Raw genomic sequence first — 144,179 nt, forward strand, 5'->3', positions numbered from 1 at the left:
AGAGTCAGGAAGATTGCTTGAGGCCAGGAGTTTGAGGCTGTAGTACACTATCATGGTACCTGTGAATAAACACTGCAATTCGGCCTGGGCAACAGAGCAAGACTCCATCTCTTAAAAAGAAACTTAAAAATGTTAAAAAGTCTTTAAAAGTCTTTAAAAATCAAAGTCAAATAGGATAGATATGCTATAAGGAAGATACAACAGAGACCATAGGTATATGAGTGTTTACTGAACATGTATATGAAGAAGTCTCTCAACTTTCTCTTTATATTACAACATTCACAATACAATGTTATGGGAAATTCAACATGTCAAGTAAACAAAATGAGGGGTGTAAAGATTTGAGTCATTCAACTACATTCATGCACTCATATTCTTTTCAAATGCACAATTTATTAAGTGACTTTCCATTAGGGCACCATAAATAAATTAAATAGACTATTTACCAAAAGAAAAACAACCTAAACGAGAATTATGTATTTAGAAACTGTAAAATGGCTTTCTAATTTGCTGTGGTATTAGGACAATATAAAAGAGAGACTGTGATGTCACTCCATTGATGAAAGAAATAGCGAGATCAGGAAATAAAAATTGTTTAATAAGAGGAAACTACTTTTCAAAATTGTAGGAGATAGCCTCAGGTATATTTATAGAAGGGGCAAAAACTGGGGCCTGGAGTCGATACTTCTCACACAAATACATTTAAAGAAAAGGTAGGTAATATGTCTAGGGAAATATGAGCTGTCTGAGAAAAACAAACTCCTTAAACAAAGTAAAATGAAACAAGCAAAATGAAAGTATGTTGTCAGGTAAAAAAAATTACTAATTTCTCATACAGCAAAATTTAAAATAAATATATAACCCCCAAATGAGGATTTCATAGTTAACATAAAGGAGAAAAATATAAAGAGAAGCAAGTAGGAATAATAAGTACAAATATAAATATCTAGAAAAAACACTAAAAAATGTTTTAATTAACAGATCTGACATAACTAGTTATTGATTACTCTGATGAATGTAGAAGAATTGTCTCAGAGAAAATCCAGATAAGACTTCAACATAATAGCATCATCAGAATGAAATAAATAAGTATACATATGAGAGTATATATTTGAAGAAACAAGTGTTTTCCTTATGTGAAGCAGGATTATAGTCCCCCCTTAAAAATGTAACATGATAATATTAGGAAAAATCTAAACATAGGCATATTTGTGAAGTTTAATATCAAAGACAGAGAAAATTCTAAAACCTTCCCCAAATAATAAAAAAGGTCTCTTACAAAATCAAAAATATTATATTTTCATCTACTAAAGGGCAACACTGGGATGATTTATTCTATCTTCATTTTTTAAGGTAAGGAAAGCTCAAATTATTTGCTCAAAAAAATTAATAAGAGAGTCATTAAATGTTGAGAGGCTCTGATATTCATCACCACACACATTGGTGCATGCTGCTGCGTGTAACTGGTTATCACTCATCCTTCAGCTAGCATCTATCTAGCTAACTTTATGTGCCATGTGCCAGACAATGCTCTAGGCTCTTGAGATACATCAGGAATAACAACAAAAAAAAAAATTCCCTGCTTATGGGATCCAGAACTAGAAATACCATTTGACCCAGCCATCCCATTACTGGGTATATACCCAAAGGATTATAAATCATGCTGCTATAAAGACACATGCACATGTATGTTTATTGTGGCACTATTCACAATAGCAAAGACTTGGAACCAACCCAAATGTCCATCAGTGACAGGCTGGATTAAGAAAATGTGGCACTTATACACCATGGAATACTATGCAGCCATAAAAAATGATGAGTTCATGTCCTTTGTAGGGACATGGATGAAGCTGGAAACCATCATTCTCAGCAAACTATCACAAGGACAGAAAACCATACACCGCATGTTTTCACTCATAGGTGGGAACTGAACAGTGAGAACACATGGACACAGGAAGGGGAACATCACACTCTGGGGACTGTTGTGGGGTGGGGGGAGGGGGGAGGGATAGCATTAGGAGATATACCTAATGTTAAATGACGAGTTAATGGGTGCAGCACACCAACATGGCACATGTATACATATGTAACAAACCTGCATGTTGTGAACATGTACCCTAGAACTTAAAGTATAATAATAAAAAAAAAATCCCTGCTTATGAGCAAATGATACTTTAGGATAAGAGTGTATGTGTGCGGGGAAGGGGTGGGAAGAGGGCAGATACTGAAAATAATCATAATAAATAAGTAAATTACATAGCATGATGGAAGGTCATCAGCATCATAGTAAAGAGGAAAAAGAGCGAACTCGGGCAGATCAATAATACTGGTGGGTAACAGTAGAGAGCTCAGGCTGGGCCTTGAGTAAGTAACTTTTGAGCACAGATTGGTAAAACAATAAGAGAGTGAGTCTCATAGATACTTTGGAGAAGAGAGTCTAATAAAAGAAAATTCCTAGCATGCCAACTCTGAAGCAGAACTGTGGAGCATATATTCTAGAACAGCATAGATGTCTGTGTGGTTGGAATGGAGAATGGGAAGATGAGATCAGTGAGCGATAACAGCAAAATATAACTGGAAACTAGACTTAAAAGGGTCCTGGAGCAGCCTTTTTGAGGCCCTTGACTTTCTGTCTAGGACAGAAAAAAATGGATCTTAGAATATTTACTAGGTAAATGTGGGTTGTTTTTCAAAGAGATACACAAATTCACATTTCCATTGCTAATGCATCAGAGTTCGTTTCACTCCATATCCTCATTCAAACATAGTATGTTCACTCATTTAAATATTTGCTGAAAAATAGCAAGTATGGAGTACAACCTAATGGTTTTATTTTAATTTCCATGATTATTATCCATATGCAGTATCATTTGATATGTTTATTGATCATCCATACTTTCTACTCTGTTAACTATCTGTTTAGGCCTTTTGCAGACTTTTTTTTCTGTTGGGTTATTTTCCTTTGTCTTAATGATTCCTAAAGATTGTGTATATAATTTACTTACTGATTCAACTCCACATCCAATTACCCACATGACCTTCCCACTTGAATGGCTTTTAGACATCTCAGATGTACTGTATTCTGATATTTTCCTATCCCATATCTGTTCCAGGCACATCTTTGCCTACCACTTCTGATCACAATGGTACCCCTTAGTATCTCTGGCCCAAAGCTTTGGGGTCACCCATGAGTGCTGTCTTCTGTACACACGCCACAGCCAGTCTACAATATTTCTGTTGGCTCTACCTCCAAAGACATCCAGAATCCCGGCCGCTTCTCACCATCTTCACCGCTACCTACCTGCTCCGGGCCACTTATTCTTCATGGACTTATGAAATGTTTATGTAATCTTGCTGCTTCTACCCTTGCCCCTCAGCAACCTACTCCCTACAGAGTAGCAAAAATAATATGTGTACTTCTCTGCACAAGACCCTATATTGACTTCCCATCTGCCTTAGAATAAAAGTCTTAACAAAGATTTTCTAGATAGCAGAAAACTGGACAAAAGAAAATACAAATAGTTATTTTTAAACAATGAAACACTGCGTAACAGTTATGTATTTTAAAAATGTCTTAACCATTAGTACTTGCATGAATGAATCTCCCAAGCAAAATGTTAAGTGCAAACAAAGAAAATGCTTTTGATATGATTCTGTCAATATAAAGCTCAAAAGAGACACGCACACATGTATTTGAAGATATAGGCATTTATGATAAAAGTGCAAAGATAAACAAATGATTTACAAAACAAAATTAAGAATGTTGTGGCTCTCCAGAGATGGGAGGAGACCACTAGGAGCTCAAATAAATTGTTGATGTATATTCCTTCTATGTGTAGTAATTACAGGTTATTTTATTTTAAATATGTAAATATTAATTAGATGCATTTTATTGTGTACAATATATTTCATAATATGAATTAAAATAATTTTAATTTTAAAAGTGTCAAAAATTTATTCCAAAGCCACAATGAAGATCTCATTTTGATGTTCTACTGAATCACATTGAGTTCACCACTGTCCTCTCACTCCTGATACAGTTACAAACACAGACATCCTTCTAATAAGTAAATAGTCTGTATATTGTGTATGAGAATTGCACCCTATCCCAGAGGTAACCTAAATATGGCGAACACTCAATAAAATATATACAAAATGAGACCAACTCATTGCTGTGAATTTTCTAATCACAGCAGTCCAATGACTATATAAAGAGGTGATCGCTTCCATAATGAATCCTGTATTAGTCCATTCTTACATTACTATAAAAAAAATACCTGGACAGTGTAATTTATAAAGAAAAGAAGTTTAATTGTCCTAAGGTTCTATGGGCTGTGCAGGAAGTGTGATTCTGGCATCTTCCAGGCTCCTGGGGAGGCCTCAGGAAGCTTCCAATCAGGGCAGAAATCAAAGGGGGAGCGAGGCATCTCACATGTTGGGAGCAGGAGCAACAGAGAGAGAGCAGGGAGGGGCTATACACTTTTAAACAACCAGATCTCAAGAGAACTCACTCAGTATCACAAGAACAGGCCCAAGAGGATGATGGTAAACTATTCATGAGAAATCTAACCCCATAATCCAATCACCTCCCTCCAGGCACCACCTCCAACACAGGGGATTACAATTTGAAATGAAATTTGGGTGGGGACACAGTCCAAACAATATCAAATCCATAGATAGCTATCTAAAACAGCAATATAATATTACAAGGGACCAGCATTAACATTAAAATAGAGATCATAAGGCTGACAAAACAGATTCTTTGCAGCAATGAGATACCCAACTCCAACCTGACTCTGGTATCAGATCACATGATAGAGAGCAGGCCTTGAAGGAAATCAAAGTATTTTGTCCCAAAATATATTCTCTTTGACATATTTTGAAATGTCCCTGCAAAGCCCTCTCTTGTAAAAGGAATTTGTATTCTGCAGAGAATCTCCTTCCCTTACCAGGTCTTTTCCAGATTTTTTCAAGATCTGATAAGATACATTTACCATCCATTCTCTCTGAAGCCTGTTACTTAGAGGCTTCACAGACATAACAAGAACTTGGCTTCCGCAACCCCCCTCATCTTAACTCAAGCATTTCTTTATGCTGACTTCAACCCTTCTCAGGCAAAACTTAACTTTTTCAACCCATTGCCAATCAGGAAATCTTTGAATTCACCCAGGACCTGAAAAGCCCTCTCCCATACCCTACCTTCTAGATGTCTCACCTTTCAGGGCCGAACCAGTGTACACTTTACATGTATTGATTTATGTCTGCCTGTAACTTCGTCGCCCTAAAGCGTATAGAAGCAAGCTGTAACCCAGCTACCTTGGGAACCTGTCTCCCTAAAATGTGTAAAAGCAAGCTGTAACCCAGCTACCTGGGCACCTGTCTCCCTAAAATGTGTAAAAGCGAGCTGTAACCCAGCTACCTGGGCACCTGTCTCCCTAAAATGCGTAAAAGCTGTAACCCAGCTACCTGGGCACCTGTCTCCCTAAAATGTGTAAAAGCTGTAACCCAGCTACCTGGGCACCTGTCTCCCTAAAATGTGTAAAAGCTGTAACCCAGCTACCTTGGGAACCTGTCTCTCTAAAATGTGTAAAAGCTGTAACCCAGCTACCTGGGCACCTGTCTCCCTAAAATGTGTAAAAGCGAGCTGTAACCCAGCTACCTTGGGAACCTGTCTCCCTAAAATGTGTAAAAGTGAGCTGTAACCCAGCTACCTGGGCACCTGTCTCCCTAAAATGTGTAAAAGCGAGCTGTAACCCAGCTACCTGGGAACCTGTCTCCCTAAAATGTGTAAAAGCGAGCTGTAACCCAGCTACCTGAGCACGTGTTCTCAGGACCTCCTGAGGCTGTGTCATGGGCCATGGTGATTCACATTTGGCTCAAAATAAACCTCTTCAAATATTTTACAGTTTAGCTTTCTGCATCAACAAAACCAATGGAGTTTGTGTTACTCAAGAAGTTTTCTTCTTTAATCAATACTTTTCTCTACACAAGGGCAGAAATTAAAACACTTTAACTGATAAAAAGAATTTCATAGATTAAAATAACTTAAGTCAATTCGATCTATCCTAGGATTTTTATGTTTTTCACTGACTTGACTGAACCTTTTAACAAATTGAAAACTTTTTTGTTAAGAATCTAGCCCAAGTTCTTGAGCTTTATAAATACATAAAACGTATGAGCTAACTTTAAATAACCAAACAGCTACTTTTGAAGAGAGCTGAATATCATGTCTTTCCACACTTTAATTTATTATTAATGGTATTTTTAGTGCAGTGACAATTTTATTATAAATGCTGTGACACAGTCACAATACTAAAAGAAAGATTCCAGTTATGAATCTGGATTGTTTTCCAAATACTGAAATTGGTAGTCAAATGAGGGTACTAGGACTATCCTCGGAATGATCAGTTTATTCCAGTGAATAATAATCATATGCAGATAAACGTCATGGAACATAAGCATAGTTGTTAAATGAGCCCAAAGCTATCAAGGGGGACTCATTTTGCTGTTCTACCTCAAATTAATGGAACACACTATTGTCTTCCTACTCACAAATACAGACACAGTGTGTTTAATAATAAGCAGACAGTCCAGCACTTTGTATGAGAATTGCATCTGGTCCCAGGTGAAACCTTAAACTTTTTGTCAAAATTTGTCTGATTTCACTGTTGCCAAGACGCCTTTGAATGAACTTAGGGCTTCATTACTGTCCAGAATGCCAGGGAGAGCTAAGTTAGAAACCCAAAGGATATTATAACAAGTTCTTCTCCTCCTGGGATCCCAACTGCAGGTGCCAGTGCTTGTCATTTCCTCTATTTAATTAAAACTTTTTAACTGGTATATTGTAGCACTCTAACAAGTCCCCTGGCACACCCAGAGCAGAGTTTTAACTGGCAGGGATCCAAGCTCCAGGAAGTTGCCAAGTAAAGAAAACAAAGCTGCTTTCAAATCCCTCTTCCCCGGTCTTTTGTATTCTGTGAGAGACTATTTACACCACTGCTCAGCCCCTGTGCCTTTCACATAGCCCTATTATAATTTTTAAGAACTCTCATTGGGAGGCCAAGTGATTGTCAAATGAGAGAAACTAGACTACCTCAAGAGAATATCTCTGGGAACTGTATCTGTCAGAATAAAGCAATCACATTTTGAGTTAAAGTTGTTGGGTAATAACCGATGCTTTTTCTTTGTCCCCCCATCACAAAGCTGTCTTGTTGTTGCTGTTTTTCATATATCATCAGAATATTGGAGGGTGGAAGGAGAAGTCAGAGTACTTAACTCTACTTCTTCCTGCCAGCCTATGGTCTGGCAATTGCCCTCCTCCTTTGCCTAAGTTCACAGCTACCATTGTCAGTCAATAAAACCACTCTTTCTTCTTACCCATTCAGATTTCATCTTGTTAATTCTATTATGTGACATTATTGCTTGTTGGATCTCTTAACCTTAATAACAATGTGTAAATAGTTCTTTCATTAAAATCTCTTCTCAACTCCTTTGAGCAGGCCATCTGTTTTCTACCAGCTCCCAATTAATTCTCCAATAGAGACCCTAAGAACCTCACAAAACAACACATCAAAATGGTTCTTGAATTGGTTTGCTTGCCTTTATAACTTTATAATAACTTTAGACTGATAAGCCTAGATTAATTTGGAAGGATACAGAGTTACATTACCAATTGAATATGTGACCATCCAAGTTCTCTTGTGCTACAGGAAAGACACGGATTGGGAGTAGTGTGATCCTGAGAAATGGGTTGCAGACAGTTGTATAAACAAAGACAAGAGTGACAACTTTGAAACTGAAAACACTGAACATTACTTTTGGGTGTAAGAATTTCATAGCCCCCACCCTGATTTGAGACAATCAGCAAATCTATACATAAGTCTTTTCAATGGCTTCAACTGGGTAAGTTTGCCAGCATCTTTCACTTCCTCTAAAGCATAGGAGATTGAGATCCAGCTTCGCAGAGAAGGAGAAGTAGAGAACATGCACCGAGGAATATGGCTCATGTACTAAGAGAGCTGTAGGTCTTGACATTTTTCTTGGCAGAAGTCTGAGGAACAACTATGAATGTACATTCTATGGCTTTTAGACAAAAGAGGATGTAATATAAGACTAAATATGGTAATATTCATTACCATGGGTATACTCCTGAAGGATTTATAACTTAATATGTTGGTTTAAGTGTCTGGAAAGAGCATTCATAGTCTTCTATGTTGACTAATTGAAATCTGGACTTAAAGGAGGCCTATAGTAAATGAGTATGAGATGCCAGAACTTCTGTGTCAAAGTGTAGCAAGATGAATACTAAGGCTTAGTGAGATGGGTATTTATTATGGTCACTCTACCCAACTACTTGTTATCTGTACTTATGGGAGGGCCCAAAGGCCACTGTTGTTGTTGTCTTTATTTTAAATCATATTAAATTTTTTTATTTTTAAGCAGAGCACCAGGATCCTAGAAAAGCTTGTGGCTGTCCTCAGTAGTCCACAAATAACAGTGAGGAATTACACATTGATTCCATTGGCCTCTCTGATATCAAAGAGTTTTAGACATGTTGAAGGGGCATAAAAATCAGAGATAAGGTAGACATATCTCTGGCAGATGGTGAGCTCAGTTTCTGTGTATTCCAAACTTTCATCAAGTTCTGAGAAGCATGCCTGCTCCACCTGACCCAATCATGACAAACTAAATACATCCCTGCATTCTGGGATAGCTCACTGAACAGAGGCTCTAACACCAGCTGCCATGCACCTTGACATTGCTCCCCTCCAGCCAAAGCTTATAAACGACAGCAAGTGACACAGAGAAACCAGGGCTCTTTTCTGTCTTTATGCAAGTAAATACAGCATATACTCCTGGTAAAGTTAAAATTATACCTTCTCCTTTTAAGCCTTTTGATTGAAGGTTTACAAAAACATGACAACTTTTGGAAATCAGATCTCTAATCCAGATAACTGAAAGAAAAAGAAAGGAAAATGTATAAAAAATAATATTGTCTCTAATACTGTCAATTCAAAACTTTACCTCAAAATTCTTTTCACTCAAGAAGTAATGCTTATTAACTGTTCTTACTGGGAAGAAACTTGCTCAGGAGAAGCAAATATTCCAGAGAACAGAAATTTAGTCCAGATTTTTTTTTTTTTTTTTTTTGAGACGGAGTCTCCCTCTGTCACCCAGGCTGGAGTGCAGTGGCGCGATATCGGCTCATTGCAAGCTCCACCTCCTGGATTCATGCCATCCTCCTGCCTCAGCCTCCTGAGTAGCTGGGACTACAGGCGCCCGCCACCACACCCGGCTAATTTTTTTGTATTTTTAGTAGAGACGGGATTTCACCATGTTAGCCAGGATGGTCTCAATCTCCTGACCTTGTGATCCACCCACCTCGGCCTCCCAAAGTGCTGGGATTACAGGCGTGAGTCACCGCGCCCGGCCAGTCCAAAAATATTTTTTAATTGAAAGATCAAAGATTTTTTTCTTAAATAATTACAAATAGATAAAAATACACATTTTTAACATAATTTAAATTTTAATGATGAATCAGGATAATTAACATAAACAAAACATTCTTTCCATTTCTAAAGTATATCACTCATAACAGAGCTTTCTCTGAGACCTCTACAGATATTAGAGAACAAAAAAAGTGGTGGAATAATTTAGTTTTTAGGACATTTAACATATTAATATGTATAGCAACTTTCTTAGAAAGGATTATACTAAATAGTATTTCCCACATTTTAGCAGCATTTTTTTCATTTATTTTCAAAGATCATCCTGTAGGAAGGCATTACTAGATGTATACTTTGGAACACACTGCCACAGAGGTGGCTATTTAAAAAGGGGAGTAATGTAGAAGAAAGGGACAAGTGAGGCTTCCCATCTCTGAGCTGCTTTGGTCTATAACTTCCCTGAAATGACTTTCCAGAAAAAGACCTTGATGTCTGCTTTCCTTTGGAGATTCTTCTGTTTCACATAAAGGCAGGGTACCACATGTGTTACTGTGATCCACAGGAGCAGTGCAATCGAGTGCCCTTTTTGAAAACTATGGTCAATAAGCCAGATCAACCTTCTCCCCATCAGTGTCCATTCCTGTGTGTTCCTATGGACTGACCTCTTACAAGTCAACAGTCTGCAGAACATGACTCAAAATCTCACCTGAAGGACCACCTTTCTAACCTACACTTCCTTGACAGGGTGTAAAGGACATCCTTCACCATTCCAAAAATTCTACATTTCCAACTACCACCCAACTCACACTAATCCTCTCCAAGGTTGGCTTCCCTTCCCATACTTATCTCTCATCTCTATTCTGTACCTCATGTAATAGTATCACCATCTACCTAGGCACTTCAGCTGGAAAGCATGAGGAAAATCTCTCTCTCTCAGTCACATATGCCATTAACCTCTAGCCCCCAGCATGTCCATCCTCCAATCTCCCTCAAATCTAACTTGCTCTTCTCCATTTCCAATCATACTAACTCTCAACACCTCCTGGCTTTGTAACAATCTCCCATCTGGCCTCCTTGCTTTCTCTACATCATCTTCATTCTAGCTTCACTTCTGAATCACACATCTGAGCACGCTGCTACAGTTCTCACTTTTTTTTTTTTTTTGAGACGGAGTCTTGCTCTATCGCCAGGCTAGAGTGCAGTGGTGCAATCTCGGCTCACTGCAACCTCCATTTCCCGGGTTCAAGCAATTCTCCTGCCTCAGCCTCCCAAGTGGCTGGGATTACAGGTGTCTGCTACCACGCCCAGCTAATTTTTGTATTTTTAGTACAGACAGGGTTTCACCATGTTGGCCAGGATTGTCTTGATCTCCTGACCTCATGATCCACCTGCCTTGGCCTCCCAAAGTGCTGGGATTACAGGCATAAGCCACCGCTCCCGGCCAGTTCTCACTTTCATGTACATATTCCCACTAAACTTTAAAGCAAACCTCTTAGAACTAGTTGATGCCTTGCACAGGTGCTTCACAAACATGGATAAGAAGATTCATATGAGGACTGTTGCTCACAACAAAAATTTACAAACGACCCAAATTATGTGACATAATCAAGTGGAATAATAGGCAGCAAGGAAAAACAAATTAAACTGTACACACAGTTAGATATTAATAACATACTGAGTGAAATAAGCTAGCTCCAAGTTGCTCTATACAGAATAATAAGCTTCTTATGAAGTTCATAAATGACTAAAAGTAAATAGACTATTGTTTAGGTGCTATATTTAGGCTACACATACATGTGAACATATATACACAAACAACACATATATACATAAACACATATATACATATAAACACATATAAACACATATATACATATAAACACATATATACATAAACATATAAATACATGCACATTGACAAAACTATGAAAACTACAAAAAAGGCAACAGAACAATCAGCATAAAGAGGTAAGACAGGCATACAGGCTGCAGAGAAAATGTACAGAGGTAAATACGGACCATGTTGTTATTCTCTGGTTGGGTGATATCATCATATATGATCATGCTATTGTTTAGCTATTTAATTATTAAAAGAAAGCCATGCATGAGCTAAGAATTATATGTCCAATTCAGTATAGCTAAGGTATAGTGAAAGGAAGGGAGGCAGGAAGAGAGTGAGCAAAGAACTGTGTAATGCAGGAAGAAGTTTCCACATTTAAAAGAGGACTTGAGGCTGGGCACGGTGGTTCATGCCTGTAATCCCAGCACTTTGGGAGGCCAAGGCAGGTGGATGACCTGTGGTCAGGAGTTCGAGACCAGCCTGGCCAACATGGTGAAATCCCGTCTCTACTAAAAATACAAAATTGGCCAAGCGTGCTGGCAGGCGCCTGTAATCCCAGGTACTCGGGAGGCGGAGGCAGGAGAATCGCTTGAACCCTGGAGGCAGAGGTTGCAGTGAACCAAGATCATGCCATTGCACTCCAGCCTGAGCAACAAGAGCAAAACTCTGTCTCAAAAAAAAAAAAAAGAAAAAAAAACAAACAAACAAACAAAGAGGACTTGAAGAAGACCCAGAGCAAAACCATATTAATGGAAACCAGCTATGTGGGTCTCACAGTCAATGCTTTTGGTAAACTGTAATCTGTGGCCTATCTACAGGGAAGTGATTCTCCAAAAGAGCATTCAAGCAGCACAGATCACCCCAGCAGCGCTATCTGCTCCCTCCTCCTGAGCTTGCCAAGATTTGGGGGTTTTGCTTAGGCTTCCCCATTCCTGGATCCCGAAGCACTCCAAGCAAAGTAATGTTGGTACTGTTTATCCCTACATGCAATGTGCCATATGAAATCTTGAAAGTTGCCCATGTCGAAGCGAGGAGCGCCTCTGCCCGGGCGGCCCCGTCTGGGAAGCGAGGAGCGCCTCTGCCCGGCCGCCCCGTCTGGGAGGAGAGGAGCGCCTCTGCCCGGGCGGCCCCGTCTGGGAAGTGAGGAGCGCCTCTGCCCGGGCGGCCCCGTCTGGGAAGCGAGGAGCGCCTCTGCCCGGCCGCCCTGTCTGGGAGGTGTACCCAACAGCTCCGAAGAGACAGCGACCATCGGGAGCCGGCCATGAGGACGATGGCGGTTTTGTTGAAAGGAAGGGGGGGGGAAGTGTGGGGAAAGGAAGGAGAGATCAGATTGTTGCTGTGTCTGTGTAGAAAGGGGTAGGCATAGGAGATTCCATTTTGTTCTGACTAGGAGAAATTCCTCTGCCTTGGGATGCTGTTGATCTATGGCCTTTCCCCCAGCCCCATGCTCTCTGAAACATATGCTGTGTCAACTCAGGGTTAAATGGATTAAGGGCGGTGCAAGATGTACTTTGTTAAACAGATGCTTGAAGGCAGCATGCTCTTTAAGAGTCATCACCACTCCCTAATCTCCAGTACCCAGGGGCACAAACACTGCAGAAGGCCGCAGGGTCCTCTGCCTAGGAAAACCAGAGACCTTTGTTCATGTGTTTATCTCCTGACCTTCTCTCCACTATTATCCTATGACCCTCCCATATCCCCCTCTCCGAGAAACACCCAAGAATCATCAATAAATACTTCATAAATTTAAAAAAAAAAATAAAAAAAATAAAAATAAAAAAGCTGTGATAATACCAAAAAAAAAAAAAAAAAAAAAAAAAATTAAAACCCAAAAGGATAAACACGACCAGGCTCGGTGGCTCACACCTGTAATCCCAGCACTTTGGGAGACTGATGCAGGCGGATAACTTAAGGTCGGGATTTCGAGACCAGCTTGGCCAATATGATGAAAGCTCGTCTCTATTAAAAGCACAGAAATTAGCTGGGCGTGGTGGCACACGCTTGTAATCGCAGCTACTCGTGACACTGAGACACAAGAATCGCTTGAACCCGCGATGTGGAGGTTGCAGTGAGCTGAGATCATGCCACTGCACTCCAGCCTGGGTGACAGAGAAAGACTGTCTCCAAAAAGAAAAAAGTTAAACAAGGTATGATTCCACTTATCTATCAAGTGTCTAGAGTAGTTAAACTTGTAGAGTTGCAAACTAGAATGGTGGCCCCCAAGGGTGGGCGAGAGAGAGGAGTGGAGAGTTTGGTGAATGGGTGCAATTTCCATTTTGAAAGATAAGACTCTTCTGGAGATGATGGCGGTGATGGTTGCTAAACAATGTGAATGTACTTAATGTCATTAAACTGTAAACTGAAAGAGTGGAAATGGTAAATGTGCATACTGGCCATTCTATATGAACTAATATATATTTATAATTTTAAATATTTATACGTGGTATATTTTCCCATAATAAAAGACAAAAATTAAAGCAAAAAAAAAAAAAAAAAAGAAAGTTGCCCATGTCAGTCTATTTTGTTTTTTAAAAAGGATGATTATAAAATAAAGTGAACATCTGGATCTCTGGCCAAGTGAACCTCAATCTCCCTTATAAACCTCAATATGCTCATCTTCATTTACTATGAAGCAATAACTCTTCAAATTCTTAAGCAAACAATACAATATTAATTGCAATCTGGATCTCCCAACATGTCTTTCATTGACCAACTGTCAAGGACATTAAGGAGATTCTCAAGACTCCTCAAAAGTTGGGGACGTGTGTGTAAGGGGAGAGATTTGTGACCAATTAAAATGCAGGAAAGTTAAATAACATTTCCAACTTCCTGGTTTGAGGCACAAACACATTTGGTGTGGAAGGAAAAGGATCAGGAAGGAACAAAACTATAATTTATAGCTTCAGTATGGTCATGGGACAGGAAATAATGTGTGGCACTTACAAAATTCCACGTCCAGGCCAGGAAAAGCAAAACAGAAACAAGGACCAAGAGGGTGGTAGTTAACCTAGAAAGACTGAGGACTAAGGAAGTCCCTACTGCTGACCGAGTCCATACCAAGCAAAACCAGCAAGTGACAAGCAGCTGTCAATCCCTTTGGCTTCCTGCCTACCCTGAGATATTCTTCCCAATAATTCAAATCTAAAAGGTTTTGAGCAGCATGGGAATTAAAAAAGAAAAGAAAAACCCACCTCTGTGAAAGAGTGGCTTATATACAGGTGATCGTTTTGGATGGCTCACCTTAGCATTACTAAGTTAATGCATCAGAAAGGTCACAAACGCATCCTCTGTAAATCGGGACAGAACCGTGCCCTCTACTTGTTTTCTGCCCAAGCTTCATTCTTGACTTCTGAAGTTAATTTTAATGGTTTAAGCCCTTCCTCTCTGTTTCCAAGAGTTTTGTTTAACTTTCTTTTATCCCCCATTCACACCCTGACAGATTATGGTATGAAATAACAAAAAGTCCATAGACTTTGAAATCAGATAGACCTGGGTTTAAATCAGATAGACCTGATTCTTCATCTCTGAATCTTATCTGTAAGCTTCTGCAAAATGGACTAGTAATAACTACTCCTGAAGTTCTTCTGAGTGTTAAATGAGATAATGTATGGAAACATATCATGTCTGTTGTAGTAGATATGCTACAGTGACACAGCACACCTACTCCAGAACAAATCATTCACGCCTTGGATAGTAGCTGGAACAGTTAGCTGCTTAACTGCAATCATCTTCTCAACACATTTACCAAAATACAGAAACGTGCTATGCATCAGTTACTTGTGAAAATTCTATCTCCAGTCCTGATCTCTCTCCCTTGAGTTACAGCCCTGGATTTGTGGCTACTTAGTGAATATTACTATCTACTAGCGACTTTAGAATTGGCTAGAATTCATTTTACGCCATTGCTATTAGAAATAGGAAAGCAGACCTCAACACATGAATTCATTTGGCCTTTGTTATATATGCACAGACAGGATAGGAAGTAGGACTTAGGTCACCCACCTCTCTATTTCCTGTATTTCTCTAAGTGCTTCTTGATGTCTCTCCACCAGCTGAACCATATAGAAAAGCAAATTTATCACCACACTTCCTCCAAAATTAGCTCCCCCTCTGGACTTATTTCTGTTAATTGAACCTTAATTTTCCTGGTCTGATTCAGGACTTGCAATGTCCTTGGCAAGATTTTCTGCCTTCTTCTACACCCATCCACCAGTCCCTGCATCCATTTGTTACCAAACTACCATAATTTCGTCTTTTACAAAGTCTCCTGTCTATCCTTTCCTTTTAGTTTCACCTTGACAGCACATTCTAGAACCTCATCACCTCACACCAGGACAAAGGGGTCCTACCTAGACGCCCTTCCACTTGCCCATCTAATCCCAAACACTCTATGCACACTGCCACTTTCACCATCCCATATCCACACTTCGCAGAGACACCTGCAAAAACACTTCCAATGCAAGACTCAGCCACAACTGAGCCTCAGAGTGTGACATCTAGGGGACACGTTGACAACCACAGGAGAAACCAAAGAGGTGGGTAAAGAACCAGGAGAGGAGACTCCAGAGAAAGGTCAAGACCCGGGGGCAGGCACCAAAAAAGAGATGAGAACGGCAAACTTTGCCCTTTCGCAGCCTAAAGTCCTCCAAGTAAATGTCAGAAGCCAGCAAATGCCCTGGGGAGCTGATACGGAGCCCTGACTCATCTCTGGAGGAGCAGAAGAGGTTAATCAGAAATCTGTGCAAGTAGAACAAGGGGTCGGAAGACTGATCTAGCTACACGGGAGGCCAAGGTGACGCTGAGGGACTCACTCACAGATGCTGAGGGCTCAGCAGGGTCTGCACGGGGTCTAAGGAACCCAGCGCCGAAGCCATTCTGCGTTGCTCAAGCACTCCGCGGACACACGCTCGGCTGTCACATCCTGGAGATGTTCATTATCCCGGGAGGATGTTTATCAGAAGAGAATTTCAAAAAGAATAAGTAACTTTTCAGTAAATGTCTTCAATTAAACTCCCGCCTTAAGGCAACTGTTGAACTTTCCCCAATGTTGGAGGATACATTTGACGACATGAAATGTTCCTATTTTCCAAAGTTTTCATCTACCAAGTCGTTCATGTACGGTTTAGCACTGTTAATTTAAGTTCACTCCTCAAAGTAATAGATTCTATGACAGAAGATTCTTGGTCCTAAATTTCTGATTCAAAAATGGGAAAAATTTCCAAGATATAAAAGATAAAGATATTCACCAGTATTCCAGTTAAATGTATAACATAATAGAACAATATGAGTAATCATTGAGTCGCCTTTTCCAGATGTGTCAGAGAAAACCTCCTCTGACTATAATGCCCATGGAAAATCACCTTAATTCCAGAAAGTGGGGGCTGACGGGACACACTGTTGAGAGGGTGAGTCACGGAAAATCACGAATGGTGGCAGGCGCCCCGCCTCAGTTCCCCTCAGGAGAGGGCGCCCGCCAGCGCGGACCGCGAAGGGGCATCCAGGACAAGGGCGGTTGGGCTCTGCGGCCCCAGCGTCCGCCCAGCGCGCCCTCCCGCGCCGCCTCGTCCCAGCCCGGCCCAGGTTCTCTGTCCCCAGTCGCGGGCGTCGTGAGGCTCTCGTGAACCCCCAACACCCGCGCCTCGCCAGGGCCACCCCACGAGTCTGAGAGGTTCCCGGCGGCCCAAGGGCGGGATCCTCAGAACGCAGGCGCGCGCCTCTGCCGTAGCCAGGGGAGGAGCGCGGCGGCAGCAGCGACCAGTAACCTTTAGTGGAGAAGCCCCGCCCCCACGGCCGCCAGGCCGGCTCCTCCCACTCCGCCTCCTAAACTGAGAGAACCCAGGGCTCGAGCTCCAACTTCCAAGCCTGTCGCAGAGCCTGGCAAGTTCTCTTCAGGGAAGACTAGATCCTCAGACCGACGTGCCTTAACTGATTAAGTTGAAAAAGGGAAGTAGTATAAAAATGAGATAGAGTAATAAGTGCCAAAATACACTCTGATGCACTTGTCGCTTTTTCCTGTGTCTTCCAACTGTTGTCATTTTTCCAGTCAGTTAATTTCTCCTCTGCTTTTCCTTCATTTTCCTAAGTTGTTCTTCACTCTCTACCACTCTCCCTCCTCCACTTTTCCCCTATCAACTGTGTGACCCCAGCTCTCACAACTGCTGCTGGGAGGGTGTGGGTAAATCACAGCTCCCGGCTCACTTTCTCACCTGCACAGCTGGACTGACCACACCCTCCTCCCAGGGTTATTGTGGGGTGGAGCAAGTCACCGATCTGGGAGGTGCTCATTTATTCTTATCATAAAATGGGAAGCCCCCACTATGGGCTGGGCACTGGTATCAGGACCCAGGAGCACGGTTCCTGTGCTCAGGGATCGCATAACCTCATGGGAGCAGCAACCAGAGAAGAATTTCATGAGGATGAGCTCCATGCACTACCCTCACTCCAGGCCTCTTCCTTTTCCTTCTCTTTTACTTTGCGTCTTAATGCTCAAGGCTAATGCCAGAAAAAAAAGGTGAAGTAGGCAAAGGGTGTCTAGAGCATCTCAAACTTCTTTATCTCAACTTTACCTCCCTCTCCTGATGGGCACTGCTCTTTTCTCCACCCCATCCCCAATTCTGTGGAGTTCAGCAAATGCTAACTGCACAGTCCTTGTGCTGAGAAATCAAATAACATAATTTCAATATAAAAGTGAGAGTATTGAAATCAAGGGAACCTATCTAAGTCATCTGTTGCTGCCAAATGCCCAGATACTGTTTTCCATCAACAGGACTTTCCTGGGCCTCCACCATGGCTTTATGCCCCAGCAGGACAGAGCTGCCCTCCTGGTTGATTTTACATTTTTAATGAAATCTTTTTTTTCTTTTCTATCCCCATTGTTTATATTCCCAAGCACACTGCAGAGCTCAGTTCCCCGCCAGATCGAGCTGCCACATGACCTTGTTGGTTCTTCTTCCCGCCTGAGCCCTGTTCTAGTTCCTCAACATCCTTCCTGCTCATGGGGAAGGTCTCACTCCAAAGTGGCCCTGGGACTCCCTCTTGCGTATTTTCATGTGTGTGTGTGTGTGTGTGAGTGTTTACAAACTGAACTGATTTACTCCTACCTCTTTAGACCTCTTTTAGAAAGGAAAACACAGACTGGGTGGCTGTGAGCAGCACTTACCATTCTCCATGGCCTTGGTAGGGCCCCTTGAGCCCTGCTTGCTTCTTCACACAGAAAGGAAACTAAAGAGCTTTCTTGACAACTAGTAACTCTCCCAAGCATATTTGTGTTTTCACACAGGATTTTAATTTCTACCACTGTGGGAGGCACTAGGTTCATATTTTGAAAAAGTTAGTCCTCATGCTGTCTCTGAAATTATATCCACAAAGACAGTTGTTCATTTTAAGTGGCAATTAGGATGGTGAGGAATTCAAAACCGTGCCTAACAATAAGAACAGTAATAATAATAACACCAGCCATTAACTGAGCTTTTAATAGGGATCAAACATTCTTATTTAATCTTCAGTGCTTTATAAACACTATCTTATTGAATCTTCACTGACATCCTATGAGACATGTTTATTCCTGTTTCACAGGGGTCTGTTGGGTGCACAGGAATCATGTCTTTCAAAGAGCACCAGGTGCAGAAGCCATGGCAAGGCCCCCGGACTCAAGTGGAAAGAAGAGGAGCAAACGTGTTCCCAAGCCCATGTTGAGACATCACCATTCCAAGGACACCCAGAAATAGCTGGGGAGGAATTTAAGAAGACAAGAGAAACATGGGGTTAAGATCTTGCCAAGCAAGTGAAGATTTGGAGACATGGAGCTATGCATTGACATTCATGAACTTATTTACACTTATGAACTCCTGAAACCTAGGAGAGGTTGAAAAATTGCAAATCCACTTGCTCCTTCTCCGCACCCAGGCTCCGCTTCTAAGTTACTGCCAACTGCTCATGGCTGAAAGCCCACATCCACTTCCATCCTTCATCAGCCACATCAGGCTGCTAGTTTTCTTGGCCCTCCAACTGCCCACCTACTCCTCCCTGCCTGGATTGGTTTTCAGACACTTGGACTTCAGTGATCTGCCTTTTCTTCTGAACACTGGACTCTGCTCTCCCATCAGAATTTTTGATACTCCCATTGTGTTATCATCAAAAATATGTATTTGGGCCAGATGCAGTGGCTCACACCTGTAATTGCAACAGTTTGGGAAGCTGATGCGGGAGGAACCCTTGATGCCAGGAATTTAAGACCAGCCTGGACAACAAAGGGAGACCCCATCTGTACAAAAAATGCAAAAAAAAATTACCCAGGTATGAGTGCATGCACCTTAGTCCCAGCTACTTGGAAGGCTGAAGCAAGAGGATCGCTTGAGCTCTGGCATGACCCTGTCTCAAAAGTTAGGGTCAAAATGTTTATCTATTTGGTCTTTGCCCTTGATTCCTGGCAAAAAGGCACCTGAAATTCTTGGAATTTCCTGAGTGATAGGAGTTTCTTTCATTATTCATAAAGAGCCCCTTTTGATCTTACCTGAGTTAATGCTAAGAGGTGACTCTAGATGGCCCTCACATAGCTTTTAGATGGGAGCTGGTGGCCAGGGCAACCAACCACATGAATAGAGGGCTGAACTCTCAGCCCTACCCCCTGATCTTCAGGGAGGGGACTGGGGCTGGAGATTGAGTCCAATCATCACCAATTGCCATCAATCGTGCCTATGTAATGAAACTTCAGTAAAACCCCTGAAACAATGAGGCTGAGCTTCCAGGATGGAATACATTGAGGTGCTGGTGCCCCCAGAGAGGGCAGGGAATCTCCATCCCCAACCCACCCCTTAACCTGTACATCTCTTCCATTTGGCTGCTCTTAAACTGTATCCTTTAAGATAAACTGTGACTGTAACTAAAGCGCTTTCCTGAGGAATGAGCCATTCTAGAAAATTCTCAAACCTGGGGACAGGAGTGGTGGAGTCATAGTTTGAAACAAACTACCTACCCTCACATTTTTAGTGAGCTAGGCAGAAGTGTAAATAGCCTGAGGACCCCATTTCTGGCCTGCACCTGAAGTGGAGGTGGTCTTGAGGAACTGAGCCCTTAACCCCTGGGGTAAGTGCTAACTCCGGCTAGTGTCAGAACTGGACAGAATTGTCGGACACTGAGCTGGCATAAGAGAATTAGGGTACTGGTTATTGTTGGAATAATAACATAACAGCTATAATAATCAGGCTGTTAATATTTATCTTAAATAGATCCAACATTCTGCTGCTGCCAGGTGTTGAGGAAATGCACACACCCTCATGAGAGAGACATAAACCGTCACAGAGCCTCAGGTAAGCCCCTCCCACACCCTCCCATGCCAGCCAGAGCCACCACTGTCTGTTGCCAGGATTGTTCCAAGAGCCCACAATGGTCCTTCCCAGTTCTTCCCTTGACCTTCTACAGGGCAGCTAGGGCACTGTAAAATAATCAGTCAGATCACGTCACTCCTGACAGCCCTGCAGTGGGCCCCTGTTTCCTCCATGGTGATCTGCTACTCAGCTGCCTCTTCACCTGCGTGTTCCACTTCCCTGGCCCTCACTCACTCTCCTCCAGCCATGCCAGTCTCTTCCTTGTTCTTGGAACATGCCAGGCAGCTTTTACCTAGGGACTTTGCACATGTTTCTCTGCCTGGAACATTCTTCCACTAAATAGCTTAGGACCAATTCCCTTACCTCCTTTAAGCTTTTGCCTAGATTCACCTACTGCACAATGTCAACCCTGAAAATGCTATTTAAGACTATGGCGTTCTCTAGATTCCTCCTCTTTGGACATCTCTGAAAAAAAAAAGGCAGTAGCCCCAGTCAGGGACTTATAGATGAAACCCCCATCTCCTTGGGACAGACACTTGGGTGAAGGGGCGGCTGTGGGCGCAGCTTCGGCAGACTTAAACGTCCCTGCCTGACAGCTCTGAAGAGAGCAGCAGATCTCCCAGCACAGCCTTCAAGCTCTGATAAGGGACACAATGCCTCCTCAAGTGGGTCCCTGACCCCCCTGCATTCTGACTGGGAGACACCTCCCTGTAGGGGCTGACAGACACCTCATACAGGAGAGCTCCGGCTGCCATCTGGTGGATGCCCCTCTGGGACAAAGCTTCCAGAGGAAGGAACAGGTAGCAGTCTTTGCTGTTCTTCAGCCTCTGCTGGTGATACCCAGGCAAACAGCGTCTGGAGTGGACCTCAGCAAGCTCCAACAGACCTGCAGCAGAGGGGTCTGACTGTTAGAAGGAAAACTAACAAACAGAAAGGAAGTGTATCAACATCAACAAAAAGAGCATCCACTCAGAGACCCCATCTGAAGGTTACCAACATCAAAGACCAATGGTAGATAAATCCATGAAGATGGGGAGAAACCAGCACAAAAAGACTGAAAATTCTAAAAACCAGAAAACCTCTTCTCCTGCAAAGGATCACAACTCTTTGCCAGCAAGGGAACAAAACTGGATGGAGAATGAGTGATGAATTGACAGAAGTAGTCTTCAGAAGTAGGTAATAACAAACTCCTCCAAGCTAAAGGAGCATGTTCTAACCCAATTCAAGGAAGCTAAGAACCTTGAAAAAAGGTAAGATGAATTGTTAACTAGAATAACCAGTTTAGAAAAGAACATAAATGACCCGATGGAGCTGAAAAACACAGCATGAGAACTTCGTGAAGCATACACAAGTATCAATAGCCAAATCAATCAAGCAGAAGAAAGAATATCAGAGATTGAAGATGAACTCAATGAAATAAAGCAAAAAGACAACATTAGAGAAAAAAGAGTGAAAAGAAATGCACAAAGCCTCCAAGAAATATGGGACTATGTGAAAAGACCAAATCCATGTTTGATTGGTGTTGCAGAAAGTGATGAGGAGAATGGAACCCAGTTGGAAAACACTCTTCAGGATGTTATCCAGGACAACTTCCCCAACCTAGCAAGACAGGCCAACATTCAAATTCAGGAAATACAGAGAACACCACAAAGATACTCCTCGAGAAGAGCAACTCCAAGACACATAATCATTATATTCACCAAGGTTGAAATGAAGGAAAACATGTTAAGGGCAGCCAGAGAGAAAGGTCAAGTTACCTAAAAAGGGAAGCCCATTAGACTAACAGCATATCTCTCTGCAGAAACAAACCAGAAGAGAGTAGGGGCCAATATTCAACATTCTTAAAGAAAAGAATTTTCTACCCAGAATTTCATATCCAGCCAAACTAAGCTTCATAAACGAAGGAGAAATAAAATCCTTTACAGACAAGCAAATGCTGAGAGGTTTTGTCACTGCCAGGCCTGCCTTACAAGAGCTCCTGAAGGAAGCACTAAACATCAGAAGGAACAACCGGTACCAGCCACTGCAAAAACATACCAAATTGTAAAGACCATCAACACTATGAAAAAACTGCATCAACTAACAGGCAAAATAACCAGCTAGCATCATAATGGCAGATCAAATTCACACATAACAATATTAACCTTAAATGTAAATGGGCTAAATGCCCCAATTAAAAGACACAGACTGGCAAATTGGATAAAGAGTCAAGACCCATCAGCGTGCTGTATTCAGGAGACCCATCTCATGTGCAAAGACACACATAGGCTCAAAATAAAGGGATGGAGGAATGTTTACCAAGCAAATGGAAAGAAAAAAAAAAAAACAAAAAAAACAGGAATTGAAATCCTAATCTCTAATAAAACAGACTTTAAACCAACAAAGATCAAAAGAGACAAAGAAGGGCATCACGTAATGGTAAAGGGATCAATGCAACAAGAAGAACTAACTATCCTAAATATATATGCACCCAATATAGGAGCACCCAGATTCATAAAGCAAGTTCTTAGAGACCTACAAAAAGACTTAGACTCCCACACTGTAATAGTGGGAGAGTTTAATACCCCACTGTCAATATTAGACAGATCAGTGAGTCAGAAAATTAACAAGGATATCCAGAACTTGATCTCAGCACTGGACCAAGCAGACTTAATAGACATCTACAGAACTCTACACCCCAAATCAACACAATATACATTCTTCTCAGCACCACATAGCACTTATTCTAAAATCGACCACATAATTGGAAGTAAAACACTCCTCAGCAAATGAAAAAGAATGAAAATCATAACAAACAGTCTCTCAGACCACAGTGCAATCAAATTAGAACTCGATATTAAGAAATTGACTCAAAACCACATAACTACCTGGAAACTGAACAACCTGTGCCGGAATGACTACTGGGTAAATAATGAAATGAAGGCAGATGTTCTTTGAGACCGATGAGAACAAAGACACAATGTACCAGAATATCTGGGACACATTTAAAGCAGTGTGTAGAGAAAAATTGATAGCACTAAATGCCCACAAGAGAAAGCAGGAAAGATCTAAAATCGACACCCTAACATCACAATTAAAAGAGCAAGAGAAGCAAGAGCAAAGAAATTCAAAAGCTAGCAGAAGAAAAGAAATAACTAAAGTCAGAGCAGAACTGAAGGAGATAGAGACATGAAAAAGCCTTCAAAAAAATCAATGAATCCAGGAGCTGGGTTTTTGAAAAGATCAACAACATAGATAGACCACTAGCCAGACTAATAAGAAAAAAGAGAAGAATCAAATACACACAAAAAATGATAAAAGTGTTATCACCACTGATCCCACAGAAATACAAACTACCATCAGAGAATACTATAAACACCTGTATGCAAATACACTAGAAAATCTAGAAGAAATGGATAAATTTCTGGACACATACACCCTCCCAAGACTAAACCAGGAAGAAGTCAAATCCCTGAATAGACCAATAACAAGTTCCGAAATTGAGGCAGTAATTAATAGCCTACTAACCAAAAGAAGTCCAGGACCAGATGGATGCACAGCTGAATTCTACCAGAGGTAGAAAGAGGAGGTGGTACCATTCCTTCTGAAACTATTGCAAACAATAGAAAAAGAGGGAATCCTCCCTAACTCATTTTATGAGGTCAGCATCATCCTGATACATAAACCTGGCAGAGACACAACAAAAAAAGAAAATTTCAGGCCAATATCCCTGATGAACATCAATGTGAAAATCCTCAATAAAATACTGGCAAACCGAATCCAGCAGCACATCAAAAAGCATATCCACCATTATCAAGTTGGCTTCATCCCTAGGATGCAAGGCTGGTTCAACATACACAAATCAATAAACGTAATCCATCACATCAACAGAACCAATGACAAAAACCACCTGATTATCTCAATAGATGGAGAAAAGACCTTCAACAAAATTCAACAACACTTCATGCTGAAAACTCTCAATAAACGACATATCGATGGAACATATCTCAAAATAATAAGAGCTATTAATGAAAAACTCACAGCCAATATCATACTGAATGGGCAAAAACTGGAAGCATTCCCTTTGAAAACAGGCACAAGGCAAGGATGCCCTCTCTCTCCACTCCTATTCAACATAGTATTGGAAGTTCTGGCCAGGGCAATCAGGCAAGAAAAATAAATAAAAGGTATTCAAGTAGGAAAAGAGGAATTTAAATTGTCTCTGTTTGCAGTTGATATGATTGTATGTTTAGAAAACCCCATCGTCTCAGCCCAAAATCTCCTTAAGTTTGATAAGCAACTTCAGCAAAATCTCAGGATGCAAAATCAATGTGCAAAAATTACAAGCATTCTTATACACCAATAACAGACAAACAGAGAGCCAAATCATGAATGAACTCCCATTTACAACTGCTACAAAGAGAATAAAATACCTAGGAACACAACTTACAAGGGATGTGAAGGACCTCTTCAAGGAGAACTACAAACCACTGCTCAAGGAAATAAGAGAGGACACAAACAAATGGAAAAACATTCCATGCTCATGGATAGGAAAAATCAAGATCATGAAAATGGCCACACTGCCCAAAGTAATTTATAGATCCAATGCTATCCCCATCAAGCTACCACTGACTTTCTTCACAGAATTGGGGGAAAAAAACTACCTTAAATTTCATATGGAACCAAAAAAGGGCCCACATAGCCAAGACAATCCTAAGCAAAAAGAACAAAGCTGGAGGCATCATGCTACCTGACTTCAAACTATACTACAAGGCTACAGTAACCAAAACGGCATGGTATTGGTACTGGTACCAAAACAGGTATACAGACCAATGGAACAAAACAGACCCCCTCAGAAATAACACCACACATCAACAACTACCCGATCTTTGACAAACCTGACAAGAACAAGCAATGAGGAAAGGATTCCATATTTAATAAATGGTGTTGGGACAACTGGCTAGATATATGCAGAAAGCTGAAACTGGATTCCTTCCTTACACCTTATACAAAAAAATAACTCTAGATGGATTAAAGACTTAAACATAAGACCTAAAATCATAAAAACCCTAGAAGAAAACCTAGGCAATACTATTCAGGACATAGGCATGGGCAAAGACTTCATGACTAATACACCAAAAGCAATGGCAACAAAACCAAAATTGACAAATGGGATCTAATTAAACTAAAGAGTTTCTGCACAGCAAACAAAAATGAACAGGCAACCTACAGAATGAGAGAAAACTTTTGCAATCTATCCATCTGACCAAGGGCAAATATCTCAAATCTACAAAGAACTTAAACAAATTCACAAGAAAAAAAGCAGCCCCATCAAAAAGTGTGCCAAGGATATGAACAGACACTTCTCAAAAGAAGACATTTATGCAGCCAACAAACATATGAAAAAAAAGCTCATCATCACTGGTCATTAGAGAAATGCAAATCAAAACCACAATGAGATACTTATGGAAGTATGTCTTATGGAAGACAGTGTGTGATTCCTCAAGGATCTAGAACCAGAAATACCATTTGACCCAGCATTCCCATTACTGGGTACATACCCAAAGGATTTATATTCTTTATTCTACTATAAAGACACATGCACACATATGTTTATTGCAGCACTGTTCACGATAACAAAGACTTGGAACCAACCCTAATTCCCATCAATGATAGACTGGAGAAAGAAAATGTGGGACATATACACCATGGAATACTATGCAGCCATAAAAAAGGGATGAAGTCATGTCCTTTGCAGGGACATGGTTGAAGCTGGAAACCGTCATTCTCAGCAAACTAACACATGAACAGAAAACCAAACACTGCATCTTCTCACTCCTAAGCGGGAGTTGAACAATGAGAACACATGGACACGGGGGTGGGGGAAGCATCACACCCTGGGGCCTGTCAGGTTTGGGGGGCTGAGGGAGGGATAGTATTAGGAGAAATACCTAATGTAGATGACAAGCTGATGGATGCAGCAAACCACCATGACACCTGTATACCTATGTAACAAACCTACACGTTCTGCACACGTACCCCAGAACTTAAAGTATAATAAAAAAGAAGACTGTGGCACCTGTTCCCACATAACTATCAGACTCCATCTCCTTGTCCTTGCCTATCTTTCCTTTTGTTTGTCCTATAGTATACCACACAGTTTAATTATTTTTTAGAGTGATTGCCTCCTTTCTGTTTTCCCTTGCTAGAATGTAAAACTCACCAAAGTTGGTATCTATATTAATTCCATTCCTTGGTTAAGTCTAAGTCCCTGGCACATAATAAATGCTCAACACCTGAGAGTTGAATGTATGATTTTAAGAAGAGAGTGTTCCAAGTGTTTGGAGCATTTTAACTGAAAGTAGTGCATTGCAGTCCCCAAGTTAGATGGACAGCCAGACATACAGCGGGCTTGGAGGAAGACAGGAGAGGTGGGTCCAGGAATGACTGGGCTTGAACCTGACAAAGACTCTCTCCTTGACCAAACTTTAAACAGACTCCTCCAAGCCCTCTTTTCTACTCCTTTTTTCTACTCATCCTGGTGCCCTGTCTTTTGCCTGTCTATCCAGTTATTACAAGAACTTTGCTAAGTCAGTTTAGGGAGAGTACCCCACCTTTGCTATCTGATCACTCTGGCCTGCCTTCAGCAACTATCCCATCAGGTCGATTTAGCAAGATCCCCTATCCTTGATGTCTCCTCTTAGCAATTTTCCATCCATTGACTCCTTCACTCTGTTCATGGTCTGGACATCCCCAGCTGTCTTTGCTGTACTAGAAGTTGAGTCCAATCTCTCCCCTGTTGTGGTGGTCTTGATACCTATTGCAATAGCTGTAAACAAAGTCTTCCTTACCATCTTAACCCCTGTCAGAGAAATTTGTGCTTTAACACTTATGGTGCCATGACTTATGTAGGTTCAGATTCATCACTGGATCCCTGGACTGCTCTCCTCCAGGACCCCAGACACACAGCTTTGAAACCTTTGTCTTCGGTCCTGACTGATTGAGCAAGGATCCCTTGGTGAGGGTGGCTCCTGAGTCAGGGCTCTGGGTGACTGTGTAGAAGCATGGTCAGGACAGATTTAGCCTCTTAAGATTCTGAGCATGCTCTAGAGGTTGGGGTAGAGTCCTAGGTAAACAGAGGCTGGGGCAGAGTCCTTTGCTTCTCTGTTGAGTAGGCAGAGAAATTGGGTTAGAACCCTAGGCTTCTTTGCTTGCGAGGTACCATCAGTTAAGAATACGGGGGCTTCTCAGTCGACCGAAAACTCCTCTTCTCAAACCCTTGATGACTATATGTCCCACCACTAGGGCATGCACTCCATCCACTTTCTTTCTTGTGGCATGATTTTTACTAAGGATAATTTGGAACTTTGATGGCTTCCCCATACTGGCTCCTGAGACCTCTCCCTTCCATCACCTCTGCTCCTTCTTCCTCCTTTTACCCACATTGATTTTCCCTTCAGTTCGTTAGAATCCTTTGATATGTAGAATCCTTCACACCTCGACCTCTTCCATCCCTCTGTCCATCCCTGCCAGACCTCTCTCTTCCTACTCCAGCCTCCCAACTCCCTGTGACAACTGAAATTCTAGGCCTTTACTCCTATCAGGAGCTCTCAGAGGACTCAGGGAATCCCTACAGCATTCAGATATCAGGGAAAATGAAAATCTGAAATGTCTCCTCCATAAATACTGGTGGAAAGCATTAGCCCTCATATAAAGCAGGAACCTAAACTTATTCCATCTGTTAGAAACACACTTCGCATAAAAATAGGAAAAGGGCAAAGACAAGAGACAACTACTTTGTATAAACCAGTGAGTTTTGTATTACTGTGTTTACCTGTCTCCTGGCTAAAATGCGAGAAGGAAACCTACAAGGTCTCTGTTTGTGCCTGTGTGTATGTATGTATGTTATGTGTGTGTGATACTTTTCCACCTGGATAATATTGCCAAATAAATTTATAAAATCTCTTAAAGTTCTGTTCAAATTGGCTTAGAGAAAAGTCAGTACTTCTATAAATTCAGTATTCTTAAATATCCTAGAATATAGAAACTTACGCAAATATCTTTCAAATTCACATGATTTTAGTAAATCCTTCATAAATAAAGCAGTTTGGTATTATTGGTTTCATAAAAATGGGTACATGTTCTGAGTTATCAGCATTAATTATAATACAAGCATTACTCTTGGATTTACTAGTCAATTAAGGTACGATTGTAACTACTAGATATTTAAGATTATTTTTAAAATTATAAATTCAACCTAAGAACAGATGAATAAGTAAAAATGCAGTAACAGTGAATTGTTTGATCTCCATGAAATAATGTATATCAAGCACAGCAGTAAAAGAAACAAACAAAAACTTTTAAGGTTTTTTTTGCTTTTGTGATACATGTCTAATATGCATGTTAATTAAAATTAGCAAAAAGATAGCTTGAGATGATAGCTAGTTTTGTTTAATGTTATGTCTGCTGAAAACAGCTTCCAAAATATTTTTGATAACTTGCAGTCTTAGAGTTATGTTATTAACTTAGAGATTCTAACCCAACTTCTCTGCCTATTTTTGATAACTTGCAATTTAGACTTATGTTATTACAGTGATATTCATTAGTGATTTAAAAGTATGATAAAGTACTGAAACATTAATTACTAAGTTCTAGTTTAAGTTTGTGTAATTTTGACTTCTTATTTTTATAGAGTCTAAACAGGCTAAATGTATTTGAGTTTGTTAAAAATATGAAAAATTGTCCTATTAGGAAGCATATATCTATAAAAATTGTGGTAGTGTATTCATCAAATTTCTCCATTGATGGGCATTGGGTTGATTCCATGTCTTTGCTATTGTAAATGGTGCTGCAATAAACATACATGTGCATGTGTCTTTATAATAGAAAGATTTATATTCTTTTGGGTATATACCCAGTAACGAGATTGCTGGGTCCAATGGTATTTCTGTCTCTAGGTCTTTGAGGAATTACCGCACTGTCTTCCACAGTGGTTGAACTAATTTACACTCCCACCAAGTGTATAACTGCTCCTTTTTCTCCACAACCTCACCAGCATCTGTTATTTTTTGACTTTTTAATAACAGCCATTGTGACTAGTTTGAGATGTTATCTCATTGCGGTTTTGGTTTGCATTTCTCTAATGATCAGTGATGCTGAACCGTTTTCACATGATTATTGGCCACATGAATGTCTTCTTTTCAGAAGTGTCTGTTCATGTCCTTTGCCCACTTTTTAATGTAGTTGTCTTTTTCTTGTAAATTTGTTTAAATTCCTTATAGATGCTGGATATTAGACCTTTTTCAGATGCATGGATTGCAAAAATTTTCTGCCGTTTTTGTAAGTTGTATGTTTACTCTGTTGCTAGTTTTTTTTGCTGTGCAGATGCTATTTAGTTTAATTAGATCCCATTTGTCAATTTTTGCTTTTGTTGCTGTTCGTTTTGGCATTTTTGTCATGAAATATTTGCCCGTGCCTATGTACTGAATGGTATTGTGTAGGTTTTCTTCTAGGGTTTTTAAAGTTTTGGGTTTTACATTTAAGTCTTTAATCCATCTTTAGTTGGTTTTTGTATATGGTTTAAGGAAGGGGTCCAGTTTCAATTTTCTGCGTATGGCTGGCCAGTTCTCCCAGCATCATTTATTAAATAGGGAATCCTTTCCCCATTGCTTGTTTTTGTCAGGTTTGTCAAAGATCAGATGGTTGATATGTGCAACCTTATTTCTGAGTTCTCTATCCTGTTCCTTTTGTCTATATGTCTGTTCTTTTACCAGTACCATGTGGTTTGTAATCACCCAGTCTATGGCATTTTGTTATAGAAGTAAAAAGACACCCTCAAAATAGAATCATCCTACCAATACAACCAAAGTTTCTTCTGTTCTATTTCAGGCTTATTCATATGCATCAATTGATTTTTATAAGTTCTGCTCATAATCCTGTGATATACAGGTATTTATGAACAGACATCATGATTCTCCATACATTAATGTAGGACCTTGCATTATATAAGCACTGTGCATGTCAATGAGTTCTCCAATTTCTTAATCTAGATTTTTCTTACTCAAACATTTGAGTTCTCTAATTTCTTAATCTAGTTTTTTCTTACTCAAACATTTCATCTTCAAAAAGGTTTATGTAATTTCCACTTATAAATATAAAATACCAACTTTCTGAAGTTTCCTGAAGTTTCCTGAAGGTTGGCCAGGACTGTGTCTATTATCTAATGTACAGCATGGGTGGTGATGGATGATATCAAATCATTTTATGTATACCTGGAATATATACAATCTTTGCCATTTACATATTTTAAATAATAATAAAAATATAAAATTGAAATTCATTACATATTACTTTTATTATAATTTTTAAAAGGAAAAGAAAATGCCAGTGCCTGCCATCATTTCAAATGCAATAAAGGTACAAAATTTGTAAGCCATAGGAAGAAAGTCAAGTTTATGATAAAAGTTTGTAAAAAGAAAGCTTTCTTTCACACCCTTGTGATAACTATGTTTAGACAAAGGGGAGGAATTCAGAAGTCACAAGCACACACTCACTGGGATTAGAAAGTTAGCTTTTTCTCATTTGAGCGATACCTAAGTGTTTTGTGTCTTCCTTTCTCTCCATCCCCTACACAGAACATCTATGCAAACTTAACAAGATTCTCCAGGGATTGGGACCTCATGTTTGTTAATGTCTTGGGATATGGAGATATGTTAACCTGCTATGAACTCTGTATAACACATAAAGACTTATACTTATTTCAGCATAATCTTGTCTCAGCCTCTGACCTGTTCTCTAAGGAGGAAACAATTAAGGCATTTCAAGTGCCAGGCAGAAGAAATGGAGCCCAGGCATCTCCTCCTCTGATGAGAGCCCAGGAAGATTCCTTTTCCGTGTAGTTTCTGTAGAGATTAGTGAAATCACGACATCAAGACAATTTGGAATAATAAAATATGGTGAATTTGGCTGATTAAAAATAAATCTTGATGTCTTCTTTTGGTTCCTTCTCTTGAAGACTAAAGTTTTTTTTTTTTTTTATCTTCGGAAAAATGTCTTTTATCAACACTCAGGAAAAACTGCAATCTCTTAATGGTAATTTCCTTTCACTCGGACAAGTTCTTCTGAGTTTTCCTCCTTTGTTAAGGTGAGAACACTTATTATTAATATTTTATGGTTTCTGAGAAAGGAATGCTTAGACATGTGGCTGGATAAAAATATATGTGATATTGCTATTTCTGGAAATTTATCTGCCTTTATTTGTGACTAAGTGCCTGGAAGTACTAAAGAATGATGTTACAGAGGAGTAAACTGATGTTATGGTTATTTTGCTGTGGTCCTCAGGGTTAAGCTGATTGGTTTGAGTTTCTCATAATCAGGAAAACCTATGGGTTAAGAGTACAAATCAAAACCATACTGTCTTGATTTGGATTCTGGCCCCCATCACTAACTGGTGATATGTATTTGAGAACTGTGAATACTCTTTATATCACACTTTTTTATAGGAGAGTGGGGATGAAAGTAGAACCCATTTCATATGCTTATTGTGTAAATGGAAAGAATTAATCCAAAAAGACATTTATAACAGTGTCAGACATAGCAAATTTGCAATAACTCTTAGATGTGCTGATAAATCATCAGGACTCTTGATATTATATTTTAGATTAAATGATTCCCAAGACTTCATTTACCTTGTTCTACTATCATTAGTTATCAGGCTATAACTTTTCCATAAAGTCACATAATTTGGAGGGATCCAGAGGGCGTACATGGTGGGGTTTGAGTGTGTGGTCATGCAAAACCTGGTTGAAATGTACACATATCTGAGGGGAGAGGACAATGGACAGTTAAATTAAAAAAAAATTCTTAGACAGTATTTGGAAGAACATGAGTCTATATTTCTCCCTAAGATGTGTTTTTTTTTAATTGTGAAGCAATGAAAGGGCTGAGCACAGTGGCTCATGCTTGTAATCCCAGCACTTTGGGAGGCCGAGGTGGGCACATCACCTAAGGTCAGGAGTTTGTGACCAGCCTGGCCAACATGGTGAAACCCCATATCTACTAAAAATACAAAAAAATTAGCCGGGCTTGGTGGCGGGTGCCTGTAATTCCAGCTACTTGGGAGGCTAAGGCAGGAGAGTCGCTTGAACCCAGGAAGTGGAGGTATCAGTGAGCCAAGATCACGCCACTGCCCTCCAGCCTGGGCAACAGAGTGACACTCCATCTTAAAAAAAAAAAAGAAAAGTGAAGCAATGAAGATTAAAAGTAAGTGAATGGACTCACTTATTCCTTATACAAATTGCATATTGTGTTTGCCTGTTTTGTGTAAATTAGGTCAGAAATGAGTTTAAATTAATAGGTGCCTTCATTTTTCTCCAAATTCCAAAGCATATATAACATATCCCTGTAAGTCAACAAATGTGTGCGTTAAAATGAGCTTCTCATCTCTGCAGTGGAAGCACAGGGATGGCAAGCCTGTGGAGAAGCAGATCAGAGGATCTGGGTTCTCATCCATCGCTGCCACTTACTCCTCTCATGACTTTGACAAACTCACTAAAGACGCTGACTCCCTGTAAGACTTCTTTAAATGACTATTTCATATTTTACAGTCATCATAATATTAGCACATTCTGGAGGATTCTATTATGAACTCTCATAATATGAATAAAGAAAGAGGTTGTTAAAATAAAAACCAATGACTCACTAAAATTTCGCACTGTACATGTTAGCTCTTTATGTTGTATAAGAGCAACATAAAATAATTTATCCTTTAATTGCATGTATGTGAATCTGTGTGTGCATATTTGTGTTTTTGTATTTATGGTCACTTTCAGAATTTGAATAGGAACTTCTAAATCACAATATGTAGAAGTGTTTTCCAATCTTCAGTATGAATGTGAAGAAGGCTTGCAAAAAGAGGTAATTCTGTCCAAAGAATGACTGAATATATCTCCTGAATGGCATTTGGTGATGTTAAAGAATTAGTGTGTCTTTGTGGCATCATCATGATTCTATGTCCTCAAAGTACATTTCTTCTTCTGTGCACATCAGTGGTTTAATGCTGACCCCCAGGATGGCTCAGGAGAATGCCAGCACCATCGCAGAGCTAGTCCTTCTTGGATTTTCCAGTCACCCCCAGGCTGAGATCCCCCTCTTCTTCCTCTTCTGTCTGGTTTACCTGGTGAATCTCTTTGGAAACACAGCAGTTATCATTTTGGTGGTAATTGATGCCTGTCTCCAAACACCCATGTATTTTTTCCTGTGTCACTTGGCCTTTCTCAATATATTTTACACCACAGCTGTGGTCCCCAAGATGCTTTTCAACCTCCTCGCCTCCAAGAAAATCATCTCTTACAAATTCTGCCTTGCCCAGACCTACATCTCCCTGTTCATGGGAGCAGCTGAGTGCATGATTTTGGCAGTCATGGCTCTAGACCGTGATGTGGCCATTTGTTACCCTCTGCAGTACGTGCTCATCATGAACCAGTCTGCCTGTGTGCAGCTGGCTATGGGGGCCTGGACCATTAGCTTCCTTGCCTCCGTGGTGCCTCTTTACATCACCACACCTCCCTTCTGTGGCCCTTATGTCATCGGTCATATATTTTGTGAAGTACCTGTTCTTCTTCATATGGTCTGTGGTGACACATCCCTGCAGGAGACCATGATGGTGACAGGTGCATTTGGTATCCTCTTGCTGCCCTTCCTCCTCATTATCCTCTCCTACCTACACATCGTGGTTGCCGTGATGAGGATGAACTCAGCTGAGGGAAGGAAAAAAGCTTTCTCTAACTGCAGCTCTCACCTGACTGTGGTGACCATTTATTATGGGACAGGAATGTTCATGTACATGAGGCCCAACTCTCTATACTCAGCTGAGGGTGACAAACTGATTTCCTTGTTCTATGCCATCATCAATCCTGCTCTAAATCCTTTGATTTACAGCCTGAGAAACAAGGAGGTGAAAAGAGCCATAAGGAGAGTCTGGGAGAGATGGATCATGCACCAAAGGCAGAAGACACCATCTTAAGATGCCAGTAGTTAGAACTTACTCCTCCTAATGCTCTCTTTAAGGCTAGTGACATATGTATGGCATATATTTAACTTAATTAGCTACAAATACATGTAACTCTATGTCAAAATCACTACAAATATATTAGGTCATCTTCTCTGACAGCACTCTACTGTGACTGTGCCCTTCATGACTTTTACTGGATTACACCACAGGTATTGAAAATTTCTACACTTCAGAAATTTAATTCGAACAACAAGCAAGTTTCATTTAATGATAAAAGTGGAATTGACATTTCCAGGCAGGCTTTCAACTTTGTAACTTTGCTTGGCCTCCACATTTCATTATTTCTTGCCCCTATACTATTCAGGTTCTTATTTTTTTTATTAACCATATGTCATAGCATCCTCTTTAGTTACCCATACTCAATATATGTCTACTTTGAAACATGTGTTTCACTAATGGCAGAGATTCTTTCTATAGCTTAGTAAATGTAATCAAATTCAACAAATAATTCCATTTCAGAGGAAAAGGCTTTATGACTCTCAAATTCTGGATGTTTTATGGGTACTATGGAACATGAATTAGCTTTCCATCTCTAAGCTGGTAAATCCATCTCTAAGCTGGTCAAACACAGTGTCTCCAAAATGTGACTGCACTTCATTCAGTCTGGGCAATTGTTCAACTAATGCTGATGCATTCCTCAGGCATGTAATTGGTATATGTATTGCAACTCTCCACTCAATTGTAACCTTCTGCATTAAATCTTTGTCTGAAAAGCCCACCCTTTTTACCTTCCTGTGAATTCTCCTTTCTTGATGGAGGACTTTAAACTTCATCCTCTCTCGTGGCATGTTTTACTTCCCACGTGTTTTTGACAACCATGAAATCTACAAGGACCATGCATGGACTAGTGACACCCTCCAGAATCCTCACAGTTTAACACAGGAGAAAGTGTGCATGCTGACTTTACCTGTGGTGCAGGCGAGTAAAAGCCCAGCAACATGCAGGGCCATCAGGAAAGCCCTCTCCCTGAAGATTATTCGAGTCATAAAGAATGAGAAAAATCCACCAGGTGTACATGTCAAAAGAGAAAATTCAAATGGAGGTGGCAGAGTGGGAAAAAAACACCAACAATTCAATGAAAATGATTCCGTGAGTCTTGGCTGAACTCCACACTCTTCTCAAGGTTTGCATGCATTTTTCTTTTTGCTCTTCATAAGTGGAGCAGGGTCTTGGTACTTTTCTTTAGTTTTCCCTGATGCCCAGTTCCTCATGCACCCTTTGTTTTTTAAATTGAATTGGATTATTTCCTGCCTAATTTAATTATACATAATTTTTGTCTATTTTTAAATGATACATTTCATCATTTCCTATAATGTGTACTCGCCATTACTCAAAATGGTATGACTTTCATTTTTTATCAGTATAGAGAATATGAGGATTTTTTATAAACAACATAGTTCAGGGTTAGAGCCCTGATAACACATATGAAATTCACTTAAGCTTCATTTTCTGAATATGTAATTTTTTAAAAAAAAGAAAACACTTAACACACTGTTATCAGCAGGGTTACGAGGAAGATTTTCCTTGCAAAAATTTGTAATATGTCTTTAGAAAATCAAATTCTAGTTCTCAAGACACTGAATTTTAAGGCATTTATTCCGGTGGGGTTTTTTTTTGTTTGTTTGTTTTGTTTGTTTTTGTTTGTTTGTTTGTTTTGTTTGTTTTTTTTTTTTTTTTTTTTTGGAGATGGAGCCTCACTCTGTTGCCCCAGGCTGGAGTGCAGTGGCACGATCCCAGCCCACAGCTCACTGCAACCTCCGCCTCCCAGGTTCAAGCGATTCTCCTGCCTCAGCTCCACAAGTAGCTGGAATTACAGGCATGCCCCACCACACCCAGCTAATTTTGTATATTTAGTAGAGATAGGGTTTCACCATGTTAGCCAGGCTGATCTCGAACTCCCGACCTCAGGTGATCTGCCCGCCTCGGTCTCCCAAAGTGCTGGGATTACAGGCGTGGGCCACCATACCCAGGTCGCATTTATTTTAAAACAACGTACTACATTTTTTTTTGTAATCATCTGCAGTATCACTATCAGTTTTCCTTACTCTAAGGCTATTGAAGTGTGCTTATCTCCATGTGGTTGTGTTTGTTTTGCAATGCTTAACTGGTAGTTTTAGGGTGATGGCGTTATCTCTTTCTAGTGCAGAATCTGACTTCACGGAACATAGGCCAGCAGCTAAACAGCTGAAGACCTGGGAATGAGCTACACTTCTATGGCCCATCTCTTCCACTTTGGGAAACTTCTGGGAATTCATTACTAGAGCTCTGACTTTTAGCAAGCAAGTTCTCCTCTGGGAGCAAATACTGATAATGGGGTAAGGTTTGAATGGAGTGCAAGAGTTGGTTCCTGTGAGGCTCAATGTATTACTCATCAAAAACTGTGTGTAAGGGTTTAGAAGAACACCAGGAGTAGTTTTCTACAAACAATCCTGAGAATTTTTATTGTCCCACCAACAACATAGCATGCACACATGCTTACTCATCTGTGCATACATGTGCACACATGTGTTGTTTGCTGCTCAGAATACATGTCACCACCTCTGCTCTATTCTTATGCTGCTTTCCTTCTCCAGAATTCTTTTTTCCCAGTACCTTCACAAGCTAACTTTTCATCATGCTTCTAAATTACCATACTGTCTCACTTCCAAATATGGTTCTCTCCAACATTTGTTTATTAGTATTCCTTCCTGTGTCTGGTTTCCCACAGTTCTTTGAGTCTGTTTGGTAGATTACATTTTTTTAGTTCTTGCATGGTAAATGCATTAAGCAATCCTGAACAGTAAGATTCATCTCTATACAATCATCATAATTAACAAATAAACAAATAAACATTAAAATGTGATCAGTCATATGAAATATACATTTGTAATTGTAAGATCACAAAAATAATAAAATTTTAATGATTAATAATTATTAATGCTAAAAAAATTAAAAATAATTATTAATGCTAAAATAACATGTATACAAATAGAAATACTGATATAATTATCATAAAAATGAAGTTTGTATTTTTAAGTCATGAGGAAATCTTTATCTCTCAGCGTTATATTTCATGCATCTTTGTTGCTTTTTCAAATTAACCATTTGAAGCAATTCATTACTTTCAAATAGTATGAGGTTCGTGTGGGAATTTTGTAAGAACTGATCCTTGGAATCATCACAGTAATCTTTGAATGAACACTGGACTGGACATTCCACATAGCACAGTGGAATTTTAAACATGGTCCCTGCCATTAAAGATAGCATATTTTGTTTGGACACGTAAAAGTAGAATATGTGGAAAGTGAAATCCACATGACAACCCATCTTGGTGGTTGCATGATGAGGTTCTAACCTTGGGGCTATAAAGATAGAGTGAGTTTGTGTGAAGTAAGACAACCAGGGAACTCCCTTTCAAAAAGATTGTATTAAGTTACACTTTGTAGAGGAAGAAAACATGGAAGAAGTCATGAAGACAAGTGTCTCCCAGTAAAGATATAATTATAAATTTTCTTAATTCATATGTTATAAAATGGCTGCTAAAAATTAGAATGATTTTCGTTTTCATGAGGGGAATTGATTAGGATGGAGGGAGCCACTGCTACATGACTCTACCCCAAAAGACACTATAAAAAATCAAAATCCCCCAGAGCACCTTTTCCTGTTACAATTTATCTTCATTTAATGTACAGTATGTGATTGTTCTTCTCAAATATCCCTCACTGGGAGACAATTGTAAGCTCCTAATATTTGTTTACAATATCGTTTTCAGAATAAGCTACCATTGAATCGCTTATCCATATACCCTCCAATAGTTTGCCATCTCCCAAATTCTGAAGTCTTTGTGGGTGAGGTCTTCGTTAGTCTCTAATCCAGAGTATGAATGTTTCACTTATAACACTCTCCTTTACAAAGTATGAGTCTCAGAGGTTTTGCTACTCTGTAAAAATGTGGCAATACTAAATTTCAAATTCCCCTGTTTTTTTAAGAAATCATTCATCCGCTCATTTATTCATTTATTCATTCATTCAAACATTTACCAGATATTTTCAACCACATACTATATACTGATATGCTAGGTGCTAAAATGCATAAAATAAATAAGGTATTTCTTCCTAATAATTTCGCTGATTAAGTATTTGAGAGGCATAAAAACAAGTAGAAAATAGGTTATGTGGGCCAAGCGCAGTGGCTCACGCCTGTAATCCCAGCACTTTGGGAGGCAGAGGCAGGCAGATCAGGAGGTCAGGAGATCAAGACCATCCTGGCTAACATGGTGAAACCCTGTCTCTACTAAAAATACAAAAAATTAGCCCGGCGTGGTGGCGGGCGCCTGTGGTCCCAGCTACTTGGGAGGCTGAGGCAGGAGAATGGCGTGAACCCGGGAGGCAGAGCTTGCAGTGAGCCGAGATTGCGCCACTGCACTCCAACCTGGGCGACAGAGCGAGACTCCGTCTCAAAAAAAAAAAATAGGTTATGTGGGGAGGTGTTAAAAATGTGTATGCATTAACTACCAGAGGAATAAAGAGGAATTGAAAGGAATTAGACTTTCAATCTAATTAACAGAGTATAGAAAAGGAGAAAATGAGGAACAAAAGGAATCAGACTAAACGCAAAAAAAAGTACATTTAAAGCCTACAAAATCAAGAATTTCATTAAGTATGAATAGACTAAACAGCATCAAATAAAGGCAGAGATAGTCAAGCTGGATTTTTAAAAAAAGGAGACCTAATTTATTGTATATTCAAAGGATTCATTATCGACACACAGGTAAAAAGTAAAAATTATGGAAAAATATATGCTATGCACATAGGAAGCAAAAAGTTGCTGGGCTAGCCAATGTTTTGACCAAATATGTTTCAAGATTAATTTCATTACAAAAATAGTCAAGATAATTGTCAAGAAACTAGACATTCACAAGGAAGGCACAACATTTCAAATTATGTACATATGTAACAGAGCATCAAACTTTATGAAGACAAGGCTACTAAAACTACAAGGAAAACGAATGAATCCACACTGAAAGAGATTTTCACATCCTCTCTTTCAGTAATTATCAGTACAAATATCATTAAATATATAGGAATTATAGATACTGGCAATCAAGTTGGCCTAATTAAACATTAAAACTATGCACTATTGTCATAATATATGTTTTTAAAAGTAAAAATAGAAAATTCATCAAGAATGATCACAGGCTTACCCATAAAATGTTTTAATATATTTTGAGGCCGGGCGCGGTGGCTCACGCCTGTAATCCCAGCAGTTTGGGAGGCCGAGGCGGGCGGATCACGAGGTCAGGAGATCGAGACCATCCTGGCTCACACTGTGAAACCCCGTCTCTACTAAAAATACAAAAAAAAATTAGCCGGGCGTGGTGGTGGGCACCTGTAGTCCCAGCTACTCGGGAGGCTGAGGCAGGAGATTGGCGTGAACCCGGGAGGTGCAGCTTGCAGTGAGCCGAGATCGCGCCACTGCACTCCAGCCTGGGCCACAGAGCGAGACTCCGTCTCAAAAAAAAAAAAAAAAAAAAAAAAGATATATATATATATATATATACATATTTATATACACACATATGAAGACTGAAATGATCCAGGGCGTCTTCTGTGACCCCAATGAAATTAAATTACAAATCACTATTTTAAAATGGTATGTATAAAAATCCCGAAATATTTGAGAAGTTGACAATACACTTCTAAATCGACCTTGGGACTAGGAACAAATACATAGGAAAATTACACAATGCAATGAATATATTTTATTATTGATAAAAGTACAACACATAATTTGTGGGATGCATCAAAAAGCAGTCCTTAGAGGTGAGATTGCAGATTAAAATGTTTGCATTAGGGAAAAAAGACTTAAAATCTATTATGCATATTTCTGCCTAAGGAAACTAGAAAAGAAGTACATACCAAAGCAAAAGTCGTTTTAAAAGAGAACAATAAGAAAGAAAAGAGCAGAAATCAAAATGAAATGGAAAACGTACACACTACAGAGGAATCTAATGAAACTGAAAGTTGCTTCTTTGAAAAAATTAAAATGTATGTCTCTAGCAAGACTATATCGAAAGAAAAAAGAGACAATTCAGAAATTATCAATAAAAAGAATAAAATAGAAATATCATTATAGATTCTACATATACTAAGGGTAAGATAAGACAGAAATACTTTAGGTCCAAACACAAATTAAAATGTAACTGAGTATCCTCAAACAGTGGCTAAAAATAACAGCTATTCCTTATTCTGCACATCGTTGACTGCAGCCTTGAGGTGCTCTCCCGCAGCGCCTCTCACGCAGCTAGAGTTAGACCTTGGCTGAGCCATCTCATTCACAAGGTCAGCATCTAGAATGGGAGGCCTCACTTCATGCGATGTTTCCATGCGCTGAACTCAGGGTGGTTGAACATGCTTGTTCGTTTCCTAAGGGTAAAATGCATGGATTTTCATTGTACATTTTGACAAGTTTTGAAAAATATATACTCCTATGTGACCAGAACTCCAATTGAAACATTAAATTTTTCCATCCTCTAGAAAGTTCACTCACATTCCACTTCTAGTTAATCTTCACTCTGTAGGCAACTGACATTTTTCCCTATCACCATAGATGATTTTTGCACATTTTTGGACTTCATAAAATTGCATACATATATAATGTAAACTGCTCTGTCTGGCTTCTTCCTTTCAAAGTAATTTTTAAAAGAGATTCATTCACATGGTTGTAAATGTCTATAGTTTATTATTATATTTCATTTTTAACTGCCGAATAATCATTGTATATATTTATAGGGTACAATGGGATGTCATAATACATATATTCATTGTACAATGCTTACATCAAGTTTATTAACATATCCATCACCTCATATACTTATCGTTTCTTTGCAGTGAGAATATTTAAAATCTACTCTTTGCAATTTTGAAATATGCAATATATTATTATTAACTATAGTGACTCTGCTGTGCAAGAGATTACTAAAATGTTTTTCCCCTAACTGAAACGTTTTTCCCCTAACTGAAACTTTACAACATTTAACCAAAATCTTCCCTTTTCTCATCCACCCTCTATTGCCCCTGAGCCTCTGATAACCATCATTCTATTCTCTACTTCCATTAATTTAACTTTTTTAGATTCCACATTTAAATGACATCATGCAATATTTGTCTTTCTATGCCTGGCTTATTTCTCTTAGCATAGTGTCTTCCAGGTTTGGCCTGCTGCTACAAATGAGAGAATTTCCTTCTTTTTAAAAGCATTCCACTGTATATATTTATCATATTTTATTTACTCATTCATCCTTTGATAGACAGTTTGCTTCCACATACTTTCTATTGTAAATAATGCTGCAAGGAACATCAGAGTGCAGGTATATCATTTATTTTTTATTGTTGGGTAATATTTCATTGTGTGGATCTTTTGCAATCTGTTTTCCGTTCTTTTCCTCATTACCATTTTCACTGGTTTTGCACCGTGGGTACTAAGAAAAAAACTATAAATATTCATGTAAAAATTATTTTGGAAACAAATATTTCTACTAAAGTTGCTAAATGTCTGAGATGCAATTGTTGATTCATGAGGTCAATATCTGTCTGATTTCATAAGAAACTGATAAACACTATTGTCAAGTTTGTATCGTTTTATCCTGCAACAAGTGATGAATAATTTATAGCTATTTCACATCCTTGACTGTGTTTGCTGTTGTCAGTCTCTGTTTTGTGTGTGTGTGTCTGTGTGTGTGGTTTTTTGCATTTTTTTGTTTTTAGTTTTCCTTTTTGCCATTTGGGGGTGTGCAAAGCAGTATAACATTATGGTTTTCATTTATATTTGATTGATTACTAATGATGCTGAATATATACATCATTAGTTATCAATCAAATGCAAATTTGATTGATTTGCATTTGATTGTAGGTTAATTTGCCATAAGCAGATTTTTTTAAAGAAGTCCAGTTTTTGTTTAATGCTTAGTTTTATGTTTTGGCATCTTTGCCTAACCCATAAAAATATTTCTATATGCTTCCTTCTATAATATTCATAGTTTTTAATTTTATATATGGGTGTATTGTCCATGTTTACTTATTTCATATAAAATGAGGTGGTGGTGGTGTTTCTGTGTGTGTGCTTGCTTATATAGTTATTCCAGTGTGATATATAGATTGCCATTTCTGGCCTTGAATTTTCTTCAAAGCTTTGTTGAGCATCACTGTCCATGAATATGTAGCCCTATTTCTTCACTCTTTCTTCTGTTGCATGTATCCATTTATCTTCATAAAAAGTTCACACTGTCTCAATGACTATAGCTTTAGAGTAAACATTAACAGCAATTAGTAGCAATCTTCTAACAGAATGCTTTCAAAATTTTTTTGGAGATTGTTTTGACTATTCTTATTTCTTTGGTTTTTTTATATACACTTTATAATTAGCTTGCCAATTTCTTCAAAACAGACATGTTGCAATTTGATTTAGATGGAAACAAATCTCATTCATTAAGTTTTTAGTTTCAATTATTTATTCCTAAATTCTAGAGTTTCCTTTCTTGGAATTCATTAATATATTTTATAGAATTTTTTTATTGGTATCAATGAGTCTATAGATTTTTTTTCTAGCAGTATCTTTGGTCTAAATATCAGGAAAATTCTGTCCTCATAAAACAAGTTGGGATGTATGCCTTTGTCATCAATTTTCTGGAATAGACTGTGTGGAATTGGAACTATTTCATACTTAAATGTTTGATAGAATTCACCATTGAAACCATGTTCACACTGAGTTTTCTTTTGGGGAATTTTTTAAATTAACTACAAATTCAATATCTTCATTATAATTAGGGGTATTTAGATTATCTATGCCTTCTTCAGTGAGTCTTGTTCATTTGTCTCCTAAAAAAATTTATCAATTTAACATAAATTTTAAAAATTAGATGCATTGTTTTTGTTTTTTGTTTTTTGTTTTTTTTTCTTTTATTGTAATTATTATTATTATTATTATTATTATTATACTTTAGGTTTTATGGTACATGTGCCCAATGTGCAGGTAAGTTACATATGTATACATGTGCCATGCTGGTGCACTGCACCCACCAACTCGTCATCTACCGATAGATTGGATTAAGAAAATGTTTTTTGTTTTTTTAATTTTAATTTTAATTTTAAGTTCCAGAGTACTTAGTTTTTACTTATATATAGGTGTATTATCCATGTTTAATTATTATATATAAAATGAGGTGGTGGTGGTGTTTGTGTGTGTGTGTTTTGTGCAGGATACACAGGTTCGTTACATAGGTAAACGTGTGCCATCGTGGTTTGCTGCACCTATCAACCCATCACCTAGGTATTAAGCCCAGCATGCATTAACTATTTTTCCTAATGCTCTCCATCCCCCCACCCAACCCCCTGACAAGCCCCAGTTTGTGTTGTTCCTCTCCCTGTGTCCATGTGTTCTCCTTGCTCACTTCCCACTTATAAGTGAGAACATGTGGTGTTCATCCATTTCTCCGCCATCTACCCAGCATGTGTTGCTTCTTGACTTTAATAATTGCCATTCTGACTGGTGTGAGATGGTATATCATTGTGGTTTTGATATGCATTTCACCAATGATCAGTGATGTTGAGCTTTTTTTCATGTTTGTTGGCTGCATGAATATCTTCTTTTGAGAAGTGTCTGTTCATGTCCTTTGCCCACTTTTTAATGGGATTGTTTTTTTCCTTGTAAATTTGTTTATGTTCCTTGATTATTTCCAGTTTTGAGAAAGAACATGCTTCATATGTCTTGAATCTTTTAAAAATTAATTGAGACCAATTTTATGTCCCAGGACATGATCTATCTAGGTAAATCTTCCATGTACACTTGAAATGAAGATGCAATCTGCTGTTTGGGGACAAAATGTTTTATAAATGAAAGATAAGTTGCTTGATAGTTTTGTTGCAGTCTATTTCATCCTTACTGTCTACCTGTTGTATCAATTATTGAGAGAGGTAATTGAAATTTTAGGCTGTAATTGTAGAACTTTCTGTCTTTTAGCATACCTCTTTACTCATTATACTTTACCTTTAAACTTCTATGAGTCTTTTATTTGTATATATTCAAGCTCTCTATTATTAGAGGTATTATCAAGGGGGGTTATGATACCTTTTCAATGTTGACTTTCTGTAATTGTAAAATGTCCTTCTTTAACTGTTAGCATAATTTTCTCTAAACTCTACCTTTTCTCATAATGCTAGTATAATATGTATTATTTCATCCTGCTCCTTTTAAGTGATTTGCATTTTTATATTTAAAGTATGTTCGTGGTAGGCAGCATATAGCTAGTTTCATTTTTCTGTATGCGGATATCCAGTTTCTCCAGCACCATTGGTTAAAGAGATTGTCTATTTCCCAGTATGCATCCTCGGTGCCTTCGTCAAAAATCAGTTCATTGTAAGTGTGCGATTTTATTGTTCTATTGTCTACTCTGTTTCATTGATTTATGTCTTTAATCTTTTATCTAATCTAACGATCTCTGCCTTTTGAGTTCTTCAGACCAATTACATTTATCATTGCTGATATGGTTAAAGTTAAGTCTATTTCTATTATGTTGCAATTTGTTTTATATTTGACCAACCGTTCCTTCTTCCTTCTTGATACATTTTGGTCCTCTAGCGTTTAACACCAAGATCAAGGGTATTCAGTCTTGCTCATAGTGGTATGCTCTTACCAAAAGTAGGATGTCATGACACCTAAGAAATTATGTAACTTTTTGACAGCTGTTCATTCAGAATGAAGTGATATTAAGCTTGATGAGGTGCAAATATAATGTAAGAAAAAAACCTGTAAAATATTTAAATGAGTAAATAATTCAAAAGTTGTTGCGATATCTAGATTGATGGCTAGATAGCTTTTAGGAAGGAATACACCCTAATTGAGCATGGGCTTTAGTGTTTAGTGGTTTCTTGGCCACATGTTGGCTACATGTTAGTGTTTGCCTGGGAGAAATTAAGAACCTACAGTTTGCTTTTCACTCATTTGTAACATCATTGACCTTGTACATGACCAGTGATCGTATAGTCACCTTGGCATCTATAGGATTTAATAAGCCTGGCATTCACAGTAACATAAGCAATTCACATGCAATTCAAATACACTGCTAAAATCAGAATTTTCTCTTTCAAATATTGTGAAGTAGCCTATAAAAATCTGGATTGAAAACCAACTTATAGGCATTATATATTGAAATCTTTCTTATCACTTGAAATATACAAGGAATTTTAATTATAATCAGTATCAAATAGGAAAATAATTTCAACATTTTTTATACACCTGTTGGCATTTGTATGTCTTCTTTTGAGAAATGTCAATTCAAGTTCTTTGCTCATTTTTAATATTATTTGCTTCTTTGATATTGAGCTATTTGAATTCCTTATACATCCTAGATATTCTTTATGAGATGCATAGTTTTGCAAATATTTTTCCCATTCTGGAGATTGTCTCTTTATTATTTCTGTTGTTGTACAGATGCTTTTTAGTGTGATGTAATCCCATTTGTCTATATTTGCTTTCATTATTTGTGCTTTCTTAGTTCCTAACCAAAAATTCCTTGTCCAGATCAATGTCCTAAAGTATTTCCCTATGTTTTCTTTTAGTAGTTTTAGAATTTCAGGTCTTACATTTAAATCTTTTTATTCATTTTGAGTTGGTTTTTGTATATGTTGAGAAAACAGGGGTCTAGTTTCATTTTTCTGCATTCGGATATCCAGTTTCTCCAACATCATTGGTTAAAGAGATTGTCCATTTCCCAATATGCATCCTCAGTGCCTTTGTCAAAAGTCAGTTCATTGTAAGTGTGCGATTTTATTGTTCTATTGTCTACTCTGTTTCATTGATTTATGTCTTTAATTTTGTGCCAATATCATGCTTTTTTGGTTCCTACAGCTTTTTAGCACATTTTGAAGTCAAATAGTGTGATGCTTCCAGTTTTGTTCTTTTTGCTCAAGATTGATTTGGCTATCTGGGGTCTTTTGTGGTTCCATATAAATTTTAGGACTTTTGTCTATTTCTGTGAAGAATGTCATTGGCATTTTAATAGGGATTGCACTGAATGTGTAGATTACCTTGGGTAGTGTGGACATTTTAACAAGATTAATTCTTCCAATTCATGAACACAAAATGTCTTCCTATTTATCTGCGTCCTCTTCAATTTCTTTCATCAATGTTTTAGTTTTTAATTTAGGGATATTTCACCTCCTTGGTTAACTTTATTCCTAAGGGTTTTTCTTTTTTTTTTTTTTTTGGTAGCTATTGTAAATGAGATTGCTTTTTTTATTTCTTTTTTGGATAGTTCACTATTAGCATATAGAAATGCTAATTTTCGTATGTTGATTTTGTATTCTGCAACTTTACTAAATTTCTTTATTAGTTATAACAGCTTTTTGGTGGAGTCTTTAGGGTTTTTTATGTATATAATCATGTGAAATGCAACCAGGGACAATTTGACTTCCTCCTTTCCAGTTTGCATGCCCTTTAATTCTTTATTTTGCCTAATTCCTCTGGCTAGGACTTCCAGCATTATGTTAAACAGAAGTGGTAAATGTGAGCATCCCTGTTTTGTTCCAGATCTTAGAGAAAAAGCTTTCAAGTTTTCCCTGTATACGTGTATATGGCCTTAGTGTGTTGAGGTGTGTTCCTTCTATATCTAATTTGTTGAGAGTTTTTATCATCAAAGGATGTTGAATTTTATCAAATGCTTTTTCTGTGTCTATTGAAATAATTATATATTTTCCCCTTGATTCTGTTAATGTGATATAGCATGTTTATTGATTTGCATATGTTGAACCAGCCTTCCATCCCTGGGATAAATCCCATTTGGTCATGGAGAATGAACTTTTTAAGGTACTGTTGAATTGGGTTTGCTAGTAGCTTGCTGAGGACTTCAGCACTATGTTCATCAGGCCTCTAGGAAATCTGAACAGACCAATAATAAGTAAGAAGTTTGAATTAGTAGTAAAAAGTCTCCCATCAAAGAAAAGCCTAGGACGTAATGGTTTTACTGCTGAATTCTACAAAATGTTTAAAGAAGAACTAATATCATTCCCTTTCAAATTAATTCTAAAAAAATTGGAAAGGAGAAAATTTTTCCAGTCTCACTCTGCAAAGCCAGCATCACCCTGGTACCAAAACCAGACAAAGGCACACAAAAAAAGAAAACTACAGCCCCATATTGATTTATATATTTGCCCAACAAGGCACTGGGATGTAGGACTTTAAGATTTATTATTCCTGAATTTATCATAAAGATTTTATTTTTATTTATTTGTGAGAATCATCAGGATCATCTCAGAATTTTGTCTAACTACTTTCCCTTAAAGCATTTCAGCAGTAGCTAAAGGTCAGGGACTTCTCTAAGCTTTTGACTAGGAGCTTAAGTTATGACCTAATAGTCATTTTCCTGTTTCATTTTTGGCTAGCATTCTTCAAAGTTATGGTATAAGTTAGCATTTATGTTGGTGTCTTTGAGACTGTTTCAGACACTATTGGTTAATTTAGTTTAGATATGAGAGTTAAGCACATTGATTCAGTTTTACTTATTTCTTATTTTAGTTTATTTGCACACATTTTTAGATAAATTTATTTAATCATTGAATCACCTGTGACCTAGAAACCATTACGGAAAACCTGTGCTCTCTCAAATTTAACAAATTTCTATCCTAAGCTTAAGACAGACTATTATTAATCTAATTAATCTCAATGGATTGGCCAAAAAAAAAAAAAACCTATGGAAAAAAGTCATTGACGGGACCTCAGCTTTTCAGGAGACTATAATTACTAGTTCCTGTGAAGCTTATCAGAGGTATCAGTTCAACAGTGTCCTCAAGAAGAGATCATAAAGCAAATCATGGAAGCCCAAAGCACAATTCTTCATGCGGCTTAAAATCAAAATGCACCAGTGAGAAAGAACTCTCTGCTCAGTGAAGAGAACTGAAGAGTAATGGTATTGGGCTTTATACGTGTGTCTTTGTGAGAGATACTGATGTTCACAGAGACCTCACGTCCTCAGGTATGTCTTGTTTATGTTGGTGCTCATTACTTTATGATATAGTTGTATTTTCAATATCCCATTGGACAAAACTCTAAATTTTCTAAGATATAGTGACATTACTTAATGTTGTTAGCATTTTTGTGTTTTCCTATATCTCAATGCTTTTATCACTCCATAAAAACACGAAATTAAATAATGACTTTATTTGAGGTATATGTTTTTAAATTCAATAAACAATGATCACAATTTGTGTATCATATGAGGATAGCTCTGCTCTGTCTCCATTTTGTTTGTAACTTCCTCTTATCACTTTATCCATTGACTACAGATTACCACAGCGTTTTAGCAGGCATGGGAAACCTCACCATCTTCACAGAATTTATTCTCATGGATATCTCAAGCTCCCAGGAGCTGCAAGTCTTGCAAGGTCTGTTGTTCCTAGTGATTTATGTGGGAGCCCTGGCTGGAAATCTTTTGACCATTGCTGTCATTGTGATAGACCCACGACTTCAATTCCCAATGTATTTCTTTATAGGCAATTTATCCCTCATAGATTTTGGTTACATTTCAGTTACTATTCCCAAATCAATAGTGAATTCTCTGACAGGCAGAAAATGGATTTCTCTTCCAGCCTGTGCCACTCAAACTTTTCTGTTTATCTTCTTTGGATTCACTGAGTTTTTTTTCCTTGTGGTCATGTCCTATGACCGCTATGTTGCCATTTGCCATCCTCTACACTATGGGCTCACCAGGACTCAGCGTCTATGCATTCAGGCAGCAGGTGGCTCGTGGGTCAGTGGATTGGTCTATTCTGCTATCCACACAGGAACCATATTCAGACTTCCCTTCATAGAGTCTAATGTGATCCATCAATATTTCTGTGATGTACCTCAAGTCATGAGCATCTCATCCCAGTATGTGCAGTTTTCTGAATCTGTGGCCCTTTCTGTGAGTGCTTGCATTGTTCTACTTTTTTCTGTCATGTTATTCATCTCATATGTTAATATTTTTTCAGCTGTGCTCCAGATGTGTTCTTTGGAAGCCAGAACAAAGCCCTGTCAACCTGTTCCCCACAGATAGCTACTTTTATTCTATTTGTACTTTCTTCATTGTTTGCTTGTTTGAGCCCCGTTTCACATGCATCCACCCTTCAAAGCCTCCTCACAGCCATGTTTTACACCATGGTGCCCCCCTTCACTAACCCGATCATCTTTAGCCTCAGAAACAGGGCGATTAAGAGTGCTCTGGGTAGAATGTTTAATAGATCTTCCCAGTTCCTCTGAAGAGTTTTTGTTGTTTGTCTGATTCATAGTTAATATTTCAATAATCAAAGGAGAAAAGCAATTGGTTTATAAAATATTACCACAACATTGAGAAAATGTCAAAAGTTTTGTCATTTTATCATTTTCATAAATAAAGGAGATAGAGATATAAATAAATTGGCCACAGTTAATCATTTGACCAAAAGCTTGGCTTGAGTAAAATAATTATTTCTTTTACTCATTCTTTTTGAATGGTAGCTATGATGTATTTTATAGTGGTTTTTTGTTGTTTTTGTACTATTTCCATTTCGTTTTAATTAGAGAATGGTCTAGAAAATCATTTTCCCATATGCACACTGGGGACAAAGCTAGAATAAAAGTTTTTATATCTAGCTCTAAAAATATGCATTAACATCTATTTTTAACAGTTTTTATGGTTTTATAATTGCTTTTTGATTATGTAAAATAAATTTATGTATATATAAATGTACATGTACTATATATAAGTATATATGTTATACATACAAACACCAATATATATGCAAATTTATATTGTATAATACAAAAATTATACAAGCAAATGTATACTGCATTATACAAACAATAGTTGCATAAGGAGTTTTAAAGTGTACTGAGGGTAAAATTTACTTTCTGTCTTATAAGAGTCATGCAGTGTCAATTTCTCTTTGTTTGTCTTTTTTTTTTTTTGAGATGGAGTCTTGCTCTGTCACCCAGTCTGGAGTGCAGTGGCACGACCTCGGCTCGCTGAAACCTCCGCCTCCTGGGTTCAAGCTATTCTTCTGCCTCAGCCTTCCGAGTAGCTGGGATTACAGGCGCATACGACCACGCCTGGCTAATTTTTGTATTTTTAGTAGAGACAAGCTTTCACTGTGTTGGCCAGGCTGGTCTCGAGGTCCTGACCTCAGGTGATTCTTTAAAATCTTTTCACCTTTTAAAATCTCATTTAATTTTTAAAACAATCTTGTGAAATAGATACCCCTGCTATACAGATGTGACACTGAAGCTCAGAAATGTTACCAACATTCTGAAGTTCACATAGCTAATAAACAGTGGAGGAAGAATTCAGGACTAATCTCATCTAAAGACCATATTCCTTTTAATATAGTATAAGCTTGTGGTTTTGTTTTAGTTACTTCTTAGCCAAGGACACTAAATACTTGACTTTTCTCCTTGTAACTATACAACTGTTATCACCATAATTGTCATAGAGTTATTTATCTTTCTGTACCAACAAGCAAAGCCTCATTGCTTCTCCCAGCTTTTTATAATCACAAATGTGATAAAATATATCTGTGCCCTAAAAAGGGGGGGGGAACAAGAAAACAAACAACCCAATTAATAAATAATCCAAAGTTCTGAACACTTCACCAAAGATGATATACAGATGGAAAAGAACTTATGAAAAGATGCTCAACATTGTATGCCATTAAGTAATTGCAATGATACACCACGATACATGTATTAGAATGGCTAACGTTCTTCAAAAAAGACAAAATTCCAGGGAGGCTGTGAAGCAAAATGAACTATCACTCATTGTTGGTGAAAATGCAAAATAGTTCAATCACTTTTGAAGATAGTTTGGCCAAATATAGTTTTACCATACAACACAGCATTTGCACTCCTAGATAGTTATCCAAATGAGCTGAAAACAAGTCCACACAAAAGCCTACCCACGAATAATAATAGAAGCTTTATTCATAATTACCCCAAACTGGAAACAACCTAGATGTCCTTCAACAGTTTAATGGACAAGCACACTGTCTACATCCACACAACAAAATTTTATTCAGCAATGAAAAGAAATGTGCTATGAAGCCATGAGAAGGCATGGAGGAATCCTAAACGCACGTTGTTAAATGAAGAAGGTCAGTTTGAAAAGGCTACACACCATATGGTTCCAACCATATAACATTTCAGAAAAGGTCAATCTGAAGAGATAGTAAAAAAATGGTCAATGGTTACCAGGGATCAATGGAGAGGGTGGGGAGGCATGAAGAAGTGAAACACAGGGGATTTTTAGGGTGGGGAAATGATTCTGTATGAAACTTTAATGGTGGACACATGCCATTATGCATTTGTTGAAACCTACATAACTGTATAACTCAATGTGAACCTTAATGAAAACTATGGAGAATAGTTAATAATGTAGTATTGATATTTGGTCATTAATTATAATAAGAGTACCAGATTAATGCAAGATGTTAATAATAGGGGAAATTATGTGTGCTGGTATATGCATGGGTATGGTGTAGATATATGCAACATTACATACTATTTGCCCAATTAGTCAGAACATCTAAAACTGTAATGAAAATTATCTATTAATTATTTTTCAATCAGCAACAGAAAGACCTCTAGAAAATCTCCAAATATTTGGAATTAAATAACAGATATCTAAATAATTCATGGCTCAAATATACAAAAATCAATTGTATTTCTATATACTAACAATAAACACTCAGAAATTAAAGAATAATATTATTCAACATAGCATCAAAAGTATAAAATAGGTTGGGTGCAATGGCTCATGCCCGTAATCTCAGCATTTTGAGAGGCTGAGGCAGGAGGATTGCTGGAGGCCAGGAGTTAAGGACGAGCCTGGGCAACATGGCGAGACCCTCATCTCTATTAAAAAATTAGCCAGGCGTGGTGGCAAGCGACTGTGGTCCCAGCCACTTGGGAGGGTAAGGCAGGAGGACTGCTTGAGCCCAGGAGGTTGAGGCTGCAGTGAGCTGTGTTTGTGCCACTGCGCTACAACCTGGGCCAAAGAGGGAGACCCCGTCTCAAAAAATAATAATAAAAGTAAAACAAAAATTAAGTACAAAATACATAAAGATAAATCGAAAATAGATGTGTGAGATCTGTGCTTTGAAAACTGAAACATGGAGAGAAATTAAAGAAGACCTATATAAATGGAAAGATAAACCATGATGATATGCCAGAAAACTCAATATAGTTAAGATGTCAATTTTTCTCATATTATTCTATAGATTCAATGCAATCTCAACCAAAACACAGCAGACTGTTTTCTAAAAACTGAAAAGTTGATTTTACAATTCATATGAAAATGCAGGCTGGATGTGGTGGTTCACACCTGTACATGAGCAGAGGCCATCCAAATGCAAATGTCTTTACCAATTATAAAGCAAAACATTTGCAAATGAAGACTTATGCCAAAGACAGGGGGGTGACAGGAGGGCGGTGAAAGAAAGAGGAGGTTCCTGGGAACTCTTTTATTCCATCTGGCCTCAGACCTATTCTCTGCTCTTCTTTATTCTGCTCTGTGTTGGGGAAGCTGCTCCCTGTGGACTGCACGCCCCCAGTGCAATTGCTTGCTGGATTCTAACTGGAGTTCCAAACTCAAGGTGATTCAAGGCACCAGAACAAGATCAGAAAATGTGGGGTAAAAGAGCCATCAGGATACTTCCCCACTGCTTTCTCCTTGCTTCAGCTGCACCTTTGACAGCAGCTGCATCTCTACCACACATGCAAGGCATCTCCATTCACAGCTCTCAATTTCTGTCAACTTTGATGACAATTTTTTCTTCCCTCCTTTTTCCAGATCAAAGGGGAGCATGCTTTCCCCTGTGACTAATCTCTGGGTGCCTCATCATCCCTTCTTTATTCCCACACTCATACTCAAAAGGGTAGGTATACCTTCATTAGAACCTACTTCATATAAACAAGGATGGTTTATTTTATCTGCCAAAACTTTCCCATTTACTTACATTATTTCTTTTTTTAATATATCATATATTATTCCTAAAACAGCTATTAATACTTAAGAGAAATATCTATGTAAAGTATCTGACAAATACCTAGATGATTTCTAATGGTATCATTGAGCTACCACACTGCTGGCCTGCTTGTTGCCTAAGAAACCTAACTCATGAATATTTAAACCACTGTTGTTCAGATTTTCTCTTGCTTACACAAAATTTTATTCCATCTTCCTTCAGGTGTTATGTAAAAGGAAATGCTCTCTGGGAATTAGTGAAAACTTCTCAATACTACCAGTTTTCTATATTGCCTGCAATTCCCCCATTAGACTATCCCCTCTTTCTTTTGCTTTGTAATTGCTTTTCGATTATCTTCATCAATAGACTGTAACCCTCTATGATATACTTCATTATCATCAGGATTATATTTTGAGAAAAGTACTAGTTCAGAAGAATTATGAGCACTTATTAACTCAACTGAAAGTTATAAATGAAACATTTACTTTTAAAACATTATCTAATAGGCCCCATTCCAGTTTTCCAAAGATGAGTCAATAGTATAAATATTAATTTATCAGAAAAAATGGCCTAAAAGAAAAAATTCACATGATTTTCAAAGTAAATACAAAGCATTTGGTAGAATTTAGTAACAATTTGTGATGCATTAATCTCAGAAAACCAGAAATGAAAGAGAAGTTATTTTTTCTGTTAAAAGTTACATGCCAAAATTTACTTCTAATACCATATTTAGTTGAAAAACTTGAACACATTCCTTAGTACTAAAAATAAGAAGTGTGCATACCATCATTGCTACTATGACACTTCCAATAACCTGAGTCATTATTATAAGATAAGGAGAAAAATAATTAATGCACAATTCAAAATCATAAAATAATTAATTGAATGAGTTATGCCTTTAAGTCATTATTGCTGGTATGTAAGGAGTCTGTTTTAGACAGGTTGCCATATAAGTATTTACATATGTGTAGTAAGTATTGCTTCCTAACCAATTTACTGAATTCTAATCGTTGTTAATTTGAACCATTCAATTATTCAACAAATATTCATAAAAGCAAATAACGTTATCTCTTAAGTTTGATTAGAAATGATGATAAACTAATCTGAGAGATATTAGGAGGGAATGTCCATGGGACTTAGTGACCAATTTTGAGATGAAACTTGAGAAAGAAAAGGGACCAAAGATGTCTCATTATTCATTTCCATTTCCAACAACCAAGCAGAAGGAAACACCAACCTTTATATATTTATTACTTTTTCTTATTTTATTGTCAATTTTCAGTGAACGTGGTATAATAATTTCTATGCTAAGCAAAGAATACTGTGTGGAGAAATGATGAACATGCCTTTAGTAGCATTGGTGGTCTTCTGAGCTATGAATGGTTTTGATGATGCTACTCCAGTGCAATGGGAATGTAATTCACAGTGACCACTGCTTGTTCACTAAGATGCAGAATCTTATTGCCTATCAAGAAGAGAATGGACATTTTCCTTCCTGCACAATCAGACAGGAATGTCTAAAGGAATTAATTTAAAAATAACCTCCCCATTTTAAAATTGGGTTGACTTTTAGCAAAAGATATTCATGGAGCTTAAAAGACAAATCTAGCCCACCTCACTATATCTATATAAATCAACTTGATCAACAAAATTTATTGGTAAAAGTAGGTTAAAATTGTTAAATTTAATTTAGAAAAATGTCAACGTTTTGTAGATAGTTGACATCATGTTACCTAAAAAATAGTTTAAAGTATTATGCACTAATTCAGAGAAGTTCTGCATGGTAATCTATTTCATATGTTCAAAATATTTAGGCAAATGGAATATTATTTTGTTTGGCTCTGAAGGCCAAAGCCAAAATCAACAAGGTCAAAATAATAAATAGGCAGATTCCCAGCTTAATCTAAGAAAAAAGACTATAATGAACATAACTGTCCAAATGTGTAACATTTGGGAAAAACAGATTGCTCTGTCATGGACATGTTCAAACACATTTGAATGACTACTATTCAAAAATATTTTCTGGGGATTCTCATACTGGATGTATTAGGCCAGATGGCCTCTGAAGTCCCTCAAAATTTGGAGAATACTCCCAAAAGTTGTATGTGAAATTGTTATACAGAATTTTACATTTGGAGACTACAAAACATTGCTTTATCTAGCTCTGTCTCCACAATAACCTCTACACAATGCAGGGTAGGTGTTTTCATTCCCATTTTCGTTAATATAATGACAATAATAGAAATTACTTGAGTTGGCCATGGTTGTGTAGCTAGGCATTGTCAGAATCAAGATAGGTAAACTTTAGCTATTCTATTATCTAGCCATTGTAAATAAAACATAAAAATATGTTAACATGGTAAATATATTTTCATATATGAGTAATGCGACTCCAAAATAAAAGGGATATTACCTTTTTTTCAGAATTAAAAGCATTTCATGGTTTATTTCCATTAAGCAATTTTCCATTCTTCCATTTCTACCATCTTTTCAAACTCTTTCTTTTTCTTTACTTTTTCCCCATTATCTTCCACAGTGCCCCTTTCATATCTTTATTACGTAATGTATATATGAAAGGATTTAGAGTTGGAGTAACAATTCCATAGAATAAAGCCATAAACTTGTTCTGGTCCCGGGAGATGGCTGAACCGGGCTGCAGATACGTGGCCATAGCAGTGCCATACAAGAGAAATACCACCACCAAGTGGGAAGAGCAAGTCTCCAGGGCCTTTCGACGTCCTTCAGATGACCTTCCACACAGCCTGAGCAATGCAGGTATAGGAAATAAGAATGAGAGTAAGGGGCACGAGGAGTAAAAATGCACTCACCAGGAAGAGTTCCATCTGATTGAAGGTGGTATCCACACAAGCCAGTCTGAGGAGAACTGGCACTTCACAGAAGACATGGTCTATGATGTTTCTTCCACAAAGGGGAACCTGTGTGATGAGCACAGTCTGCAGCAATGAACTGGACAAGCCAGTCAGCCATGTCATAACCACCAGTTGAAAACAGATGCGAGGATGCATGAGAATAGTATAGTGCAAAGGCCAGCATACAGCAACATAACGGTCAAAGGCCATGACTGCAAGAAGGATGCATTTTGTGGAACCCATTGCCAAAGACACATAGAGTTGACCAACACAGCCACCATAAGTTATAGTCTTCCTTGGGCCCTGCAGGTTGAAGAGCAGCTGGGGGACTGTGCTGGCAGTGTAGCAGAGGTCCATCAATGACAAATGGCTAAGGAAGAGGTACATTGGGGTATGGAGCCTGGGATCCAGACAAGCCAAAACAATAATGGCCATATTGCCAAGCAAAGTCAGCAAGTAGAAAATCACAATGATAATGAAGAGCACCATCTCTAGCAGAGGCTGCTTGGAGAAACCCAGCAGGAAAAACCCACTGAATGAGCGGATGTTGGAAATGGCCATTACCTTTCATTGCATTGCTTCTGAAATGGATAACTATGTTTGAATGAGTAGATATGTGAGGTTGAACAAAAATCTATACCTTCGTTATCTTTCTTGGGTGCCACCTTGAAGGATGCAATGAGAGCACATTTCTCTCTCTAAACTGTGAATCATCACTTCAAACTAAGCTCTCGTTCTTCTATTATGCCCACATTAATATCTTTTCTCCACCTTCCCTGGAACTCTTATCATTCACTTATTTTGTGTATTTACAATGTCTGGAATCTTTACTTCTCTTCCATTTCTTTGTCTCTGCCTTCAAACATGCATATTATTTCCCTTATTTTGAAAATTAACAATGCTCTTAAAATTTATTTGTCCTTGTTGTTCTCTGTACCTCCTGCTATCATGTCCTAAATGACACTGTAAAGTTATATGGTTCTAATATCACATAAAATCTGAAGGATCTCTCTCTGATTTCATCGTTGTATGGAATTGCAGCTTACGATACACTTCTTCCCACAGCTCTACATTTCTTCATTAATGTATGTATGTACACCACTTTTTTCTTTGCTCAATATCCCAAATCTGTTTTCTGTGCTTTGGCTTGCTGAAACAGAATTCATAAAGCTTAGAAATAATCCCTCAACAGTTAATCCAATTAGCTTGATGCACTTACATTCTGCCTCATTACTTTGGTAATGGAAGTATGATAATTGCCATATTTTATTCTTTAAACTCTATCCATTATGGAATTCTAAGTATGCTTTGCTCTTCCTTCACTCTAGAAGATTTTATTTTTTCTATACTGAGCTTTTTCTTTCTCCTCCTCCCCACTGGGGTCACTTCTCAATTATTTTTGACAGAATCTCACTCTGTCACCCAGGCTAGAATGCAGTGGCATGATCATGGCTCACTGAAGCTTCAACTTCCCAGGCTTAAGAGATCCTCTCACCTCAGCCTCCTGGGCATCTGGGACCACAGGTGCACACCACCATGCCTGGCTGCTTCTTCTTCTTCTTCTTCTTCTTCTTCTTCTTCTTCTTCTTCTCCTCCTCCTCCTCCTCCTCCTCCTCCTCCTCCTCCTCCTCCTCCTCCTCCTCCTCCTCCTCCTCCTCCTCCTCCTCCTCCTCCTCCTCCTCCTCCTCCTCCTCCTCCTCCTCCTCCTCCTCCTCCTCCTCCTCCTCCTCCTCCTCCTCCTCCTCCTCCTCCTCCTCCTCCTCCTCCTCCTCCTCCTCCTCCTCCTCCTCCTCCTCCTCCTCCTCCTCCTCCTTTCTTCTTCTTCTTCTTTTCTTCTTCTTCTTTTTTGTGAGGAGGCAGGGTTCACTATGTTGCCCAGGCTAATCTTGAACTCCTGAGCTCAGGTAATTCTCCCACCTTGGCCTCCCAAAGTGTTGGGATTACAGGCATGAGCCACTATGCCCAATTTTTTATACTCGTTTTCGGGTATTTTCTGTTAATAATTCTCAACTTTTTCATCCAATCAGATCACATCAATTTGCTACTTGCCATGATACCATGGTTACATCTTCAATGTATTTTGTTAGCTTTGACTTTAAAACTACACTCCAGTGTGCCTGTATCTATGTCTATCATAATACCATCTTGGATTCAACATGTCTCACGGCGAGCCCAGGCGCCAACCACGTAACACTTTGTGATGACCACCTTAACCGTAGAGAGTCCCACTTTTTCACACACCTTGATTTAAAATTTACCATCATATTTGATCTTGCTTCTCATTGATCCTGTCTCTAATAATCCTGTCCCAGGACTATCACTGCAACTAAGATCTTAAAAATGCTCTTATTGTGATTCTTCCCAGATCAAAGCCTGCAGAAGCTTCTTAGTTCTCAAAAGATTTAGATAAAAACTGTTGCAATGTATGGCTTGCTCTGTGAGCTTGTAAGTTTTTGTTTTGTTTTGATTTTGTCTTTACGCAGTTGTTTCGCGTTTCTCTCATACGGGCTTGTATATCGAATATTTACATATATTTATGTTAGCTTTACCATACGTATTACAAGCATCTGGAAGAAAAGAACAATAAATGTGTTTCAAGTGCCCCATAGACAAGTCCTGCATATGAAAAAGAAATTATATTGAAATGTGAGCTGACTGAAGAGTTAACTATGACAAAACTGAGTATCGATGCCTGCTCTTTCTTCCTTTACCTAACTATGCATCTTTCCAATTCTCACCCCCTTTGCTTCTCTACAAAATTCTTCCTATCAGTCTCATCTCCATAGCAGCATCAACCATCATCTGTAATCAGAAAATTCACACACACACACGTACACACACCACCCCGCTTGCCCTTACCCTCAAACCTCACATTTCCCTACACTTAATTAATTCTAAAACTAAAATTAAAATTAAAAAAGACTTGTCTTTCCATTGTTCTGACTCAATCTCATGTTAACATTAAAACAGGTCCTAGTGAACGTCTCATGTTAACCTAAATATTTACCTACAGAGATTTTCATTCTGAACCTAGTTAAGAAAACTGAAGATGTTACACCATGCTTGCAGCTTTATCAGAAGGTTCCACCTGCCAGCTCCTTATTGCCAAGGGAATTCCTTTTGTATTTTTTTTTGAGACGAGTCTGGCTCTGTCGCCCAGGCTGGAGTGCAGTGGTGCGACCTCGGCTCACTGCAAGCTACGCCTCCTGGGTTCACGCCATTCTCCTGCCTCAGCCTCCCGAGTAGCTGGGACTACAGGCGCCAGCCACCATGCCTGGCCAATTTTTTGTGTTTTTTTAGTAGAGACGGTGTTTCACCGTGTTAGCCAGGAGGGAATTCCTTTTTTTTACAAAACAGCACATTCATATGTTGAAAGAGGATACAGTGATTTATAATGTTTGTATCATATCCAAATAATTCTTTTCAAGTTAGCCCTTTTTTCATGACATAAGAGCAAGTGAAATAGCTGTTTTTAATATCCATGAAAATTATTTATTTAGTCAATTTGCATAAGAGACACATATTTGGTGAAATACTAAGAAACAATCATATTTATTTCACTTTAATCTGATTAATAACAGAATATTTCATTTCATTTTAGAAGTATTTATTGATTAAAAATGAACCATAAACAAGCAATTGCCTTACTCCCCATAGAGCATTTTACCACAAGATTTATAAACTCATCATCATGGAAAGACATATGAGCATTATTGATACAATGGGTAGCATCTTTTACCTGAGGTCAAACAGCAGACACCAGGAGAGATCAAATGCACATGCTTATTAAAAAAAAAAGAAAAAAAAACTTATTTTTCTCTAAAATAATGAGACAGACAGTGGGGAAGTCACAAAGAGAAATATAGAGAATATTAACTTGGCCGAGAGGTCACTGGGGCAAAGGATACCAAGGAAGCAATTAAATCTTGTGTACAGTTTGTCAGAAATCACTCAGGGAAAAGGACGCTTTTAAGGCAGATATTTTTGTCACTCTGCTTTTTGAGGACTCAAGTCTATTTTTTAATCTTACCCAAATTCTTATTTAAGGGGTCTGGGGAGTCATGTGCTACAAACCATAAATCTCATCAGATGGGTTTTATTTAACCCTATACATCATGGCTTACTTTCCAGTCTGACTCTGGTGTAAAAATATGAGACAAGGAAAAAAATCAAAATATTTTACCCCAAAAACATGTTTCTGTGCCATATCTTGAGATGGCCTTGGAAAGCCGTCCTTTGTGGGAGAAAATCTGCATCTGTAAAGAATATCTGTTAATAGCTAGATAGATCTTTTTCTTCCAGGCCCTCCCAATCCTGAAGAGATTAACTGAAGTATAGCACCTTTTAAAGATCTGAATAGGAAATATTTGTCATCTACTATCTCTTAAGGGCAGCCACTATGAGACTTCAAAAGAACCTTGGTCTCCACAATCTTTTATCTTAACCTGAACATTCCCTCTCTATGGATCCCAGGTCTTTAGACCAACTCAAACAATTGTCAAGCAGAAAATGTTTAAATTTACCTATAGCCTGGAAGCCCTTGCTTTGACTTGTCCCCCTTTCTGAACTAAACCAATGTATTTCTTAGTATTTGATTGATGTCTTATGCCTCCCTAAAATATATAAAACCAAGCTATACCCTGACCACCCTGGGGACATGTTTCTCAGGACCTCCTTAGGGCTGTGTCATGGGACATGGTCACTCATATTTGGCTCAGAATAAATCTCTTTAAATATATTACAGAGTTTGATTCTTTTCATTGACTTTTTTCTTTTTTTTTTTTTTTGAGATGGAGTTTCATTAGTGTCGCTGGAGTGCAGTGGCACATTCTTGGCTCACTGCAACCTCCACCTCTCGGGTTCAAACGATTCTCCTGCCTCAGCCTCCCAAGTAGCTGGGATTACAGGCGCCCACCACCACGCCCAGTTTTTGCTTTTTTTTTTTTTTTTTTGTATTTTTAGTAGAGACAGGGTTTCACCATGTTGGCCAGGCTGGTCTCAAACTCCTGACCTCAGGTGATCTGCCTGCCTCAGCCTCCCATAGTGCTGAGATTACAGGCATGAGCCACTGCACCCGGCTGACATTTTTATTTAGTAAGACATTATTGACGTTTCCAGCATGCAAATAAGATTATCAAATGGAACCTGGCATCACTGCACTTGCAATAAAACTTTTCAGACCTCAGCTCAGGATTCATCTTCTCCAGATACTCTCCTGTCTGCTTCAATAACCCCAGTCACTCTAACTAAAGTATGGAAAATGTAAAAGTCATACTAGGAGGCCTTGAGTAGGTCCATATTATTAGTCATATACTTATTTAAATAGGCCGATCAAAGGCATTTCTCAGGGAGAAAAAACCTTTCTTCTCCTTTAACAAATGACAGATCAGCAACAGGAAAACATTTGTTTGTATACATATGAGAACACAAGAAGTAGCCAGCTTGCTAAATGGTTAGCTAGGGCTTATATGCCTATTTTAGTAAGGAAAAGTTGGGGTGGGTAGAAAAGATCTCTGTGTAAATGACAGGTTTCTTTAGCAAAGACAAATGGGTTTTTAGAAGAACAAAAGAAAGATGAGAAAATTTGTGATGATGTTTATTCACGTAGGTGTAAGTGGCCTTTCTGTCTTCCCGTCTTTATGGCCGTGAGACAACCCCTGAGAGGAAACTTACAACAGGTTTTCTTTGGTCTCCCTCCTAGGAGCAGCCCCTCCCTGAAGAGGAAATTTATGGCAGCCTCATTTCCCAAAATGTGTTGCTTTGCATCAGACAAGACAGGCCTGAGAAGGCTTCTTTAGTATCCGCTGATTCTCAAATGTCTTCAACATAAAATAATCTTTATATCAACTCCGAGTTATGATATGAGATATGAGTCCCGACACATCAAAAGGAAGATAATAGTCCACTGAATTAATAGGCAAATTAAGCTTAGTTACAACACGGACTCTAATAAAGAAAAATAACCTCTAACAATATTGATATATAAATTTTAGACAAAAGCCAGATCAGAAGATGATGGGGGCCATGTGATTTCCCTCTCTTTGAGGGAAATCATGTATAGTCTAAATGACTATACATTTAGAAGAACCATATAGAAGAAATTCTAAGACCATCTGCACATCCTCCCCTAATCCACGCCCCCACCTGTGCGCGCGCGCACACACACACACACACACACACACACACACACACACAAACACAGCGTTGCTCAGCTATCAGTTTCCTAGGAGACCCTCCTGAGCCTCCTAATCATAGACACCCTCCGTGTGCTTGGAGACATATTCTCTCGACAAGTTCTAACCAGCCTAATTGTGCTAACTCTGACTGGTGGCCTGAGGTTTCATGATGACTTAGTGTCCAATTAAATGCTTACATATTCACACATCAACAATCATGCAAATATTGGTATATTCAACACACAGAGGCAGTGATAACAGGGAGGAGGAAGGAACCACACCATAGCTCAGAGCCCAGCACTCCCACTGACAAACGGACAGGTCTGGTTTTCATCAACCCATGGCGGGTGGGGGGTGTCGCTCGATGCTCTTTTCCCCCCACAGGGCTTCCAACAACTGCAGCAGAAGAAGGTCTCGGAGTTCTCCTGGGCAGAAACTCTGCAGGTGTCTAGGGTCTCGGCCATGCCCACTTTTCTGGCAGTTTTGATGGCCCCCTGCAGGAGAGTCCGTGATCATTATCTCAGATGCCTTCTGGCTTCCCTTTCTTGTCAGGTCTGAGGGGTCCGTGGCCACAGCAGGTGTCATCCCATCACCTCAGTTCACCACACATACTTATCATTCGGAGGGGTCAGCAATTTCATTGTAAGCTGAGTCACTTGCATAAGTGACACCATTTATGGCATTTATGATCACAAAACATTATTATAAATCACATCCTAACCTATGTGTTCCTGTCTTCTGGGACCTCCCTTGCTCTGATTTTAGCAGTAATCATTTGACTGCAGATTATCTTATCTACACATAATAAACTCCTTCAAAGCCACAGATATGCAAGTGTGTCTAATTTTCCAAATCTAGAGTTTTTGAATTATTTTTACCTTTAGTTTCAAATTTTGTTACATTGTGACGATACAACTGGCACAGAGTAACCCCTCATGGTTATAAAAGTGTATTTTTAATATTATTACCTATTTCTAGCAACATAAGTGTGTATAATTCTATATCCATATATTTAAACCTAAATCAACATGAACAATTGTCTAGGAAAAATTAAAACTTCCAAAGTTAATTGAGGAATAGAGAGCCTGAGGACAACAATTAAGGTGGATTCTTTAGTCAAACATCTGCCCCACCCACTAAAAGCAAATGTGGTTTCCCGGAAACTCAGCAAAGAGTTTCCAAGTGGAAGGAGCCATGAGCCAACAATGCCAAAGGAAATGCTTATGAGGGCATTGGATTTAGGTGGAAGTGTGGGTGAAGCGGGTTTAATAGTTAATGGTAGATTCACTTATAGATGGGAGCTACATCATGTGTATTTACAGTGTGGAATGATAAACAATGGAGACTGGGAAGAATAGTGGGATGGAAAGTGGGTAGATAATGAGAAATTACTTAATGAGTACAATGTACATTATTCTGGTGATGGATACTCTAAAAGCCTAGAATTCACCACTATGCAATCTACACATGTAACAAAATTACACTTATACCCCATAATGTATATGAATAAAAAAAGTTATTAGTAGGAGATGAATTCCAGTAGCAACTAAACATGACTCTTGAAGAGTTTTGCTACAAAAGGGGGACAGAAATGAAGAGCTCTAGGGAGAGAGTTCTGGTAGATAAGGATGTTTCTTCATTAGAATAAAAATGGCAATTTTTAATTATTGATTGAATAATGCAGTAAGGAGAAATGTAGGATACGATGAGTTCTAAATTTCTCTTCAAACAATCAATATGTCAGTATGTTCAGTCTTTGTCCTCCATTTTAAAGGTTAACTTCCTCATAGTTTCAGTAAACAACATTAACAACATTTTCCACCAGTTTTAATCCATAGTTCACATCTGTTCCCCAGTCACCTGCTCCATCCTGACTTATCCTGGTTAGCTGCTTTGACCTGAGTCACCCCGAACACCTGCTCTGACCTAAGTCACCTTTAGTTACCTGTTCTGTAACCATCTTTCCCACCAAACTGCTCACCCCGCCACTCTGTCTCATACCCCTGCTCGCTTTAAAATAGCCAATCTGAGTTAGCTTAGACTGTGTGGTCCAACCCTAGCCAATAAGGGAACAACACAGCAGTAGGGGCTACCTGCGTCAAGGATAAGAACCCCTTCCCATCCCTTGTTCATGTTCACTCTCGACATTGCTCCATCCAAGAGATGCATTCTATAGAAGTAAAATTGCCTTGCTGAGAAAATTAAATTTATGTTTGAGTGCTATTTCCCTGCGACATCGAAAATTTATTTATAACAGAAAAAAATCAATGATTCCGGAGAGAGATTGCAATCCTGGAACAATTCCCTTGAAGTCGCAAGACAGATGTATGTAGGCCAGAAGTGGGAGAATTGGCTGTCCATAGGAGTATGAGAAATGCATCCATCAAAGCAGGTGGAACCCAGAAGTGTGTGTCTGCAGACACTGACAGGAAGACACATGGAGTTGTAGGCATGCCTCAGAGTTTTCTTTTGACTGATTAAATTTCCCTTAAGAATGCATGATATAATAAAATAATAATACTAGAATAGTCAAAAGCATAACAGTTAGCTCATCATCAAACCCAGGACAGAGTGAGGGAAGGAAAGAAAAGAGTATTAATTGCATCATTTCTCAAAAGTTGAATATTTGAATTTCTGGCCAATGCCCCAGAATTAATCATTTTAGTTAATTTTTTTTTAATTTAGAACTAATGTCCAGCCTAAATTACTTCTCAAATACTGGATCCCTAAAAGGCTAAAAGAAAATAGTTTATGAAGAAAAGGGCAAAGAAGAAAGAACAACAATGGCACATTAAATAATAAAAGAAATCCCAGCGACTTGGGAGGCCAAGGTGAGAGGACAGCTTGAGGCCAGGAGTTCAAGACCAGCCCTCGCAACATAGCAAGACACTGACTCTACAAAAAAAATTTAAAAATTAGCTGGCCATGGTCCCATGCACCTGTAGTCCCAGCTACTCAAGAGACTGATGCAGAAGTGTCACTTCACAGGAGTTCGAGGTTGCAGTGAGCTATGATCATGCCACTGCATTTCAGCCTGGGCAACAGAGTGAGACTCTGTCTCTAAAAAAAAAGTAAATTAAAGTAACAAATAAAGGAATAAATAGTAAAATAATGAAAATAAGGTTAAAGAAGTAAGACAACATCATGTCAGTATACGCGCACAATGATTGCTCATAGGTGATTATAAATACGAGTGAAATAAATACATTAATCACTTAAAGGATGAGTGCTCCAATTAACAGAAAAAGGCATGTCATAGGCTAGGTTAAAAAAAAACTAAACTCAAATTTATACAGCCTGTTTGAAACAAACAATACAGTCAATTAAAGAAAGAAAAGAAAACATTTTTAAAAATTAAATTAGAAAAATTCAATATAATTTAATTTTGAGATAACGACAAAACTGACAAAACAGGGCAATTTTATTGATTAAAGATTGAATCTACAATAAACATATGGATGTACTAAAATGTTATGTCCCAAGCAAGCATCAAATTATGTAAATCAAAAACTGTTAGGACAAATTGCATAAATATTAAAACGTGTTTTTTTAAAAAGAAACTGAAAGTGGAGAAAATCAAAATATGCCATCCAAAAAGAAGTCTCTTTTTAAAAATAGTTTAAACATTAATTTTAGTTTCAGGGGGTACATGTGCAGGTTTCTTACCTGGGTATATTGCGTGATGCTGAGGTTTGGTGTATGATTGATCCTGTCACCCAGACACTGAGCATAATACCCAGCAGTTACTTTTTCAGTCCTTTCCCTTCTCTCTTTCTCTACCCTCTAGCAGTCCCTGCATCTATTGTTCCCATCTTTATGTTCATGTGTACATATTGTTTAGCTCCCACTTATAAGTAAGAACATGCAGTGTTTAGTTTTCTGTGCCTGCATTAATTAAAGGCCTCTAGTTGCATCCATCTTGCTGCAAAGGAACATGACTTCATTATTTTTTATGGCTGCATAGTATTCCATGGCATATAGGAACCACAGTTTCTTTATCCAGTCTACCATTCCATGTCTTTGTTATGGTGAATAGTCCTGCAATGAATATATGAGTGCATATGTCTTTTTGGTAGAACGATTTCTTTTCCTCTGGATATATACCCAGTAATGGGATTGCTGTGTCAAATGGTAGCTCTGTTCAAGTTCTTTGAGAAATCTCTAAACTGCTTTTCACAGTGGCAGAACTAATTGACATTCCCACCAACAGCATTCCGTTTTATCCACAAGCCTTGCCAGCATCTGGTTTTTTGTTGGTTTTTTTTTTCACTTTTTAATAATAGCCATTGTGGTATTTCACTGTGGTTTTGATTTGCATTTCTCTGATGATTAGTGATGATGAGCATTTTTTCACATTTGTTGGCTACTTGTGTGTTTTCTTTTGAGAAGTGTCTGCTCATGTCGTTTGCACATTTTTATATGGGGTTATTTGTTTTTTGCTTATTGAGTTAAATTTCTTATAGATTCTGGATATTAGACCTTTGTCAGATGCATAGTTTGTGAACGTTTTCTCCCATTTTGTAGGTTGTCTCTTTTCTCTGTTGATTGTTCCTTTTGCTTTACAAAAGCTCTTTAATTTAATTAGGTAATTTTTGTTTTTGTTGCAATTGCTTTGGAGGACTGAGTCATCCATTCCTTCCCAAGGCAGATGTCCAGAATAATATTCCCCAGGTTTTCTTGTAGGATTCTTACAGTTTGGCATCTTTCATGTAAATAATTCATCTTGAATTAATTTCTTGTGTATGGTGAAATGTAGGAGTCCAGTTTTATTCTTCTACACATGGCTAGTCAGCTATCCCAGCACCATTTATAAAACAAGGAGTCCTTTTCTCATTGCTTACAAAAATATATTGCTTTAACATAAAAATTGTTTTGAACTGAGTGCAACTGGGAGGAGGCAGATAAATAAAACGTTACCTGCCTTTCCTCAGTTTGCGTAAAAGCAGGAGATAGATGTACAAAAGACAATTGTGTCCTCCTCCCCACACCAAGAAAGACAAAAGTTAACAGCCAGGAGATGGCATCAGAGGAATCTATGAAACAACCCCTCCCAACTAGCCTTTATCTGCCGTTTATTAGCCTTCCCACAATTTGCTGTCCCCAGAAACTTTTCCTTTGTCTTGTCCTTTTCCTTTGTCTTATTATCCTCTAAAAATTTACCATTCTTCTTTGAAGCTGCTCCATAAGCTGGAGGCCTAGGTCACCTCTTTGGGAATTACTCATTCCCTGAGCATCTCTCGTGTATAATGCAGTATACATTTTAATAAACTTGTTCATGTTTGTCTTGTGAATCTTTCTTTTGTTACCGGAGTCAGCCCCACCAATAAACCTAAGAAAGGTAGATAAAAATAACTTCTCCTCCCCTACAAAAGCAAATTTTCAACTGTATTTCAAATATTAAACACAAATTTTTAAATGTGGGAAATATTTATGAGACAAAAAGCAAAGATTTAATAACCATGGCATTTTAAAATATCAGTAAGAGACAAATAAAAACCTGTATTGTAAATATATATGTGACAGATATAGGAAAAAGGAAAAGGAAGAATACAAATAGGTCAAAAATATGACAAGGCAAGCGATTTTTAGACAACTAAGTATGTCCCTTCTAGGCCAATTTTGCTGGGGGTTTTAATCATAAAAGGATGCTGGATTTTGTCAAATGCTTTTTCTGTGTCTATTGAGATAATCATGTGATTTTTGTTTTTAATTCTGTTTATGTGGCATATCACATTTACTGACTTACATATGTTAAACCATTCCTGCTTCCCTGGTATGAAACCCACTTGATCATGGTGGATTATCTTTTTGATATGTTGTTGAATTCAGTTTGTTAGTATTTTTTTTTCAGGATTTTTGCAGCTACGTTCTTCAGGGATATTGGTCTGTAGTTTTCTTTTTTTGTTATGTCCTTCCCTGGTTTTACTATTAGGGTGATACTGTCTTTATAGAATGACTTAGGGAGGATTCCCTCTTTATCTTGTGGAATAGTGTCATAGGATTGGTACCAATTCTTCTTTGAATGTGTGATAGAATTCAGCTGTGAATTCGTCTGGTCTTGGACTTTTTTTTCGACAATTTTTAAATTACCATTTCAATCTTGCTGCTTGTTATTGGTCTGTTCCAATATTCTATTTCTCCCTGGTTTAATCTGGGAGGGTTGTATATTTCCAGGAATTTACTCATCTCCTCTAGGTTTTCTAGTTTATATGAGTAAAGGTGCTCATAGTAGCCTTGAAAAGTCTTTTGTATTTCTGTGGTATCAGTTGTAGTATCTCCCATTTCATTTCTAATTGAACTAAATTGGATATTTTCTCTTCTTTTCTTGGTTAATCTTACTAATGGTCTATCGATTTTATTTATCTTTTCAAAGAACCAGATTTTTGTCTCATTTATCTTTGTATTTTTCTTTTTTTTGTTTGTTTCAATTTCATTTAGTTCTGCTCTCATCTTCTATTTTCTTTTATTCTGCTGAGTTTGAGTTTGGATTGTTTTTGTTTCTCCAGTTCTGTGAGGTGTGACCTTAGATTATCTGTATGTGCTCTCTCAGACTTTTTGATGTAGGCATTTAATGCTCTGAACTTTCCTCTTAGCACTGCTTTTGCTGTGTCCCAGAGGTTTTGATAGGTTGTGTCACTATTATCTTTCAGTTCAAAGAACTTTTTAAATTTCCGTCTTGACTGCATTATTGACCCAACGATCATTCAGGAGCAGGTTATTTAATTTTTATATATTTTCATGGTTTTGAGAGCTCCTTTAGGAGTTAATGAAGGGGGCCTGCCCCTCCACATCTGTGGGTATTTCTCATCAGGCGGAGACAAGAGACTGAGAGAAGAGATAAGACACAGAGACAAAGTATAGAGAAAGAACAGTGAGCCCAGGGGACCGGCGCTCAACGTGCGAGGACCTGCACCAGCACTGGTCTCTGAGTTCCCTCAGTATTTATTGATCACTATTTTTACTATCTTGGTGAGGGGAGTGTGGCAGGGCAACAGGGTGATGGTGGGGAGAAGTTCAGCAGGCAAACATGTGAGCAAAGGAATCTGTATCATGAATAAGTTCAAGGAAAGGTACTGTGTCTGGATGTGCATGTAGGCTAGAATTATGTTTCACTTTACATAAATATTTCAGTGTAGCAAAGAGTAACAGAGCAGTATTGCTGTCAGCATATCTCGCCTCCAGCCACAGGGCGGTTTTCTCCTATCTCAGAATAGAACAAATGGTCGGCTTTACACCGAGACATTCCATTCCTAGGGATGAGCAGGAGACAGAAACCTTCCTCTTGTCTCAACTGCACAAAGGCCTCCCTCTTTCACTACTCCTCCTCAGCACAGACCCTTCACAGGTGTGGGGCTGGGGGATGTAAGGTCTTTCCTTTCCCAAAAGGCCATATCTCAGGCTGTCTCAGCTGGGGGGAAATCTTGGACAATACCCAGGCTTTTTTGGGCAGAGGTCCCTGTGGCTTTCCACAGTGCATTGTGTCCCTGGTTAATCGAGAATGGAGAATGGCGATGACTTTTACCAGACATACTGCCTGCAAACATATTGCTAACAAGGCACATCCTGCACAGCCCTAAATCCATTAAACCTTGATTCAAAACAGCACATGTTTCTGTGAGCACAGGGTTGGGGCTAAAGTTACAGATTAACAGCATCTCAAATCAGAACAATTTTTCTTATTACAGATCAAAATGGGGTTTCTTATGTCTTCCTTTTCTACACAGACACAGTAACAATCTGATCTCTCTTTTCCCCACAGTTAAATTCCAGCTTTATTCCACTGTGGTCTAAGAGAATACTTGACATAATTTTGAATTTCTTAAATTTGCTGAGGCTTGTTTTGTGGCCTATCATATTGTATATCTTGGAGAATGTTCCATGTGCTGATGAATAGAATGCATATTCTACGGTTGTTGGGTAGAATGTTCTGCAAATATCTGTTAACTCCATTTGTCGTAGGGTATAGTTTAAGTCCATTGCTTCTTTGTTGACTTTCTATCCTGATGATCTGTCTATTGCTGTCAGTGGAGTATTAAGGTCCCCCACTATTATTGTGTTGCTGTGTATCTCATTTCTTAGGTCTAGTAATTGTTTTATAAATTTGGGAGTTCCACTGTTAGGGGCATATATATTTAGAATTGTGAAATTTTCCTGTTGGACAAGTCCTTTTATCATTATATAATGTCCTTCTTTGTCTTTTCTTTTTTTTTTTTTTTTTTTTTTTTTTGACAGAGTCTCACTCTGTTGCCAAGGCTGGAGGGTAATGGTGCAATCTTGGCTCACTGCAACCTCCACCTCCTGGGTTCAAGTGATTCTTCTGCCTTGGCCTCCCGAGTAGCTGGGATTACAGGTGCCCACCACCACACCCAGCTAATTTTTTTTTTGTATTTTTGGTAGAGACAGGGTTTCATTATGTTGCTTTAAAATTTGTTTTGTATGATATAAGAATAACTACTCCTGCTTGCTTTTGGTGTACATTTGTGTGAAATGTCTTTTTCCACTCCTTTACCTTAAGTTTATGTGGGGTTTTATGTGTTAGATGAGTCTCCTGAAGACAGCAGAAACTTGGTTGGTGAATTCTTATCCACTCTACCATTCTGTATCTTTTAAGTGGAGCGTTTAGGCCATTTACATTCAACGTTACTATTGAGATGTGAGGTACTATTCTATTCGTTGTGCTATTTGTTGCCTGAATACCTTTTTTTTCCATTGTGTACTTGTTTTATAGATCCTGTGAGATTTATGTTTTAAGGAGATTCTATTTTGTTGTATTTTGAGGATTTGTGTCAAGATTTAGAGTTCCTTTTAGCAGTTCTTGTAGTGCTGGCTTGGTAGTGCAAATTCTTTCAGCATCTGTTTGTCTGGAAAACAATTGCATCTTTCCTTCATTTATGATGCTTAGTTTCACTGGATACAAAATTCTTGACTGATAATTGCTTTGTTTAATGTCCTCAACAGTTTGGATGAGGCCTACATATTTTATAAAGGAGATATAATCTGCTTTACTCAAGGTCTACAGATTTAAATGTTAATCACATCTAAAATATACTTTCACAGCAACATCTAGACTGATGTTTGACCTAGCTGGGTACTATAGCCTAGAAAAGTTGACACATAAAATTAACTCTTATAGTTCAGCCTTGACACTCATACACAACTCCTCAAACCATACTGAATCTTCAAATAAGGAAACTAACAAGTGCTATTTTCTCTTTGATATCCCATAACTTACATACTGTGATGTAAAAGTAATACATCTTATCTTACATCATAAGAGGATAAGAGAGGAAAGAAAGCAAAGATATTTGCTTACTGTGTGTATACATATGCATATATGTATATGTAATACATAAAATACTTATGTAATATATATAAATGTTTATATATGTCTATACATATATGCATTTATACAAACATACTCACAACAAAACAAAAAAGAAATATAACAATACAGTCCTCATTTCTGTAACTAGTCACATGGTTGTAGCTGCCTTCTTTTATATTCTATGTTCTCTTTGCCTTTGCAAGCATCCTGGGTGTAGTTCTTCACCTCGTGGGTCAACCCAGACCTTTATTCTTGAATGGTCTGGGCCATTAATAGTCCTGTCTGAATTGGGTTGTTGTAGTTTTCCCCTGACTTTAATCACAGAGCATGACAGTACTGTGTGTAGTATCGGAGTAGGAGTCCAATTTGTCCTTTTTAGTCAGTATCAATTACCCCAACCACTATAGTAATTTCCCTTTTTACCTTTTGATCCAGAGGAACAAAGAGCTCAAAATGGCCAGGTGGCCATCTTAATTTCCAGTTTAACAGAAACGTTGTTTTGTCTCCTGACCTAAGCATTCCTCCCTCTGGAACCAAGACCTCTAGGCAAGCAGAGCTTAAGATCGTGAGGACAAAAATTGTTTGTCAGTGGATCACTAAGAGTAATAATGAATGATGCAAATCCCATTTCCATTCTTTGGTTCCTGGACCCATGAATCCTCACTATGTTGGAAAGACCATATATTGGACATGGATTCAGAGCCTATATAGCATCATAGAGAACCTGTCTCAATCCTTCAAGGTTTTACCACCAAACTGATACTGCTACTGAGTCTTCCAAAGGCTATTCCACTATTCTTACAAGCCAGCTGCTTCAGGAACATGGGGAACATGGTAAGGCCAGTGAATTCATAATTCATGAGCATGAACTCATTGGCACATTCTGTTTGCTGTGAAGTGAGTTCCTTAATCAGTAGCAAAGCTGTGTAAAATAACTTCATGGTGGATAAGGCACTCTGTAAGTCCACAGATGGTACTTTTGCAGAACCATAATGTGCAGAGAAGGCAAATTCACATCCAGAGTGTCTATTTCAGTAAGAACTACCTTCCATGACAGAAGTGTTCCAGTGTAATCAACCTGCCACCTGGTAGCTGTCTGATTGCCCTGGGGAATGCTGCCATATCAGGGGCTCAATGTTTGTCTCTGCTGCTGGCAGATTGGGCAATCAACAGTGACCGTAGTCAGGTCAGCCTTGAAGAATGGAAATTATGCATAATCTCCATCTCTGCCACCATACCTGTTCAGGAGCCCACTGTGTGATGACGGGGTGGCTGGGGAAAGAGGCTGACTGGTATCCACACACTGTTGACTATTAAAGTTTCTCTGCTGACGTCACTCTTTGGTGAGCATTCACATAACACAATATCTTCAGGTTTTTAGCCTGTCAAGAGAGGTCCATCCACGTAATTTGTTCCCAGACCTCCTTGTCACCAATTGTCCAATCATATTCATTCCAAGTCTCTCACCATCCACCAAACCACTGGCCACAGCCCATGAATTGATTAAAAAAAATCACACATCTGGCCATTTCTGTTTCCAGGCAAAGCAAGGAACGAGATGTACTATTTGAAGTTCCACTCTCAGGGAGGATTTCTCTTCACCACTATTATTCATGGATGTCCCAGGAAGGGCCATGGTGCTGCAGCTGTTCATTTTTTGGCAGTGCCCGAATATTGTGCAAAACCATCTATGAACCAGGCCCAAGGTTTCTTTAGCGCCTGTTGATTGACCATAGGAAACTCACCATGAGGCCATCAGTGTAAGGCAGTGTAGCATGAGTGGGGACCACGGACATTTGGATCACTTCTTTGTGTAATTTACTAGTGTTTTCAGGACCTGCCTGAGCCTGATCTCATATGTACGCTTTCCATTTTACTATGAAGTGCTCGGCACATACCCCGTTTCATAGCTTAACAGGTCAGACAACATCCCCTTTGAGGGGCAGCTCAGGTCACGTGGTAACTTGGTGGCCCATGGTTAAGCATTCAATCTTTAATAAGGCCCAGGAGCAAGCCCAGTGCAGTTTTCAAAAGAAGCTTAGGTGTCTGAGGAAATGGCAGGACTTTGCTCCAAAATTCTAAGAATCTCCGCTGTGATTCACCTACAGGGGCCTGGTAAAGGCCCTAAACAGAATCCCTGTCTGCCACTGACACCTCAAGAACCATTAGAGCTGCTGGATCCTATGGCCCAAGTAGCAAAACAGCTTGCACAGCAGCCTGGACCTGTTGCAGAGCCTGCTCTTATTCTGAGTCCCCACTCAAAGCTAGCAAGTTGCTTAGTCAATGGGCTAGAGTAACACACCCAAATGAAGAATACGCTGCTGCCAAGATCCAAAGGCGCCACTAGACATTGTGCTGCTTTTCTGGGCATAGAAGAAACAAGGTACAACAATTTCATCTTCACCACAGAAGGAAATCTCAACATGCTTTACGCCACTTGACCCTAGAAATTTCACTGAGGTAGAAGACCCCTGATTATTGTCACATGTATTTCTCATCCCTTGGCATGTATCCATTTTATCAATAAATGTGGAAATGCCAGAGATTGTCAGCATACCCCCAGAAGCTAGGAGAGATGCTTGAAAAGATTTTCCCATAGAGAAACCAACTCAAAGTTTTTAGGCTTTTTTCCTTAAGAGACCCACTCCGCCAACACCTTGGCCTTGTACTTCTAACCTTCAGAATCGTGAGAAAATAAATGTTTATTATTTAAGCCACTCACTCTGTGGTCCTTCGTTACGGTAGCACCAGTAAACTAACACACCTAGATATTCAAATTTATAGTCGCTTTATTCATTTACAGCCACTTTATTCATAATGTCAAAAACTTAAATATCCTACATATCCATCAGTGATTAGATTAACAAATTATAGTCTATCTATATGGTGATATGCTGAGACAAGTAAGATGTACAACTACTGATAGAACGTTAAACATAGATGAATCTCAAAAATATCATAATGAGTAAAAGAAGCCTTACACATAAAAAATAAATATAGAAAGGGTATATTGCTACAAATATCTAGAACAGTTATAATTATACAGAGCAGATCATTGGTTGCCAGGACTGGTGAAACTGAGGGAAAAGGAGCACTGTGGAACTTTCTGGGAGGATGTATGTGTTCTGTCTCTTCATAAGGAGGTGATTACATGGGTGAATATATTTGACAAAATTCTTATAACTCTACCCTTACAGTGGTTACATTTTCTTGTATATAATCACACGAGTAAAATTGATTAAAAATATAAACAATTTAAAATGTTCAAATATTTATATGCATAAAAGATAAGCTTCACAAAACAATTTACAGGTTAAAAAGCACTTATACAGCAATGATTTTATTGTTCTTCATAACCACATAAGATAGTTATATTTTTTAAATTCTACTTTGCTGAAAAACCAGATCTCAGAAAGATTAAGACGTCTTCCATGGCTTATGGTGAACCACCAGATGACATTGATGCTCTTGGATTTCAATGTTCCTTCTACCAATCAATACTGTTTATTAACTTATTGCCTGCCCCTTCTCTGATAATTCCAGATTGTTATTCAAATTAAGATTAATCTTATTACAAATATGGTATTTATATCATAAAAATAGCTACAAAGGCAGACAAAAAGTAAAAAATTTTGTCATTTTCCTAAAATTGGCTAATTTCTACAGGACTGACATATTTTTGACAGAATGACTTTTCTAGAATTGCAAAATTTCTATTGTTTCCCTTCCACACATTAAAATCACCACAAGAGGGCACAAGAATTCGTTGAGTAGAGAGGCAAAATGTGTATACAACAAATGAGTTAGCTGGAGTCCACCTATTGATTAATGCTTGTCAATGACTAAAAGGTAAGTACAGGTTGAAAATCCCTAATCTGAAGATCTGAAATGCTCCAAAATCTGAAACTCTTTTTTTTTGAGACAGGGTCTCACTCTGTTGCCCAAGCTGGAATGTGGTGGCAAGATCCTGGCTCAGTTCAGCCTCAACCTCCCAGTCTCAAACAATCCTACTACCTCAGCCTCCTGAGTACCTGGGTCTACAGGTGTGCGCCACCACACCTGGCTAATTTTTTAATTATTAGTAGAAACAAGGTCTCACTGTGTTGTGCGGGCTGGCCTCAAACTCCTGGGCTCAAGAGATCCACCTGTCTCGGCTTCCCAAAGTACTCGGATCACCGGCAGGAACTGCATCACCAGCTTAACATCTGAAACTTTTTGAGCACTGACTTGAAATAGTGACACTTCTGCTTTCTGATGGTCCAGTGTACACAAACTCTGTTTCAGGCATAAAATTATTTAAAATATTGTATAAAATTACCTTCAGGCTATTCAGATAAGGTGTATATCAAACATAAGTGAATTTTATGATTAGACTTGAATCCCATTTTCCAACTCTCTCATTATGTGTATGGAAATATTCCAAAATCCAAAAATAAATCTGAAATCCAAAACACTTCTGGTCTCAAGCACCTCATCTAACGGATACTCAACTTGTATACTGTAACTATACAAAAAAATATATAATGAATGCGTTGTCAGTTAAGGCTTTTGTCTCCAAATTAGGAAGCTGGCATATCATTTAAAAATTTCTTGGGAAAGAAAGTATAATTAGATGGATTATTTTCCAGTTTGCTTGAACTTTAAAACCAGAAACTATACATCCACCTTCAGTAGAGATAACTAGTCACAGGTTAAATTAACTAGTGTGTTGCAAACAAAGTATAAGCACAAGTTTATTTTCAATTTTTACTAATCTTTGAACATAATCCTTCGATTCTCTATTTGCTAGAAAATTGAAAAAATGGACAATTATATATGATTCATTTAATCTTTTTTTTATTTTGTGACACTTTCAATTTCTCTTCTCAGAAAAGCCAATGTCAAAAACTATTAATTTTTGAACTATTACTGCAAGTTTATAAGCAAAAATCTCCAGTACATAGAAAAAGAAAAATTGAAGTAAATATCAGGTTAGCAAAGGGTCTGGTCACTGGTCTTATACAGTTTATTGAGTAGATTACACCTCAAAGATGAAATAGGTAATTGGATGGGGAGATATTGGCATTTGAAATTTGGTGAGCAGGGTTGGAATTGAAGCTTCTTGGACATATATTTGTGGGGACTTATTGGTAACCAAAAGCCAAATTCTGTAAAATATTTAAAGAGGTTGATTCTGAGCCAATATTAGTTACCATGGCCTGGGGTACACTCTCAGGAGGTCCTGAGAAAGTGTGCCTGAGGTGGTCAGGTCACCGTTTAGTTTTATACATTTTAGGGAGACAGGAATTACAAGCAAAGACATAAATCAATACATGGAAAGTGCACATTGGTTCAGCTTAAAGAGGCAAGATCTTGAAGCAGGAGAGAGCTTACAGGTCATAGGTAGATTCAAAGATTATCTGATTGGCAATTGGTTGAAAGAGTTAAGCTTTGTCTAAAGACTTAAGAAGTCATCAGTAGAAAAGAATGCTTTAGCTAAAATAAAGGAGTTGTGGAAACCAAGGTCTTTATTACGTAGACAAAGTCTCATAGATGGAATCCCTCAGACAGTGTGTGATCTACACCAGAATCAGGTTGGAATTGGGACTCTTACTGCCACAATCAGTCTATTTTATCAGTCTTATGACTCATCCTGGTCACTTGTGCCTAAACTCCAAAAGGGAAGGGGTATAACAAGGTGTGTCTCACCTTCCTTCCTATCATGGCCAGAATTCAGTCTTTCAGGTTCATCTGAGGTCTCCTTGGCCCAGAAGGGGGTCCATTCAGTTAGTCAGGGGGATTAGGAATTTATTTTCATTTTACATTACTTCCTAAGAAAGTTTTTTTATCACCTCCATGTCCTCAAACTTTAAAAGCAAAAACACATAGAATATTTTAGGTCATTGTGTCAATTTCTATGATTTCACCTAAACCACAGAGATGCCACATTTCAGAGTTGCCTAAGGATATATAATAAGATAATATTTCTAAACTTTAGCCAGAAAGGAATGTTTCATGCACTGCTCAGGGTGAAGAACTTCTCCGGAGTCTGCTATTCTGCATTGTCTTCATTGCTGGAAGGTGATAAAGCAGCTTGAGGGTTTTAGTGTGGAAGCACAACTTCATAATCATGCTCATGGGTGTAGGAAAAAGGCCTACTAACAGAAGTCCTAAGAAGGGCATATTCTGTCTCTGACCTTTCTCTAAACTGTCTCACTTTCCTTGTGAGGGAGTCAATGTTCTCATAGCCATCATCATTGGAGCTCAGGGAGGATCTCCAATGGGGGATGTGATTAATGACGGTGTAGCACACTTCTTCAGAACCACTGCCATTCTCATTTTCCTGCCAAGCAAAAAGAGAAAAGAAATCAAGGACCCAGGGTCATTCAAAAATTGAACTCAGTGTACTATCTTCCCTTCTTCTTTGTACACCTGATGATGCTCTTACACCTAAGGTATCCAAAACCCAAACATTCCTGTACACCAATAATAGACACACAGAGAGCCAAATCATGAGTGAACTCCCATTTACAATTGCTACAAAGAGAATAAAATACCTAGGAATGCAACTTACAAGGGAAGTGAACAACCTCTTCAAGGAGAACTAAAAACTACTGCTCAAGGAAATAAGAGAGGAAACAAACAAATGGAAAAATATTCCATGTTCAAGGATAGGAAGAATCAATATCATAAAAACGGAAATATTGCCCAAAGTAATTTATATATTCAATGCTATTTCCATCAAGTTCCCATTGACTTTCTTCACAGAACTAGAAAAAACTACTTTAAATTCCATATGGAGCCAAAAAAGAGCCTGTTTAGCCAAGACAATCCTAAGCAAAAAGAACAAAGCTGCATAGGAACATCTCCAGTCTGCAGCTCCCAGCAAGACCAATACAGAAGGCAGGTGATTTCTGCATTTCCAACTGAGGTACCCAGTTCATCTCATTGGGACTGGTTAGACAGTGAGTGTAGCCCACAGAGGGTGAGCAGAAGCAGGGTGGGGCGTCACCTCACACAGGAAGCACAAGGGATCGGAGAACTCCCTCCTCTAGCCAAGGGAAGCCATGAGGGAACATACCTTGAGGAACAGTGCTATCCAGCCAAGATACTACGCTTTTTCCATGGTCTTTGCAACCCACAGACCAGGAGATTCCTTTGGGTGCCTACACCACAAGGGCCCTGGGTTTCGAGCATAAAACTGGGTTTCAAGCACAAAACTGAGTGGCCATTTGAGCAGACACCGAGCTAGCTGCAGGAGTTTTTTTCATACCCCAGTGGTGCCTGGAACACCAATGACAGAGAACTGTTAACTCCCCTGGAAAAGGGGCTGAAGCCAGAGAGTCAAGTGGTCTTGCTCAGTGGGTCCCACCACCATGGAGCCCAGCAAGCTACGATCCTCTGGCTTGAAATTCTTGCTGCCAGCACAGCAGTCTGAAGTCGACCTGGGACATTCAAGCTTGGTGGGGGAAAGGGCGTCTGCCATTACTGAGGCTTGAGTAGGCGGTTTTCCCCTCACAGTGTAAACAAAGCCACAGGGGATTTCGGGGTGGACCGAGCCCACCCCAACACCACAAAGCCACTGTGGCCAGATACCTCTCTGTATTTCTCCTCTCTGTGCAGGGCATCTCTGAAAGAAAGGCAGCAGCCCCAGTCAGGGGCTTACAGAAGGGAAGGCTGTGGGCGCAGCTTCAACAGACTTAAATATTCCTGCCTGCCTGTTGGCTCTGAAGAGAGCAGCAGATCTCCCAGCACAGTGCTCAGGCACTGCTAAGGGACAGACGGCCTCCTCAAGTGGGTCACTGACCCTCATGCCTCGCGACAGGGAAACACCTCCCAACAGGGATCGACAGACACCTCATACAGGAGAGCTCCAGCTGGCATCTGGCAGGTGCCCTGCTGGGACAAAGCTTCCAGAGGAAGGAGTAGGCAGCAATCTTTGCTGTTCTGCAGTCTCCACTGGTGATACACATGCAAACAGAATCTGGAGTGGACCCCCAGCAAACTCCAGCAGACCTGCAGAATACGGGCCTGATTGTTGGAAGGAAAACTAACAAACAGAAAGCAATAGCATCAACATCAACAAAAAGGACAACCATGCAAAAACTCCATACAAAGGTCACCAAGAGCAAAGACCAAAGGTAGATAAATCCACAAAGATGAAGAAAAAGCAGCTCAAAAAGGCTGAAAATTCCAAATACCAGAATGCCTCTTCTCCTCCAAAGGATCACAACTCCTCACCAGCAAGGGAACAAAACAGGACGGAAAATGAGTATGTCAGATTGACAGAGGTGGGCTTCAGAAGGTGGGTAATAAACTCTTCCAATCTAAAGGAGCATGTTCCAACCCAATGCAAGGAAGCTAAGAACCTTGAAAAAAGGTTACAGGAATTGCTAACTAGAATAACCAGATTAGAGAAAAACATAAATGACCTGATGGAGCTGAAAAACATAGCACGAGAACTTCGTGAAGCATACACAAGTATCAATAGCCAAATTGGTCAGGCGGAAGAAAGGATGTCAGACATACAAGATCAACTTAATGAAATAAAGCACGAAGACAAGGTTAGAGAAAAAAGAATGAAAAGGAACAAACAAGGCCTCCAAGAAATATGGGACTATGTGAACAAAGATCAAACCTACATTAGATTGGTGTACCTGAAAGTGACAGGGAGAATAGAACCAAGTTGGAAAACACACTTCAGGATATTATCCAGGAGAATTTCCCCAACCTGGCAAAACAGGCCAACATTGTAATTCAGGAAGTACAGAGAACATCACAAAGATACTCCTGAGAAGAGCAACCCCAAGACACATAATCATCACATTCACCGAGGTTGAAATGAAGGAAAAAATGTTAAGGACAACCAGAAAGAAAAGTTGGGTTACCCACAAAGGGAAGCCCTTCAGACTAATGGCGGATCTCTCTGCAGAAACCCTACAAGCCAGAAGAGAGTAGGGGCCAATATTCAACATTCTTAAAGACAAGAATTTTCAACCCAGAATTTCATATCTAGCTAAACTAAGCTTCATAAGTGGAGGAGAAATAAAATCCTTTACAGAGAAGGAAATACTGAGGGATTTTGTCACCACGAGGCCTGCCTTACAAGAACTCCTGAAGGAAGCACTAAATATACAAAGGAAAAACCAGTAGCACCCACTGCAAAAACAAACCAAAATGTAAAGTCCATTGACACTATGAAGAAACTGCTCAACTAACAAGCAAAATAACCAGCTAGCATCATAATGACAGGATCAAATTCACACATAACAATATTAAACTTAAATGTAAATGGGCTAAATGGCCCAGTTAAAAGACACAGACTGGCAAATTGGATAAAGAGTCAAGATCCATTAGTGTGCTGTATTCAGGAGACCCATCTCACATGCAGAGACACACATACGCTCAAAATAAAGGGATGGAGGAAGATTTACCAAGCAAATGGAAAGCAAAAAAGAGCAGGTGTTGCAATCTGATAAAACAGACTTTAAACCAACAAAGATCAAAAGAGACAAAGAAGGCCATTACATGATGGTAAAGGGATTAATGCGACAAGAAGAGCTAACTGTCCTAAATATATATGCACACAATACAGGAGCACCCAGATTCATAAAGCAAGTCTTTAGAGACCTACAAAGAGACTCAGACTCCAACACAACAATAGTGGGAGACTTTAACACCCCACTGTCAATATTAGACAGATCAACAAGACAGAAGATTAACAAGGATATTCAGGGCTTGAACTCAGCTCTGGACCAAGTGGACCAAATAGACATCTACAGATCTCTCCACCCCAAATCAACAAAATATATATTCTTCTCAGCACGAAATAGCACTTATCCTAAAATCAACCACATATTTGGAAGTAAAACACTCCTCAGCAAATGCAAAAGAACAGAAATCATAACAAAAAGTCTCTCAGACCACAGCGCAAATCAAATTAGAACTCAGGATTAAGAAACTCGCTCAAAACCACAAAACTACATGGAAACTGAACAACCTGCTCCTGAATGACTACTGGGTAAATAATAAAATGAAGGCAGAAATAAAGATGTTCTTTGAAACCAATGAGAACAAAGACACAATGTACCAGAATGTCTGGGACACAGCTAAAGCAGTGTTTAGAGGTAAATTTATAGCACTAAATGCAAACAGAAGAAAGTGGGAAAGATCTAAAATCAACACCCTAACATCACAATTAAAACAACTAGAGAAGCAACAGCAAACAAATTCAAAAGCTAGCAGAAGACAAGAAATAACTAAGATCAGAGCAGAACTGAAGGAGATAGAGACATGAAAAACCCTTCAAAAAACCAATGAATCCAGGAGCTGCTTTTTTTGAAAAGATTAACAAAATAGACCAGTAGCCAGACTAACAATGAAGAAAGACAGAAGAATCAAATAGACACACTAAAAAATAATAGAGGGGAGATTACCACTGATCCCACAGAAATACAAACTACCATCAGAGAATACTAAAAACACTTCTACACAAATAAACTAGAAAATCTAGAAGAAATGGATAAATTCCTGGACACATACACCTTCCAAGACTAAACCAGGAAGAAGTTGAATCCCTGAATGGACCAATAACAAGTTCTGAAATTGAAGCAGTAATTAATTAGCCTACCAACCAAAAAAAGCCCGTGACTAGATGGATTCACAGCTGAATTCTACCAGAGGTACAAAGAGGAGCTGGTACCATTCCTTCTCAAACTATTCCAAACAATAGAAGAATAGGGACTCCTCCCTAACTCATTTTATGAGGCCAGCATCATCCTGATATGAAAACTTGCCAGAGACAAAACAAAAATAGAAAATTTCAGGCCAATATCCCTGATGAACATCAATGCAAACATCTTCAATAAAATACCGGAAAACGAAATCCAGCAGCACATTAAAAAGCGTATCCACCATGATCAAGTCGGCTCCATCCCTGGGATGCAAGACTGGTTCAACATACACAAATCAATAAACGTAATCCATTACATAGAAAGAACCAATGACAAAAACCACATGAATATCTCAATAGATGCAGAAAAGGCCTTCGATAAAATTTAACACCACTTCATGCTAAGAACCCTCAATAAACTAGATACTGATCAAACCTATCTCAAAATAATAAGAGCTATTTATGGCAAACCTACAGTCAACATCATACTGAATGGGCAAAAGTTGGAAGCATTCCCTTTGAAAATCAGCACAAGAAAAGTATGCCCTCTCTCTCCACTCCTATTCAACATAGTATTGGGAGTTCTGACCAGGGCAATCAGGCAAGAGAAAGAAACAAAGCATTTTCAAATAGGAAAAGAAAAAGTCACATTGTCTCTGTTTGCAGATGACATGATTGTATATTTAGAAAATCTCATCGTCTCAGCCCAAAAACTCCTTAACCTAATAAGCAACTTCAGCAAAGTCTCAGGATACAAAATCAATGTGCAAAATTCACAAGCATTCCTCTACACAAATAACAGACAAACAGAGAGCCAAATAATGAGTGGACTCTCATTCACAATTGCTACAAAGAGAATAAAATACCTAGGAATACAACTTACAAGGGACGTAAAGGACCTCTTCAAGGAGAACTAAAAACCACTGCTCAAGGAAATAAGAGAGGACACAAACAAATGGAAAAACACTCCATGCTCATGGATAGGAAGAATCAATATTGTGAAAATGGCCACAATGCCCAAAGTAATTTATAGATTCAATGCTATTCCCATCAAGCTACCATTGACTTTCTTCACATAATTAGAAAAAAAGCTTCTTTAAATTTCATATGGAATCAAAAAAGTGCCCATATAGCCAAGACAATCCTAAGCAAAAAGAACAAAGCTGGAGGCATCACGCTACCTGACTTCAAACTATAATACAAGGCTACAGTAACCAAAACAGCATGGTACTGCTACCGAAACAGATATATAGACCAATGGAACAGAACAGAGGCCTCAGAAATAACACCACACAGCTACAACCATCTGATCTTTGACAAACCTGAGAAAAGCAAGCAATGGGGAAATGATTCACTATTTAATAAATGATGTTAGGAAAACTGGCTAGCTATATGCAGAAAACTGAAACTGGACCCCTTCCTTACACCTTATACAAAAATTAACTCAAGTTGGGTTAAAGATTTAAACGTAGGATTAAAGATTTAAAACCATAAAAACCCTAGAAGAAAACTTGGGCAATACCATTCAGGACACAGGCATGGGCAAAGACTTCATGACTAAAACACCAAAAGCAATTGCAACAGAAGCCAAAATTGGCAAATGGGATCAAATTAAACTAAAGGGCTTCTGCATGGCAAAAGAAACTATCATCAGAGTGAACAGGCAATCTACAGAATGGGAGAAAAATTTTGCAATATATCCATCTGACAAAGAGCTAATATCCAGAATCTACAAAGAACTTAAACAAATTTACAAGAAAAAAACAACCCCATCATAAAGTGGGTGAAGGATATGAACAGACACTTCTCAAAAGAAGGCATTTATGCAGCCAAAAAACATATGAAAAAAATGCTAATCATCACCGGTCATTAGAGAAATGCAAATCAAAACCACAATGAGATACCATCTCATGCCAGTTAGAATGGTGATCATTAAAAATCAGGAAACAACAGATGCTGGAGAGGATGTGGAGAAATAGGAATGCTTTTACACTGTTGGTGGGAGTGTAAATTAGTTCAACCATTGTGGAAGACAGTGTGGCGATTCCTCAAGGATCTAGAACTAGAAATACCACTTGACGTAGCAATCCCATTACTGGGTATATACCCAAAGGATTATAAATCGTTCTGCTATAAAGACACATGGACACGTATTTTTATTGCAGCCCTATTCACAATAGCAAAGACTTGGAACCAACTCAACTGCCCATCAATGTTAGACTGGATAAAGAAAATGTGCCACAAATACACCATGGAATACTATGCAGCCATAAAAAAAGAGTAAGTTTATGGTCTTTGCAGGGACATGGATGAAGCTGGAAACCATCATTCTCAGCAAACTAACACACGAACAGAAAACCAAACACTGCATGTTCCCACTCATAAGTGGAAGTTGAACAATGAGAACACATGGGCACAGGGAGGGGAACATCACACACCCAGGCCTGTTGGGGTGTGGGGGGCAAGGGGAGGGAGAGCATTAGAACAAATACCTAATGCATGGGTGGTTTAAAACCTAGATGAAGGGCTGATAGGTGCAGCGAAGCACCATGGCACATGTATTCCTATGTAACAGACCTGCCCATTCAGCACATGTATCCCAAAACTTAAAGTAAAAGTAAATAAATAAATATATATATATATATAAAAAATATAAGAAATGTTTCCAAAAAAAAAAAAAGCCCTTGCTCCAAGCCTTGGTGTCTTAGAGACCTCATTATAGCAGCATAAACTGCACTCCAAGCTTCTACTAATTATGCTTTAATTTTACTTGAATAATAAAAGAGGAAAGAAGGATGCTATTATGCCTCTAAATATCTAGGAAAAAGCACTTCTATACTTTAGTTCACACATACTGAGATGCAATGTATGCAACAATCAGACCTCAGTAAGTAATGAATAAGTAATTATTCATTATAATTTTTACAAGATAAAATACTAAGAAAAAAATTGAGTTTTTGCACATTTTCAATTGCATAGACAGTGAAGGAGAGAAAAAGTAAAAACATTAATATATACTAATTAAATCAACAAAATTATTATGATGTAGTATCAAAAGGAATAAACTGTTTTCCATATGTTATAGGTTCCATCATACTTGTCAATGCAAATGCTAATTCCTGGATATAAGGATTGAAAGGGAATGTGGAAAGCTAAAAATAATTAATCTTTTATGGTGGTCAGTTTATAAGTATAAATTTACTTAATTTCATCTCTTTTTGTTATAATAGCTTTGAAAATTAAAATAATAGGCTGGACACAGTGACTAATGCCTGTTACCCCTGCACTTTGGGAGGCTGAGGCCAGTGGATTCACTTGAGGCCAGGAGTTCGAGACTAGCCTGGCCAACATAGCAAAACCCTGTCTCTACCAAAAATAAAAAATTGGACAGGTGTAGTGGTGCACACCTGTAAAGCCAGCTACCTGGGAGGCTGAGGCACCAGAATCACTTGAACCCAGGAGGTGGAAGTTTCAGTGAGCCGAGATTGTGCCACTGCACTCCAGCCTGGATGATAGAGTGTGACTCTGTCTCAAAAAATAAATAAATAAATAAATAAATAAAATTAGACTTCAGCAGAATTGAGACCAAAACAGTAAGAACTTGCTACTCATCTAGATCAGTTGAAATACTTTTTGGTTTTTTATTTCTTTTCATTTCTGCATTACAATTGCCATATAAATTATTTAAAATATGAACGATTTCTAAAAGTACATTTAAAAATTACAAATAAAGGAAGACATGCTACTCTTGAATAAATCATCTGTATTTTGGCATTTATCAGACAAACATAATAAAAGTTTCTGTTTTTCTTTTGTCTTGCTTTTTGTTTTCTACTTACCTGATTAGAAGTGGATGAAACTTCTTGGCCTGGAGGATTAAAAAAAAAAGAAAGAAAGAAAGGAAAGCATTGTGAGACTTTTGCCCCATCACAGATTGAAGGAAAAGGTGAAAAAAACAGAATGTAGAAGTAATAGAACAGCAGAGGCCTATTATCTAAACATCTGACATGACATTACCCCATCTTATAATTGAAATTCTCAAGACTGAGTGACAAAATCAAGAAAGAACATGTGTTCTGAGATAGCATCAATAGTATGTTCTTTCTGTAAATAAAGCACATTAATGTACTGAATAAAATAGATTTCAAAATTTGGTAATAAAATGTTCATAAATGTGCTATGTCAATGCAATATGATAAGCATAAAGAAAGAATGATTATAGTCGCAAATTTAAGATATAAATTTTATGTAAATATCACAGGAAAATCACACAATTCTTTAAAATGAACATTTGCTATAGAGATAGGTACAGAAATAACACGAGTAACGATTTCAAGTTACATACAAATATGCAGATTCATGTTGATTCCATCTGTGAATGCTGAAGCAATTTACATATGTGTGAATCTGAAATCCACTACCAATTTTTTTTTTTTTTTGAGACAGAGTCTTACTCTGTCGCCCAGACTGGAGTGCAATGGCGCTATCTCGGCTCACTGCAAACTCCGCCTCCTGGGTTCAAGCGATTCTCCTGCCTCAGCCTCCTAAGTAGCTGGGACTACAGGCACATGCCACCATGCCCAGCTAATTTTTGCATTTTTAGTAGAGATGGGGTTTCACCATGTTAGCCAGGATGGTCTCAATCTCCTGACCTTGTGATCTGCCCACCTCGGCCTCCCAAAGTGCTGGGATTACAGGCATGAGCCACTGGGCCCAGCCGTCTGTTCACTCTTGTTAGTTATTTTTGCTGTGCAGAAATACTTTAGTTTAATTAGATCTCATTTGTCCATTTCTGCTTTTCTTACAATTGCTTTTGATGTCTACATCATGAAATATTTGCTCATTCCTATGTTCTGAATGGTATTGCCTAGGTTGTTTTACAGGGTTTTTATAGTTTTGGGTTTTACGTTTGGGTCTTTAATCCATCTTGAGTTAATTTTTGTATGTGGCATAAGGAAGGGGTCCAGTTTCTGTCCTCTCCATATGGCTAGCCAGTTAACCCAGCACCACGGATTGAATAGGAAATCCATCCCCATTGCTTGTTAGTTAGCAACGTAGTATTCTTTATTTGAAATTTGCTGAGGGAATAGATCTCAAGTGCCCTTATGTCCCCACATTCATACAAGATGGCAGCTATGTATAGTGATGGATATATTAATTTGATGTAGTAATCATTACACAATGCACACATATATCAAATCATCATATTGCACACCTTGAATATAGGCCATTTTTATTTGTCAGTTATACCTCAGTAAAGTTGGGGGTAAAAATAAACAGAGAGTTTCCTTTAGATATACTTGTCCGCAGGGGCTGAGCCCTGTTACACATAACTGTCGATTTTGAGTAATTACATGATTACTACACCTAGATACTATGGCAAACAGAGCAAATTCTCTTTTTTTTTTTTTTTTTTTTTTTTTTTTGAAAGACAGGCTCTTGCTACATTGCTCAGGCTGGACTCTAATTTCTGGCCTCAAGGAATCCTTCTACTTCAGCCTCCCAAGTAGCTGGGACTACAGGAGTGCACCACCAGCTTCTTTCAACTTCTTGAGAACAAAATAATACACTTTTTAGGGGCCGGGCATGGTGGCTCACGCCTGTAATCCCAGCACTTTGGGAGGTCAAGGCAGGTGGATCACGAGGTCAGGAGTTTGAGACCAGCCTGGCCAACATGGTGAAACCCTGTCTCTACTAAAAATACAAAGATTAGCCGGGTGTGGTGGTGTCTCCCTGTAATCCCTGCTACTCAGCAGGCTGAGGCAGGAAAATCGCTTGAACCCGGAAGGCGGGGGATTATAGTGAGCCAAGATCGCGACACTGCACTCCAGCCTGGGCAACAGGGTGGGACTCTGTCTCAAAAAAAAAAAATACACTGTTTATCACCTGCTAATATTCAAAGGCCCTATTTTAGAACACCAATATACAAATTAAAAACACTAGAATTTTGGTTAACTTCTTTCCACAGAAGTTTCTTAAATGTCACTCAAAAAATAATATACAAATATTACTTTAATACCAAGAATGATGTGATCAGTTTTATGAAAGAGTAAGAACTCCAAGCAGCCTCTTCTCCAGTGTGTTATTACAATAGGCTCAAGAGTGTCTGCTGATTGGATGCTTAAATTTGCACTACCCTACTATGAAAAATATTATACAGCCATGACTTACTTTTCTTATCTTGATCTTGAAGTTTTCTTTCAAATTTAGTCATTTCCTGCCTACAAGGAAAGAGATCGTAACATGAGATACTCCAGGTTCTCTAAAGCTGAAAATGCCTTTCAAAGCATTTGGTTGCCCTTAACCTAAGGCCATTGTTAGATTTTCCATGCAAATATTAAATACAATTAAAAGGCTCCTTACTCCAGCCTTTTTTGAAAAATCACAAAAATCTAGACAATGAAAAGAAAACAAAGCTCCATATAGCATGAAGCTAAGGGCATTATTAGCTTATCAGACTACATATATTATTACACACATGGAAAACATACGTATAATATAATGAAATTTAGGACAATTCAAGAGAGAAAATTGAAAGTTTTGAAATTTATTTTTCTGCTATTCTTGATGAGGGTGTATAAATCCTTAAAGGCAAATGAGAGGGTCTTACAAATTCTAACTAAAACCTTACAGTAATAGACAATAAGTGTGGTGGCCAGGTGGGATGGCTCATGCCTGTGATCCCAGCACTTTGGGAGGCCAAGGTGGGTAGATCACGAGGTTAGGAGATCGAGACCATCCTGGCCAACACGGTGAGACCCCGTCTCTACTAAAATACAAAAAAAAAAAAAAAAAATTAGCTGGGTACGGTGGCATGCACTTGTAGTCCCAACTACTCGGGAGGCTGTGGCAGGGGAATTGCTTGAACCCAGGAGGCGGAGGTTGCAGTGAGCCAAGATCGTTTCACTGCACTCCAGCCTGGTGACAGAGCAAGACTCCATCTCAAAAATAAAAATAAAATTAAAAAAAAAAATAAGTGTGGGCCAGTGATGAAAGAAATAGAGATTATTTTTAAAGGGACACAATTTACACAATAGAGGATTCAAAGGCGGTAGGGAGGAGATGGGGTTGCCAGCATATCACCTTTTATTTCTCTGTCAGTCAGACTCCTAAATTTAAGGGGAAATATGAAAAAAGGATATAACTTGTAATGAGCTGCCCGCCTCAAGGACCAGCCAGTTACACAGTAGAGAGATGTGCCTGGGCTGAGGGAAAAATATTTTGTGAGGAAGTATTCTAAAATGACATGCCACAATCACTGCCTGGATTTTGCAACAGAACAGAGACCCCTCTTGGAAGCCTGTCGGGCACCCACAAGCGAGGAAATAAAGGGAAGTCGTGAGTTTCTTCGAGGGAAATTCCACACACCCAGCCAGCCCTGAGAAGTAAATGAGCAGCCTGAGAAGCAGGAGGAAACCTGGTCCTCCACCACATGCATCTTCTGGCACACGGACCCCAGGCACGGGGGCGCTGAGGACTGAACTCCCACCACCATGCTTTGTCTAAATTTCTTCCTGAGGAGCCTGAGAAAGTCATGCCCAGGAGCCAGACCTTAACGTTCCTTTCTTATGGCTCCATATTTTTAGACGAAGCTTTGCTTCCTTAAACAATTGCAAATCAAAGAATCTTTCATTCCACCTGTGACCCATAAGGCAACCTTCCCCCTCAGCTTCAAGGTATCTCAGCTTTTTAGGCCAAACCAACTATAATCTCCATGTATTGATTTACAATTTTGCCTGTAAATTCTGCTTTCCTGAAATTTACCCCTGCCTTTAGAAACCCTTGATTGGAAGCCATTGAAGAGGACAGGTCTTAAGCCTGAGAGATCGATTCTCCTTGCTTTGGTGACCTGCAAATAGATGCCTCCTTGGTCCTGCTGCAACCCTCCGTGTGGATGTTTTTGGCTTTACAGCACCGCGTGAGCTGCCCTCAGTTTGGTTCAGTCACAGCCATAGCTTGTTTCTCTTCTGCACCCTCCTTAAACACACACGCATACACACAATTTTATCTCACAAATGACCTACTTTCACTCAGAGTACTAAGCACAAAGTTACAAAGATGAACTGCATAACAAAAGCAAAACAAAAAAAGCAGGAACAATATTTTAGAAGCAGAAAAATAATATCTGTTAATAACTATTAACAATAATAAATGGAGAAGGCACAATTATTGGAATAATTATTAACCATTATTGTTAATAATTATTAACAATAATGGTTAATAATTATTAACAATAATCAATGGAGAAGGAAAATGGACTGGCCTAAACCAGGAAAACAATTGTAGAGAATAACATTTTTATATTAAATTAAAACAATATTAATGGGAGAGGAAATAATCAAGAGAAGTTAGCTAATGGGTACAAAAATATAGTTAGCTAGAACAAATAAGTCCTAGTATTTGATAGCACAGTGGGGAAAATTATAGTTAACAATAATTTATTGTATATTTCAAAATAGCTGGAAGAAAAGTATTGTAATGTTCCCAAGACAAAGAAAAGATTGGTGTTTGAGTAGATGGATATCAGAAGTACTCTGATTTAATCATTACACATTGTATACATGTATCAAAATATCACATGTACCCCCCAAATATGTACGAGTATGCTATATTAGTTTTAAAAATAGGCCAGGTATGGTGGCTCATGCCTGTAATCCCAGCACTTTGGGAGGCCAAGGCAGGTGGATCCCTTGAGCCCAGAAGTTTGAGACCAGACTGGGCAACATGGCAAAACCCCGTCTGTACAAAAAAGGTGTATATTAGCCAGGCATGATGGTGTGCACCTGTAGTCTCAGCTACTTGAGAGGCTGAGGTGGGAGAATTGCTGGAACCCAGGAGGCAGAGGTTGCAGTGAGCTGAGATCGCAGCATTGCGCTCCAGCCCCGGTGACAACAGCGAGACTCAGTCTCAAAAAAAAAAAAAAAAAACACTAATCAAATGAAACAAGTATAATGAGAGAAAAGTCATAAAATAAATACTTAAATTTGAAAACTGACTTCACAGGGGAAAAAACAAATGGCATGGAACACTGAGATATGGTGACTATAGTCAGTGACAACATGTGCTTGAAATTCGCTAAGAGAGTGGATCTCAAGCATTCTCAACACACACAAAAATAATGGTAACTGTGTGAGATAATATATATATTAAGTTGTTAGTGTACTTTATAGTGGTAATCACTTCACCGTATGTACATATCAAAACATCATATTGTATACCTTCAATATGTATAATTTTTGTTTTTCAATCATAGCTCAAGAAAGGTGAGAAAAAAATTTAAAATAAAGATATATGTATAAAAGAAAATAATACATGATTGGGGGTGGGGGTAGGGAACAAATAATGAGTTTTCGAACTTTCATGGGAAAATGTATGTAAAACCAAGTCATCAGGAAGGCAGCTTAAGGTGGCCCAGCTCCATAGCTGCAGAGTGGAATTACGCTTACTAAGTTGTGAGGAGAAAGATAGGATCCAAGAACTGTATTACTCTCCAAGGAAAGAAAATGTATTGTCAAATGTCTTAGTACTGAGATAATCTAAAACCTATGAGGTCTTTAGGAAAGAAATAAAGCAAACATTACTGCACAACCACATTTGGACTTTGTAAAATGTGAAGTTATGTAACTAAGCAGTTGGTGAATGAAGAATTTGGCCACTCAGTTATCTGTCGTTCTGAGGCTCTAACCACAAAATCCAAACCTGTCTAAGTCCAGGCTGTGGATTATCAGCACCTACTGGTTGTCCATTCTGTCTTAAATACAGTGGAACAATTCTGCATGCTGTGGCCACTGGAAACTTCCGGACAGTGGCAGGAATTCCTGGATTTCTAGGAATCCTCTTAGATTTTCTTGACATCTCTCATGAACTAAATTGTGTCCCCTTAAAATCCACATGTTGAAGTCCTAATCCCCAGAACCTCGGAATGTGACTGTATTTGGAGATAGGATCTTAACAGAGGTAATTAAATTAAAACAAGGTCATAAGATTGGGCCCTATTTCAGTATGACTGGTGTCTTTATAAGAACAGAAAATTTGAACACAGTCATAACACAGAAGGAGACAATACGAAGACTCAGGGAAAAGACAGTCATCTACAAGCCAAAGACAGACTTCACAAAACAGCCCACCTCTGCCAACATGTTGATCTCAGACTTCCAGTCTCCATAATTGTGAGAAAGAAAATTTTGGTTCTTTAAGCCACCCAGTCTATGGTACTTCGCTATGAGAGCCTTAGTAAATGAGTACAGATTGATATGTGGGAACTGGACTAGGCAATACTAATGAAACAGGACCTCCCTCTATCCTCCCTATACAAGAGGAAGCTGCCTGCAATGTCCCCTGGTGTCCTTGATCCCCTGTCACAGGGACCTTCTCACACTCTCGGAGATGAAGACTTTAGCAAGACCATCATTTCAGAAAAAGAGCCAGACAGGAGATGGCATGATAAAGATTAAAACCAACAAACACATAATACTGCCATGAATTGCTACACACCAAACTATTTAGAATCCATATGAAAGAAAGAAAAAGAAAACATGAAAGGTAACTCAAATAAACCAGTAGATTAATTTCTCTCAGCTGATAACAAGTAGGAAAAATAATGACAGTGAATATCTGAAATACACAATAATGTTTCTCTATCAGACAAATTTCAAAATTATGATCTCTGAACAAAAGATTACATAATATATTTTCAAAATCTAGGCACATAATGATGTGCACAGATACCAGCTAGTATGTATTGAGTGTTGGTGCCAGACAGCCATCGTGCTGATGAAATAGGCAGTGATTTCTTTTTCCATAAACACAAGCTAAAACTGTAGTATTTTAAGGCTATTTTGCATATGAAGAACCCAAAATTTAGAGAATGTAAGTAACTTGTCTCAAAGTTAACATATAAGACAAAGAAGACTTTAATAAAATCTATAAAGCAGAAGTAACATAGACCACATAGATACTGGTAACAATGAAATAAAATTTAAATTATATTTAAGACTATAAAACAATATTTGAAATTTAAAAACTACTGAGGTCCAAGAATAAATCAAAAGTTGCAAAATATTAGACAATAATAGTATTTCCTTTAATTACACGTAGGATACAGGTAAAATATTATTTAGAGGGAAAGTTTATATTCATACATTCTTCCATTCCTAAACAAGAAAAATTGAGAACAAAATTATTAAATTTTGAATTTAAAACAATTAGAATAGGAACAATTTTAAAAACTAAGGAAGGCAAAAATAAGAATGCAATAAAGATAAAAGCAATGATACTATGACATCCTGGAAAAAATGCAAAACAGAAATCAGATCAGTGGTTGCCAGGGGTTGAAGGGAGAGGGAGGGGTGGTGGAAATATTCTGTATCTTGATTGTGGTGATTACATGATGTGTATGTTTTTCCTAAACTTGTCAAACTGTATATATAAGAAGGGTGAATTTTACTGTACTACACCTATATAAGCCTACATTTTAAAAGTTAAGTGACTTGAAAAAGCTGATACTGTCCTTTCTGTAAATATGTTTAAATGAATAATATTCTGGTAAGAATCTAATAATCAAAATTGACTCAGGAAGATGTAGAAAATCCAACTTTATTCAACAGACATCATCCTGTGAAATTAGCCAAAAAGGAAACTGACTTCTTAGCCCACGTGAAACACATATTTGACTGCAATTGACTAGAATGGTAAAATGGTTCAGATCTTCCTCACCATGCTGACTAGTGAAAATTCCATGAGTCGTGCTCCTAAAATTTCCTTGCATGAGAAAACCCTAATGACATTTAATTTATCTACATTTAGTTATTGTCTGCTTGTAATAAAGACTTGCTGGTATTTGAAAATGTTAACACTTCAGTTCCTTTAACAGAAAAATATTAGAGAATGACATCTAGTGCAGATCTCACTTTAGACATGATGAAACAAAAGCCTGCTTTAAATGACTAGTTTATGCCTAAATTAAATGCCTAATGTGAATGCCTAAATTAAAAGTCTAGTTTAAAAGACGCTATACAGAACTGATTCACAGCAGCTGATAAAAGAACCTTGGTTCAATAATATCACCAAATCATTGCTATCTCCTCTCCAGCTATAAACCATAAGGGCAGTGGGGGGAGTGGGGGGAGTGTGAGAAAGGGTCACAAGACAGGCATAGCCAACTCCACTGTCCCTGAGGGCTGACTCATGAAGCCAACTTTCTCCTTTGTTCAGGAAAGTGTTGTTCAAACATTTAGGAGGGGGCCGATGCCTGCAAACATCATTTCCCATCACCAACAGATACCCGACTCATCTCCTCAATCCTCTGCCCCTTCATACCATGGAAGAGGAGAAGCTATCTCAGAGACAGAAACCAAGACATTGAGATGAAATGATTGAAAAAGAGCTCAGTGCAAAAATACGAAAAGCCTACAGTTAACCAACAAGGCAGGGTGTTTCTGTTCATCTAAGCTGAGGCAAGACATCAACATCTAGATATCTACCATTTTTCCACTCCATTTTTTTTCTTTTTTCCACTGAGTGTCTTGCAAGGGTTGAGCAACAGATACACGCTAGCAAGTGAAACAGACATGACTTTAAAGTGCGTATGGTCTATGAAGGAAGTGGACTATAAAAAGTTCAAACAACATATAGAGTTACAAGTTCAGATAAAGGCCACAACAAATATAGGTAGGTTCTAGTGCCATAAAACCATGGGGTGCAGAAGCAAAGTTCCTCCATAATCTTTCGGAGAAGGGCATGAGGGCCAGCATCTCCAGGAGGAGACGTTATCAATCAGTCCAAGTGCAAATATGGAATTTTTTTTTAATTGTGCAGTAAAAGACCAGCTTGTAGAAATGCCCTAAAGTGAGGCTGAGTTTGGTGGCTTGAAGAACATCAAATAAAAAGAGAATGCATGTAAGATAGTGAATGAAGGTAGAGGGTGAGGAACCAGATGGGAGAGATGCAGAATCCAATCCTTATGGAATTGTAGGCCCTGGTGAAGAGTTTGCATTCTATTCTGAATGCAATGAAGAACCATTGAATGGTCCCAGGCAAGGAAAAGGCATAATGAGACATGTTTTCCAAAGATTATTCTGGTTACTTGTGAGGAAAAGGTGGGAAATATGGCCACCACATATAACCAACCAAAACCAAACATCTTTTATTCTATCTTTATGTTTCTACACTCACATTATATAATCAATAGAAACAAAACATGTGGCTAATACCCTGTCTTTCTTATTTAGACAGAGTCAATGTCTAACCTGCTGCCAAGTCATGCAGGTAATCACCAAAGAACTCTACTATAGTGGCCCTAAGAGGTGTTAGTTCTAGTGGGGCAGAGACTCTGGAAGTAATCTCACAGAAAAAACTAAACAAAAAAAAAAAACAAACAAAAAACTCTGATATGCTCTGTTCTTACTGTTTTCTTTCCTCATCTGGGTTTCCTTTCTTGGGCTTCTTTTGATTCTCTCCCAGGCAACTATATGGAAACACATAAGAAAAAAGAGAGATTGTTACTGCCCTCACATTTTTTCACCTTCTTCTCTAATTTTCTGTACCATTAAAACCAAACCTGCCTTTTCTTTTTGACAAACTTCTCTTTCCTTCAAAATCAATAAGCAGTCACAGATAGAATGCATTTCAGAAATTAACCACAGAGACCAGGCCTCTGATGGGACAAAATGCCCATAGTCTGACTTTTGATTCTGTCAGTCTTAGGATTTATTGTGACCCAACATGCAAACTTCCTGAATCTCCAAAAGAGATGAGAGCTCCCAAGAAGCTATAAAGACCTTAACAACAGGGAAGTGTCACTTCTGCAACAACCTGAGGCAAGATGATCTGCTTGTACACACCTTTGTGGACTATGAGGACTCTCAGTCTTGGCCCACTGAACCAGAGCAAGCTTCTCTGGGCCCTGCTGCAATGTGGGCATCCAAGTGCAGATAAGACATAGGGATCTTTACATACATTCAGGAAAGCTGACTTTTTCATATTACTCTTGGTGTTTTGCCATCAATTATCATCATCTTTATTGATAATCAGGCAAACACTAAATGATGAAGTTAGAGAAATCAGGTGATTTGCATGGTTAACACAATAGTTAGCAGCTTGTGTTTGTGACTTGGTTAATCAAACTTTCTACTCCACCAGTTGTCCAAACATAGCATTCTTTGATGGTTTTCTTTTCCTCTATTATCACATCTGCAGCACTGGTCTATCCTTCTGCTTCTAGGTAGCTTTGCAGGTAAGAGCCTCACCTCTGCTTACCAGCAGTATTTAGGGAAAGCATTTCGAACCAACGCTGAGAAAGTGCCTTCCCTGAATAGAGCTCATATGTATATGTTCAAGAAACATTGCTAGATATCAACACACAAGGTCACTAAGCAAAGAATATATTTGTTAAATATAAAGGAATATCAATTTACAGAGGTGGGGGCTTTTTATAGAATCAGTTGCTGATGTAGAGATTTTGTATAATAGTCACAATCACAGTCAAATCTGGATGTAATGTTTATTTAATAATGTAGATTGTAAATCAGGTGAAAAGTAATTTAAGTGTCTCCTTTTTTCCCCTTTTCCTGGAGTCCAGTTTTCTCATGATTCCATCTTCCTAAACTGGTCAATAAAGAAAGAATTCGGTAAAATAATTGTCCTTGGGGTGATTAGTGATTCATTGACTTACACATCTAAAGGATGTTTGTATTTTAAAGTTGAAAACAAGACAGGAAAGCACTTAACATCAGTAGGGACCTAATTGGAATTCCACACCATTAATATTACTGAACATAACTGGATAATAAATTCTACTGTGAATAAAGTAAAAAGTGTTTTTCTTAATCCAGAGGAATTCAGATAATATCAGGCCATAGGTGATGTACAAAAATTTGTTGACCAAATTAATAAATCAACTAATACTCTATTGTTTTTTAAAATAGGTATTTTATTAAGCTTTAAATGTATCTTGGCCAAAGAATTAAGATTATGAATAATTTTTTATACCTTCTGTGTTTTTGCTTCTTATTTTTAAACTTTCTAAATGTTGGATGTTGACTTATGACTTCATAACTCCACAAAGAAAGTCTTAATAAACATCCCCCAAAATCAACAATTTGCACACGATTTCTCCAACTATCAAGCAGTAAAATTAAAACCCAATAAGCTATAACCAAAAGTGTACATGTCTAGGCATAAGTAATATTCTAAATAATCCTTGTGTTAAAGAGGGAATAATAAAGGAACTTTCTAAAAACACAGAATAAAATAATAATGCAAGCTACACAAGACTATTTGAAGGATAAAGTGAAGTGTGAAGAAAATAGCTTGCTAAAATACATTCATAAGAAAACATAAAGCACTAATAATGACAAAGTAAGCATTTATCTTAAGAAGTTGGGAGAAGAGGAAGGAAACAAGAAAGTTGTGGGTAAAAATAAATATGATAGGGAAACAAATCTTAGAAAAGAATAATATCAGTAAGATAGCAAAAGTCTGGAAAGACCAACTAAAGAAATAAGGAATGGAGACAAAAATATAATGAAAACAGAAAGTTCAGAATAAGTATTACAGACATAAAACAAGCATGATGAAGAATTATGTATAATAAACATGATAGCTTAAAATAAATAATATCTTGGAAAAATGAAATACAAAAACTGACACATAAATACCATCAATAACAAAAAATTCCAGCTTACACAGCTGCATACACAATTTACCAAACTTCAAGTGACAAATATACTCTCTCATATATCAGATGTTCCAGAAAGTAGAAAAATGTAAAATGATGCCAACCCATTTAATGAGATTGGTAAACTTTCATTTCAAATTAAATAAATCAAATTTTAAAAAATCACAGGTCCAAACTAATCATGAAAATAGATGCAATAATCCTAGATAAAATGTAAGTTACCTAAATCTAAAACTATAGTAAAATTGCACATATCACAATCAAATGGGATTTATCCCAGAAATTAAAAGATAGGTAATTAGCAAAAATATTTATTAACATGATTAACCACTTCAGAAGTCTAAGAGAAGAATCATGAGGTTATCTCAATAGTTTAAAACTGCATTTGATAATGTTTGGTCCTTATTAACAATAATATCCCTCAGAAGAGCTGGGTGCAGTGGTGCATGCCTGTAATCCCAGTTCCTTGGGAGGCTGAGGCAGGAAGTTCACTTGAAGCCAGGAGTTCAAAGCTGTAGTGCACTCTGATTGCATCTGTGAATAGCCACTGCACTCCAGACTGAGCAACATAGTGAAATCTCATCTCTACATATTTTTTTAAAAAGTAGAATCTCCTTACTTTGATAGAGGCAATATGCCAAAAACATAAATGCCAAATATAAATGTCAAAAATATACAGCAACCTTAATGAAAACAATTTAGAAAAAAATTATTATGATCAGTTACAAGACAATGATGCCTAAGAATTCTGACATAACTATGCTATAAAACATGATAAAGGTACCTATAAGACTTGTAAGAAACAAGAAAAGAATAGAAAAATCTTTAACTTTACAGATGATATATTAACTATGTAAACTCAGTGGGATTAAAAAGCCATGAAAAAAAATGAGAAATTCAACAAGGCTAGTGGATACAAAGTCATCTTGCAAAATTCAATAGCATTCCAGCAATAACAGGCTAGGAAAAAATGTCATTCATAGATTTATTACTGTTGCATATGGTATCTAGAAATCTATCTAACAAAGAATAGAATAAAAACAAAAAATTAAAGCTCTATTAGAATGCATTAAAGAAGATTTGAATAAAGGTAGTTATAAATAATTGTTTTGATTGGTGTATTAATAGTATATCTGCATAGACCAGGTACAGTGGCTCACGCCTGTAATCCCAACACTTTGGGAGGCCGAGGCAGGTAGATCACAAGGTCAGGAGTTCAAGACCAGCCTGGCCAATATGGTGAAGCCCCGTCTCCACTAAAAATACAAAACTTAGATGGGCATGGTGGTGCATGCCTATAGTCCCAGCTACTCAGTAGGCTGAGGCAGAAGAATCGCTTGAACCCGGGAGGTGGAGGTTGCAGTGAGCCGAGATCGCGCCACTGCCCTCCAGCCTGGGTGACAGAGCAAGACTCCATCTCTCTCTCTCTCTCTCTCTCTCTCTCTCTCTGTCTATATATATATATATATATATAGTACATCTGCATAAACATAGAAGAATTTGCAAATAGATCTCTATATTCACAATGTTGTCCGAATCCAAATTCAAGCTGGCACTTTTTATACAATACACAAATTCAGAATTTGTGTATAAATTTATATGGGAGGATAAAGTCTTCAAAGAACTAAATCAATTTTGAAATAAAGACTAAAGAGGTATGTGGTAGACACTGCCCATGGGCGATGTCAACATTTATTTCACCTCTTGCTAGTCAGGGGCTAGAAAGCAGCAGCTACCTTCCCCAGACTCTTCTGCAGCCAATTATCAGGCTGCAAATTAGGTACTGCCCAAGGTAACAGGTCTCTGACAAGCAGGGTCAGAGCAACAGGAGCCTCTCTGCATCCGTGTTCTAGAGGCCATTCTCCAGCCTTCTCTCACACCACATCTGTGATCCCAATGACTGACACACACCAAGGTGACTCCTTGGGAATGCATTTACTTTCACTGAATTTCCTCTTCATTTTGGTTGTTCCTGATGAATTTCAGCTCTTTACCATCTCTTTGTTGGGGCTCAGAAAATGATACTCCAAAATGAAAGCCTCAGAAGCAGCTCTCTTTCTCCTGCCGTCCTCTCTGTGACAACTCTTTCCTACCCAGGGCTAGCCATAGAAATTAGAATCCCTCTTCCCCAAGGTGATTGATAGAAACCAGAACCTCTTTTCCCCAAAGCCAGCCATAAAATTAGTAAGATGAGTCTAACTTTCCCTCTATCTTTCTGTGTAAGAACCGGCCGTAAAGACATTATCTGACCTACTTTGTTTGACTGTAGGTCATAAGCCCCCATTCCAGAGAGTGTTCTGCCCCATACCCGTAAGTAAGGAATGCTGCACAGAGAGGTCAAGAAGAATCTAAACAGAACAAGACTTGCTGGGATTTTCCACTCTGTCTATTAGTGTTAGGTCATATCCTTTTTGTCTAATCATATTTCTACATGGCTATCCAAAATTTGTTGAACCTAAGAATAGAAATGGACAGTTTCCTTTGCATCTTTGGGTCTTCATTCTGAGGTTCCTGTGTCACATAAAACAATGATCAATAAATTTGTATGCCTTTTGTCCTATTAATCTGCCTTTTCTCAGCTGATTTCAGAGAACCTTCAGGGAGCAAAGGGGAAGTTTTCCTTTTGCCCCTGCATCTTCTTTGGTATATTTTAAGAGCTTGTTGTCTATTTCTCTCTGTGTCATTCCTCCATACTCACTGAGCATAGACATTTCTTCCTAAAATACATGCCACATTGCATTTTTCTCCAGCTTATAAATGTTCACTGCTTTACCACTTTCTACTGCCTTTGAAGGCCCTTCATTATCAGACCCCCAACTTCATTCTCAACTTCTTCTGCTACTGGAGTCATCTCTGAACAATATGCTCCAATTATTGACAGTAATACCATATACTTGAAACTCATACATTTTCACAGGTTGTCCCTTCAGCTTGGACCGTCTTTTCCTGCTTTGTAAGTCTGCCTAACATTTACAGCACAATCCAAATGGCAATTCCTCAAGCATGTCCTTCCTTCCTGCTATCCCAAACCAGAATTCCATTCCTTCCTTCATTTTATTTCTACAGTGCGCTGTTTGTGCTTCTACCTAGAGCACATTAGCACCTGCCTTAACTTAAAAAGAAGCCATTGTGGTGTAATGGAAATGACGGATGACTTGACATCATTAATTACATGTTAGATTCAAATTTTTATAGCAAAGGCAACCTTGACAAGTTTTAATTCTCTCTCAGTTTTAATTATCTGAGCCATGTAATGTCTATTTTTTTAAAGCTGAGTCGGAGTGATTAAGTACGATGTTCTTTGAAGGGGCCTATCCATTTTTAAAATTTGCTCCCATATCCATTTTCCTTCCATGTTTAATTTTTTCTTGCGACCAAGACCATTGTCTTACCTAGGCTTTCCATAAATATTGGTTAACTTTAAAAGAAGGGAAGCATTTTTTCTTTAGGGTAAATAATTGAATTTACCTGTCAGCACAATTCTGTCATTTTTCCTCTATCTACTGCCCAGACTCATGCTCATCCTGAACTTTGATGGCCCTTCTCCATCCATGAACCCTTAAGCTTTTTTTTTTCTTTTCTTTTTTTGAGACAGAGTCTTGCTCTGTCGCCCAGGCTGGAGTGCAGTGGCGCGATCTCAGCTCACTGCAAGCTCTGCCTCCCAGGTTCACTCCATTCTCCTGCCTCAGCCTCCTAAGTAGCTGGGATTACAGGCACCCGCCACCACGCCCAGCTAATTTTTTGTATTTTTAGTAGAGACGGGGTTTCACCGTGTTAGCCAGGATGGTCTCGATCTCCTGACCTCGTGATCCACCCACCTTGGCCTCCCAAAGTGCTGGGATTACAGACATGAGCCACCGCACCCGGCCACCCTTAAGCTCTTTAACAAACAGGAATTTACTGAAAGACTAAATGAAGAAGTCAAGGGACAGCTGAACTATTTAACCTGGTGAAAGGAGACGGCATGAACCATCAGGTGTGGCGAAGACAATCTGCTGCCTCATAAAGACAGCTTCTCTGACCTATTTTGTTTGACTGTAGGTCACAAGCCCCCATTCCAGAGAGTGTTCTGCCCCATACCCATAAGTAAGGAATGCTGCACAGAGAGATCAAGAAGAATCTAAACAGACACAACAAGACTTGCTGGGATTTTCCACTCAGTCTATTAGTGTTAGGTCATATCCTTTTTGTCCAGTCATATTTCTACGTGGTACCCACTGGAGCACAGGAGCGATACGATGAGAGTTTTGCCTCGGGTCTATCAATGTAGTCACGTCATATGCGAGATTGTCTGAAAGGGGACTGGGAGAGCGGACAGAGGAGTGGGATGCTGTAGAACCCACCACTTAAAATTAAGCAAGATGTAAGAACAATAATGCCTGTTATCTGTATACATTCTACAAATTATGAAGTATTGGAAGAGTGTAAGGCTAAACATTACCAAAAAAGGTGTGACTAAAGACAAAACCATTCAAATGCATATCCTGCATCCATAATTTGCAAGGACCTGACTGTTCATGCTCATACCAACCCACAAAATTGATGGATGGAAAGTTAAGCTCTACACCCACAAGAAGAAAAAGAGAAGCAGAAAAATTCAGGTGACAATTGTGTAGGGTTGCCAGATGAAATACAAGATGCACTGCTAAATTTGAATTTCAGATAAACAATGAATAACTTTTTAGTAAAGTACAACCCATGTTATAATGCCCAAAATATTATATGAGGCACATTCATACTAAAAAAAAAAATGTTTTTCTGGAATTTGAATGTGACTTAGCATCCAGTATTTTTGTTTTCTACATCTGGCAACCTATCATGGTTCCAGAGTGAGGCAAGAGAAGGAGTCAACTGGGCGTCACTGTGTGCTCCTAGAGGATGCTGTCTTCAGGCTCAACCTTCTAGAAGCACAATGTACCTCACCATTACAAATGTGTAAGTCCAGCCTCCTTATCTCTGTTCTCTTTCTCCCGAGAAAGGCAGCACCAAGAGTCAAGACTCACCTGAGTTTTCGCAGGAGATAATTTCCCATCTTTTCACAGCGACTCGGTTTCTCAGCTCCTGAGTTTCACTCCACTTGGGGAAGTTCTGACCAAAGCACCAAGAGGAAAATGCATGAGGCAGGACGTTGCATCTGACCACGGGTTCGTGCTCCTGCCAACCACGAGCTGCCAGGGGCCTGCGCACGATAGAGAAGGCAGGAAGAGCTCGAAAGGGGAGGCGGAAAGGAAAATGTGAGTGTGCGTGTGTGTGTGTGCCTGCACGCACACACACACACTCATACACACACACGGGCATACAGTGGGAAAAAATCAGGCTGAAACATGAGAGTGAATCTATCACTCCAGGTTCACTTTGCTTTCAAGGAACTTCTAGTATTGCAAGACGAAACAAGGTAAGGACTTCCCTATTCCTCCGAAATGAGCATAATAATAAGATTACACAAGAATGGCAATAAGAGAGTTGCATTTTTGCTGGAATAAAAGTGATTAATCTGGATTCATGATTTCTTAGGCAAACTGTTCATTACAGAGATCTGAGATCTCAGGATTCCAAATAGGTTGTCCTCTTCCAAACATACAAAGAGAAAGCCTCTTCTTGGGGAAAAGAAAAAAACAACGTTAGAAATAAAATTTCTGTTTGTGGCTCTAGCAATGATAATCAGATCAAATGTCAATAGCCTTTCCTCAGAGGCCTGATACTTCCAAAGACAAGATGGGAAAGAAAAAGGAAAAAAAAGGATGAGAATAGAAGGTTATCAAAATTATTTGGGGTAGGTTAAGAAGCCATTGTTCTGGTTGTCAGCTCAAAGACTAACATGAGAATGGGGAAAATGCAGGGCCTGGAAGACCTGTTGCCAGCATCTGGTCCCCCACTTCCTCCCCTACGCTGCCCACCAGAGCCACAAAGCACAAGCTGGTTCTAGTGATAATTTCAAGGCCACAGTATCAGCAGCAGGAGATTAGCTAACAGCTGACTCTGAGCTGTGGCTGTCAGGAGACTGAAATCGCTTATTCATGATGTCTCCTGCCGAAGGATTTACACCACAGGTGGTTGATTTTCTTCAGCTTCCAACCAACACGAAATCTATTTGCTGAAATCAGAAACTATATGCTCACCTATTCCAACTCTTTTTTTCTCCCAATGAGGAAATCAGGACTGAGGAAGTTTAATTGACTGTTAACCAGCAGCAGAACTCAGGAGTCTGGAGTGCTTTATCATTATTTATAAGTTTTGTATTATTTATTTATCGATCATAAACATGAGAAAAATATATTACAAGCAGGAATGTCACACACCCCATTTCAGATTTATGATTTATCTAATTCGTATTTGACAACCTATGTACCAAAGTGCTGCTTCCCAAACTTTCTCATGTAAGCAAATCACCCGAGGATCCTGTTAAAATGCAGATTCTGACGCTTTCAAACTGGGATCAATATTCTGCCTCTCTAACAAGTTCCCAGGTGATGCAATCCATGCCAATCCATGGAGCAGTAAAGGCACTAAGAAGCGTGTTCCACCATTGCTGTCCTTGACCAGAAACACGGGCATCACTGAGAACTTATTAGAAATGCAAATTCTCAAAATCCACCTAAAACCTGCTGAATCAGAAACTCTTGGGGATGGAGTCCTCCTGTTCCCTACTAAAATTTGAGAGCTACTGAAATAAATCTTTGTTTCTCTTATCTGATTACTCACAAATAAGCTCACTAATCCTCAAATGCTCAAGTAAGTAGGTCCATGTTAGTTTTTAGTCACTGAATGACAGAAATGTGGTAACACGAAAGGTTTCCATTTTTTCAGCACCTCTAACTCCCATTCTGTCCCATCCTAGCATAAATTGGTCTGGTAAACAAATCTCCTGGAACTCACGTTCTCCATCTGTAGAATGGATACTAGTTACGTGAAAGGGAGTCTCAGTAAGCCGTAGGTATCCTGCCATTATTATGGCCATGGCTGCTGTTTGAGAACAAAGACACGCTCAATATTCAACTTGATTTAGGTTCTCAGTGCCATGTAGAAAATTAAGCACAAATAAGAAAAAACAAAATATTTAAATAACCAAGAATCCTACTACCCTCAACTACCTTCTTGTGCTTTTTTGTTTGTTTTTGTCTTTGAGACAGGGTCTTGTTCTGTTGCCCAGGCTGGAGTACAATGGCATGATCAGGGCTCAGCTGCAGCCTGTACCTCCCAGACTCAAGCGATCCTCCCTCCTCATCCCCCAAGTAGCTGGGACCACAGGTTCGTGCCATCACACTAGGCTAATCTTTTTTTTTTTTTTTTAATTTTAGTAAAGACAAGGTCTTGTTACGTTGCCCAGGCTGGTCTCAAACTCCTGAGCTGAAGCGATCCTCCTGCCTTGCCCTCCCAAAGTGCTGGGATTACAGGCTTGAGCCACCACATCCAGCCCCCTTGTGAATTCTAATGCACACATTTATCATCCTTGCTTTGTGAAAATAAACATGCACCCATTGATTTAAAAGTTTCCAAAGATAGGATCATCCTTTGCACATAAGTGTTATCATGCCATTAAATACAGTTTTAAAGACCATTTTCAGCCGGGCGCGGTGGTTCACGCCTATAATCCCAGCACTCTGGGAGGCCGAGGCGGGCGGATCACGAGGTCAGGAAATTGAGACCATCCTGGCTAACACCGTGAAACCCGGTCTCCACTAAAAAAATACAAAAAATTAGCCGGGCCTGGTGGCGGCGCCTGTAGTCCCAGCTACTCGGGAGGCTGAGGCAGGAGAATGGCGTGAACCCGGGAGGTGGAGCTTACAGTGAGCCGAGATCGCGCCACTGCACTCCAGCCTGGGCGACAGAGCGAGACTCAGTCTCAAATAAATAAATAAATAAATAAATAAAGACCATTTTCTCGGCCAGGTGTGGTAGCATGTGCCTGTAGTCCCATCCACTTGGGAGGCTGAAGCAGGAGGATTGCTTGAGCCCAGGAGTTCGAAGCTGTAGTGTGCAATGATCATGCCCGTGAATAGCTATTGCACATCAGCCTGAGCAACAGAGTGAAACCCTCCCATCATTAGACAAAACAAAACAAAACGAACAAACAAAAATTTATTTTCTTTCTTTCCTAGCTTTGTTGATATATTGATATATAAGAACGTGAATATAATTAATGTACATAATTGGATGAGTTTGGACATATGTGTACATTTATGCTACCATCCCCACAGTCAACGTAATAAAGATATACCTTATTTTTAACTAGAGATACTATGCTGTAACAATCAGAGTGAAAAGACAACCTATGGAGTGGGAGAAAATATTTGCAAACCATATATTTAATAAGGGGTTAATTACCAAAAAATTTAAGGAACTCACACAACTCAATAGCAAAAATAACTAAATAAATAAACACAATCCAATTTTGAAAATGGGCAAAGGTATTGAATAGACACCTCTCCAAAGAAGACATACAAATGGCCAACAGGTCTATGAAAAGATATTCAACATCACTAATTGTTAGGGAAATACAAATCAAAACCACGATGAGAGCTCTCATACCTGTTAGGATGACTATGATTAAATACATTTTCTTAACATCATTACTAATGGATGCAAAGTACCCCTCTGCATAATCATCATAATGATTGTTTTCAACCAGTTCTTTTTTTGTTGTTATGTCCAGTTTTTCTGTTGCAATAATGCTACAGTTAATATTCTTACAAATAAATCCTGACAGTATTATTGACAATGCTTATAATTGTTAATACTAGCTGGCAAATTTGCCTATATAAAAAATTGTACATATTTGTAACATGAAATCTACAGCAGGAGTTGCACACCAGAGGAGTAGGAGATCTTGTCTCAGTCACTCCTGCAAGGCATGGAGCCAGACCAAGCATGTGTGCTGAAACAGTGCATACCTGTTGACAGCCAGTCCCTGCTCATTTGCAGATAATATTGGAACCAAAACCAATTCCTTACCTAAGTACAGGGTAGAGAAACAAACTCTCAAATCTTACTCAATTATTTCATTTTTAAGGAATGACCAATAAGATGAGAATTAACCATTGAAAAAGCTAACATTTCACCAAATGGGATATTTGGCTTCAAATGTTTTCAATGTCATTGCTTGACTACATTTAAATCTTGTTATATTTGTTGTATGATAGAAAAAAATTACCTCAAATTTGGTAAAAGGCAAAATGAAGATTGCTTGGTTATTTATTATTATTATTTCATACTAAGAAAAGGTCTTTTTTGTTTTTGTTTTGTTTTGCTTTTTGTTTTAAGACAGGTCCTGCTCTGTTGCCCAGGCTGGAGTGCAGTGTGTGATCTTTGCTCACCGCAGCCTCAACCTCCCAGGCTCAAGTGATTCTCCTGCCTTGGGCTCCCGAGTAGCTGGGACTACAGGGCATGCCACCATGCCCAGATAATTTTTGTTTTTGTTTTTTTGGTAGAGACAGCATTTTGCCCTGTTGTCCATGTTTGCCATGTTGTCTTGAACTCCTGGGCTCAAGCGATCCACCCACCTCTCAAAGTGCTGGGATTATACGTGTGAGCCACCCTGCCCAGACAAGAATTTTCTCATTAGCCTAATTGATCCTCATGTGGAACTTGTGGGGAATGTACCTTTGTGGTCACGATATATTTGCAAATGTAAATGGAAGCTTTCTCTTTATGACACCACTTGCCTGAATATATCACAGCTGAGAGTTGTGTTTCCCTACGTGCAGCTGCCTGGCAGAAGCTGTTACATGAACAGAAACTTCGAAGGATATAAAACCCAAAGGTAATAGTGTTGAAAAACTTGGAGAGGTCTTATTTACCAACTCTTTTAGCATCAGGACCTAACTAAAAATGTTTTCCTGACTGATGAATGATACAATTCGGTTTAACAAACTGTCTACAGATCTATGGCCTAATTCTGTCCTTCCAAGTATGCAAAATTTCGACCTTTCATCAGCACAGCCATCATGAGCTCTCTCTCTACAACCTCAATGAAGTTTTCATTCAGCAGCCTGCTTGGTGTGTTTCTTTTAGTGACATGTGGTCCTATCCTTTATCAGTGATCAACTCAGCTTGTTTTTCAATGCTCTGGTGCCCATTGTTTTAATTGTTTGACACTAAGAATTAGCAACTTATAAAGGTTCTCTTGTTCACATAAAATTAGAAGTTAAACCAGGGTGACACACACTTGTAGTCAGTCTCAGCTACTCCAGAGACTGATATTAGAGGATCCCTTGAGCCCAGGAGTCTGAAGCTGCAGTGAGCTATGATCATGCCACTGTACTCCAGCCTGGGTGACAGAGTGAGACCGTCTCTAAAAAAATTTTTTTAATAAGATTAGAGGTTAAGCTGCAGAAATTGATAAGTTATTACCAATAACTTATGGCTGGTAGAGAAGCAAGTAGTTTTTATTTATTTTAAGTAGAAAGTTAAATAAATTCATATATAGTTTAGTAATCTTAGTTTGGGTATTTGTTTCTGGAGTAACTCTATGTAAGTCCCTATTATTCAAATGCTTTTAGAACCAGCTCTTTTGTCTTTCTGCTTTGTCTGCGATAATTACTATAATACAGTGTTCTGCCTTATCTATGGGGGATAATTTCCAAGACCCTCCCAGTTCAGTGGATGCCTGAAACCATGGATACTACGGAACCCTGTATATACTATGTTTCTCCTATACATACTTATGATAAAGTTTAATTCATAAATTAGGCACAGCAAGAGCTTAATAATAAAAAATAGAACAATTATAACAATATACTGTAATAAAAGCTATGTGAATGTGTGTTCTGTCTCTCTCAAAATACCTTATTGTAGTACACCATGGGTAACTGATAAGGGGGGACTACTGTAACAATAAATACTAATATATCAATAACTAATGCTTTGACACATGCTTAATAACAACCTTGAACATCTTGTTCTTATGCTTCCAATTGAAAGACATACTGTACTAGAGACAATTACTTATATTATACCCAAATTATGGGCATTTCTTTTACCTTGTTTTCAAGGGCACTGATTCTAGCCATGAGACTGAGTAAGGCCAGCTTGGTGCTCCCTGCTGGCTCCACTGTTGATTAGAGTCTGCAGTTAGGGAAGCTAAGAACAGATATTTGGTTGCAGAATATGTGCTTCCTCATATTATTCTGGTCTACAGCTCTACACAGATCCTCTGTCTTCTACCAGGTCTCATGCAGCTTGCTGCCAACTAATTATAGACAATTACTCCTCCACTGATTATCTGGGGCAAATTCTATTTTTAATTTCCTATGTATTTTACATATTCTTCTTGGTAATTTTATTTTGGACTAAGTAGAATTTTAATAATTCTAGTCAAATAGTCATTAAATTAGAAGGCCTTGTTTGCTAAATTCATGCCATTCTTTGTAGAAGAGGAGCTTTCACATCACAAGGGTGACTAGATACTGTAGTTTAAAAAATAACCTGTTTCAGGCTTAGTTTAGGTAAAATTAAAATGTCAAGCAACGTCTCCCTTCATGAAGTATGTAGCAAGTAAAATTTAAAGATTTTATTGACACTGAAAATCTCAGGTTTGCATAAACCCAAAACCTAGAGAGCAATTCGCTCTTCTATTTGAGGTATTTGGACACTCAAAGTACATTTAAAAATGCAAAGTCTAGAACAAAGTATACCTACAAGAACTGAATGATCCACTTTGGGATTTTCTGTGCAATTATTTCCTTCCACCTTTTCCATATGCTGCTCCTTGGACCACCAGTTTTCTACAAGGAGTTACTTTGCATTGAAAATATCATACTGGCATACATTTTCTTTCATTTTCTTTGCTTTTTACTTCTTTCTTCCTTTTTTTAAAAGACAAGGTCTCACTGTGTAGCCCTGGCTGAGATGAACTGGCTATTCCCAGGCATGATCAGAGCATGCTAAAGTTTAGAACTCCTGGGCTCAAATGATCCTCCTGCCTCAGCCTCCTCAGTAGCTGGGACTACAGGTATGCACCACTATGCCCAGCTTGGCATGCATTTTTTCTAAAATAAATTAGTTGCGGTATGAAAACACAAAAAGCATATTTATTAGTTATTAGTTTGTCTATTCATCTTTTCTTTTTCTTTTTCCTTTTTTTTTTTTTTCTTTTTTTTCAGACAGAGTCTCACTCTGTTGCCCAGGCTGGACTGCAGTGGAACAATCTCGGCTCACTGTAACCTCTGCCTCCTGGGTTCAAGCGATTCTCCCTCCTCAGCCTCCTGAGTAGCTGGGACTACAGGCACACACCACCATGCCTGGCTAATTTTTGTATTTTTTGTAGAGACAGGTTTTCATCATGTTGGGCAGGCTAGTCTCAAACTCCTGACCTCAAGTGATCCGCCCACCTTAGCCTCCCAAAGTGCTGGGATTACAGATGTGAGCCACTGTGCTCAGCCAAGTTTTTCTATCCATCTTTTCTAGGAGTCCTCTGCCATTCTTAAAAATAGAAATCCCTATTACTACTCACCTAAGGGTTTTCTATTTCAAGAAGCAGCCGGGTTTCAGGCCAACATCTCAAATTTGGAGTCTCTGTCTGTGAGTTTTTTGACTTGTAGTTTGATTTGAAAACACCATTCATTTTCTGTGTGCAGGAGACCTGATTTTTTATTTGGGCTCCACCTGGGTTCCGTCTGCGCCCCAGTTTCAGCCATCTTTGGATGAGACTGAGTACTCCATATAGGCCATGATGAGACCGTGCGGAAAATACTGACACATAATGAATAGCTGAACTAGTTCTCAATATTCTACCCGCCAGTTGTGATCCATATGGCACGGGAGGCCAAACCTACTGCTTTGCTCAAGGATATACCATGGAAACTGGAGTTCTGAGAAGCGCAATTGCTGGGAAATTGCCAAAAGACATTAATTATAAGCAATGCATTGCTCTAACTAGCAAGAGGCATTTCCTTCTTGTTTTAATAGCTTCAATAGGAAAAAAAAATTGAAAATCTTTTGCAAGAAAATAGTCACAGTATTTTAATTTAAACCAGCATATGTTTAGACAAAACTATGACAAAATAGGTAAAGAAATGTCTGAGTGAAAAAATAAAAGGCTTGAGTAGTGTAATTGTCACTTAAAAGAATATTTGTGTCATTTTTGAAAAAAATTATTTTCAGCAGTTTCTTTTATTTTTAATCCTCAGTAACTCAATGCCTTCTAAACAGAAATAGAAAACATATAAAAATGAGGATATGCAAGACATTACAACTTTCTCAAAGGCTCTTGAGTTTTTTCCTTGCAGGTGGTTACAGTTTAGGAAATGCATGAATGACAAATATTTGGTAGTGGAGTGATTGTATTCTACGTGAATTGAAAAGAAAAGAGAAACTGCAAAACTCAGAGTGCAGTCTTATCCTTTCTAATCCTTCTGACGGGTTGCAGAAAGATTGCTCGTTTGCAATAAAGTGAGGCCTCCTTCCTCCACTTGCTCTTGCATCCCCACAGTGGTCACTGCCCCCACCTTCAGTTCACACATCTGCTCACTCATCAGCACTCCTTTATTAAGCTGCATCTTCGTGCCCATGCTCGGAAACTGGGGATGCAGAAGAAACAAAGTAGACACCACTGCCTTCATGAGCTTCTATTCTGACAGAACAAGATACATAAGTAAAAATAAGCATGTAGAGTGCTTTAATACTTGCTGAACAGTGCTCCGGAGAGAAATAGAGCAGAAGTGGGAAAAGGATAAGTTTGACAATTTGAAGTAACACCATCAGGGAAAATGCCTCTGAGGTGAAGGTTAAGGACAGATGTGAGGCCTCAGCCAAGCACTTGTTAAGAGATGGAAACTGACTGTGCGTGGTGGCTCAAGCCTGTAATCCCAGCACTTTGGGAGGTTGAGGCGGGTGGATGACGAGGTCAGGAGTTCGAGACCAGCCCGGCCAACATGGTGAAACCCCGTCTCTACTAAAAATACAAAAAATTACCCAGGCGTGGTAGCGCATGCCTGTAATCCCGGGTGGCAGAGGTTGCAGTAAGCTGAGATCGGGCCACTGCACTCCAGCGCAGGCAACAGTGCGAGACTCTGTATCAAAAAAAGAGAGAGAGAGAGAAAGAGAAAGAGAGAGAGACTATTCTAGACAGAGGAACCGGCAGAGCTAAAAGCAGCATGGCAAGTGAGAGCCTGGCGTGTTTGAGGAGCAAGGAGGCTGGTAAGGCTGCAGTTGAGGGAGGAATGGGAGAAGTGGTGGGAAGTGGGATCAGAGAGGTAATGTGTGTGGAGGGGGAAGGCGCAGACAGTAGATACTCATGGATTATGAAACAACATGGGATATTTACAGAGTCAAGTAGGAAGTCAGTGAAGCGTTTTCAAGTAAAATCGTTATGATTTTAATACAAGTAATCTAGCTGAGACAGGGTGATTCATTGTAAAAATGATTGTAATCTGGATATCTTTAAAAGTAGAGTCAAAAGGATTTGCTGACAGATTATATGTGAGCAACAGAGGTCGTGGAAATGAGAGGGGTCAATGTTTGAGGCCGAGGGCTCCCCTGATTAGGCCCAGACTTAACTTGCCTCACTGGCTTTAGTCGCTTACTTTTAGCTGGTCACTTGCTTCTAGTTTATTTAAGATTTTCATAGCTAAAGGTCACATAGCTAAGCAATATATAATAAAAAATATATAATAAAACTTCCACCAGTTTTCTTAGACATAACATCTCTCACATATAGATCACTGTGGTAACGATTGCTTAAGTTCTTTTTCAGGAACGAGAGTCAACTCTTGCCCAGTTCAAGTTAGCTGAAACCACTGGCCCCCCAACTGGACCTGCGTGAATATCCAATGGGCGACCTTTGGATGTCACAGTGCCCAAAACTCCACCCTCAGATCATGTTAACGACACCATTTTGTGAACATGTGTGCTATGAAGAGCCATGAAGTTTGACTATGTTTGAGCAGATTACTGATTACCTCATTTTTTCCTGCCCCAATCACATTTTCCTACACCTTGGACCACCTCACTCCTCTATCCCATAAATATCCCTAAAATCCCGTTTTCAGGGAGACTGATTTGAGACCTGTTCTCCTGCTTTCTCACTTGACTCCCTCATAAATAAACTCATTCTCTGCCACAAAACTCATCATTTCAGTGATTGGCATACTGTGCCATGGGTTTGGAACCACGTGGACTCCAAGCTTCTGGACTAAGCAAATGGAAGAATAGAGTTCTCAGCTGTCATCATCTGAGAAGAGGAGACTGCAGCTGGAGAAGGTCAGGTGTACAACAGGGTTCATTTTCTAAAGTGTTGCACTGGAGCTTTGCATTAGCCATCTGTATTAGGCAGGTCGGGATATCATAACAAAACACCACAAACCGGGTGGTGGCAAACAACAGAAATGTATTTTCTCACAGTTCTGGAGACTGGAAGTCCAAGATCAAGGTACCCTCAGGGTTGGTTTCTGATGACGCTTCCCTTCCAGCTCGCAGCCATCTGCCTGCTTGCTGTGTCCTCATCTGGCCTTTCCTCTGTGCATGTGTGGAAAGAAAGAGAGGGGGGTAGGGAGGGAGGGAAGATAGCTAGTATTTCTTACTCTTTTTATAAGTATTCCAATCTTATGACATTAGGCTGCCACTCTTATAAACTCATTTACTCACAATTATCTTCTTAAGGGCTCTATCTCCAAATATAGTCACATTGGGGGTTATGGTTTCAACATATGAATGGGTCTAGGGCACAATTCGGTTCATAACACCATCCAAATGAAGCTGTAGTACAGGCAGTTAGATATGTGAATCTGAAGTTTGGCATAGAGGTGCTGGCCAGGAATATAATTCAGAGAGCCTTCAGAATACGGTTCGTATTTGGACCCATTAGACTAGATACTAGCTAACATACATCTATGGGTTTATGTCACTTGATTTTTGACAAAGGTGTCAATAGAGAAAGTGTAATCCTTTCAACACATATACCCAGTTCAACACAACTGGATAGACACCTGCTAAAGAATGAAGTTGGACCCTACCTTACAGCATATACAAAAAGTAACTCAAAATACATCAAAAGCCTAAATGAAAGAGCAAAAAATTATAAAACTCTTAGAAGTAACCATAGAAGTACATTTTCATGACCTTGGAAGTCTCACTGTTTTGTTAAATATGACATGAAAACCAAAAACAACAACAAATAAATAGATAAATTAGTCTTCATCAAAATTAGAAATTTTTGTTCATCAAAAAGACATTGTCAAAAGAGTTAAAAGACAATATACAGAACGAGAGAAAATATTTGCAAATCATGTATTTCATAAGGGTATAATATTCAGAGTGTATAAGGAACACTTACAAAAAGACAAACAACCCAATCAAAAAATGGGCAAAAGACCTGAATAGACATTTTTCCAAAGAAGACAAGTAAGTGGCCAAAAAGCACATTAAAAAATGCACATTATTAGCTGCTAGGGAAACACAAATCAAAACCACAATGAGATGCCACTTTGTATCCACTACGATGGCCATAAAGGAAAAAAAAGATCGTAAAAAGTGGAAAATAACTAGTGCTGGTGATTATGTGGAGAAACTGGAACACAAATTGCTTGCAGAAATGTAAAGACGGTTTAGCTGCAGCAGAAAAGTTTGCTGGTTCAATAGTAAGTTGTTCATAGAATTTCCATAAGACCTAGCAATTCCACTCCCAGGTAAACCCAATAGAATCAGAAACGGAGTTCAAACAAAAACTTGTATGTGAATGTTCATAGCAGCTCTATTCACAATAGCCAAAAGGTAGAAACAACTCAAATGTTCATCAACAAACAAACCCAAATGTCTGTCAACAGATGAGTAAACAAAAGGTGGTAGAGTCATAGAATGGAATATTATTCCTCTTTAAAAGAGAATGAAGTACTGATACACGCTACGACATAGATGAACCTTGAAAATATCATGTTAAATGAAAGAAACCAGACACAGTAACATGTTTCATATAAGTCCATTTATATGTAATATCCAAAATAGGCGGCAAATCCATACAGAGAGAAAGCAGATTAGTGGCTGGCAGGGCTAGGGAGAGCTGGCAAATAAAGACTGACTGCTTGATGGCTACAGGTTTTCCATTTGAGGGGATGAAAAAGTTCTGACGCTTGATGGAGGTGATGGTACAGTCTTGTGAAAGAACTTAATTCCACTGACTTGCACCCTTAAAATAGTTACAATGATAAATTTATATGTTATCTGTATTTTACCAAAATAAAAATAAATTGATACATTTAACTTATTAAGAAAAACATTATCTCATCACTGATGTATACACCAAAAATAAAATCAATGGGTTTTTTTTAAAAAGAGTCTATAGCAGCATGTATCAAAATTAACAGAATGAGCAAATGTCTCAGACTATCTCCCCCACTACCTGATAGAGAGACTTGATTCTTACGCTCCATAAGCAGTTTGGCAGTATACAAAACTAAAATAATATTCTAGTCATAAAAAAGAAACAATTCTGTGTGTGTAATACAATGAAGTTATAATTATCCAATAGGGAAAGAAATCCCAAAAGCTTTTTTCTCTCCACTTTTACTCCCCTGATATATACCATCACCCTCAGGCTCCCTCCTGAAGGCTCCAGGGGTTACAATCAATGTCTTAGAATTATAAGGACTTTATGTCACACTTCGCCCTTTGGGGTCTGCATATAATTTCTCATTCTGAAAACACCATGAGCCATTCTCACTCCTTTGATTATCAATTTTCTTACAAAATATTTTAAGTGCTTTCTGCTAGCTCAGTCCCATTGTGATTTAAATACTTAATAATGTGTCCCTTAGACATGAATTTGAACAGAATCTAACACGTCTGCTACCTCCGACATAGAGATTTCCACTATTTGCAGGGCTTTAAAATCCCTTGGCTAATCTCCTATTTTTTTAATGCCCCATGCATTGAATTCATGAATGTTATCAGTCTTTTTAATAAAATATTGCCCATTTTACATTTCCACCCTGCATAAATGGAGATGATGTTGCTAGTTCACCATTAGTAAGTGACATCTTGAATTTTGTCGGTTGTTGTTGTTGTTCATGGTATTTAAGATAAACTGGGATCTCAGACTTTCTGGTAATTCCAATTAAAATCGATGAGCACTGATCCGTTTAAATGATCTGATTTTCTCATGTGGCCTTTTATATTTTAGCAGGTTGCCTATGTTCTGCGATACAGTTTGTGACTGCCTAGTTAACTCAGACAAAATTTGAACTCAAGATGTTTCCTTAACTTTCAGTATGCTGTCTTTGTCTTAATGGCACAGTGTTTGGGATAGGGTTGCATTTTGAAAAGTGAGTTTTTAATTGTGACAATTTTGGTGAATCTCTGTAGGTAAGCAAACTTCTTCTTTTACTGAAAATGCTATTTGTGTACTAAGAATCTGAGTATCTTGGGTATAGCTCCAGTATGACTAAGCAGCCCAGGGGCTTTGGATAAGTTACTAAACATTTCTAGTAGTAGATCAGATCACCACAAAGATCTCTTTTTCCTCAAAAATTCTACTAAACTATTACCTCATGAGTGACCTTGTGGTTCCTCTCTCAGCATCATTTATACATTTTCTGCATGTTATAAACTGTGAGTCAACAAAATTTTTATCTTTCCACAGATGGGATATACTTACACCCACGGGTCATAATGCAGTTGTCAGTTTAACCTGTTGTTTTTCAGCTCAGCTGCGGTAACTCTATATATAGTACACCCACTTTGACTGTGTCATGACTCAGTTGTACCTAACTCTCCCAATCCCAGTTCATCTTTTCTCTCTCACATTCGCATGATGAAAACATCTGCATTCTGACAGGTCTCAACTACCTCCCTGATTTGTTTGTTTGTTTGTTGTTGTTTTGAGACAGGGTCTTGCTCTGTTGCCCAGGCTGGAGTGCAGTGGCACAATCATGCCTCATTACAGCCTTGATCTCATGGGCTGAAGGCATCCTCTGGCCTCAGCCTCCCAAGTAGCTGAGACTACAGGCACACATAGCCACACTTGGTCATTTTATTTTATTTTTTTGTAAAGACTGTCTCTCACTATGTCGCCCAAGCTGGTCTCAAACTCCTGAGCTCAAGCGATTCCCCCCACTTCAGCCTCCCAAAGTGCTAGGAATACAGGCATGAGCCACCGCCCCTGGCTTGCCTCCCTGATTTGGAGGAGGTTGGAGTATATTCTCCAGGATGCCTTCTCCCACAGTATTGATGCTTCCCTGGCCTGCTATATACAGGCCAGACGATTGTCTCAGTATTTCTGACACAGCAAGTCCACAACGGGACAGCTTCCACATGTGAATTTTAACAAATGCCTGGAGTTTTCTGAGCCTCATTTCTATACATGCACAATGGAAAACCTACCTGTATTTTTAAAACTGAATGCACATGTCTGTTCATGTCTATTTTGTTTCATTGACTTCCAGTTACAGGGATAGGTAAATTCTACTCTCTGGGATTTTAAGAAGGCTGATAGTTAAGCTCACAGCTGCTCTGTTCCCCAAATTTGGGTGAATCTTAACTATAATAAATTGATTCTTCTTTTTAAAATACAGGCTAGAATTTATGTTTTTGCAAAGAAGGGCCCCAGAGGTCTTCAGGGACATCTGAAACACACTGAAATTTTCCAGTTTCTGACTTTATGCACTGCCCCTCCTAAATCGTGTTTGTTTTAGTCCAACTGTACAAAAGCAGAGGATAGTCCAGAACTTTCTGCATGACTCTGGCAGTTCCAAGAGCTCTTTCCTGACAACACTACTGAAAGTTTATGCTGAGTCCTTCCACTCTGCCTTCATATTACTCTAGTCCTGCCTCTTCCACCCCACAGAACCTTTCTAGCAACCTATTTCACGATACAGGTACATGAATATTGATTAAGGGACTACTGTGTATCAGACACTAGGTTAGATACTAGGGACCCAGAGGTAAACAAAAGACAAAACTGTGGCTCCATGGAATTTATGATCTAGTGGAGTGAGACAGGTAGCAAACAAAAGAAATAAGAGTAGTTTATTTGTTATAAGATTATCGCCTTACATAAAAATAATTCAGGAAAGAGAGAGAAGGGAGTTGCGAGGGTTTTCAATATTATACAATACAGTGAGGGAGGGCCTCAGTTAGAAGGTGACTTTTCAAAAATGACCTGAAGAAGGTGAGAAAGGGGGTGTGTGGATGTCTTGGGGAGAAAGCACTGTAAGTATAGCAAACTGCAACTGCAAGCCTTGTACCAAGACAATGAGGGTGTTGAGCAGCAGACTGACGTGATCATATGTCTTAATGTAATCCTCTGATTGCTTTCGTAGGAGTGAGGGAAAATTTCACCTTTGTCCTCTGAAATTTCACAGAAATCAACTGACAAATGGCAGAGTCATAGGAGAAAAGACATACATATTTATTTGATCATAGTTTTACATGACAGAGGAGCCTTCAGATGAGGATCCAAAGATACAGGAGAAACTTCCCATTTTTATGCATAGGTTCAAAGACATATGGACAGCCATGTAGAAATATGATTGAACATGAAGGGCATGATCTAATACTGATGGACTGAGCAACGAAGCCCAGCAAGACCCATCTGTGAGATTCTTTTTGGCCTCTCTGAGCAGTGTTCTTTTTTTCTTGGTATGGAGTAAGACCTCCCTGGAATGGAGGTCTTATGATCTACAATCCAGTAAGGTAGGTCAGATAATTTACTTATGGCTAGTTTTAACACAGAAAGGTGGAGGAAAGTTAGAGTAACATTTTTAGGTTTTATGGCTGGCTTTGAGGAAAAGGGGCTCTGGTTTCTATGTGTCACCTTGGGGAAGAGGGATTCTAATTTCTACGACTAACCAAGGGGAAGAATGAGGGGCCAGGGACAAGAAAGCAGGAGAAAGAGAAACTTTTGCTTCTGAGGCCTTCATGTTGGGGTATCATTTTCTGAGCCCCAACACTTTTTTGAGAGTATTTGGAAGGGGAGCAATGGAGAAGCAGAGAAATGAGTTAGAGTATTAGATCAAAATTCAGACGATAAATGATGGCAAGATGGGCCAGAGTGGTAGGAGCAGGGGTGGTGAGAAGGGATAAAAAACTGGATATATTTAATGACAGCAAAAATTTGCAGATGATTGTGGAATTTGAGAGGGCACAATTTTAATGCCTGTACAGTGGTTCATCACATGAAAGACCACCCTCTACCTGACTAACCCTTTATCGCTAAACATTTAGGTTGCATATAGATGTTGTTACTATAATATTTCGATTTTTAAAAAACAGTGCTAAGGATTTTTATGAATGTCTATTTTCCCCAGACACTGAACACCACACCCCCCAGTCTTTTATTATACAGTCCAAGTTGGCCATGAGGAAGGTAATGCAATGCTATCCACAGGGCTGTTGAGTGGCTACTTTTGAAAACAATGGGTATAAAATTTACTTTTAGCCAGGCATGGTAGTGCATGCCTGTATTCTCAACCTACTAAGGAAGCTGAGGTGGGAGGATTGCTTGATCCCAAGAGTTTGAAGTTAGCCTGGGCAACACAGTGAGATTGTGTCTCTAAAAAAGAATAAGATAAAATGAAATAAAATTTACTTTTAATGTTTGCTAACTGATGTAATTGCTTCATGTCTCATGCCCTGTATGCCCTGTGCTCTTCCCACAGGTGGCCTTTTGCCCCACCCCCAGCATACAATGATGGAAATAGCCAATGTGAGTTCTCCAGAAGTCTTTGTCCTCCTGGGCTTCTCTGCACGACCCTCACTAGAAACTGTCCTCTTCATAGCTGTCTTGGGTTTTTACGTGGTATCGATCTTGGGCAATGGCATCATCATTCTGGTCTCCCGTATGGATGTGCACCTCCACACGCCTATGTACTTCTTTCTTGCCAACCTCTCCTTCCTGGACATGAGCTTCACCACGAGCATTGTCCCACAGCTCCTGGCCAACCTCTGGGGACCACAGAAAACCATAAGCTACGGAGGGTGTGTGGTCCAGTTCTATATCTCCCATTGGCTGGGGGCAACTGAGTGTGTCCTGCTGGCCACCATGTCCTATGACCGCTACGCTGCCATCTGCAGGCCACTCCATTACACTGTCATTATGCATTCACAGCTTTGCCTTGGGCTAGCTTTGGCCTCCTGGCTGGGGGGTCTGACCACCAGCATGGTGGGCTCCACGCTCACCATGCTCCTACCGCTGTGTGGGAACAATCGCATCGACCACTTCTTTTGCGAGATGCCCCTCATTATGCAACTGGCTTGTGTGGATACCAGCCTCAATGAGATGGAGATGTACCTGGCCAGCTTTGTCTTTGTTGTCCTGCCTCTGGGGCTCATCCTGGTCTCTTACGGCCATATTGCCCGGGCCGTGTTGAAGATCAGGTCAGCAGAAGGGCAGAGAAAGGCATTCAACACCTGTTCTTCCCACGTGGCCGTGGTGTCTCTGTTTTACGGGAGCATCATCTTCATGTATCTCCGGCCAGCCAAGAGCACCTCCCATGAGCAGGGCAAGTTCATAGCTCTCTTCTACACCGTAGTCACTCCTGCGCTGAACCCACTTATTTACACCCTGAGGAACACGGAGGTGAAGAGCGCCCTCCGGCACACTATATTAGAGAACTGCTGTGGCTCTGCAGGCGAGCTGGCGCAAATTTAGAGACTCCAGTCCCTTCTGAGAAGGAAGATCAAGTTTACAAAGAGCAAACTGACCTTGGAGGACAGGGCACTTGGGATGTCGTTTTTCTTCTAATATTGTTTGAGCTCAAGGTAGATGGAAATCTGAAAGGAGTGTGCTCATGCCATTTCCAGACCAAGAAAATACATTTATTGTTTGCTAATTTTCATATTTTGTTAAATTGCATTGTTGGGTTTTGCTATATATACACGGTGACTGTCATCCTGTTTTGTAAACTCCTTGCGTTGTTACACAGCTGTTCCTCAGTATCCGAAGCGGGTGCATTCCAGGACGCTCCGTGGATAATAAACTTTGACGATGCTGAGAGCGCGCGGGGACACCGGAGCCGGCCTGCTCCCCAGAGCCCCCGGAGCCCTCCCAGCCCTCGGCCCTGCGCCTGGGGTGAGCTAGGCCCGGGCCAGGCCGCGGCCTCCGCCTTGCAGGCTCCGGAACCCTCGCTGTGGCTCCCCCGCTGGGCCCAGGCCTTGAAGCCGCGGCGAACCTCTTCCTACCCTACCTCGGGGACCTGATGGCAGCGGCGGCCTCCCCAAGCCCGGACCCCGCCGACCGCGGGTCTCCCGGCCCAACCCTACCGACCCAGACCAAGACCGCGCCGAGCCGCCGGGACTCAGCGCTTTCGGGTGGCGGCGGTAAGCGGGGAGGAAACATGGCGCCGCCCAAATGCGCCCGGCCGTTAGGCTGTGGAGGGCGGAGAAGGCGGTTCAGAGGCGCGGGCTCGGCTGCCCGTTTAGGCCACGGAGCCGGCAGGTCCACGTCCCGGGCGACCGCTCTGTCGCAGCTGGGCGAGACCTACCTAGTCCTGACGGGTCGTATTTCCAAGACATTTTCAGATTCCATCCATTGTTTGTGTGCATTTTATTACTTCTTTATATAGAGGTGACAACGCCAAGCTTTTTTGAAATGTCTGTTCCTTCTAGATGTTCTGAAGTACCCGATACATGTTAAAATTAGAGGTAGTAAAATGACACATTTTGTAAATAACTTTTTGTTAAAATTCATAGGAAATGTTATTTTGTGAGGGGGGATGGCATGGTGTTTGTGGACTGGTTCAGGGAAGGACGGGTAAAGGGAGGTGCAGAGAGCTCTAAGCCAGTGTGCTTACAGTGAGGCGAGATTCACCATTGTTTCTTATGATTGTGCATTTTGTTTTACTTATCTGTGTATACAGTGTATCTAAAGGACAAACGAGTCCTATTTACAACAGCTAGTCTTTCTAGATGTTAAAGAACTTTTATCAATAGAGTAACCTATCACTAGAGTTCACCTCTATCAATAGAGTAACCTCATTCTCTGCCTGATGATTCAAAGGCATGGGAAGAGCAAAACCATGTGGCAGTTCCTGTTTTTGATTTTATTATATATATGTATATAATATGAAAGTAGTCTTTCCTTTCGTACTAGGATCTTCCAATTCACTGTATTAGTCAGGGTTCTCCAGAGAAACAGAACCAAAAATATGTGTAAAAGAGAATATATACACAAATACACACACACACACACACATACACACACCCTGAGGGAGAGAGAGAGATAAAAGAGTGAGAGAGATTGAGAGTTAAGAAACAGGCTCACACAATTTAGGGAACTGGCGAGTCTGAAATTTGCAGGGCAAGCCAGCAGGCTGTAAATTTTGACAGTGGTTGATGTTGCAGCTTGAGTTCAAAGTCTGGAGGCAAAATTCCGTCTTTCTGGAAGCAGGTCAGTCTTTTCTCTTAAGGCTTTCAACTGATCGGATGAGGCCCACTCACATTATAAAGGGTAATCTGCTTTACTAAAAGTCTACTGATTTAAATGTTAATTGCATCAAAAAAAAAAAAAAACACCTTCACAGTAACACCTAGGCTTGTGTTTGAACAAAAACTGGGCACCATAGTCCAACCAAGTTGATACATAAAATTAACCATCACACCAAACCCAAACTTTCAGTGAAGCAAAATTCTTCAATTGGATTATTATGCATCATGTACAAGACACTCTCATGTCTTGTTGGTTTCTGGACTCATGTATCAGGTTACAGTGACTGCAGGTTTAGAGCATACACTGCAGCCTGTAGGAAAGCAGTGCTTATTTACACAGTATTGTTTCTCAGCTTCAATAACTTAACCTTCAGCAGGCCATTCCATCATTCAATAAAGCCCATTCTATCATTCAGTGAAGGCTACTGCTTCTGAATATTGAGGTATGAAGTAAGAATCATGAATTCCGAGGGCGATTCTATTGCCACACCCCTTTTGCTGTGAAATATGTTTCCTGGTTACAGGTGATATTGCAGGGGATGCCATGGCGATGGTTAAGGCTTTGTTCACTATGTAAATGGTTGGGGCATGGAAGACAAAACTGTCCGCAGAATATTATTCTGTCCCTATAAAGACTAACATTGCTTACTCTATGCTCAAAGGAGTCCAAAGTAATCACTATGCTACTAGTCCAGCCAGATGCCTGGAAATAGTGCCAAATCACATGCTAACCTTTGTGAGAGAAATGTCATAATGCTGAGCCCATTCATAGTTTCCATCCCTGCTTCCATGTTAAATTTCTCATAGGCCCAATGAGCAAGCCTGCTGGCAAAAGAGATTGACTGATTATCTACTAGATGAGTCATCTTATCTACCATACCATCAAGATCCATCTCTGCAGTGGATGCCCTCTCATGGTCATTCATGTAAAACAGATATCTTCATTATCTGTGCACTTTTCAATAAATTCTTCAATGTCCTCTTCCCCAGATTTGCCTGCCATTAATTTTCCAGCCTTGTTCTTCACAAATCTCTCAGCAAAATAACAACCTGTTATCCAATGCTCCTAAATCAGTGCATATCCAAACTTCTGTGCCTGTCTCCTTCTATAAAAAAGTAACAACCAGCTAAACTGCCTGTAGTTTGACCACTGGGAAGTTTCCCTTCCTCATCATCTTTCAGCACCACCTGGAGGGATACCGTGGTATAATGTCATTTGCTTCTTTCTTTTGCTGGTGTATAATGCAGATTCGTTTGTAAACTGGTCCATGCTTTTTCCTTCTTTAATAGTTGGCTAAACATGAAATATGAATGAGATCATGCAGGATTTGTCCCTTTGTGTTTGGCTTATTTCACTTAACACAATGTCTTCTAGGTTCATTCATGTTGTGAAGAGAAGATTTTGAATGCTCTCACCACAAAGAAATGACAAGTGTTTGAGGTAATGGATATGTTAATTACCTTGATTTGATCATTACACAAGTATACATGTATCAAAACATCATACTGCACCCCATAAGTATGTACAATTGTTATTTGTGAATTAAAACAAACTAAAATGAAATTTTAAAAATAATTATACAATTTTAGGGGCTTGGGGATGGGGGAAGGGGAAGTAAAAAAGCAGACAGCAGGTACTCTAGGAGTCAGAGACACATGATAACATTAGTATGAGTCAGGAAGGTAGGAAATCAAGTTATTGACATTTTTTAATCAGTTTAGAACCCAAAGACTGAAGAAACAGAAACAAATGGGGGAAATCATAACTTTTAAAGTATTAGATAAAATTTTTAAGAAAGTTAAATACTGCATGTTCTCACTCATATGTGAAAGCTAAAAAAGAGCTGATCTCATAGAAATAAGTAGAACAGAGGATACTTGAGGCTGAGAATGGATAGCAGGGGAATGAGAAGAGATTTGTTAAAGGATACAAAATTACAGCTCCATTGGAGGAGTAAGTTCTAGTGTTTTATACCACTGTGGGATGACCATAACAATAATATATTCTGTATTTTCAAACAGCTAGAAGGAGGATATTGAATGTTCCCAGCAAGAAGAAACGATAAATGTTTGAGATGATGGATATTCTAATTACACTTATCTGATCACTATACACTATGTGTATCCAAACATCACTGTTTACCCCAGAAATATGTACAATTATTATATGTCCACTAAAAGCTAAAATAAAAAAATTTTCAAACATTCAAGATCTGAAGAAAAACTTCAATCTGAATAGTAAAAACTTTCCCTAACCTCTTGAAAAGATTAATTAAAAATCTCTGGAGTTTGGATGCACTGTGATTTTCCTCTGCCAGTTCATGGCTTTGTTTAAGCTCAGTAGTCAAGTTTGTAGAACCTCCAGAGAAAGCAATGAGGAAGTGGCAGTAGGACCCTCTGGGACCCGTTACCCCAAATATCTATCATCTTCTTGACCTCAAGGCTGGGTGTCAACTCAGGACAGGAGTGCAGGTCCTCATCAGTTTATGTGGGAATAGCAGACAGCGCAGACCCTCCCAGAACCATGAGGAGAGCACTGGGCTTTGCCCTGACCATCCATCAGCCCCTGTTTGGCACAGAGGAGAATGATGACCATAACTCACACTTTCCTCCAACTACCTTAAATGCTCAGGCTGATTGGTCATGTGCTCACCCAACTGCTCCCTAAATGCTTAACAGAAAATGAAGACATCCTCTCCAGAACCCAAGGAAATACACTTGAAATGTGATTTGTGCCTCAGATTGGCATCCAAGAAGAACTGAAAGAAACACCAGGCATTCCACACAATTTCTGGCTCCACATCCAGTAGAACTATTGGAATCTTCCAAAATGCCCATCTTGAGGCAGTAAATCCTGAAAGAAAGTGAAAGAAGACCTTTCTAAATAGAGGGAAGTCTCATTCTACTTGGATTTAAGTTTTAGTAAATGAAGAGGAAAATGCTAACATGCCATATTGGACACCACTTGTCTTTCGATGCCAGGTCCCTTTTCAGCCTAATATGTCAGAATTTTCTAGGTTCCATCTTTTCTTTTATTCCTCTTGCAGCAACCATAGGCTTTGATGGCTTCTCACAGGACAGAAAACCTGGATCATCCCAAACCTGCTCTGTGAACCCTCTACTTCATGTATGGGTTTCCTCCGATGCTGCACACTGTGAGGGTCATGCATCACCACAGCAGGCACAGCTGATGTGCATGTGGAGAGTGAAGGACACAGGCCACGTTGACTGTGGGGATGTAAGCCAGTGGAGACACACTTGCATTTCACAAAGCTCCCAGATTCCAGAAGGATGGAGTACCAGTCACCCTTGGTCATGGCCAAACCCTCTTTGTCCTTGCCCTTTCCTGCTCTCTGGGATCACAGAACATGTGCACTGGACACAGCTTCTGCCTTGGAAACACCCAGACTAAGATAATTTCTCACATGCCAGTTTATCTTCCAGCTTCTGTCAGAACTTTAGGTCAAGTGTTGCGAGCCAGATAGAGTAAAAAATATAAACTTTAAAAATTATAATCACCCTCAACATGGCAAGCTTCTCATGGTAAGAAAGGAATGCAAGAATTCAGAAACCAACCCGGAGAATAGCAGGCTCAAGATTTCTTGGCGAATACATTCACTTAATAGATCACAGATATTTTCTCATCTCAACACATGCTGTGCACAGGTATATTTCAAACCTAATGACCATGGAATTTCTCATTTTCATTATTACAAACAAAGCTACAATAAGTTCATGTGTATTGAAATCCTTGCAAACTTGACTAGTAGCTCAAGATAAATTTTAGAATAAAAAATCAAATGGTACTCACATGTATATACTCTGAAGCATATACTTGGTCTTCAACAGGTTTCCAGGCATACAACTACTAAAATCCTTGAATTCCTTAAAGTGGTACTTGTATGTTAATGAGTTGACAAATGGCTAGTAGTCCCTAGGTAGCTTCAGGATGGGAGCTGGGCACCTGAAAAACCAAGGCAGAATTAGAGAATTAAGATAGTCAGACCCAGCCCCCAACCTCCATGGAGGGAAGAAGGGATGAATGTTAAGCAGAACACCAATGGCCAGTGATTTAATCAGTCATGCCTACAGAATGATGCCTCCATAAAAACCCTCAAGGACTGGGTTCAGAGGGCTTCCAGATAGCTGAAGACGTGGAGGTTCCTGGAAGGTGGTGACCCTGGAGAGAGCATGCAAGCTCCACAGCCTTTCCCTATACCTCACCCTATGCATCTCTTCATCTGCATCTCTTGCAATATCCTTTACAATAAACTGCTAAATGTAGATGCCTCCATGAGTTCTGTGGGCTGCTCTAGCAAATCAATCAAACCCAAGAAGGGGGCTGTGGTAACCCAGACTTACAGCTGATTGACTGGTCAGACGCACAGGTAAAAAGAACTTGAGGCTTGTAATTGGTATTGGAAACAGGGATGTCTTATGAGACTTAGCCCTCACCCAGCAGACCTGGCGTTATTTCCAGGTAGATAGTGTCAAAACGGAATTGAAGGACACCCAGCTGGTGTCTGCCACAGGATTGATTGTTTGCTTGGTCTATGGGCTTAACCCCATCATCTTTAGTCCCCGAAGTCTTCTGTGTTGATTGCTGAGAGAATAGAAAAAGCGTTTTAGTTTGTTTTTCCTTATAGAACATGTTGACATTATGTGGACATATTTAAATTTCCCTTTAGAGACCAAATTCGTACTTTTGCCAATAATGTGTACAAAGGCATATATTCTCACAATTTCACTAACATTTGATTTTGTCAGTAACTTTAGTTTTACTTGTAAATCTTACCTCAGTATCATTTTATTTGGCATTGATTTAATCATTAGTGAGGTTTAACATCTTCTGGTATGTTTTGGGGCTATTTGTGTTTCTTCAATAAATTGTTTTTTTCTTAAATTTTCATTGTTTTACCTTTTTGCTTACTGATTTGTAGCGGTAGTTGACATATGATTCTACACATCTTTGTCATCATATAAGTGTTGAATCGTTTTTCTAGTGGGACGTTTTATCCTTTTGCTATGTTTGTTTGTTTCCTTTGTGGTACAAAAGTTGTAAATGTTATATGTATTAAACTCTATCAATCATGCCTTTATGCCTTCTAGTTGTGGAACTGTTCATTATTTCATTCAAAGAAATGAATTATTATTTAAACATGGTTTATGTATGCAGCCTGTACTGGAGGCTGACGATGCAGGAATAAATAACTGATATCCCTGCTTTCATGGGATGCAAAAGTTCTGGTAAGAGAGAATACTCACCAACAAAGCAAGCAAATGAGAATGTCGGTTAAGAGATACAATCAACTGCCATGCAGGGTGAGCCTGGAGAAAGTGACATGAGGTCTAGGCGCTGCCACTTGCGCTCTCCCCTGAAACAAAGGAGGAAGTCACACAGCATGGGTATGGAGGGCATCCCAAGGGGAGGGAGTAGCCAGTATCAAGGCTTTGGAAGAGGAAGGGCCTCATGTGTAGAAAGACTGGTGTGGCTGAAAGAGAGTAAGGGAAAGAGTGATGGGAAGTGAGGTCTGAGAGATCCCTCAGGCCCAGGTAATAAATGTCTTAGAGACCCTAGATGCACGGAATTTCATATTTTCAGACTATTTGGAAGAAGAAAAGGGCATGATAAGCCTTCACGCTTGGAGTTATGCTTAGAAATGGCCTCCGATCTTCCAGATTGTATTTATCTTCTCGTTTTATGGTTTTCTATTTTATGTTTAGGTTTTCAATTCACTGCATCTGCAGAGAGTGTGTGTGTGTGTGTGTGTGTGTGTGTGTGTAAGGCAGATGTTGTTTTCCAAATGTTCAGTCAATTGTCCCAAAACAACTTATTTCACTAGCTGTATTTTCATTATTCGCTTCAAATTATACCTTTACCATATTCAAAATTTCATATATGTGCGAATTTATTTCAGGAATATCAATTCTATTAATACTTATTCATTTATTTTATTTCATTCACATTTGTAACACACTTTTAATAGCTGTTGATGTATAGTATATTTTGTCACCTAGTAGAACAAGGCATCAATCATCTATTTTTCTAATTTAGACTTTTCATGGTTGTCACTATGTTCTGCTCTACCAAGTTAAAGTCACAGCTAGTTTCCTCCTAACCCAAAACGGTATCTTATTGGGACTGTCGTTGGTATTGAACCACATTTTTAAATTAATGTCTGGAAAATTTACCATGTTTGCAGGACCAAGACTTCCATGTGGATAATGAACAAAGGAACTGAAGCACAGGGGTGGGATCATGTCATTAAGTACTTGCTATGGGTCCTGATGCCTCATTTGACTATGAATCCTTGGTCAATAAACCCACCTCTCTGAACCCTGTTGTCTTTATCTGTAAAGGGTGGCAAAAACACCAGTCTTGAAAGGTTTCTGCAGACAATTAAGTAATGAGAAATTGGTACTCAATATAGTGACTAGCACAGTAAAACCTCAATGAATGTTAGGAATTATTCCTGTCTATATATGCATGTAGATCTTTTATTCCTTCAGGAAAGATTTCCAGTTTTCTTCATATAGGTCTTGATTATTACTTGATTATTACACTGCTGTAACAGAGACCAAAACTACAGTGGTTCAAAGGAGATAAAGTGTATATAGGTTGAAGGGGCATCTGTTCTGTAGGAGGTTGCCAACCCCAAACTGCAGAGCAAGAGCTACTGACAAACAGTAGATGGAGATTCATTTATTTACTAAAAACGATAAACATTTTTGATACAATACAGAGGATTTCATATATATTTTCTAAAACTCGACAGAGTGTTAGCAATGTGAAGCTGTATTTGTTAGAGCACTCAGAAAAATTTCTCATTAAAAGTTACACATTATGTTTTTCATAAACGGTTGAAAATGCTTACAACCTTGTAATAGTCTCATCAATCCTGTTATAATTAATACTGCAGGTATATAAAAATTGAGTGGATTCTCAATTTTTTTGGATTCCCAATTCCTAGTTGGTGGATGGTTAGAAAGGTGCCTATAGGATTTTCTCCTTACAAAAAAAAAAAAAAATGCAAGAATGTAAATTCAAATTCTAAAAGATTTATTTCATCACAGAATAAAATTTTTTTTCTAACACAGTTGCTTGACTAAGTTTATATAGGCCCACACTAAATGCATGTGGTGTAGTGCCAGAGGCAATGTCTAGTACACACCAGGCTAAGCATACTAAAACTATAAGACAGAGCAGTGAAAAAATTCAGAGGCTTAATAAGAAACACAGAAGATTGCAACAAACTTCTTTTCCCTTTCAGAAATCAGAAGATAAAGTAGTATAGACGTAAGTTGATTTCCCTTTTTCCCTTTTTGCAATGTCCATAATTTTTTTAACCTCTAATAATCCAATGAGGAAATCTGAACTGAAAATATAAGGAAAGATTGTCCTGCTTGAAGAAACAGCTATTTGAACATGAGAAAAGAAACTTGAAAACTACGCATTAACCTAAAGAGTTTAAGGCTTTAAAAAAAAGGCAAAAACGTATCCAAATTTGATCAAGATGTGCTTTATTTTCTATAACTTCTGGGAAGTTTGTAGTACAACTGTACTAGGGGTCTCCAGAGAAACAGAATCAGAAGATGTGTGTGTGTGTGTGTGTGTGTGTGTGTGTGTGTGTGTGTGTGTGTGTGTGTGTGTAGAGGTGGGGGTAATTATTTGAAGAAACTGGCTAACTCACTTATGGGGGTTGGCAAATCAGAACTCTTCAGGGCAGGCTGGAGACTCTGAGAAAAGTTGATGTTACAGCTGTAGCTTGAAAGCAGATGTAAGAACTCCTCCTTCCTTGTAGGACCTGAGTCTGTTTTCTCTTAAGGCCTTCAACTGAATTGGATCAGGCCCATCCACATCATGGAGGGTAATCTACTTTATTCAAAGTCTACCGATCTAAATGTTAATGTCATCTGAAAAAAATACTTTCACAGCAACACTCAGACTGGTATTTGACCAAATATCTGAGTACTACAGCCTAGTCACATTGACACAAAACTAGCCATTACAGGAACTAAGTAGTTCGTGGAAATAGATGCAATTTCATTTATTTTTAGAGTAATCAGAGAAGCTCACCTTTATCTTTTAGTGTAAATTTTAAAGGAAAATATGAAGTAAAAACTATGACTTGCCACTAAATCTTAAAACATTCCTACTTAAGAAATGTCAAAAGGTGAAAATGCATGAGTTGAAAAAAGTTTCATTTTTATCATAATTAGCATGATTAACATTATCACTGTCAACATATCATCATCGTTTATCCTGGCAAACTCTCCCACGCTAAGCAGTTGTGATTTCCTTGCTCTACAAACTCTTTGAGTCCATATCTTCCCACACACGACCCTATGTTTCCTTAAAGTGATATTCCTAGATTTTCCTCTAGTACAGACGTATGGGTTGCTTGGAAGCTTGTTCCAACAGCAACTCTCTAAAGCAGTGACTTTCAAACTTTTATATTGGTGTAAGAAACACATTTCACACACACATACACACAACTGACTCACTACCATGCATAGTCCTCTGTGAAATTTTCTAATCCATTTTATGCTAACCTAGAATAACGAATGTTTGCCGCATTTAAATTGATGTTGTAAGTGGTATATAACTTGAAATGTAAAGGAAACACTGCTCTTAGGCAGGTACATGTTACCTGCTTAGGGCCTGAGGGGGCAGGTAACAGCATGAGAAAGTAACAGTGTCATCTGCACAGGGGTCTGGAAAATTCAGAACAAAAGGGCCCGTGGGAAGGAACAAGTGTACCCCAGAAAACACTCACCACAGACACACACGTGCGTTTCTGCCATGCTGTCTCCTTACTCTTGTATCTGATCTAATATTGACATTACCGCTCAGTGGAATCAGAATCACAAATGAGCTGCAAAGCAGTCATTATCTGCCTGTAAAACCCCACTGAGGAAATAAGCAGCAGCATCTCTCTTTCCACCAGCACATCATCTCTTGCAATGAACTCTTTTGCAATTAACTTTGAAGGACATGGGGCAGTCAGTCCACCTGCAAGCAAAGATACAAAGTCTGAGACCCCTGACAGAGAGAACGCCTTGCTCCATTCACATTCACATCACTGCCGCTTTTTTCTTTTTTTTTTTTTTTTTTTTGGTTTGTTCGTTTGTTTGTTTTTGTTTTGAGACTGAGTCTTGCTCTGTCGCCCAGGCTGGAGTGCAGTGGCACAATCTCGGCGCTTTTTTTTTTAGAGATAGGGTTTTGCTCAGTTGCCCAGGCTGGAGTGCAGTGGTGTGATTAGCGCTCACTGAAGCCTCAAACTCCTGGGTTCAAGCGATCCTCCCGCTTCAGCCTCCCAAGTAACTAGGACTAAAGGCAGGCGCCACTAGCCCGGCTAATTTTTTACATTTCTCGTAGCGATGGGTTCTCGCGGTATTGCCCAGGCTGATCTGAAACTGTTGAGCTCAAGCGATCTGCCCGCCTTGGCCTGCCAAAGCGCTGGGACTGCAGGCGAGCGCCGCGGCACCCGTTCCCCACCGTATTGTTAATGGACGCCATTGCGCAGTGTTGTCCTGAAGAGAAAAAGCTTCGCGGACCACAGGAAATGGCGGGGTGAGTGCTCCCGCCTACCTCCATGTCCCCCCGCGTCCAGCGGCTGCGGGCTTTCCCGAGAGCCTTCCCCAGGGCGCCTTTCTCGTCCTCTCAGCGTGTGGATGAGGGAATTCAGCGGCGGTTGCAGGCGGTTGAAGCGGGTGCGGCGCTAGTGCAGACGGCGGCGCTGTGGAAAGGGCGGCAGCCGCGCGGGAAGGCCGGGCGCTGAGACCGCATGAGCAGCAGTGCACCGCCCCCGAGGCGCCGACGCCAAGTCGCGCGAGAGGCGCCAGGGGCTGGGGTGGCCGGGGACAGCCAGGCCTTCCACCCTGCCGGCGTCCACTCGGAAATGCGGTGATGGCCGGCGTCCCGCACACGAACTGGCAGAGGCAGCGGTGACCGCACCCGCCCCAAGTACGTGTACGCGGCGACGTCAGGGCGGAATGGCAGCCCCCGGAGCCGGCGCGGCCAGACCAGACCAGGAGCCAGAGGCTTCAGAGGGCCGCGCCGCACACACACCCACGCGGGCCATGGATTTGCATGAGCCCCCGAGGTTGACTAGCACTTAGGAGAAGCTGCGAGTGCTGTGGCAGGAGGTGGAGAAGGGCCCGGTCGCTGAGGAAGTGGGAGTGTGCAGTGGGAGGGAGAGGAGGACGTTGGTGCAGTTGCCAGTCACGGCCACAAAGTAAAAGGCCGTGCTGACCACAAACGGGACCGTCTCCAGCTTTGGCCTCTCCAGAACCCCAGCAGAATGGCGTCACCCCGCGAGCTCTCATTGACCCTCCATCGCCCTTGGCCTCATTTGCCTATTTAGAGAGGTTCACAGGCTGCAATGATTAGAAAATGGCACGTGTTGTTCTGTCCTCTCAGTGCGGAGGATCCATTCCACCACCCACAGTTTTTAGCGAGTCTCACTTGCCTGCTGATTAACTAGCACTGAAAGGCAAGACGTTAAGTAAAGGTATTTGTGAAGAGAAGGAAGCTAAAACTTTTTTCTCAGTAGCACTCTGATCTAGTCAAGCGAGTTAACTGGGTAGACTTTTAAAAATAAAAATTTTTTAAACAAGCTTTTTGTTATTTTCAGAAATAAGTAAATAGTATAAAAAAACAATCTTTTGTCAGAATCTACTAACCATGAACCAATTTCTCTGCTACTGGATACAATCTCCTAAAATTTGTGGAACAATAGCTTCAGTTAATATGATCAGCTCTCACATTTCCACATTTTACATTTCTTTGTTCCAGTGATTTAAAATCCAGTATATAAAGAGTACAGTCTCACACTCTGTGCCGGCCTTGCACTGTGAACTGCAGGTTTAGACAGGAAAGAGACAAGACACCTAGTAATAAGTTACTCACAATACCTGTACATTTTGGGGAAAATAGCCTGGGGACCCTTGAGAATAAGGGAGCCCTGAATTCATTTTACTCTGAATTGTTAAAGATTTGGTCCAATCTCTTGACTCAATGATTAGTCTGACATTATCCAAAAGACCAAAAGCAGCTTTGATTGTGCAAAGGTGAAAGGATTTTCTTCCTTGCCATGTCCACTCACAAACAGCAGAAAAGCAAGGAATGTTCTTTTGTGCCTTTCCAGTCAATATTATACAGTGCCCAGAGATCAGTTAAGCAGAATAATCAGGATCGTTGTAGAGGGTTATGTTGGTGGTAAGTATGTCTTATGACCTGCACTCCTTCAGTGAAAGCAAACTAAATATTCACATTATTAAATAGACACCCATCAAGTATTTGGGCTGGGAACATAGATCTCACCTATAATTAAGAAATTAACTGAAAACGTATTTTCTATATGTCAACAATTAAATGTTGGCTGTACGAATGTAATTTTCTACTATCACTCCTTTTGGCTTGACAAGGACTCAGCTGCTGAAGAAGTTAGGATGCAATGTAAACAGAGGGTTACAAATGCATCCCTCTTGTTTTCCATAGCTCTGCTGTCCACGTACAGGATGTGTCCATTTGAGGTCTAATCTGAAAGGATTGTAGACCCTAAACTCAGAAAAGGGTTACTGTCTGATCGCCAGCCATATATAAAGTGCAGTTAGATCTGGAGTTAAAAAAAAAAAAAAAACAGTCCACATGAAAGTTGTAGACAAACCAGTTTAAGGGACACTTTAGAAACTGAATCTATTATGAGCATGTTATATCTGCAGATCTCATCATGAGAATACACATGTAGAACTAAACTAGGTCAGCATGAATTGGAGCTTGGAAATTGTAACATGGACACAAGGAATCATTTACTCAAGTTGTTCAGTACTCATCACCTGTGTTCGCTAATTGCTCTGTCACAGACGTAGGGTCTGGTATCTTTAAAATGCCTAAACTCTAAACCAAAATCCATAATGTCAACACAGTATTACAAATTGTCTTATAACATTTAGAAAAGAGGGAATGAGAGATTAGGAGTTCCCATATGTGTTTTCAGAAATACACAAGAAGGAAGTGATCCTGCCTTGTTGACATGAGTGTTCTTACTGTAGGTGGCAGAACACATCTGTTCTTGTAGGTTTTAGGCCTTCGATTCACATCGCATCATCTATCACTCATTGCACCACCCTGCCTTCCTCTGCCATTTTTGCTGTCCGCCTAACAGCCTAAATATCATACCCTAAATGACAATATTCTGGTCCTTCTCTGGGTCTCCTCCCCGCTCAACCAACAGATAGCAGTCTTATCAGCTAACTATGTGTAGGTGTGGTTAGTATAATAAATGTGCTTCCTGAGTCTGATCACTGCTGGGTTTACTGAAAAGACTGTGTGATACGGCTTGAATTTGTGTCCCCACCCAAATCTCATGTTGAATTGGAGGCAGGGCCTAGTGGGAGGTGACTGGATCATGAGGGCAGATTGCATCCTTGCTGTTCTCATGATAGTGAATGAGTTCTCACAAGATCTGGTTGTTTAAAAGTGTGTGGCACCTCCCCGGGCTCCTGCTCCACCATGGTAAGAGGTGCTTGCTTCCCCTTTGCTGTCTGCCATGATTGTAAGTTTCCTGAGGCCTCCTAGTCCTGATTCCTGTACAGCCTGCAGAACTGTGAGTCGTCAACCTCTTTTCTTCATAAATTGCCCTGTCTCAGATAGTTCTTTCTAGCAGTGCGAGAACGGAATAATACACTACATCTATTAACACAGGAAGCTGTTGGACCTACAAGGACCTCATCAAGGTACAGTTATTATATATTAATTACTTACCATTACTTTTTCATAAACAACATTTTAAACTGCATTTCTAAATCTTGCATATTAAAAATTAAAGTTACTATTGCAGTGCAACAGTGTCTCAACCACAAACTTCACACAGGGGAAAAGTCCTGTTCTTCAATTACTTTGTCATAGATTTGAAAGGCTTTTATTCATTTTCCATGCTGTCATTACTTAACTCATTATCTGACTGCCTTGTCTAATGGCTCCTTAGCTTTCATGTGGTTCATAGTCCACATAGTCTGGTTCTATGATGGTCAAATGGCAGCATTTTAAAAATAATGACATTGACACAAACAAATGGAAACACATCCCATGCTCATGGATGGGTACAATTAATATTATGAAAATGACCATACTGCCAAAAGCAGTCTACAAGTTCAATGCAATTCCCATCAAAATACCACCATCACTCTTCACAGAACTAGAAAAAACAATCCTAAAATTTATATGGAAGCAAAACAGAGCCCACATAGCCAAAGCAAGACTAAGCAAAAAGAACAAATCTGGAGGCATTGTTACCCAACTTGAAACTATAATATAAGGCAATAGTCACCAAAACAGCATGATGCTGGTATAAAAAATAGGGACATTGACCAATGGAACAGAATAGAGAACCCATAAATAAAGCCAAATACAGTCGATTGATTTCAACAAAGCAAACAAAACATAAAGTGGGAAACGACACCCTGTTCAACAAATAGTGCTGGGATAATTGGCAAGCCACATGTAGAATGAAACTGGATCCTCCTCTCTCACTTTATACAAAAATAAACTCAAGATGTATCAAAGACTTAAATCTAAGACCTGAAACCATAAAGATTCTACAAGATAACATTGGAAAACCCCTTCTAGATATTGACTTAGGCAAAGACTTCATGACCAAGAACCTAAAAGCAAATGGAACAAAAACAAATAGATGGCACTTAAGTAAACTAAAAAGCTTCTGCACAGCAAAAGAAATAGCAGAGTTAACAGACAACTGACAGAGTAGGAGAAAATCTTCACAATCTATACATCCAACAAAGGACTAATATCTAAAACCTACAAAGAACTCAAATCAGTGTGAGAGAAAAAAAAGTGGGCTAAAGACACGAATAGACACTTCGTAAAAGAAGATATCCAGGCTGGGAGTGGTGGCTCATGCCTGTAATCCCAGCACTTTGGGAGGCCAAGGTGAGCAGATCACGAGGTCAAGAGATCCGGACCATCCTTGCCAACATGGTGAAACCCTATCCCTACTAAAAATACAAAAATTAGCTGGGCGTGGTGGTGCATACTTGTAGTCCCAGCTACTCGGGAGGCTGAGGCAGGAAAATGGCTTGAAGCTGGGAGGTGGAAGTTGCAGTGAGCCAAGATCACACCACTGCACTCCAACCTGGCGACAGAGCAAGACTCCATCTAAAAAAAAAAGGCAGCAGGGGGATGTGGCTGGCAAGATGGCCAAATAGGAACAGTTCTGGTCTGCAGCTCCCACCAACATCAATGGAGAAGGCCGGTGATTTTTGCATTTCCAACTGAGGTACCCAGCTCATCTCATTGGGACTGGTTAGAAAGTGGGTGCAGCCCACGGAGGGTGAGCAGAAAGAGGGTGGAGCATTGCCTCACCCAGGAAGCGCAAAGGGTCAGGGAAATCCCTCCCCTAGCCAAGGGAAGCCACAAGAGACTGTGCCCTGAGGGGTGGTGCACTGCAGCCCCAGATACTATGCTTTTCCCACCATCTCTGCAACCTGCAGACCAGGAGATTCCCTCAGGTGCCTATGCCACCAGTGCCCTGGGTTTCAGGCACAAAACTGGATGGCTGTTTGGGCAGACACCGAGCTAGCTGCAGGAGTTTTTTTCCATACCACAGTGGCACCTGGAATGCCAGCAAGACAGAACTATCCACTGCCCTGGAAAGGGGGCTGAAGCCAGGAAGCCAAGTGGTCTAGCTCAGCAGATCTGACTCCCATGGAACCCAGCAAGCCAAGATCCACTGGCTTGAAATTCTCACTGCCAGTACAGCAGTCTGAAGGTGACCTGGGACACTCAGGCTTGGTGGGGGGAGGGGTGTCCGCCATTACTGAGGCTTGAGTAGGCGGCTTTCCTCTCACTGTGTTAACAAAGCCACCAGGAAATTTGAACTGGTCTGAGTCCATCACAGCTCAGCAAAGCTGCTGTAGCCAGACTGCCTCTCTAGATTGCTCCCCTCTGGGCAGGGCATCTCTGAAAGAAAGGCAACAGCCCCAGTCAGGGGCTTATAGATAAAACTCCCTTCTCCCTGGGACAGAGCACCTGGGGGAAGGGGCAGCTATGGGCACAGCTTCAGCAGACTTAAACATTTCTGCCTGCCAGCTCCAAAGAGAGCAGTGGATCTCCCAACACAGCGCTCAAGCTCTGCTAAGGGACAGACTGCCTCCTCAAGTGGGTCCCTGACCCCCGTGCCTCCTGACTGGGAGACACCTCCCAGCAGGGTTTGACAGACACCTCATACAGGAGAGCCCCAGCTGCATCTGGTGGGTGCTTCTCTGGGACAACGCTTCCAGAGGAATGAACAGGCAGCAATCTTTGCTGTTCTGCAGCCTCTGCTGGTGATAACCAGGCAAACAGGATCTCGAGCGGACCTCCAGCAAACTCCAGCAGATCTGCAACACAGGAGCCTGACTGTTAGAAGGAGAACTAACAAACAGAAAGGAATAGCATCAACATCAACAAGAAGGATGTCCACACAGAAACCCCATCTGAAGGTCACCAACATCAAAGACCAAAGGTAGGTAAATCCACAAAGATGAGGAAAAACCAGTGCAAAAAGCCTCAATATTCCACAAACCAGAACGCCTCTTCTCCTCCGAAGGATCACAACACCTCACCAGCAAGCGAACAAAACTGAACAGAGAATGAGTTTGACGAATTGACAGAAGTAGGCTTCAGAAGGTGGGTAATAACAAACTCCTCTGAGCTAAAGGAGCATGTTCTAACCCAATGCAAGGAAGCTAAGAACCTTGAAAAAAGGTTAGAGGAATTGCTAACTAGAATAACCAGTTTAGAGAAGAATATAAATGACCTGATGGAGCTGAAAAACACAGCATGAGAACTTCTTGAAGCAAACAGAAGTATCAATAGCCGAATCGATCAAGCAGAAGAAAGGATATCAGAGATTGAAGATCAGCGTAATGAAATAAAGCATGAAGACAAAGATTATAGAAAAAAAGAATGAAAATGAATGAACAAAGCCTCCAAGAAATATGGGACTACGTAAAAAGACCAAACCTACATTTGATTGGTATACCTGAAAGTGACAGGGAGAATGGAACCAAGTTGAAAAACACTCTTCAGAATATTATCCAGGAGAATTTCCCCAACCTAGCAAGGCAGGCCAACATTCAAATTCAGGAAATACAGAGAACACCGTTAAGATACTCCTCGAGAAGAGCAACCCCAAGACACATAGTCATCCCATTCATCAAGGTTGAAATGAGGAAAAAATGTTAAGGGCAGTGAGAGAGAAAAATCGGGTTACCAACAAAGGGAAGCCCATCAGACTAACAGCGGACCTCTCTGCAGAAACCCTACAAGCCAGAAGAGAGTGGGGGCCAATATTCAACATTCTTAAAGAAATGAGTTTTCAACCCAGAATTTCATATCCGGCCAAACAAAGCTTCATAAGCGAAGGAGAAATAAAATCCTTTCCAGACAAGCAAATGCTGAGAGATTTTGTCACCACCAGAGCTGCCTTATAAGAGCTCCTGAAGCATGGAAAGGAAAAACCAGTACCAGCCTCTGCAAAAGCATATCAAATTATAAAGTCCATTGACACTATAAAGAAACTGCTCAACTAGTAGCTGGCAAAATAACCAGCTAGCATCGTAATGACAGGATCAAATTCACACATAACAATATTAACCTTAAATATGAATGAGCTGAGTGCCCCAATTAAAAGACACAGACTGGCAAGTTGAATAAAGAGTCAAGACCCATCTGTGTGCTGTATTCAGGAGACCTATCTCACGTGCAAAGACACACATATGCTCAAAATAAAGGGATGGAGGAAGATTTACCAAGCAAATGGAAAGCAAAAAAAGGCAGAGGTTGCAATCCTGGTCTCTGATAAAACAGACTTTAAACCAACAAAGATCAAAAAAGACAAAGAAGGGCATTACATAATGGTAAAAGGATCAATGCAACAAGGAGAGCTAAGTATCCTAAATATTATGCACCTAGTATAGGAGTGCCCAGATTCATAAAGCAAGTTCTTAGAGACCTACAAAGAGACTTAGACTCCTACACAATAATAAGAGACTTAGACTCCCACACAATAAACTGGGGAGACTTTAACACCTCACCGTCAATATTAGATCAATGAGACAGAAAATTAACAAGGATATTCAGGACTTGAACTCAGCTCTGGACCAAGCAGACCTGATAGACATCTACAGAACTCTCCACCCTAGATCAACAGAATATACATTTTTCTCAGGACCACATTGCACTTATTCTAAAATTGACCACATAATTGGAAGTAAAACACTCCTCAGCAAATGCAAAAGAACAGAAATCATAACAAACAGTCTCTCAGACCACAGTGCAATCAAATTAGAACTCAGGATTAAGAAACTCACTCAAAGCCACAAAACTACATGAAAACTGAACAACCTGCTCCTGAATGACTACTGGGTAAATAATGAAATTAGGGCAGAAGTAGTAAGTTCTTTGAAACCAAGGAGAACAAAGACAATGTACCAGAATCTCTGGGACACAACTAAAATAGTATTTAGAGGGAAATTTATAGCACTAAATGCCCACAGGAGAAAGCAGGAAACATCTAAAATCGACACCCTAACATCACAATTAAAACAACTAGAGAAGCAACAGCAAACAAATTCAAAAGCTAGCAGAAGACAAGAAATAACTAAGATCAGAGCAGAACTAAAGGAGATAGAGACACGAAAAATCCTTCAAAAAATCAATGAATCCAGGAGCTGGTTTTTGAAAAGATTTACAAAACAGACAGACCACAAGCCAGACTAATAAAGAAGGAAAGAGAGAAGAATCAAACAGACACAATAAAAAATGATAAAGGAGGTATCACCATTGATCCCACAGAAATCCCACAAACTACCATCAGAGAATAGTATAAACACCTCTATGCAAATAAACTAGAAAATCTAGAAGAAATGGTTAAATTCCCGGACACATACATCTTCCCAAGACTAAACCAGGAAGAAGTTGAATCCCTGAATAGACCAATAACAAGCTCTGAAATTGAGGCAGTAATTAATGGCCTGTCAACCAAAAAAAGCCCAGGACCAGATGGATTCACAGCTGAATTCTGCCAGAGGTACAAAGAGGAGCTGCTACCATTCCTTCTGAAACTATTCCAAACAGTAGAAAAAAAGGGACTCCTCCCTAACTCATTTTATGAGGCCAGCATCATCCTGATACCATAACCTCACAGAGACACAACAAAAAAAGAAAATTTCAGGCCAATATCCCTGATGAACATCGAAGCAAAAATCCTCAATAAAATACTGGCAAACCAAATCCAGCAGCACATCAAAAAGCTTATCCACTAATATCAAGTTAGCTTCATCCCTGAGATGCAAGGCTGGTTCAACATACACAAATCAATAAACGTAATCAATCACATAAACAAAACCAGTGACAAAAACCACATGATTATCTCAATAGATGCAGAAAAGGCCTTCAGTAAAATTCAACACCACTTTATGCAAAAAATTCTCAATAAACTAAGTACTGATGGAATGCATCTCAAAATAGTAAGAGCTATTTATGACAGTCTCACAGCCACTATCATACTGAATGGGCAAAAGCTGGAAGCATTTTCTTTGAAAACCAGCACAAGACAAGGATGCCCTCTCTCACCACTCCTATTCAACATAGTATTGGAAGTTCTGGCCAGGATAATCAGGCAAGAGAAAGAAATAAAGCATATTCATATAGGAAGAGAGGAAGTGAAATTGTCTCTGTTTGCAGATGACATGATTATATTTAGAAAACCCCATCATCTCAGCCCAAAATCTCCTTAAGCTGATAAGCAACTTAGCAAAGTCTCAGGTTATAAAATCAATTGGCAAAACTCACAAGCATTTCTATACACCAATAATAGACAAACAGCCAAATCATGAGTGAACTCCCATTCACAATTGCTACAAAGAGAATAAAATACGTAGGAATACAACTTACAAGAGATGTGAAGGACCTCTTCAAGGAGAACTACAAACCACTGCTCAGAGAAATCAGAAAGGACACAAACAAATGGAGAAACATCCCATGCTCATGGATAGGAAGAATTAATTCGTGAAGATAGCCATACTGCCCAAAGTAATTTATGAAAGAATTCAATGCTATTCCCATTAAACTACAACTGACATTCTTCACAGAATTAGAAGAAACTATTTTAAAATTCAGATGGAAACAAAAAAAGAGCCCAAATAGCCAAGACATTTCTAAGCAAAAAGAACAAAGCTGGAGGTATCACACTACCCAACTTCAAACTATATTATAAGGTTACAGTAACCAAAATAGCATGATACCAGTACCAAAACAGACACATAGACCAATGGAACAGAATCAGAAATTAGACCTTACACATACCACCATCTGTTCTTTGACAAACCTGACAAAAACAAGAAATGGGGAAAGAATTCCTTCTTTAATAAATGGTGTTGGAAAAAGTGGCTAGCCATATGCGGAAAACTGAAATGGGACATCTTCCTTACACTTTAAACAAAAATTAATTCAAGATGGATTAAAGACTTAAAACATAAGACCTAAAACCATAAAAACCTTAGAAGAAGATCCAGGCAATACCATTCAGGACATAGGCATGGGCAAAGACTTCATGACTAAAACACCAAAAGCAATGGCCAAAAAAAGCCAAAATTGACAAATGGGATCTAATTAAACTTAAGAGTTTCTGCACAGCAGAAGAAACTATCATCAGAGTGAACAGGCAACCTACAGAATGGGAGAAAATTTTTGCAATCCATCTGACAAAGGTCTAATATCCAGAATCTACAAAGAACTTAAACAAATTTAGAAGAAAAAAACAGAAACCCATCAAAAAGTAGGCAAAGGATATAAATAGACACTTCTCAAAAGAAGACATTTATGTGGCCATCAAACGTGAAAAAAAGCTCATCATCACTGGTCATTAGAGAAATGCAAATCAAAACCACAATGAGATACCATCTCATGCCAGTTAGAATGGCAATCATTAAAAAGTCAGGAAACAACAGATGCTGGAGAGGATGTGGAGAAATAGGAATGCTTTTACACTGTTGGTGGGAGTGTAAATTAGTTCAACCATTGTGGAAGACAGTGTGGCAATTCCTCAAGGATCTAGAACCAGAAATACCGTTTGACCCAGCAATCCCATTACTGGATATATACCCAAAGGATGATAAATCATGCTACTATAAAGACACATGCACACGTATGTTTATTGCAGCAGTGTTCACAATAGCAAAGACTTGGAACCAACCCAAATGCCCATCAATGATAGACTGGATAAAGAAAATGTGGCACATATACACCATGGAATACTATGCATCAATTAAAAAGGATGAGTTCATGTCCTTTGCAGGGACATAGATGAAGCTGGAAACCATCATTATCAGCAAACTAACACAAGAACAGAAAACCAAACACCACATGTTCTCACTCATAAGTGAACATTGAGAACACATGGACACAAGGAGGGGAACATCACACACCGGGGACCTTTGGGGAGTGGGGTGCTAGGAGAGGGATAGCATTAGGAGAAATACCTAATGTAGATGATGGGTTAATAGGTGCAGCAAACCACCATGGCACATGTATACATATGTAACAAACCTGCACTTTCTGCCTGTGTATCCCAGAACTTACAGTATAATAAAAGCAAATAAAATTTTACGTAAATGCATAAAGTCTGGTATAGCTAATATATTATAATGAAATGTCAACTATAATTCCAGCTCAAAGAAAATGCCACAAAATTGTGAAGGCCTTTCCACAAATCTGTAAATTTATGTCCTCATAACATTACATTCCTATTTCTTCTTGAATAATTTCCTGATTTTAGCTATGACTCAGTGCTAGTAAGATGGTAATTACGAGGAGAAAATCCTGCCTTATTTCACCACACACCTAAGTCTTAAGCAGTCACTTCTAACACAGCTGAATAATAGATACTCACCCAGCTGAGTCTACGAATTGAATCCATGTATGTAAGATAAGGCCCCCAAGGAGTGGTAATAAGCTGGGAATGCCATCAGCTCATCTTCCTTCAGGCTCATATTTGTCATTGTCTCTTGTAGAAGCAGGACAGCGTTGGCATTGGAATTGTTAGAAACAGAGGGTATCAAAGGGAAAACAATTTCCCTAATTTTTGGAAAACAGCAGATTGGAAGCAGATGGGCTCCAATGTTTTCCATGTGTGAGGTCATTGTCCCAGGTAGCCTTGCTCAGGTGGATGGTCTGGCCTCGTTTCTTGTCAACAAAACAGAAGTCAAACAATATTTCTATTCCAAGAGAAGAGAACATAATGTCAGATTTTCTCATGGAGTCCCATTAGTTCAAGGAAGTTTCATGGCCTTCATTTATTTCTTCTCCAGTGGTCTCAGGGTCACCTAGAAATATAAGATACTTCGTTGGAATTTGGAAGATACCTCCTGCTCCAAAACTACTTCAAAGATGT

General features: G+C 39.2%; 3 protein-coding genes and 1 long non-coding RNA gene across 11 annotated transcripts; 2 read left to right on the top strand and 2 right to left on the bottom strand.

The window, feature by feature from the left end:
• The first annotated feature begins 15,611 nt into the window (after positions 1-15,611).
• Positions 15,612-86,849, top strand: LOC134740221 (uncharacterized). 6 transcript variants are annotated; one of them, XR_010127518.1, is made up of 4 exons: positions 15,612-16,691; positions 18,862-19,581; positions 20,514-20,594; positions 31,226-31,892. XR_010127518.1 is itself a non-coding variant. In XM_063670601.1 (3 exons), the coding sequence occupies exons 1-3, from the start codon at positions 15,677-15,679 to the stop codon at positions 86,655-86,657; spliced, it is 345 nt and encodes a 114-aa protein (XP_063526671.1). In that variant the 5' UTR covers positions 15,624-15,676; the 3' UTR covers positions 86,658-86,849. The 6 variants fall into 6 exon arrangements, 2 of the variants coding, with proteins under 2 accessions (XP_063526671.1, XP_063526672.1); XR_010127519.1 differs by lacking the exon at positions 18,862-19,581 and having other exon boundaries at positions 15,618-15,821; positions 31,226-31,895; XM_063670601.1 differs by lacking the exons at positions 18,862-19,581; positions 31,226-31,892 and adding an exon at positions 86,539-86,849 and having other exon boundaries at positions 15,624-15,821.
• Positions 74,812-103,457, bottom strand: GCSAML (germinal center associated signaling and motility like). Its single transcript, XM_054481548.1, has 5 exons — positions 103,371-103,457; positions 96,097-96,156; positions 88,863-88,912; positions 86,531-86,559; positions 74,812-78,362 (listed from the first exon to the last, which is right to left on the bottom strand). Exons 1-5 carry the CDS (start codon positions 103,397-103,399, stop codon positions 78,123-78,125), a joined length of 408 nt encoding a protein of 135 aa, XP_054337523.1. The 5' UTR covers positions 103,400-103,457; the 3' UTR covers positions 74,812-78,122.
• A 15,247-nt stretch (positions 103,458-118,704) lies between these two features.
• LOC129033235 (olfactory receptor 2C3) lies at positions 118,705-129,056 on the top strand. Of its 3 annotated transcripts, XR_008501559.1 has the most exons (3): positions 119,877-121,614; positions 124,097-124,162; positions 128,925-129,056. XR_008501559.1 is itself a non-coding variant. In XM_063670593.1 (2 exons), exon 2 carries the CDS (start codon positions 119,984-119,986, stop codon positions 120,944-120,946), a length of 963 nt encoding a protein of 320 aa, XP_063526663.1. In that variant the 5' UTR covers positions 118,705-118,989; positions 119,955-119,983; the 3' UTR covers positions 120,947-122,976. The 3 variants fall into 3 exon arrangements, 1 of the variants encoding a protein (XP_063526663.1); XM_063670593.1 differs by lacking the exons at positions 124,097-124,162; positions 128,925-129,056 and adding an exon at positions 118,705-118,989 and having other exon boundaries at positions 119,955-122,976; XR_008501558.2 differs by lacking the exons at positions 124,097-124,162; positions 128,925-129,056 and adding an exon at positions 123,529-123,711.
• A 704-nt stretch (positions 129,057-129,760) lies between these two features.
• Positions 129,761-134,344, bottom strand: LOC129033303 (uncharacterized). The gene is made up of 2 exons (XR_008501570.2): positions 132,314-134,344; positions 129,761-131,734 (listed from the first exon to the last, which is right to left on the bottom strand). It is a non-coding gene; the product is annotated as an uncharacterized LOC129033303 (long non-coding RNA).
• Between the last annotated feature and the right edge of the window lie 9,835 nt (positions 134,345-144,179).

Source organism: Pongo pygmaeus, chromosome 1, assembly GCF_028885625.2.
Source record: "Pongo pygmaeus isolate AG05252 chromosome 1, NHGRI_mPonPyg2-v2.0_pri, whole genome shotgun sequence".
Classification (NCBI taxonomy): Eukaryota; Metazoa; Chordata; class Mammalia; order Primates; family Hominidae; genus Pongo; species Pongo pygmaeus.

Bases quoted from the DNA above. Each gene is read 5' to 3' on its own strand.
- LOC129033235 (XM_063670593.1), top strand. From the start codon at position 119,984: ATGATGGAAATAGCCAATGTGAGTTCTCCAGAAGTCTTTGTCCTCCTG.
- LOC134740221 (XM_063670601.1), top strand. From the start codon at position 15,677: ATGCACACTGCCACTTTCACCATCCCATATCCACACTTCGCAGAGACA. The intron at 15,822-20,513 runs GTGGGTAAAGAA...TATCTTAAATAG, and splicing joins CCACAGGAGAAACCAAAGAG to ATCCAACATTCTGCTGCTGC. The intron at 20,595-86,538 runs GTAAGCCCCTCC...TTACCTGATTAG, and splicing joins AAACCGTCACAGAGCCTCAG to AAGTGGATGAAACTTCTTGG.
- GCSAML (XM_054481548.1), bottom strand. From the start codon at position 103,399: ATGGGAAATTATCTCCTGCGAAAACTCAG. The intron at 96,157-103,370 runs GTGAGTCTTGAC...GTTTCCATATAG, and splicing joins TATCTCCTGCGAAAACTCAG to TTGCCTGGGAGAGAATCAAA. The intron at 88,913-96,096 runs GTAAGAACAGAG...CTTTCCTTGTAG, and splicing joins CCAGATGAGGAAAGAAAACA to GCAGGAAATGACTAAATTTG.